The sequence below is a fragment of the Equus quagga genome, chromosome 2, assembly GCF_021613505.1.
Source record: "Equus quagga isolate Etosha38 chromosome 2, UCLA_HA_Equagga_1.0, whole genome shotgun sequence".
In the NCBI taxonomy this organism is placed as follows: Eukaryota; Metazoa; Chordata; class Mammalia; order Perissodactyla; family Equidae; genus Equus; species Equus quagga.
The window spans coordinates 78,723,977-78,868,155 of NC_060268.1; the positions used below are offsets into that span (position 1 = coordinate 78,723,977).

The window sequence follows — 144,179 nt, forward strand, 5'->3', positions numbered from 1 at the left end:
TGCACCAGAACTCAATTTTCAGTCTTCATAGATAGGTAGTTTCTAAGACAACTGGAAACACAATTCACTCAGAAGAGCTTAAACTGCAAACGGAGAGTGGAGGTGAAGGCTCGCCCTAGTCAGTCACACGTTTCTCTTGTGAGCACCTCGTTTGTGTCAACTTCCAGCTGACCTGAGTGCTCACCCATGATCTGGAGAAAACAAGCTCTAGGGTGCACCATAAAGGCCATTTGTAAAGCCATGTTTTCTACAAAAGAGGACTCTACAGTTTGATGCACTTAGTTTAGAATCAGAAATTCTCCAGTTTTATACCTTGTGAATTCTGAAAAACACTAAATTTTCTACACCTTTAGTAGTTGTTTCTTTACCGTCAAGTGGTTTGAAAGGAAAGCAGACCGAGAAGTAAACTGAGTCAAAAATGCTGTTAACTGAGCTTACTTTTACCATGACCAAATTTATTGAGATGACAACATGGAAGTTCTAAGTTTGCACGTTAAAATGGGTCTTTCCAGCACTTCATCTGGGGAAACTTGGTTAAGAAACCTAAGAGCAGAATGCCAAGAGCTTCTGTGACCCGACTCTCGCTGTCTGTGCAGTCCTGTTTATTTCTGCAAAACAGGTGCTGGCTTCCTACCCAGCAAGTGGTTTCCAAACTGCTAGTCTAGGCAAATGACGAATACTTTGTTCCCCATCTGCTGCCATGCCCCTTGGGGACCAACTGCATCCCCATCGAGACTGGAGCCACTGTGTTTGGCTCTGCGTCTCTTCACCGGGATCATCTCCACTTGTGCAGTGCAAGAGGTGTGGTGCACCTAGTGAAAATTTGCTAAGTCAAAGGGAGGAGGAGTTGACTCAAGTAACACTAGTGGACATTCACTAGGTTTTCCATTATGAGAACATGAGTCATGAGGGCAAAGGGCAAAAATGAGGCTCTGACACACGAACTTGGTCCTCTGAATTCACTGTAGCATGCTCAGAGCTGCAGGAAGATGGTCTGAGAGAAGAGAAACGCCCTTATTTATGTAAACAGTAAAAAGCCCTAGGTACGTAATCTTGCCTGGCATTCATGCCGTGTCATGAAAGGCAGGCAGGCAGGCAGGTACAAATGACAGACTTATATTCCCTTCACTAATTGACTTATATGGAAACCCAGAGTCTTGTTTGGGCCTTATGTAATGTGGGTCTGTGGTCACAATAAAGTCACACTTAGAACAGACCAAATGAAACTCAACACGTATCTCATACTACGTATAAAACTAACTCAAAATGGATCACAGACATAAATGTAAAACCTAAAACTAGAAAACTTCTGAAATATAGGAGAAAACTATTTGTACTTTGGGTTAGACAAACATTTCTTAGATATGACACTAAAAGCATAATTTATAAAAGAACAAAGTGATAAACTGGACTTCATCAAAATTAGTAAGTCATGTTCCATGAAAGACATTATTAAGAAAGTGAACAGAATGAGAGAAAATATTTGCAAATCACATAGCTGACAAAGAACCTGCATCTAGATTACAGGAAGAACTCTCCAAACAATAAGACGACAATCCAATTTAAAAAAGGACAGAAGATTTTAACAGATGTCTCACCATAGATAATACACGGGTGGCAAACAAATACAGAGATGCTCAACAGCATGAATCACTAGGGAGACGCAAATCAAACCCACAATGGACAGCCCATTAGAGTGGCTGAAATAAAAATGGTGATAACAGCAACTGCTGGTGAGGACGTGGAACAACTGGACCTTTAAAGACTGCTGATCGGAGTGCAGAACGCTACAGCTACTCTGGAGAACAGGCTGGCAGTTCCTTACAAAGTTAAATATATACTTACCATATGACCCAGCGATCTCACTCCTAGGTGTTTAATCAAGTGAAATGAAAACTTAGTTCACACAAAAACCCATACTCGAATGTTTATAGCAGTTTTATTTGTAATTTCTTGAACCTGGAAACAACCCAAAAGTTCCTCAACTGGGGGATGGATAACGTGTGGTGCAGTCCTGCAGTGGAACAATACTCAGCAATGGAAAAGCAGTACTGATACTCACAGCTTCGGGAACGAACCCCAGGTGTGTGAAAGCAGCCAGCCTCCAAGGCTACATATGGTATGAGTCCATTTATATGACGCCCTCAAAAAGAAGAAACTATAGGGACAGAAAAGATCACTGCCTGCCAGGGCTGGAGGAGGGGTGGGGTCCAGATGAGGACTGTGGACTTTCAGGGGGATGATGAAATTCTACAGATTAACTGTGCTAATGGCTAATGGTTACAAGACTGTATTGTTTGCCAAAATCTGGAGAACTATACACTAAAATGGATACTTTTACTGTATCTAAATTATACCTTAATAAAAAAGATGAAACAAACAAAATCGCCTAAATCTACAGAGAAATTCACTTTATAGCAACAACCTAAATGTCAACAGGTGTAGTCCTTAAATAAATATGGCAGTCATGATGGAATATTTATAGCCATTAAAAATTACTTTCTTCCTCCAAATGTAGGAACATGAGAAAATGCCATGTTATTTTTTTGGGAAAAAGCAGGATACACAACTAGATACAAACTGGTCCTAAGGAGCGCGTGCGCACATAAACGTATGTATGTTTACAGATGCAGGGGGCAAACTGCCAAATAATCTACAGTCGGCCTGCCTCTCCTCCTACTGTCTTGAGATTTCAGTGACCAGCACTGCCCACCCATCCGGACACACTGGCCGAGGGGACGCACTCTGCATGCAGCCCACCAGGACTGACGTAGTGGCAGATCACTGGGTGTTCAGGATCAGGTGTGCAGGATTTTAAAACAGGATTATAAAGTTGCATGAAACTAGAAATAGTGTGCAAACAAACCAAACCAGCACTTTATTTTAAAAAGTTTTATTCTGCAGATTTAGAAATTTGAGATTTTTTAATAACTGCAAAAGAAATTCAGTCACACCTAATGATTGATTAACAGAATGTGGTGTATTATCTAAACAGAAATGTTTAGTGGTGTATTATCTAAACAGAAATCGTGCTGATGTGCCATAATAAATTGTCTATTAGTAAAAAAATACACTTTAGGGCACAGCATTGTATCACAAATTACAGTAGGGATACTTTGCAAGAATTTAATCAAACTAGAGAATTCTGAGTAACTGTATCTTTTAAATGCAGCACTTAAAAATGTAACAATTCTGTGCATTCTTTTCCTTAAAAAAAATGACCTTGTGTGTGTCATAGAAATGCTGCTTTATTGCTGCAGAGGTCAAAGTTCAAGGCTCAAGAGGTACAGGAGAGAATACAAAGGTAGCCTTAAGAAACTTGTTTTGTTTATGTATAAAAAGGTAAAGTTTATAAAAGTTAATTTACAAACCAAGAACAAAAGTGGTATGCACGCATTATGTACAAGCATCCTTAAACAGCAAAGTTTTCAAATGCATAGCCAAAAAGAACAGAAAACCACTGCTCCTTGCCAAAAAAAAGAGAAAAAAATCCCCAAATCACACCATTATTTTCTTCTGGGTGATTATACATTTCTGAAACCACCAAATCCACAATTTACTCAATCTCTTTCATGATACAGTATCTAGATGCACACAAAAGCCATAAAAACTTAGTAATACACAGAGAGAACAATCTAAGAATTAAAAACACGAGGGTAAGGCATTCCTGCTGGTTAGTATGTCTGTAGTGATATGGTTAATTTATAGATCCAAAGAGGCCATGGAACCAGTCTCACATGCTTTGGTGTCCTTCTCTAAGAAAAATGTGTTTTCATATACAGTAAGTAATTGTCTTTACTTGACCCCCCCCAAAAACTATAAATTCCCCTTGCTGTACATTTCTGTTAAATCCACTACATTGGTTATATATTCCAGGTGCATTTTAAAAATGTGTGCATATTACCTCATGCATAATAAAATAAAATGTGTGTGCCAGGCCAGGGCCATAATAAAGTTTGAAACTGTACTTTGGAAAGAATAGAACTCAAATGCACCCCATTTACTGGCTGGTATTTTAACGGAAATCAATATGTGAAGTTAAGCAGTGACCATAAAAAAGTACAAAAATCATTACAAAGCAAAACATCTTTGAACCTCTCGCCAATGCCAACAGTTCTTCAATCACAAACATGCAGTTTGCAGCATGTCTTCTGACCATGGTTCAGGGGCATGCTCACTAATCTTCATCAGTTCAAACAAAATGCTCAATACTAACAAACTGCAGTATCAATTCTAAGAAAAGTATAATACTTGATAGAGTGGTTCCATTTAGGTGTAGTAAGTTTAACCCAGTTTCACATTATTTAATCAAGTTCCTATATTTTAAGAATTAAAAGTGGTCAATCAGGACAGAAACACAGTTTGCTCCAACAAGATAATTTGGATCTCCAGGAAGACACTTGTTTTGCCAGGTTTTAGGATCACCTATGAGAGAAAAAGAAGTTCATGTCATTTATAGTTGGTTCAACTGCTAGTCATAATGCCTTGCAATCATATGGTAAACATAAATTTATAAATTTAGATATAATTTTCTTGTATTTCTTCAGCATATTACACATATCAAAAGTCTTAGTGCCATATTTCAATGGAATTTAAGGATTCGAAAGTTGTTCCAGATTTCTCTTTTATTTATTATGCTTTCAAGTTCATACCTTTTAAAAAATGATTGAAAGTTAGGGTGACCATATGCCTGGGATAGTTCCAGTTTGCCCCCGAGTCCACAACAAACAGCACCCTTCTTTCACTTTCAAAAGTTTGGACAATAATTATATGGTCAACCATTGTAGTTGAGTATGAGAAATGTGTTCTCACACTCAACTACAGACCAACAAATGAAACCCTGAAAGTTCTGCAGAATCTAGCTCCTAAAGACCCTCCTCCTTGTTACCAAAAAAAAAAAAAAAAAAAATCAGTAAGACTGGAGCGGAGCTTCTTAGCCCTGATCCTGGCTGTACAAGAAAGTCACCTGTGGAGCTTTGAAAACTCATTGACTAGGTGAGTCTGAAGCAGGGCTTGGGGATTTGAGTTTTTAAACAAGCTCTTAGTGATTGGGATTTGCAGCTGGTGAGAAGCAGCCCTGGGAGCGGACACTAAGTGCGAAGAAGGCTGGGATGGTGTATGTCTCTGTGGGATGCAGGTAAATGACATTCAAGGCTGCTGACTTTGCTTTCCTTACAGCAAGGCTCTCAACCAGGAGCGACTCTGCCCACTGTGGGACAACGTCTGGAGATGTTTTGTTTGTCACAACCAGCACCCAGTGGGAGAAGCCAGGGAGGCTGCTAAACATCCCAGAATGCACAGGACAGTCTCTACAACAAAGCATTATCTGGCCAAAATGTCAAGAGTGCCAAGGCTGACAAACTCTGCCAATAGTAAGTTGTATATCACATAAGCAGCATGTGAGTCATGAAGGGCTGAGCAGTTCAAAACAGTAATTTCCTTTCACGGATATAGATGGGCTTACGCAATACCGTAGGTAACAAATTGTTTAGGCAAGGAGATAGAGTTATGACAACTCTTTGGAAGCAAATAAAAAAATTTTATCTTTAGGCTCAAGTTTCTTTCCAATACATTCATTTTTGTTGGGATTCAGTCAGTAGTTATCAAAATCTACCCCTGACTTTTTGAACAGAAATTTAAAGTAGCAAAACATTCTAAAGCCATACAAGATTACATAAAGGCACATTTCTCTTCTAAGTGAACGTACTCAAAATTTAACACAGGAAAGTTATTTCAGTCTAACAAAATAACTTACGTTCTGTGGCAAAAAACACTAGAATAACAAACCAAGAAATCATTTATGCTTCATATGACAGTTGGAAAAAATCACTTATAAAACAAATAATTACAATAAACAGTTATTTTAAGGACCCCCCATCCTAATTTGCTTTGGAGGACAATCAGAGCTTATGCTACAACCCGACTTTCAGAATATATGTTTTACATGCAGTTTTAAGAATATTAATTCATTAATTCAAACTAGCTAATAAAATGTTTCTCAGTGGAGTCCCTTAGGAAATAGCTTTAATATCTAGTGTGTTAAAATTAATTTATTAACTTTTTCCAGAAAATGGGGTACCTGTGAACATCAGGAAATATATATTTATACGTAACTTTTTACCGTGGGTAGTATTAAAATATGTTCCTATAATTTTTACACCATAAAACTCTATTTCATACTAAAACTGCATTAATTCTCACCTGATTTACCAAAAATTCAAAAGTAAGACTTTAAATCCTTATTTTTCTATATTAGGTTCAATTAAAGTGATCTGTAGCAAAAATGCAGAAAGTTCCAACTAGTAACTGACTTAAGTCACCCAAGGAAGTGAGAAACGTGAAAATGCAATGGAAGCTTTGAAATTATGATCTTAAGAGCAAAAAGCCATTTTAAAAAAGTGTGTATAATAGAAGTTGAGAGTTTTACATTGAAAAACCATGGCCAAGTATGATCACAGTGGAAGGTCTTTTGTCTTCAAGTTTCTCTGGTATATATACTTCATAAATTGAAAAATTAAAGAACGGTAAGCAAAACCGGAAATTATTACATAAAGGAATCAAATCATTTTAGTAAGAAAATGAGAATGCCTATGTATATAGGGCAATGTCAGTTCTCCCACTGCATCTTAAAGATTTTGACAGAACAAATAATTTTGTTGAACACCAAGAAATGTCAACCTTTGTCCAAATCATAAGTGTTTTAAAGGCAGAAACTTCTCTACCTTTCCATATTCATTTACAATATATGCACCACAAAGAAATTTCACAACACTGGTGATGCCTACAAGGCCACAGGAACAGAGGTGGAGATGTGCTAACCAACAGCATGGGTAGCTCCATCAGCCCAAAGATCAATCAACGACAGTACCCAAAGCCCCCAAAGGACAGAGTGAAGACAGCATACCCGACGAGGAGTCGGATGATTTTAGAGCAAAAGACCAACCGTCAGGAGTCATGGACGCACAGTGTGGCAAGCGTAGCTCCACGGGCTTCAGGAACTTGAGGCCATGGGGCCCACACATCACTAAGGGGCTCAGCAGTGTTTCACCTAGAGTCAGGGAGGGGGAGGGGTGAGAGATTAGATGGCTGTCTTCCTTCTAGACCACAGTTCTCCTCGCTCCCCTTCTAATGATATGCTTTACAGCTAAATGGGGCTAGTTCTCTACAGCGGCACTCATCAAGGAAAATATAATGAAAATCACATATGTAATAAAAAAAGAGAAACAAGTGAAATGAATTTTAGTATTTAGTGTAACCCAATATATCCAAAACATTATTTCAACATGTAATCAGTACCCTAAGTTTTTGAAATCAGTGTATATTTTACACTTCCAGCGCATTTCAATTCAAAATAGCCACATTTCAAGTGCTAAAGAGCCACAAGTAGCTGGTGGCTACTGCATTCAATCACAGGGTTCTTATACTATAAGATGTATTCAAATGTATCTTTTATAAATGTTACTTATATCTTACATTTTTACTTATTTTTCTTATGCTTTTTTTGGTGAGGAAGATTGGCCCTGAGCTAACATCTTCCTCTTTTTTTTCTCCCCAAAGCCCCAATACATAGTTGTATATCCTTGTCACAAGTCATTCTAGTTACCCCACATGGCATGCCACCACAGCATGGCCTGATAAACAGTGTGTAGGATGGCGCCCAGGATGTGAACCTGCAAACCCCAGGCCGCAGAAGCGGAGCACACAAACTTAACCACTTGGCCACAGGGCCAGCCCCTGTCTTGCATTTTTAATGCTGTATTTTTGTTAAAGACTTGGTTTAAGAAATTCATGCAGGGCTGACATATGTTAGTATTCTGGCAAAATCTAAGAAAATGAGCTAAAGTAACGAATTTAAGGAAGTAAAGCACTCATGAAAGATTATAAAAAGAAGTTGTAACAGTTCCCCAAAGCCTTTCTGAGTGGGTGGTACCTAACCCATCTCTAGAGATGGAAGGGGTGAATGATTCAAAGATAAATTTGGTGAGGTCAGCTAAGACTGCCTGGTGGATAGGTGGAGAAATGTCCAATGGCCTGTCACCTGCCATCACTGTCACATTCACACTGAAAGTAAGCATTCCATCTGGAAGGTCTAGCATGCTCACCTCTACCACCCCGGCCTTACTGCAGGACACCCACCACATCCTCGCGCTGCCATCCCAGGGCACTCCCTTCCAGTGTTCATTTGAAAGGCCCTCCTGATAGAAGGAACATGTTGTGGTTGGCCAGCGTGGAGGCAGAAAAGGGGTCTAGATTGTCCTCTCAACTGAGTACTACAAGCTTTGAAGAGCACATAGGACACTCAAGCTATTAAAACTAAGCAGAAAAATAAACACATTTACCTTTCTCCTTATCTAAAGGCGGGAGGATGCTGTTGTCTCGGCAGACCTTGAAATAGATTTCCTGCTCAATTCCTTCAGGAATGGCTCCTTGTGGGATAATTATACTAACACCAGTTTCTATGGAACTCAACACCCCACCATTGCTGTTAAATACACCTCGGGCTGTGGCCACCACGGTATGACCATCCTCATCTTCATCCTCTTCCATAGCTGAAGGACTGAGAGTTCAGAAATGGCTAATGAGTAAATTCCCAATAATATACAGGAACTTTCATTATTATCATAATAGGTGGTTTCATTTTATTTATCCATAAAAATCAAGTTATTTACTTTAACAAGATAAATTTTAAGTGACAGATTTTACTCATAGGGATAACTAAGCATATTCTTGGAGAAATCCATTTCATTTTTTAAGGTAACTAATCAAGTTACCCCCATTACTGATTTTTGCAACCAGAAGGTACAAAGCCTGACACCTGATACCGAACTACTACAGTTCATTGGTTTTAAGAAGCACATTTTAACATCTATAAAATTGATAGCAAGTTATGGTTTAATTAGTAGCATATTTTCCCTTTTTAGTGATATAAAAGACAATGGTGCATCTTACAACTGACAGCATCTTAGGCCTGATAAAATACATTAATTAGGTTCTATACCTCCCTAGGACTTTAAGCTTGCACACTTAATGGCCTTTCCTTAGCACTTCCCTGAGTACCAGATGCCCTTGCTCTCAAAAGCAAGGCTTCCAAAGTTCCATGAGGTGATAAAGACTTTGGTATGGGTACACCCCAGATATCCATGGAAAAAAGACAGTACATCAACTTAGTACACAAAGAATACCAAAGGCAGCGGGGATGCAGTATCAATGACTGCTTCAAAAATGGAGGTTATCAAGACTTCTTGGAGTAAAATTTTGAGCCAGGACCTACCGGTGAGCAGAAAGATGGACCGACAAAATTAAAAGTACGTGAAGGGCAGCTGCAGCTTCATTCCCGTATGACCAGAGCATCGGGGATGGATGCTGACACCTGTGAGGAGCTGCCTGCTCTTCCCCATCCCTCACTGGTTGGGAGGCTCACAAAGAGGGGAAGGCAGCACATTTTCGTGACCATCTTTGTTCTTGGGAAGCAGACTGCAGGGGGCTGTCCTCGCTACCCTCAGTTCTGCCTGGGAGTGCTGCTGCTGCAGTGGGTGGCTTGAAAATGGAAGCGGATTTGGAAGGCTGAGGTGAGCTTACGTGTAGCCAGAATGGGTCTGGCCAATCACAATGTAACAAAGAGTGAGAAAAGAGTATGTGGAGTGTGGCTCCAGGCACACTTGCTCTGTCTCATTTGCTCAGACTTCTTACTCATGAAAACTATAAAAAGAGCTGCTGTTTTTTAACAATCACTTTGAGGTTATTACACCTTTATTCCTTTTTACATCACTGTTGAATAAACAGTGGACAAGGAACACAGATACTTATTTTTTTGAGATATTCTCCCACTCGTACCTCATCAGCTGAGGTTAGAGGTTATGGGAAGCCATAGGTGGTTAAGAGCATGGGCTCTGGGGTCGAGTGACCAGGGACTGAGTCTGGGCTCCCCTCACCCTAATGCTGTGACCCTGGCTAAGGTGCAATGTCACTCAACCTCAGTTCTTTGTAAAATGGGGATAATGACAATACCTACCGACCATATATGATTGTTGGCTTTACTATTTTACTGACATTGTCTTGTACCGCTTGCAGGACCTTCTACATAATGGCATTCATTGCAACAACATTTTGGACAACACTGTTCAAAGTTTGAGTTAAAATTATCGTTTCAAGTCCTACATCACACAAAATACATCAAACTCATGTAAGACAAATCTCAAGACCAAGAAAAAGGCAAAAATCTTACCTCACAGGAATAGCTTTAGGCACTGTGCTGATATTATTTATTTGATATTTAGGCTTATCTGCATGGATGGAGAAAGTTTCAACTCCACTGTCAAACTCAGGAGGCTGTGCTGAACTGTGTGCTTTCACCAGAGTTTTTGGAGAACTAGGGGGTTTTGAAGACAAGTCAGGTTTATGTGCAGTTTCACTTGGCAGAAGATTGTGATTGAATTTAGGACTTTCAAACTTGCGTTCAAACGGCCGAGCAGAACTGGTATATGGTTTTGGCGTGAATCGATTGTATGCTGGAGTGACTGTTTTCTGAGTCTGTTCAGCTCCATTAATTGGAGCTTTATCTTGGAAACTTTTCTGGGGATAGAAAGCAGACTGAGCAGTATCTTCTCGGTTTGGTGGTCTGAAAGTTGCTGGCTTATTCTGAGATGGAGGTGGGTCTGGTTTGGACACTAAGGAATTCTGAAAATCCAGTGATGCTGAATTACCTGAAAACAAAAATATATAAGTATTTTAGAAAATTCCTGAAAGAATTTTTAATGGCCCCTCTGCTGTCTCTCCCATCTTGACATATCCTGGTGTCAGAATCAAGGCCCAGGTTGGAGTTGCCACAGTCAGAGGGCAGCTCCTGAACCCTGGTGGCTGTGTGTGATGCTGAGGGACCAAGAGGTGGTAGAGATACATGTGGTGCTATCAGTGCACCCTGCTGCCTTGGAGTCAGCGTCATGCTGCTAAAGGTCCCGGTCTCCAAAGACTGGCTTCTGAATAACCCCTCTCCAATGTCCATAACAAATTCGAAACAAAATGACAAACTCAGCTATGTTAAAAAAAATCAGTACTATAAAACTCACCATAATTAAAGCCAAAAGAAAAGCCATAGCTTGGGAGAAGCTTTTTACAACATGTATAAGTGATAAAGAATTAGGATCCAAAACCTATAAAAAACACCCATACATCCATAAGAAAGATTCAAGTGAAGAAGATGGGCAAAGACTTGAAGAGGTAAAACACAGAAGTGAAAACTAGAATGCCCAGTAACCATACAATAAGGTACTCAACCTCACTATTAATTAGGAAAACACATACCTAAAACAAACAAAAAACATGAAATACCATTCCACAGCCATTAGATTGACAAAACTTAAGTTTGGTAATACCAAGTGTTGGCAAAGATGTGGAACAACAGGAACTTCCATGTACTGCTGGTGGTAGTGTAAAACAGTACCAAGTGAATTCTATGAAATAATTAAGAAAAAAGTAGTATCAACGCTATACAAACTCTTTCAGAAAAGAGAGAACAAGGGAACATATCCTAGCTCTCTTATGAAACTACAGAACCTAGATACCAAACTAGATGAGGACACCACAAGAAAATCATAAACCAAATTCCTTGTGAACATAGTAACATAATTTACTACATTAACAGAATAAATAAGAAAAATCTTATGATTATTTTAACACATGCTGAAAAAGCATCTGACAAAATGCTTTCAGCAAACTAGGAATAAAGGGAATATTCTAAAAATAAAGGGCAGCTACAAAAAACCTACAGGTAGTGTTGTAGGATGAAACATTAAATCCTCTCCCTAAGATGGAGAAGCAGCAAAAGCTGTCTGCTTTCTTCACTTCTACTCCACATTTTACTGCAGGTCCCAGTTAGCACAAAAAGGCAAGAAAAAGAAATAAAAGGCATAAGGATTGGAAAATTAGAACTAAAACTTTCTTAATCTGTAGACATGATAGTACATAAAGAAAATCCTATCATGAAGTAATATCCATCCACAACTACAACTTGTTGGGTTGAAGACTTAGCCTGGAATTTGACTCCTACATAAATAATAGAGAAGTATTATTTCTAATAGCAGAATGTCAACAGGAGAATGAATAAATTGTGGAATATTCTTAGGGTAAAATATACAGCTTTTAATTTTTTTTTGAAAGAGCCAAATAAAAGAGTGTTGAGAGGTGGAGGCAACAGTTTCCCTTTCAGGGAGTGTGATGAAAGAGTGAAGAGACATGAAGGTGGTTTGAGGAGGAGACACAGTCAAAGAAAGGTGCTCTTAACAATGGAATAGGTGACCTGCATGAATAGGTGACCTGCATATGTCTGAAGGCAGAGGGAAGGATTCCATGGAAAGGGAGAGAATGTTAAGAGACAGGGAGAAAGACGAAGAAAGCGGAAATGGGGGAGAGAGGTTGGCCAATGGCCCAGGAAGAGGGGTCACCTTGGGTAAGGGAAAACAGTTATTGCTCAGAGAGATGCGACGGAAAGAATATGGGTGAAAATGCAGGTATACTGCTATTAAAATGAGTAAATTAGAGCTATGCTATCTACCTTATTGAGACATTGCCACAGAACATAAATGTAAAAGGCAAGGTGCAAAGCAATACATATTATATAAACTTAATGGCTTTCCTATGTTCTTGTCTGAAGATGGAATACAAGAATTTTTACAAACCAACACTCAAATATTTAGATCCATACATACTAGTAAGCAAACACTACTTCCAGAAATTGAGCTATGTTAATAAAACAGATTAAAATCTATTTATCTAAAAGGCTTATCCGATAAATGATCATAGTCACAAAAACAGGATCTGTACTTTTAACAAAACCCTTACTTTTCATTGCTCCCAGCCTAAAACTTACAAGTATGTATTTCTTGTATGAAAAACCATTTTGCTTAGGAACTATAAGAATTTAACTTTATAAGTATTACTCTATTATAGTGGTAATGCCAACTTCTGAAGTTCCTACCTTCACCATGTCCTCCCTTGGCATGTGTGTGAAGGGCGAGAGAAGAGCTGGAGCCAGGCTGAGAAGGCTGGGTGTACTGGGAGGGCAATGGAGGAGGGGGGGGAGTGGCCTGGATTGGGTCATAGCGTTTCTCACCAAATGATCTCTCCAAAGCATCAGCTTCAGTAGACTTTCCCCTGTGAAAAAAATAAAGAAATGCCAACATCTGAAAATGTATAAATGTATTCACATTTACAAAATAAGTTCTCATTCCTCTAAGTAGCCTTAAGTTTTAAAAAAAATATATAGAATTTCACAATATACAAACAAATTCAACCATTCATCAGCACAAGAAATGTAAAGACATCACAGATACTTTAAGAATATTAGCAAAACCACCAGAGGACGGCAACCAAAAGGCAGATGAAATTTTGGGTATACTAGTAATATTTAATGGTGTTGTTTACAAAAAATAGTAATGGCTGATAGGTTTAAGAAAGTTTTGCAAGTATTAAAAAAAATTATTCATTGGCCCAAATCCTCCTTAGATTCACTTCTGATTTTGTATCTAAGGTACAAAGCCCTGGCTTCTGGCATTCTCAGGCAGGGTACCACAAAAAATGTCACAGACCAGGGGTTGGCAAGTTTTTTATTAAAGGGCTGGACATGAAATGTTTTCAGCTTTTTGGGCCATTCAAACTCTGTCCAAAAGCAGCCATAGACACTATGTAAATGAACGAGTGTGGCCGTGTTCTACTAACATTAAAATACTAGACATCTTTTACTTTAAACTTTGTCCTTGATTTACCAGATCCATTTTTTGTTTAATAACTGCTAGAGTAGCAGCATTGCTTGATTTTACAAGGCTCATTTAAGTCATTTGGGCCATGTATGTTTATTTTTTCAGATTGCGAATTGTTAATATGTCACACACAAAATTCTCACACAAAAGAAATGTTTAAAATAGACCCATAATTGCAACATTGCCATCTAAACCTTCGCAGAGAGCAAAAGCTGCACTGGCTTTATGTGCACTAAAACAATACGGACATTTGGAGTGCACTTTCAGGAAGAAGTCCAGTTTTACCATCAGCTTTAAAACTATACGGTTATCTTGCTTTCAGGCATTTAGACTAAGCATTTGCAAACGACATCAAAATCTGAAAGTGCACATAATGCCAATGACACAGTGAGGGACACCTATGTAACAGCCTCACATTAATGTCAGTCTTACCACTTGACGTTCCTTTTCAGGTAGTCATAGCTAGTGTAAGAGCCAAGAAATCTAGGTGATGGCAAAGCAAGCGCAATGGAAAAATGAAAGAAAACGGTCAATCTAACCAATAAGCAAATTTGCAGCAAATGGAACGCAAATGTCATTTTAACATATCAACCAAAAAGTACATATCCATCATTTCAGAATAATTTGATCTATAAAAGAAAATATCACTGACATTTAGCTAGGGAAATTATTGATCAATAAAAACCAAGTAATGTCATTCGGTCCTGCTGGCCTGCCTGCCCTCCACATACTCTAACTGGTGTTGCTAGGGAGCAGCAATGTGTCTGAGCTTTACTCCTCTTCCACCTCTGCCCACTTCTGCTGCAGATGGTAGCGGTGAATACAGAAAGGAACTAAATAAAGCAGCAGTACTAAGGATAATCAGTGGGTCCTGAATAACTGAGAACAAAATGCTCCATTAATAGAAAGGGCTAGGCAAGAGAATTCTCTAGGTGAAAATACAGGAGGAAGTGATACAACATGACAGCTTCACTGATCCCCAGCAGGGTTCATGATAAATTGGTAAGTAGAAATAAGCATACCTCTGAAACATGACTATGATTAACATGCTCCTTTCTAGCAAGACCTTATCCATCCCCAGTTTTAAAGCTAAGCCCTGTGGTGGGTGGAGCCTATTTGTAAAGCTGCCATGCTTTAATCTCAGAGCCTCTCTCATTGAATAATGTCACATGCATGCAAAATCAACCTAACATCAACCTTACACTTAGTTCTTAAAAAGCTGAAAACCACCATCATTTATTTTGAGACCTGGAAGTCTCATAAATTGAGTCTTGAGAGAGATTCTAGTGACAAAAAATCCCTAGTTGCCCTGAAGAAGTTGACTCAATCTCTGGGCTGGGTCATGTGCACAGACCCAGATGGAGATTGCTCTTCCAGCCCTGTCTTAGAATCCTGGAAACTTCTAACTTGCTTTGGAGGTGAATGTCTGAGCTGCTATCTCCTAACCTCCCCAATTCCAATCCAGCTTTAGGGAACTGTAAGACAGGGTGATATCTTGCTTTCTGGGGTATTTGTCTTGTGCTAACAAAGATTTCTCCCCTCTCTGATTTCCACCATTTTTGAGGTGTGTTTTTAAGTGGAAGATAAGCACATATTACCTGGAAGAAGATAACTTTGCTGTTTCTATATTTTACTTTAGGAAATAAAGGCCTGTAGACAGTCTATTGGTGACAAACAACACATGGTTTTGAAATGTAGGACAAAGAAGGTCCCATATTTTAAACAACTTTAACAATTGGAAAGTTGTTTAATTGGGCTAAAGAGTAAAACAGCATGAGAAGGGAAGGTAGAGAAAAAACTTTCTCTCTTAGTCATCTTTTATGATCCTACTCTCCTTCCCAATTCTCTAACCATTAAATACCTGTATGGGAAAATGCAGCACAACTGGGAAGTTTTAATTTCATACTACAAAGGGAGGAAATGTATACCAGTATCCATCTCAAGTTACACTTTCTAACTCCCACAACATTCACAACAGTAAAACCATGCTGAGTCCTGAGTGAATTCACAAAGACAGATAGTTAACTATTTCGTTCCAAGGTAACAGATCATTGTGAAACCTCTGGCCAGATAACACTGGTTCCTCCCAGAGCTGTGTTTGTGAACAGGAGGGGAACTGACACACCTAGTGCACTGTGCCCTGTGCCGAGTTTCATTCACTCAACAAGCCCCCGCCCACCAATACTACACAGTGCTCTAGACCCTGTCTCAAAGCTTACATCACACATACATTATTAAGTCTTCTTTGCAGAAAATCAAATTAACACAAAACGAAAAATGCCTTGTCATTTGATTCCTGGGCAAAACTTTTTACTTACTTTTTAGACCTAAATATAGTCTTTTAAGGCAGTATTCTATTTACCAAGTAGGTAAAAGGATAGCTAAACTCTGTGTCTTTAAACTACACCCCTGGACCCTCTTCTGACAGGAATGAATGTGCTAATAGCTTAAGTAAGAAGGATTACTTAAGGGTACAGCCTTCTACCCTATCAGACGTGAGCTCCTGAGGCTCAGTGCCTGGCTCACTGAGTCTGGACAGTCTAGATGCAGGAGACACCTCTCTAGTGTTGTTAGGGAGCTTCATGACACTAGCATAAGACACTGCTTGCACTGAACAGAACCCCCACTGCAGCACTCAAATTGTGCACTTGTATTTCTCATAAACTGCTTTCTTCTGTAGACAAAAATTTCAATGGATGACAATGGGAAAAAGGTTTAAAATTTTCATTTCAAGTGATGTCTTAGAAACAAAGGTCATAATTAAAACTAGGTTTTTAATACTAGAGGTTTTAAAGCATATTCTAAAAGAATTTTCACTGAATAGTAAATGACAAATGATAGCTAGGTTCAGACAATCCCAAGCATCTAATTCAGTAAAACTCTGTATGTTTCTGAACTTAAGACACAAGTGATGGCTTTTTGATGTGTCAACTCGGCCAGGCTGAACTATAGTCCCAGTTATTCAATCAGGCACTAATGGAGATGTTGCTGTGCAGGGAATTTTCAGACGTAATGCCTCTCATCAGTGGAGTTTTAAGTTAATCAAAAGGGAGATTATTTGGCTGGGCCCTTTTAAAGAGAACTTAGGCCTTCTCTAAGCTCAGAGACTCCCAGACAGCTCCGAATCTTCCCATCCTCCCCTACGGAGTTAGGACTTGCTTAGCCAGGTCCCACAACTGTGTAAACAAATTCCTTGCAATAAATCCACACCTGTTTTTCATTCTTGTGGGTTTGTTTAGTTGAAGTATGAACCCACCTGTGCCTGTGTGGGTTTATACCCGACTCTCAGTACCAAATTCTCTATCACTCAGGTTTCAAGTAGAGTGGCAGAACCAGCAGGAACCACCAGGAACACAGGCACAAGCGGGTTTATACTCCAACAAAACCCACAAGAAAGAAAAACAAACCAACAAAAAAACCAACAGACAAGTAAACAGAAGGCAGCAGCACAGAAGAGGGAGAAGACTGGGAGTCGAGAAACTTGGCATTTAGTCCTAGCTCGCCCCTGTCCCATCCCCTCACTGGATCTTGGTTTCCTTACATATAAAACTGGACCAGAAATCTCTAGTCTCCTCAAGCTCCAATAATATAAGCTCTTTCTTGCCTTGAAAAAAACCCCAACTCCATCATCTTCCCTCAAACAATGCTGCCCCACCCATCCCTGTTTTTGTATTTAAAAGACAAAAAACAGAAAAGAAGGGAAAGGACCGGCATTAGTGTGCCATACAGAAGGGAGAGATTCTGATTATTTCACTTAAAGTCAGTGTCTTGACAGTTTACTCTTTCTTACCTCAAAACTCTTTGATTTTAACATCTTTCCTAATACGAAAACTTTATATATCTGATATTAGAGTTTAAGAACAAAAAACAAACAGACATTTTAGAGCTAGGAAGTATGCACAGTGCTGAAGCCCTAGAGCCCTCAGAAATCACGTACTGTACACTTCACGTGATTAACGCCATTTTACGCACTCGAACCTGGAAGTCTCATCTTATTTCTAAAAGGCAAGTCTTAGTGAAATAACTTACTTCAAAGAATAACCAGAAAAATTTGTTTGGTTCTGAGAAGGAACTGGCTTGGCAGGCTCTGAGAGATGGCTAGCAGGAATGTGTGGAGAAGGCTTGTTCTCAAAACTTCTTCGGTCAAAGTATGAGAGCTGCTTTCGATAATATTCTTCATCTTCCTCAGGATCATAATGATTTGACCGGACAATATCTTCAGATGGCTTCAGTTGAGGTTTTTGAGGTTCTGGGACCCTAACAATGAATGACAAAGGGAACAACTTTTCAGCTGTTAATCTGACACAGAAAATGGAATGTATAAATCTTTTATGTTGGCCTTTCACTGCTGTGATTATTCAGAATCTGGCTGAGCAGTCCAATAGTCAAAATGGACATTCCAAATCCCTGTCCTCATACATTATATACTCAAAAGGCAGCCCTCTTCTGGCTCATGAGTCCTTTAACACACCTAATAAGCTTGCTAATTATCTGATTAGAGGCTTCATAGCCAGTTAGAAGCAGTTAACTAGAAAGAGAGAAGGGGACGTAACGAAGACAGTGGAGAACTTCTTGAAACACTCACACCAATGTCAGCAACAAGTAATAACAGAGAATTTAGAACTTTAAAAAGGATTTTTAAGAACTTTACTCTAGATCAATAAATGTTCCTCATATAAGGAAATAGCTCTATACAGTCCAAAGTTCCAGAGGGCAGAGGAAGCAGATGGGGAAGAACATTATTAAACAATTTAATACACTGTTATGTATGCTCTGCTTAGTAAATGTTAGAAACTTTGCATCAAAAATGGATAAACTTAGGGGCTGTCCCATGGCCGAGTGGTTAAATTCGCGTGCTCTGCTTCGGCGGCCCGGGGTTTTGCCTGTTTAGATCCTGGGTGCAGACACGACACCACTCGTCAGGCCATGCTGAGACGGCGTCCCACATGGCACAACTAGAAGGACCCACAGCTAAAAATACGCAACTATGTACCAGGAGGCTTTGGGAGAAAAAGGAAAAATAAAATCTTTAAAAAAAAAAAAAAAGGATAAACTTAAATAGATTTCACACACAAAAAAAGAGCTAAGCTTTCAGTTATTAGAAGTTTATATTATGTAAAACAGCTCATTTGCTAATGATACTGGCTAAAGGAGATACCACAGTAATTTACATTTTCATGAAAAGAAGTAGACATCATTAAAATAAGAGGGAAATGTGTATGCTAGATAGTAGTTAGTACTTCCTCTTTATTACAAGCACAAATGTAAGCAAATAAAACACATTAGTCAGGCAGAAGAACTGTAGCCAATCCAGTCTGTCACTTATTAGCAGTATGATGGGGCCACGGTTAAGAGCACAGCTGGCCAGGTTTCTCTCCTAGCTCTACCAAGTCCTGTAAGTGACTTAACCCCTCTCAGCTTCAGTGCCTCTTTAAAACGGGGAAAACAACCGTATTCCCTCATTGCACTGAAGTGCTTAGCACAATGGCAGGGACGTGGTGCATGCTCACTAAATGATTAATTTTAGTTATTCTGGCCAATCTAAGTCCGTTTCCTTACCCCTAAAAACTAGGAGTTCACATGTCTGAAAGCACTTTTAAAACTGAAAAACATACTACAAAATGTTAGGGCTTTAAAGTTTTTATTTTAATCATTTGCTAGAAAAGTAGCTTTTCGAAAGATCTGTTTCAGAAGGTATAATACAGACCTTTCTTTTTCTTTCCAGGACTACTGCTTTAATTAGAAAGGCTGGCAGTTTTCATTTAAGGACAAACAAGATCCTCTCCCTTTCTCCTTCCCTCCCCTATTAACACAGTACAAGGCTTGCTAACTGACTAAGAGGGTCAGATTCCTGGTCAGTTCCACACCACAAACACCACAAAGTGTACCTACCTGTAGAGTGTTTTGTCATGTTCACTGAACTGATTTTGAGGAGTGGCTTTAGGACCAATGATGGGAGCACCTGGAGGTTTAGATGCTACCTCTGGAGGCTGCAAAAAATAAGACAAACATGCCCCAAAACAGATAATTACAAAACAGGCTTCTTTTGCAGGGGGTGGTGTGGGGAGGTGAGGTTAAGAAGCATTTTGAACCGCTCTTCACTGAATGTGTCTACGTATCCAAGGCAGGAAAGACATACGTACCTTAAAACTAGTGGTGTGGTTTTCATCCTTCTTGTTCTCCAAAGATGCAGATCTTTTGTTTTCAAACATTTTAACTCTAGTGAGCACAGACTGTGGTTTCATTGCTGGATCTTCCTCTTCTTCAGTGAGAGTTGGGGGTGGAGGCAGTGGCTTCGTACTTGAAGGCAGAACTTCCGGCTTCTGCTGAGATGCAGGTATTAGAGGAGTGACAACTGCAGCACCATGGAGAGGCTCATAATGGCCTGCTTTAGAGGTAAGTCCTTGTGATGGTACTTGCTCATAACTTCGTGGGTATTGGTCAAAATACTGCTTGGCCTCAGAGGCCTTAGGGCCTGCTGAAGAATAGGGCTGTGCTTCTGGTCTGTATCTGTTATGTATGTCATATCCAGGAGCTGCTTGCTCTTCATGTCGTAGGGTGGAGGTTCTAGGTGGTTGGTCATAGCGTGGTCTGCTGTCATAGGACAGAGGAGTTGGCTCTTCAAAACGTGGGAAATACCCTCGTTCCGAGGACTCTTCAGGATGCTGTCTGGAGTCAAGGTCTCGAGGGTGCTGATTATCAAAAGAAGGCCGAGGTTGGTAGGGCTGTTTGTCATCATAATATGACCACTGCTCTTCATATGTAGGGATGCGATCTTCATAGTGTAGACGATGGTCATAGTTTCGAGAAAACTGTTCTGCATAGCTTGAGGAGTCATATCTATATGTGGGCTGCTCAAGGTCTCTGCTGGCTTGTTTCTCCACATATGGGGGCTGGGCTTCATAGCTCAGGTTAGGCTCTTTGTCTGCCCTCTGCCCTGGGTGACCAACAGCTGGCTGTTTCAAAACATGATTCTGTCTCATCATGTCCTCAGGATAAGGATCCTTTCTATATACCTGTATAAAAAATTCATGTATGAGTACAAAGGCTGGTTTTTAATTCTAGTCTACTTTAATAGATAAACTATGATTTAATATGTGAAAATGGTATGGTCTACCATTTATTACCAGGACAGAAAGAGATTAGCAGAGAAAGCTAGTTTAAGTGAAAGCTCAAAATTTATAATGCAGATAGGGGCTTTTAAGTTTTAGCATGTACTAAATGAAAAGTGAGTTAATTATTAAATTTAGTATAAAATTAATGCACTGAACTACCGAATCTGCTTGATTTGGATACTGAAAATAGAAATCATAAAGAAAATTTATGGATGCTATAATCTATAAAATACAAAAATGTTTATGATGGGTCTCAACTACATATTAAGGAATCCTGAAAGATACTGAAAACCAAAAAATAAAAATAATAAAAATATTAAGCACAAATCCCAATTAAAAGGCTTGTTTTGAAATAATCAGTATACCACTGGAAGCCATGCAAACTACAAAACTGAAATGATCTGTACTGATTTGAAAGCACTATGGTGTATAAGCCCACAGTAACAGAGCAAAAGGAACACTTAAAGGGCAAAGCAAAAATGATCATGTGCTAGACTGATGGAGAGCAACAAATTAGTGCAATGCTGCAGCACAGGTACCTTTGTTGGATCTACATGCGACGACAATGATGCTTCTTGATCTCTTAGCATTATGTGAGCTGCCTCAGAACTTGGTGTTCTTAAAGAATCAGCTTGTGGTGAGTAAGAGGTGGGAGGAGCTGGGGTGAGCTCCTCCAGTCTGACATTAGTTAAATTTACATTATGATTAACAGCAGAGGTTGATGATGCTGGGTTTGTTTCAGGCGAAAGATAAGGGACTGGAGATGAGGCTTCTGCTTTCTGTGAAGTGTTTAAAATATTTTAAATATAGTGTTTCTGTTTATTGCTAACTTCCCACTTCCATTTATAGTGGCTGGTAGACATACATTTTAAGCGTGCTGGATAACAAAACTATGACCTCATGTCCTAAATTTTTTTTAAAAATGCAGTATACTTCTGTGTAAGATGAACACACAGTTTAGAATTAAGTCCTTGCGATTCTTAAATCAAAATTAAAGTTTAATTCTTAATCTGGAGAAAGGATAAAATATACTCTTTAACTCAATCACCATATTCTAAAATTTAATAATGCACCTCTAACTACAAAACGTTGAATGCTTGCTGCTTACCTGTTGAGAGGCTGTTTTAAATCCAGGGGAGTCTATTCTATGAATTGGTTGTGGCTGCGCTTGTGGTGAATAAGAAGGATATGTTTGATTTTCATGATGCATTCCAGAGGAGTCCTCTCTTACAGGCTCAGAGGACCGTGTAATGGCAGACTCCGGTGGAGTCCCAACCTCATCATTAAGAGTTTCATCTAGTTCTTGATCAGTGTAGGCCCCGCCTTCTGTATCTGTGTCTTCATAGTCAGAAGTGTGTCTACTGTCCGTGCTATACATTGAGTATTCACTACCTGGGGCTGACAGGTAGGACAGACGATCATCATGCAAATCAAGGTCATCACTTGTAGCACCATCCGCCTGGGTCAAATAAAAGTAAATTAAAAATTTTATTCAGTAGTTCTTTAAGAGATGGCCTTTATTTTACAAGAGAGATTGAAAAGGATATTTTTCTTGGGAGAAATCACATCTATTTCTCGAAACTTCCGGTGAGGAAAGGTCAAGAAGATTGTACAGTGACACATGCAGACACACAGAGCATCGTTTGAGATCTGAAGGGCTCGGATGAATGAAATGTTGGCTGGTCAGCCAGGAGAAAGCTGGACTCTGGGGCCCAGCCCCAGAAAACAATGAAGAAACCCTGGCACCACTCAGGTTTATAAAACCTGTCAGTCACTAACTTTTCAGCCCAAAGTGAGGTAAAGAGGGAGAATGCTACCAAACCAAGCTCACAGAGACAAGGACACACTGACGGAACAGCACACGTGAGAATAACTATGAAAATAAATGCCACAGTTCAAGTTGAGTAAGAGCTTATATACATATATATATACACATATGCTTATATATACATACATATATATATATATATATATATATAAAGAAAATAACTTTTTTAAAAAGTTGGTGTTTGGCCCTGAAGCTTTTATAAAACCCAGTGGAAAAGCACTACCTAACTGCTGGTTGCCTCATTAAATTAAGAATTTTAAAGTTATTTTTCACAGATCCAGGATCCAATGGATGGCGAGGGAGATACACAGTTATACTTCTCTTTCATAAGTACTTAAGAGCTGAGTTAGTTTTCAATAGTTTACATTATCTTCTGAGTAGACCACAAAGAAAATGAGAAGTATTTAAGGGAAAGGGAGCTAAAGAGTTGCTGCAGCAGGCTGTCAGTGGACACTAATTTGAAACTAGTACCTGGATTAAACAGAACAGTCCCTGAAGATCTTGCCTGGACATTGTGCCCAGTTAGGAACGAGAGCTGAAGGATCTGGAATCCAGAATTCAGACAATCCCCCTTCCATTTCAGCATGGACTGAAGGACAAACATAAGGCTGGAACCTGAACTGAGCTTTCCATGCCGTCCCATGCCTGGCTCTGCAAGAGCCTGCCCCTGAGCAGTGCCTTCCTGATACAAAAGACTAGGGCGTGTCAGGCCTCCTGGTGGCTCTAGTTTTCAACTGAACACTTTCAGGGCTGGGGAGAGGGAGAATCCTAGGGCTCTGCTCTGGATTACAACAGAGTCTCTCCCACTGAAATTTCAATGGCTTCTAAAACTTTGTAATGGCTACTGCAAAAGAGAAGTCTTCTTGCTATCTACTCTACCCTTTAACTTGCCAGGGTTCTGGACAGCTATAACCCAGTAGCAGGCCAGGGAAATATTTAAGGCCTCAGGAAAGAATAACTTGGAACTCCTCAATCCACCTAGCTTGTGCAGTGGTATGAAATGCAGAAGTGAGCAAGGACCATAGCTTGCTTTGAACCAGGAAATGCCATAAGCCTAACACGTTAAGAAAGCCTCAGGATGACTTTTCTTAGTTTAGTAGGGAACATACAAGACTGTATCAGATCTTGCAAAAAGGAACTCTTTCTAGCAATTAGATCCAAGTAGCTCAGGAAGTCCATGAGAAATGAAGTGGTTTTAGTTTAAGAATCTATCTATTCTGATAAAACATACTTGAATGGAAAGGGGGGATAAATCAAGCTTGATTTAAACTGTAACAAATTTTTCTAATTTATAAAGTACATCAATCTATCCTAATAATAAGTGACTTACTTTTCCTCTCAAAAAAAAGTCGTGGGAGCTAAGACCTTTATTTTAAAATTCAGGCAAAGAAAAGCAGCACACAATACTACCATGAAGAGAAATTACAGAAAATTAAGATTTGCGGATTAAAAAAAACCTCTTGGATAGGTAGGCAGTATACTTTGTGCATTTATAAATTAATTTCATTTCAAGAATCACCAGTGAAGGCTATTAACACTCTACCTGACTATGGCTGCTAACAGAATTGTGCCGTTACAGAAGATTAGTATGGAGAGGACTGCAATCCTTTTTATCAAATGCCACAAGAGTAAAAATTAGTGTGGTGCTATAAAGTGGTGTAGTGGGTTTTTTCCACCTTGATTTATCTATCAAGTGTCCCAGCTGGTATGTCAGTTATTCAAAGTGGTCTGCTGATCTCATATGCACAGTCCATCCCCCAGAGTGGTACTGATGAGAAAAACCACGATTCTGACACATTAGCACAGGTGGGAATAACAGTCACTACCTCTAGGTGTAAATATTTTAACATCTCTTCTTGCAGAGGCTGTGTTTTCTGGATAAGGGGCACAGTGGTCCTAAGTATGCAGCATGCACTACCAGCGCATCTGTAGCTTTTTGGCCAGGCAGAGGAATGTACGGGCCATGCAGGGGCAAAACACAACAAAACCAAGCCAACAAGGAAAAATAAAAAAGTAAATAAATAAAGAGATATTCTCAGTCTTCCTTAGCAATCAAAATCTATTAATACTGTACTGTTCTGAAAGTAAAAGACATTAAAAACAAAAGGTTCCTTCACCTGTATACTTTGAGAAAACTATTAATTCTCCCAACCAAATGAACAGATTTTTCCCATCAAAGATTGCTATAAAACTAGAAAGATTGACAAAAGAAGGTAGTTATTTTAGAGCTATTTGAATGTATATAAAATCAAAATTCAAAGCCAAAAGGAAAGTACTGCTTTGCCTAACATTTCCTGGTAAATTTTAAGATTGTTAACAGGTGCTAAGTGGGAAAAAACCCCTCTAGGTAAGAATTTGGGGAAATGCTTAACCAAAGTAGTAAAGTATATTCTCTACTTCAGGCTTCTCAAAGCCTTTAACGTGTGGCTCTTGGACCCTCAAGGGGCCTGTGGTTTGCAGTAGTCCCCACCATCACCTGCCTTCAGAGTGGCTTTGTTCTCAGAGAAAGTCCCGAATCTCATGCGCTGAGGAGAGCACTTTGGGGAACACTCATCCAGCTCACCCAACTCCCCTCATTTTCAGAGGGGAAACTAAAGCCAGGTTCAAAAGTCATTCCTCACTCAGATAGGGGCAGAGTCAGAACTCAGCCCTGCTCTTTTGGTTATAATTTGAGAATTCTCTAAGAGAACACACTGAAGTGGTAATTCAATAGGTGGGGAAATTTTAGATCTCTTACTATCAAAAACAACTTTCATAACCCCTACATACAAATTTAAAAAACCTAAAAGCTAACTCTCCCAAAATTACTCTAATATGTTGACCCAATTAGAAAATAATGGTAACTCAAAGGCATCTCTGATTAGGTTATATAATTTATTGAACAGGTAAAAAAAGTAACAGGAAATTTCTTACCTTTCCCTCAGAAACCCATACCAACTGGTTCTGTTGTTGTTGAATTGCTTCTTTTAATGCACCATACCAACCATCATTCATTGAATTTAGGTTAATTGTAGCTGAAAACAAATTAACAACATTGTTTTATGGTTAGAAGACTGTCAAAAGTCAGAATTCATTCAACCTTGCTTAGAGCTCAATTATCACTGAGTTATTGAACGATGATGTTTGAGGATACAAACCTTTGAAATTTCTATTTCAGCATGGTACATTTTCTTTCAATCAAACAGCAACTGTTAATACAACAGTTGGAAAGCTTCCAGGCACAGGTCACCTAACTTTTAGTATGAAAACAACACATTTTTTGCCTACATATTGTTGCCCAGACACTTTAAGCTGAAAGAAGGCCTTTAATATACTCACTTGTGAAAAGATGGTGATTATTTTTACGAAGTTTATGGGACCGCTCATATAATTTCCTGGCACTTTTCCGAGATTCTGGACATAACCTCATTCTCATAGTTTTCACACCTTGCTTAGAATCAGGGTTAAGGAAGACTACAATTGGATACCACTGGGCGTAATTCAGACGATCAACTGCATTTGGTGTTACATCTAATAAAGCATGTTTGTCCTGGAGACACACACACAAAAATAAACAAGGACATGAGATAGTTAATTAAGAATCATCACCTTCTGAAAACGTCACAGCTTGGACTATATTCCACAGGGAATGGACCTTTAATTGTGCTCCAAAATGTCTCAGGAGCATGTGAGAAAAACTTGTGATCAGAAATTAATTCAATGTAATTTCTAGCACAATTTAAAAAAAATAACTTTTTAACGAGCTCACTTTGAAGACAGCCCCAATACTTGCAAGTTGACAGTATTATCTGTGTTTGGTTAGAGTGAAAATAAGTATAACAATTCAATGTTCCTGACACAATCTTAAAGAGTAACATATTCCTTACGCATATGTCAAAGTGCAACTTGAATTGTACTAACGCAATATAAAGTCTCTATTAGTATATCTGAACACCCTGTACACACTTTTTTGCGATAATGAAAGATCATCTTTTGATGCATGTAATACTATTCCATTGAAAGTAATTATCATAACGTCTTGCAGTAAGGGCTTAAGTTTCTTACAGGTATAACAGTAATAATTTTAGAAAAACTACCTTCTATATGTTCCAAGAAATGCATCATTAGGTGATTTCTTCATTGTGTGAACATCACAGAGCAAGCTTACACACACCTAGATGATACAGGTACTACACACCTAGGCTATATGGTACTAATCTTATGGGACCACCACTGTATATGTGGTCTGTTGTTGACCGAAACATCGTTATGTGGCGCTTGACTGTATTTTCAAATTAACTAAACCCCACCTCACTCAAAAACACAACATTCACAGCATATAATGAAATACATCAATCTTCAATAACTTACTTGATCTATTATTTGCTTTATTGTATGAAGACGAATAATGCCAGAGCTTCGCTGGTCAGTTCCAGCATCTCGTGGTTCACTTTCTATCCAGGAAAAAACCAAAATATCAAATTTCCATTGGTTAGATCAGTTTCTCAAGTACTGGGCACTAGTGACACATTGGGCTCCGCAATACCCAGCTGTGGGGGCTGACCTGTGCACTATGGCCTATTTAGCAGCATTCCTGGCCTCCACCAGCTAGACGCCTCTCAGCTCCATTGCAACAAATAAAAATGTCTCCAGACATGGCCAAATGTCCTCGAAGGGGCAGAACTGTCCCTGGCTGAGAACCACTGGATTAGAGCAATGTTTCCCAACAATGCTGGGATTAGGAGCAGGGAAGTGAGGCACTTGCCTCAGACACAAAATTTAAATTAAAATTAATAACAAATTAGTAATCCATAATAGACAACACGTCAAAATTTTAAAAAGAATTAAAAAATGGAACTTGAGTAAAAATTATTTAAGACTGTCACTTAGGTAAGCTAAATTTTCAAATATGGTGATTCTCTCAACTGAAAATGAGCTAAAAATGTAGACTTAAAAAATAATACTGATGAGTTGGTTTCCATTAAAGCCAGGAAAGTAAAATTATAAATTCTGGGTTTGGTATAAATAAAATATTTCAACTTAAAATGTGAGTTTTAATATGCATATTTTTCAAAAGTTCTCCAACTACTTTAATGTTCTGGAAAAAAACTGGCCATTAAAAAAGCATAAAAACATGTATATAGGGATACACATTCTTTTCTTTTGCCTAAGCCTCCAATAGGGCTTGGCATGGCACTATTTCCAAATATAGTGTGACACACAGAGAAAACAGTATTATCTGTCTGGCACACTGAGATAAACTGAGGAGACTTCTCCTGGGCAGAGCCCGACCAAGCCACTGAGGGCTGATGAGATCAGTACCTGGGCAGGTCCATAACCCATCAGCAACACTGCTGTAGCAGACTGGCTGGGAAGCTCTGGGTTAGAGACCTTTTTTATAGCAGTAGAAAGGGAACCCGGGAGCAGAGAAGGCCATTAGTTTGTAACTGTGAGACGGCCTGTGGTTTCATATTGGTCACCTGTCCTTCCCTACTGGTGTATAACATGCCAAATTCAGCACAGCCTGACTTGTAACCAAGAATCTCAGAGGTCCAATTTACATGAAATTCTTCACATTTTAAAACAGCAAAGCAGTGTCTGTGACTGTGGTCACAAGGAAAGCTTGAAAACAAAGGAAGAGCTCTGGTGTTTCAGACCAGACAAAGGCAGCAATTCAGAAGGACAAAAGTCACACTGAGGGATAAGGTGAATGAATCTAGAGAATGAGACTATGAGACAAAGCTCCCTGGGAAAAGAGGGCAGAGTTTCAAATCTGGTGGACATGGGAGAACTAGAGAGAGAGAGACCAACTTGAAGGTTTGGTTGGAGAAAATGCTACTAATTCCTTAACTCAAAAGACTCTCATTAGAGTCAAAGAGGATACATAACTAAGCTATCTGAGTCCCTTTGATAAGAGCCTGGATGTAGGGTAAACCCAATTAAACAAATCAATTCCTCTTTAAGATAGAGGTTTGTAAATCTTCACATTTGCTCTTCCCGAGTTTAAAAAACCTAAGTTTGGTTATGGGCGGGGACACCATCAACCTCTTCAGGCAAAATGTTACTCTACAAACAATGACCAAAAAAAGATCTCTTCTGAAAATAACTAACAAACTGAACGGGGAATCAGAAATAATCTATAACTTGCTCAAATTTTACTATCATTTGCATGCAAATTTTCTGAATTTCAGAAAATAAATATCCTCATTCAGCTTCACCAGCAACCAAATGAAAAGTAATATAATAATAAGGCAATGTCCTGATTCTTTAAATTAGTACTTATGTAGTTTAAAAATGTGAATGAGTGTCTCATACAGAGCCACTGGGAACAACAAAGGCAGAGCCTTTGTAGCCAGAAAAAGTTCATGTCCTAGGCTTCATTCCTTTCTATCTTTGGGAATTTGTCCAAGAAAATCACCATAAATATGGAAAAAGCTATATTCTTGAGGATTTAAAATCTTTGGGAAACAAGGTAAAGTATAAACAAGCAAACAAAATATGAACAGATTTCTGCATCCTTTATAATAGTAAAATATAAAATTGAAACAAACTATATAAACAATAGAAGGCTAATCAACCACAATTTGATTGAATAGATAATAAAATGCAAATATGGTATTACCCATTAAAAAATGGTATAAATAAAATTTTGCAAAAGTATGGTTATAAAGGGTGGAAAAAATACAAAAAGGTCAAATTTAGGGTGATGGTGATATACGTCAAAATTAGTTTTCTAACTTTTCCAAATAAAGAATGATAATTTTTGATTAGAAAAAAAATAGTTTGAGTTTTTACAAATAACTTAAAGCAAGGGTCATAACTACGTCTGTATATTTAAAGTACCATAATAGCTAAACTAATAAAAAAAATCTGCAAGCAAAATCTATTAGGCATTTAAAACACTACACCTTCAATATTTATGTTTAACATTAACTTACTATAACTGTCTGCAATAATAACTGATAGCATGAATCATGCTTTCATTACCCTTTTCACATATTTGAGAATTTCTGTTAGCTTAATAACTGAAAGCCCTGGATTGTAGCCAGAAAGGGTTGGGTTCAAAGCCAAGTTTTGTGACTCATTAGCTGAGTGTCATCAGGAAAGTTTAGACTAAAGAGGTTGGTGATGGTCCCGACCATAACCACCCTAAGGCTCAGCTTGCTTGACTTCAGCATAGGCAGTCTAATACTTACCCCATGGTGATACCGCCAGGATTAAGCAAGACTGTGTGCTAAGCAGTTTTCATATGAAGCCTAGAACTTCATAATGGTGATTCTTCTTATTATTAAAGAGAATTGGTAGAACAAGGACACAATCACTCAGGGTTTCCCTCCAAATTAAATATATGGGGTAAACTGCAAATTTTGACCTACAAAAAGGTTTTTTTCTATTAAGTCAATGGATCAGACCTATCCTTTAGAGGAGTAACTAGTAAACAAACACCCACAACCTCATCTTAAGCCAATCTTGAGGCTACTCACTTGCAATCTGATAAATATCTGGTTCTTCTCTTGCCAGCTTTTCCCTGGCAACATCAGCTATTGGTCCAAAGATGGTTACAGGCCTCAGAAATCCAGCTGGGTAAAAATTAAAAAAAAGTATCATAGTTTATACCTTTTCTTTTTTAAGCATATTGACATTAAAGGGTATTAGATTAGTCTGTAGAAAATACACTACCTTCTCGAAGAACAACTCTTTCATATGCTGGAAACTTTGTTTGAACTGGCTGAGCTGACAAATCCTCTCTGCTTTTTCGAAGATTTCTCTTGGAGCTGCGAAGACCCCGGAATCTCCAGAAGTCAGCTCGGTCTCCTCCTGCTGTTTTTGGAAGTGTGTATTGTACACTGGCCAACTGCTCAGCTCTGAAAATGAAAAGATTAAGAAAAAGTAAAATAAAATAAGAGTATTTAAAAAACAAAATAAAAAAAGACCCATAATGAAACAAAATGTCAAAATACTGGATAGACCTTCACATGCAGTTTAAATCTTAAGGGTTAAACTAAAACAAAAGAGTTTGCACAACTAAGTCAATTACAGATATGGTTAATACAATGAAAACTAATTCTTTATGTAGCCAAAATTTCCCAGTGGGATTGAAATCTGCCATCATTTAACTTGTGCTGAGAAGTATCCAAACATTCATACCTGTTCTTATTAGGGATGATGCCTCGTTCTACCTCCTTATGATTTTTACCAATTCGAATAGCCAACCAGGAGCCTAGTTTTCCATTGTACAATGTATCCACGACACGGAACACCTCTCCTTTGTTAAAACTAAGTCCGTAGGGAGATTCTTTTTCATATTCAAAATGAGTTCTAATATAGAAAGAATCTCCTACATCTGATTCTACGATACGACGATAAACTAAAAGGAATCAAAACAAAAACATTATCAATGGCTAGTGGAATAAAGGAACTAATCTGAAGGCAATACATTATGTAAAGATGCACTGATAATATTAACAATAACAAAAACAACAGTATCCAACAAATGTCGAATCCCTACTATGTATCAGGTACTGTATTAAGTATTTTGTCTCATGTACATCACTATTACCTCATGAAATGGGAACTCTTAGTATCTCCATCTTGCAGATGAGGACACTGGTGCAGAAACAGATAAAGAAAGCAACTTGTCTAAAGCCACATACATGCTTTCTATTTAAATCACCTAATTTAATTTCACTGCAAATACTATAAATATTCCCATTTTCTAAATGTGTGGTTCTCAAATGAGAGCAATGTTGCTCCCCTAGAGGATATCTGAAAATATCTGGAGACATTTTTCTTTTTTTTGATGAAGAAGATTTTGCCCTGAGCTAACATCTGTTGCCAATCTTTCTCTATTTTGTATGTGAGCCACCATCACAGCATGGCCACTGATAGGTGAGTGGTGTAGGTCTGTGCCTGGGCACCAAACCCAGGCAGCCGAAGTGGAGCATGCCAAACTTAACCACTAGGCCACTGGGGCTGGCCCCTGGAGACATTTTTGATTGTTGCAATTGTGTGTGTTGAAGGAGGGTGTGTGTGCTACTGGCGTCTAGTGAGTAGAGGCCAGGATGCTTCTAAACATCCTACAATGCACAGGTCAGCCCCTACAACAAAGAATTATTTGGCCCAAAACATCAATAGTGCTGCGGCTGAGAAGCCATGTTCTAAATGAAAAGTCTATCTGCTTAACCACAGAGAAAATTAGGCATTCTCTTGAATTAATGCAAATAAACATGACAGTATATTGCTTAGGTAACATTAGTACAAAATTCAGAAGCTGCTTGTATATACTTCTGTGTGGTTCTGATGGCTAATAAACAACTAGGATTTTTCTACGCCTTATAAAGGGTTGGATGGCATTCTACTTAAATTAGAGTGTCATAAAGTTAGGCCTACTGTTCTGTGCTAATGAGCACAGTGTAAGATTGTGAACCCTTAAATGACTTAAACTCCCTCTGAGATTAACAAATTCATTTTTCACTCAACTTTGAGTGATTTATTTACAAAAGTGAAATTAAAATCCCTATTTAAGTCCTCAAACTTCAACAAGTTTATTTTCTCCATTTTCTGACAGTATCTCACCATCCTTCTTCTTCTGAGCCAATATGGTCACTTCTTCTCCTTTAGGGAGGTCAAGCAGGAAAAGGACAGCTTCTTCTCTTATGATGTTTGTGAAATCTACATTGTTTACCTGGTTAAAATACATTTCACAAATTACTCTTGGTCATACTTTAAGATTATAAAAATATTTATCTACACAGGAAACATTCTCAGAGTTGACCTAATTTGAAAATACCACACCTTTAAGAGGGAAGAAATTTATTTTACTTTGGAGAAAATATATTCTAATTTAAAACAAGCAGAAACCAAGTAAAGGGAGTGAAGGTATAAATTCACTTACAGACTATTCACAGTGTAACCTGACATTAAAGATCATCCACTGCAAAATCTAACCAATTTTGAGCAAAAAAGACAACTTCCAATTCAAAATATCTATTATTGCAAAATCTCTAGCTTTAAATTTTTAAGTTCTAAGTTCTGTGAATGCAACCTGAAACTAATGTATGTCAATTATACCTCAGTAAAAAAAATTTTTTTTTTAATTCTGTGAAGGTGCAGTAGAGCCGTACTTTTTACTAGTCTCTGAAAAAGAAATCAAAAGGAAACAGGATTAAAAAGAAACAGTGCATACACTGTGGCATCTCTGTAAGAGCATCCGTATGATGTAGGCTCAATGTCTGCCAAGTCAATATTTACTTATATTAGAAGTTCTTTAAGGACCAAAATAAAACTTATTAAAAAGTCACCACAGTGACTATGCAGGATTACAGGTAGATTATCTTCTCAACTTCTGGAGATTTTTCACATTAAAAAAAAATCAACATACACTACTTTTTTGCTACAAAATAAAAATAAACTATTAAGAAATATTTTTAAAATGATGTATGCCCTGAATACTTCAAATAGGATATGAGATCGTAATAGATAGGTCTGTTTAATTTCTCTAGTACAGTGAAATTATACAATGTTGTATTTGAGAACAATGTAAATATCATCAGAAGCAATCACAATATAATGTCAGGTGGAAATCAGTAAGGCAGAGATGATGCCTTGACTTTTTGACATGCTAAGTTTGAAGGGAAAGGAGGAGGATGAAAATGGACACAGGCAGCCAGCACAGTGTGAGGGAACACGGGAAAAAGCTTAGAGTGAAAAGATTCTGACTGTGGGCTGCTATCTTGAGTGACCAAACCACAGATGGACACTACAAAGCAAGAGGGAAGCAGGGAGCTACTGACACTCCCCAAGTTTTAGAAGAATTATTAAAGAGGGTAGGAAAAAAATTAAAAAGATTAGAGGGGTACCAGAATGGCAGTGTTACAGAATCCAAGCAATAAAGTACTACAAGAAGGATTACTTAAGATAGTCAAAACACTGCTAAGAAATAAAGGAAAATGAGGGCTGGGGATGACATTAGTCAATGATGGCTTACGAAAATTCAGATTCAGTGGTGGTTAAGGTGGAGGCCAGACTATAAAACTTTATGACAGCAACGAATGAAAAGAAAGGAGGGAAGGGACTCAACAATATCTTCAACAAAAGGAGAGAAGTAAGACAGTGGAGGATAGATAAAGAGCCAGAGGAGAAAGAAAGAGAAAAATGTGAACAAAGCAACAAGATTCTGGAGCAGCAGACTGAATCCAGGACATGGGCAGGAGATAGCCTAAACGCAGGAAGAGAACAGAAAAGAGGTGGCAATGACAATTTGAGGTGGCGAGGTAGAGCAAAAAAAGAAACTCACATTTGATAGATTTGATTTTCTGATTTAAATGGGACGTAATTATCTACCAGACAGTTTGAATATTTTAAGAGAAGAGGAGAGAGAAAGATGGTACTACATTACTAGGCATCATTGCTTATGGAAGAGAAAGGAAAAAAAAAACAACAAAAGAAGAAAGACTCTATCGGTAGACTGCATCTAAACTGGGCTTTCTTGACTCTTGTAACAGGTCCTCTCTCTTATGGGGTATAAAGCTTCAGAGCAAGGGCAGCGTAGGTATGTGCCTCATGTACATCTCAACTCCTTGCCCCTGAGCCATCATCTGGAGTAAACAAGGTCCCAGAGGGCCAAGTGGACTGCTCCAAGGACTATTCCCATGGGAGAGGAACATGTGATGTTGCCCTGCTGGCAAGTTGTGGCCCATGGCAGAGTCTTGCCAGCCTGAATGTTTAGTTGAACTTAAAAAGACTACCTGGTGGATATTAGAGGGATCTAAAACGTTTGTTTTTTGTAGATTCTATGAATAGCAGAGATTAAAATGAAATCAGAGCATCACACTGTGAAGTCACACATAACATAACAGTAAACAAGAGCAAACGCAGGAAAGGGAAGTGACAAGTCCAGCACAACCAAAACCTGCTGGATTCTTAATCTGAATGTTTAATGGGTTCAAGAGACTGGGATATAGATCACAACCTATAATATTAGGCTTGCTGTGTTTGATGCCTTTTTCTAGACATCTAAGTACTTTCAAACCCACATTTCTGATATACTGACATACCCTGAGAATTTGATCACCCTCTTCTAAGCCTTCTTTGGCTGCGGGGCTATCTTCTAGAACGCCAGCTACAAATATTCCGACATCATTTCCACCAGCCAGGCGCAAACCCACACTATCTCCTTTTCTGAATTTTACCAATTTCATGCTGGGCCTGTTAAAACAAGTATTTCATTTGAAACAGTTAAGAGAAGCCTGAAAAGTTATAGCAAACAGCTACAATGAAAACCATATTCAGAATGAAATAAAGGACCATTATCTCTGAAATATCCTCCATACCATCTAGTGAATAAAATTTAGTATTAGAATTTCAAATCAGATTTAATAGCACTTTATTTTCTGATTAACAAAATAAGTTCTAAAATATCTGAATTTAATATGGTAGTACTGCTTTACATACCAACTTAAAAAATTATAAAAACAATGTTTACCCAATTCTCAGAGTCTTGGATATATATGGTACATTCCCTATGGCTAAAAAGAAATCTTCCATTTTTTCCCACCTCAATTCGTACCATATCATCTGTACTGAATAATGGAGAAGTACTGTTTTTTAGAGGTAGAAATTGAAGCATAGATTGACAAACTTTTCTAATACTAGGGAGTCAAAATCAGGGTCCAAGCACTGTGATCTCTACATCCAATAGAAGTGGTTTTTAAACTTTGCAGCTGATGAACTCTTTCAGTAGTTCATACAAATCACTTACTCTGCAGCCCTTCTGAATTTTAAATAAAAATCTTATCATCATTCAGCCTTTCTGGAGTAGCCTCATATTCAATCTCTGCCCCTTTCTTGCTAGAGAGAGAATGGGAAAGAATTAATGTATGTACATCCTTCTATAATCTGTGTAGTGTCAAAACCTTGTGATATTAAAACAAATACTGAAGGATGCCTTAGATGAATGGCTAGGTAAAAACAGATCATAATTACAAATTACCCTTTAGGGTAATTAACTACAAGTTACACACATAATTACAAATTATCCTTCTCGGTTTCCATAACTATCCCACATTTCAAGCCAAGTAGACACACAATTCTTCTACCTATCCTGACATGAAGTGTAGAAAAAGTCCCTTTCCTCTTAATTCACTAAGTAACAATGAGCAAATTATTAAAAACTAACTAAAGGACACAAATCAAATAAATGAATGAAAGAGTTGAGGAAAGAGAAATGTCTACTCCTTTTAAACCAACTAATGACCACCTTAGCTTTTGATATGGTTTCCTCATCTGGAACTAACATTAGCTAAACACAAATATAAGAGCCTGTAGGTTAGATGAGGTCATTCACTGCCAGGGTTCGTGGCCTCCTTGGTCCCTCCCTGAAACTATTTACCAGTTTTATCATGGAGGGTGTGAGTCTCTTGGTTGTGGTGGCATCCTACTTTTCCAGTTGAGTCAAGAGCCTTCGCACAGACTCCTCTCCCAACCCAACTGTATAGAGAGCTCTTAAACATTTCCTCAAAGTCCTGAAGACTCCATGTACCTGGAAGTCCTCTTCTAACAATGACCAATGTAGTGTGCCTCAAAAAGTAAAAATAGTTGATTGTAGTCTGTGTCCTTTAGCAAAACTTGCCTTTTTAAAACCACTATTCCAGGACAGGTTTAGGCCCAATCGCACTGTCATGTGCCCTTGATGCCTGATGTTTTATACTCTGCCCTACTTACATTATATCAACTACTTGCAATGGTAAAAAGAAGACTTTCACTAACTACTTCTGCCTCAAATCCATTCACTGGATTTGAATGAATAACCAAACCTTTCCCGGTTCAGCTACAAATCCTGCCCACATCCGCAATCCTCTTTGGTGTCTGTTCTTCAGGGCTCTCCCAGAGAAATATGTCTCTGGAATTTAACCCTTAAAGTTTCTTAAACCTTAAAGAGTTATAAAAGCTTTCAAGTAATTATTATGAAAGGAAAAAGAAGGGGACTATTCCTTTACAATTTATAAAATTTTGAATGATCAGTTACCTAGTATTAAAAATATGTGATTTTAAACTTGTGTGATACTCATCTATTTCAAGAGGTATTTCTCTCTACCTAGCTGGCTCTTGTGGTAAACCAACTTAACAGAAAAAACAGATGAGAGCAGGGGTCTGGCTCTAACTCACTTCAAGAAATTTGGTAATTTTCAATTACTTCATATTCCTTTTACTACAGAGGGAACAGAAGACTAATTTGATGACCATGATGGTTTGAAATCTGGTTATAAAATTTACATCTTAATCCCATCAAGTACAAATATAAAGCGTAATAAAAGGCGTGGAATATCAAAAACCACCTTTGAGTTGCTAACTAATCCAGAACAGGTTCTCAACCAGGGGCGATTTTGCTTCCAGGAAACATTTGGCAATGTCTGGAAACATTTTTGGTTATCACAACTAGGGGGTGCTACTGGCAGCTAGTGGCCAAGGATGCTGCTAAACATGCCACAATGAGGACAGTCTACCATGATAAACAATTATCTGGCCCAAAGGTCAATAGTACTGAAATGGAGAAACGCTGATTTTTTTTTTTTTTTTTTTTTTTTTACGCTGGGGCATTAGAAAGCTTGTGAAAATTCTGATGTCTAAATAGAAAACTATTTTTTAATTTTGTAATTCCTGACCTAAAAACTAGGTAGGAGACAGTGGTGAGAAAGAAGTAAACATCCAAAAAGTTTCTTGGTTGTTCTCTAATCTCAAACTGATTCTATCATATAAATAATTAAAAACAAAACAATCCCTAATCATAGCATTAAGTGGTAATATACTATTTTAAAAAGTATATGCAATATAATTTGCAATTGAATTCTCACTTTAAATAATACTTCATCATGAATAGAGAAGACAACACAAGTTTAAAATTGTATTACCGAAGGATCCCATCTTCATGAGTTGAATTAGGTAGGACACCATCAGATGGACTGACAGGTAAATCCACATCTGGTTGTCCAACTTGAGCATATACAGGCTTTGGTTCTAAATGAAAGAAAATTTAAACATCGCGCAAGAGTTATTTTATAAAAAGATGGAATAATGATGTACGCAACCAGTGAAAATAACCAAACAATAAAAAGTCTGTTAAAATATATACAAAATTCATCAGTAAAAATATAAGTTCAGAGAACCAGATAAAGAACATATATATTATATATATTAGAGTTTACAGTTATAAATGCTATCTTTTTTTTTTTTTGAGGAAGATTAGCCCTGGGCTAACTACTGCCAATTCTCCTCTTTTTGCTGAGGAAGACTGGCCCTGAGCTATTTATAAAATTTATAATATTTTATAAATTTTATAATATTTATAACATCCATGCCCATCTTCCTCTACTTTATATGTGGGATGACTACCACAGTGTGGCTTTTGCCAAGCGGTGCCATGTCCGCACCCAGGATCCAAACCGGTGAACCCTGGGCCGCCAAGAAGCAGAATGTGCAAACTTAACCACTGCGCTGCTGGGCCGGTCCCTAACATTTCTCTTTAATGAGCAGTGCTAGATAAGAACTTTACTCACTGTGAGTAGCTGTTAACCATGAATAATTTCTATCTAGAAAATTAGAAAAAAAAATTCATGAACGCCTACCGATCCATGTCAATCTTCCACTTACGAGGCAACAGCTGGAAGTCAAATACAAAAAAATTCACAAGAAAATGCTGGTGGTAGCAGTAGTAGTAGTAATAATAATAATAACAATAAGTGTATCTTTAAGTTTTCTGTAAACCCTGACAATTACTTCAGTCTGATTGCAAATGTTTTCTGAACTGAGTATTTTGCTCGGCTTACCTGGAAGAGTCGGGGCTTGTTTCTCATTTCTTTCAACTATAACTTCTTCCACTGTTTTAGGTGTATGATCATCTGCATGCTTTACAGGAGTTGAGATGGCCCCAGGTTTAGAAATTCTCTCTTCTTCTCTGCTCCGGAGACTATATATTAGTAAAACAAAAAATTATGAGCATGAAGATGATTGTGAAAATTACTTTTAACAAAACAGCACAAGACTAGCCAAGACAACTTCAAAAAAGAACGACAAGGGACTTGCTCTAATAGTTATCAAAATATCATAAAAACCTAGTAATTAAAACTAGAATAGTACTTCCAGAGAAACAGAAAAAATAGATCAATATAAGAAAACAGAAAATGAAGAAATATATGTACAGTAGTAAAGTTTATCTATGGAAGTGGTAGTAGTACAAAAGTGCTGGAAAAAAACATCCTGTTTAAAAAATGGGGCTGGGACAATTATCCACAAATTCAGAAAACTTAGATCTCTATGCATATCAATGACAAAAATATAAACTTGATTCTGGATGGAATGGAGTCCTAAACACAAAGTATTTTTTAAAAGTCTGTATCATTGAAAAAAGAGAAGAACTTTTAAAGTAAGACTCAATGCACAAAAGCCATAAGCTAGCAACAAAAGTGATTACATAAAAAGTTAAAAGGCTTGCAAATAATTGGAAAAAATATATGTATTGGGTTGAACCAAATGAAATGGGATTTTTTAAAATTCAAACAGCTGAATATTAGGAATTTCATATAGTTTGACATGACATACGTAAAAAATATTAAGACCATATATTGACCTAGTAACATACATAAGTAAGAATTTGATATTTAGAACATATAAAGAACTATAAATCAGTTTAAAAGAGACAACTCAAGAGAAAAATGAACAAATACTAGGAAGAAGGGTTCACCAAAAAGGATATACAAATAGACAATAAACATGAAAACACATTTGACCTCACCAGTAACTAGGGAAATGAAAATTAAAAGAACTAGAAATCATCTTATCATTCTTGAGAACTTTCACATGATAACCTCAACTGTAGGGAGGAATATGGAGAAACAGACACTCATCATGGATGGTAAAAATAAGTGTAAATAAGTACAACTATTTGCGAGCAAAATGAGAGTTATTTATCGGGGGAAAAAAAGCAAATATGCAATAATCTGTAATTTCACTTCTAGGTTTATCCTAGAAAAATACATATATGTTCAAGAAGACAGTTGTAAAAATATTCTGATATCATTTTTAATAGCAACAAAAAAATTAAAACTAAATGTCCATCAATAGTTTCCCCAGAAAAATATAAATAAAAGTTGAATCAAGACAATACACTTTTAACAAAAGAGACCAATAAATATACTTCAAATAAAAAGATAAATCAAGATCCACCATTTAAAAAGGTATAGAAGGTTTTACATCTGAGTTCTCCCAACCTCTGAAAAACAAAATAATTCCTGTTTCTTCAATTATAAAGAAAGGTCCCTAAGTCAATTTTTAAAAACTTTTTATTATGGAAAATTCCAAAGACACATAATAACACTGAGAATAGTATCATAAAAATCTTATAGGAAGATGGGTACAGATGTTAGCTCAGGGCCAGTCTTCCTCAGCAAAAAGAGGAGCATTGGTGGTTGATGTTAGCTCAGGGTTAATCTTCCTTTAAGAAACAAAAACAAAGACAAAGACAAAAACCACCTCGTGTACTCATCTTTAAAATTTTCAACATTCTGTTGACCAGCAATTAAATCTGAGGCCTGAGAATCTTAACATTCAAACCTTCACAATGATTGTACAAAAAAAGAAAACAACAGATATTTTAAATTATGAATGGGAGGAAAAAATTCTACATAAAATACTAGCTAAGGGAATTATACAATGACTACAGCACGGTTATTTCAATCAAGAGTGCATGGCTGGTTAAACATTAGGAATCTATCACATAATTCATTATTACATTCAAATATTACAGGAAAAAAATGTTAATATCAAATAGGCATGTGAAAAAATTCAACAGCCATTATAATGAAAATCATAAATAAAGCAAAGATCCAGGCAGTACCATTAATTATGAGACTATTTTCCAAAACGAAGAGCTAACATCATAATAGTGAAGGGCTGAATGTATTTACACCAAAATCAGTAAATACCACAGTGACACCTGCCAACTGATTTGAAGACTCAGATGATATAATCATGAGATAATGAGTTTGAAATATTGGGAAAAAAATTTAGTGAGTATAAAAGAATACTAAAAAACTATTTGAAAAACTATTTGAATTAAGAGAATAATTATAAATACATTAAAAAATCAGCAGATCTTTACCAATATCTCAACAATCAGACGGAAATGAAAAGGAAAAGGAAAAAATATGCCAGCAACAAGAGCATTAAAAATTATAAAAATCCTAGAGAAAATCTGTACAATCTTAGACTGGAGGACATCTCCCTAAATAAGCATGATAAAAATTCAGAAGCCCTAAAGGAAAGAGAGAAATACTTCACTAGATTAAAAATGTTTAATTGCATAGGAAAAGATATTATGAAGACTTATATTTGCAGCACACTTGCCAAAAGAGCTACTAACAACTGATGAAAATATGAAAAAGAACAACCCAAAAGAAAAATGAGCAACAGAAATGAACCAGGCAATTTACTGCGGAAGCAATCCAATGGTCAATAATCTCATGAAAAGATGCTCAGCTCCAATCTGGCAGTGTCCATGAAAATTTTAAAATATCACCAAGACATTCTTTACTTTAGGAATAAAAAGAGCCAGTACATGAAATCATAAAGATGCTACACAACATCACTTGCACAGGCAAAGCCCTAGAAACAGACTTTCCATAATACGTAGAGTTTCTCATCAAAACAGTAAGCCGGAAGGATGTTGTTAAGTGAAATTAGCTAGCTGGGAAATAATGAGCAGAGCCTGACCTTTTTTCATTATTAAAACACACACACACAAACTCCACATATGATGCTAAACGTTTGTACAAGTAGGGAGAACGGTTTAATCCAAGAGGAGTGGGAAGTGGGGAGAGGTGGAGTTGATGGATTTGACCTATTTCACTTGTTCTAATAAGCATACATTGCTTTTATAATTAAAGATAAAAACTGAAATATTAAAATAAGTTACAATGAAATAGCTATATGTAGAGACAAGAGAATAACTTTAAAACAAAAGGTGAAGAAGCACAAACTGAAGAATATATATGGTGTGACACCACTGAGGTATTAAAAAATTCTCTCTCTATATTTAAACACACACACGCGCACGTTCATGACCGCATGTAGAAAGACTTAGACGGATACAACTAAACAGGCAACAGTTGTTCACGCTGGAGGGGGAAGGAGACAAAACAGCAACCGAGAGGAATTTCAGATCTATTCCTATTACTTCAATTTTTATAACAAGAAAATATTTACATATTACTTACAAAGTAAAGACTGAAATATGTACATATATTTTTAATAACATACTTTTTTTTAGGTATGCTTTTTTTTTTGGTGAGGAAGACTGGCCCTGATCTAACATCTGTTGCCAATCTTCCTCCTTTGTTCCTCTCCCCAAAGCCCCAGTACATAGTTGTATATCCTAGTTATAAGTCATTCTAGTTCTTCTATGTGGGACGCCGCCACAGCATGGGTTGATGAGTGGTCCATAGGTCTGCAACAAGGATCCAAACTGGCGAACCCTAGGCCGCCAAAGTGGAGCAGGTGAACTTAACTACCTGGCCATGGGGCTGGCCTCTGAAATGTTCTAAAAAACTTTGAAATAGTGTTCATTTTAAAACAATAATGAACGTTGTTTTAAAATAGAATTAAATCTAACTTTAAACAAAGAATTTGGTTCTATTAATGCATATTATTAGCAGTCTCTACCAGGAAGAAGTTTCTTTCTTGTTATTCTCCTGAAAGAATACAACGTAGGCACTTTCCAAAGTTTCTGTTTTCATACTCATTTCTTCTGTGTACTCTAGTTTTAAATTATAGATATTAAATGAGCTCCATCTAAGTAAAACAGTCTTTTAGAAAAAACTATACAAACCAAAGGATTTTCTAGTTTAAACCAGAGTGAGCTACTTTTAAAACATAAAAGGTCAAAAGTTTTCTCCACTGCTTATGTAAAAAAATCTCATATACAATTAGTCCAAGAATAAATACAATTAAGCTTTATCCCCAAACTGTTCTAGGCACCTCAGAATATAAAGAGCAATAGAAAATAGTAAATTCTCTCTCCATTCTTTGCATTAAAAAATGCAAATAATATAAATATGAACATTTTAAAGAAAGAGAATGAAATTAAAGTACTACGTAATTTTACTAGTTCTATAGAGTTCTGTTGTTCTGCAACAAGCAGACTTTAAACTATTTGCCTAAAAAAGATCCAAAAACAAACATTTCCAACTAATTTTCTTCTTTCAACTTAAAAAAACTTTCTAAATTTAAAATGTGACTAACTGACATTAATAACTACCATCTCGATAACTCAGAATGAATTATAATATATTAATTTGAATGTCCTCCCCAATGATAACCAATAAATTGTTATTTGTTGTGCAATAGGGCTCTTGTTCTGTTTATCACGCAAAATTCCTGCTAGTATTTTCATCTTTGGCTAATTTTCGTATCATGTTGTCTAGCACCTTTTTTCCCTGTAATATAATTATTATGACAACATTTCAGATGGATGAAACTCACATTATCCTATTAAATTTTTCATACAATTAAGATTTGAAAATCATGGTCTTTTTTGTGCATTTCTGTTATCTACCAAAAGATGGAGGCATTATTCAATAAGAGATGTAGATCTAGAGCAGTGCTAGCAAAATGATGAAGCAAGTCACTTACGCAGTTTAAAACTTTCTAGAACCCATTTTAAATAAAACTAGGTAAAAATCAATGAATACATTTTACTTAATATAACCAAAATATTATTTTATTATGTAATCAATATAAATTATTAATGAGGTATTTTACATTCTGTTTTGTGTACTCAGTCATCAAAATCCAGTGTGTATTTCACACTTACAATACATCTCAATTTGGACTGGCCACATTTCAAATGCTCAATAGCCACACGTGGCTAGTGGCAATGAGTTACATTATAAACCAAAATGATCAACTTTTCCAAACATAGTTCTGTTATGAGCAAATGTGACCTTTAAGTTCACTGCAAGACAAAAACAAAATTTAGACACACAGAATTAGTCTACAATCAGTGAAATTATAATCAGTCTACAATTATTGAAAGAAACGGTGAGGCTGTGACAAAGAAAAGAAAACACATTTTCCTCAAATTCTTCTTAAATACTTCTACCTTAATGGCTCTCAAATAATATTTAAGCTTTATAAAAAAATAATTGTTGCTATTATGAGGAAAGTCAACTTTATACGAAAACCACCTTTGTCCAGATTCACACTCACGTTTGAGTCTGCCATACTGTGGCTCCTAGCAGTCTCCATGGAAACTTCAGGCATTCTAGGGGACCTCGGGACCCTCTTAAGGGCACTTTTGGTTTTTCCCTGGAGGCTAAGGAGACAGGTTTTGTTTTCTGGATTTTTCACTTGTACCTATCAATTTAATGGTAATGATCCGTTTATCTAGAGACTTTGGGCTGGTTAGAAGCTCCATGCAAGACAGTTGTTAGACAAAGACGTAGTGGAACAGTGTCTCTGAAGAAAGTTTTACAGTTCACGTAAATGGACTCACTGTAAACAGAGCCGCCTTTAAGTCTTATTCACTCAACTGTGTAAACAGGGTAGCAGGATAACATACACTGTCAGATCAACAAGGAGTAAGAGATTGTTTTAAGAAAAAAAATTCAGGTGTAAAATCCCAACTGTTTGAGGCGATTAGTGTGGGAAGGTGGCAGGCCACTTGGTCAGCAGAGGGACCTGGAAGGACACTGCAGGAGGCTCTCCTTCCTGGTTCTGGTGTCTTCCCTCACCAAGCTCCTGCGGCACAGAGCAGTCAAAAGCACTCAGTGTCAGCAGCTTTCCCCAGTGACACTCTAGGATGGTTTTACAGTACATTGTCTCTGACGAGACACCTCCCCATGAATGGTTTTCCCAAGCACCTTAGAGGGCAAATTTCCTGCAAGTTCAGCTGGCGACATACCACAGCAAATTCTCTGCCATTAGGTGAGCCATGGTGTGCCCTTTCCAACAAGGCTGGCTCTCAGCCTTAGGGATGCGATGGGGAGCCTCTCCCTTTGACATTCAACCTCAGCACCAGGGGAGTGGCTGCTCCTTACATCTGATTCTTATATTCCTAAGAGTTCTCTAATTCTTACTAGCTAATCCTCTTACTCCAATCCCACTATATTTTATCTCTTTACATTAAACTTGCCCTGTTCATGGAAACTGTGCTTTGTGTCTCCTGACTGGACACTGTCTGATAAGATACGCCAGACTGCTTATTCTTCATGGAGGTTTCTTTCTTACTTCTAGCTCTCAAACACTTTCCCAATCAAACGGTCATGGCTTATTTTAAAAAAAACCTTTTGGGGCAGGCCCTGTGGCCGAGTGGTTAAGTTTGTGCACTCCGCTTCAGTGGCCTGGGGTTTTGCTGGTTTGGATCCTGGGTGCAGACATGGCGCCGCTTGTCAGGCCACGCTGAGGCGGAGTCCCACATGCCACAACTAGAAGAACCCACAACTAAAATATACAACTATGTACTGGGGGGATTTGGGGAGAAAAAGCAGAAAAAAAAACCTGGCAACAGTTGTTAGCTCAAGTGCCAATCTTTAAAAAAAAAAACAACCACTTTTTAATATAGGAAATAAACTGAGGCTGAACAATCACCCTGCTAAAAACATCCTTTTATAATGCCAACTTCCTGTTACAGACTACTCATCCTACAAAAACCAATTTATGCTGTCTTTTCGGAAACTCATTTACTACATAAAGGTAGGCAAAACCTACATAGATAAGGATGAAAACAAAAACTAAGTACTAATTAATCCCTTTAAAAGCTATTGGGCCATCTCAGCCACAATTAACAATAAAGATATGCTTAGAAGCTAACTTAACCATACTCCAAAGTTCTTCCCCACCAACAGAAGAGTTCAACATCAGGCTCTAATTCATGAGAAAGAAAAACTAAAGGTACACTTAAGTCTGACTACTCAGAATATTACAACCATTGTTAATCTTCTAAATTTTATATGGAAATGAATAGATAATTACCCATTGCAGTTCATCCTTGATAGCAATTAGAAAATTAAGGCTCTCTCTCTGCATGGCCCATACAGAATTCTAGGAACGAGAAAGGCAGAGAGATGTAGAGATTCTGAGCTGATACTTGGACACAGAAGTGAGGAGTTACTCATGAAGTAAGCTGAGAAGGCAGGGGGAATAATTACCTGATACCTTTACCATATTTGCAGGTTAATTTCTCACAATTTAAATTTATTCTTTACATGTTGTAGACTATTTTCTAGAAATATCTATGTGTATGTATGCTTTTGAAATAATCTCAGTATCTGTACTGCTTATTTTGACAAATGGGTTTCAAGCTTATTTTGTACAGAGCTTTTCATCTTACATGATCACTTATGATGATGATGATGACTAACCCAGTCCAATCTGAATTAGAAGGAAAGATATGTTGTTCAAAAAGTATAATCTTTATAAAAATGAACTTTTAACAAATAAGTGAGGAAAGAGTAAAGAAGATCGTTTTTTTTACTTAAGGGATAGCATCATTACGCCTTCACTGGTGGTATAATGATTATTAGGTACTTAAGATTAATATTTAGAGTAAAACTACCTTTTGATTATGTGGTATGTTTGGCTGATTTTATAAGAAGAGACCAAGGTCACAATACTCTGCCCATTCTTTTATTTTTTTTTCAGAGAAGGATTGGCCCTGAGCTGACATCTGCTGCCAATCTTCCTTCTTTTTTTCTCCCAAAGCCCCAGTGCATGGTTGTACATCCTAGTTTTAAGTCCTTCTAGTTCTTCTACGTGAGCTGCCGCCACAGCATGGCTACTGACAGATAAGTGGTGTGGTTCTGTACCAGGGAAATGAACCTGGGCTGCTGAAGCGGTGAGGAGCGCCAAACTTTAATCACTAGGCCATCAGGGCTGGCTCTTTGTTCATTCTTTAATAAGGTTCTTGAAAGGCAACAGAAGATTGCTCTACATTATTTAAATCTGGAAATAAGACTCTTCATACATTTACTGCTTTTAACCATGTTAGCAAGCGGAAGAATCTGTTTTTGATCCACAATCTCCTCTCGGGGTAAAATCTATCAGCGATCACTGAGCATACCATGACTACACTTGGGTTTCCACCAGCTAAAGAAATTATCAACTGTGGTCTTCTCCCAGCCTGGCACCTTACAAAGCAAAGCAAAAACTAAAACTCAGATTGGAATTTTAACCTAGTAACCTATAACTCCCAAGGACTGAAAATAACACTTGGCTCTTATTATTTACATAACAAAAATTCAGGATGGGTCATCAATATTCTACTCACTTTGAAATGTTAGACAAAGAATCTTAGCAAAAAAACATTTAGTAATAATTCAAATAATAAGCGCCTTTTTTTTTGTAAAAAAAAACTTTCACATTCTCCTTAACCAAACAATTTTTCCAAAACAGAGAAAAAGATTTCTTATTCTCCTTTGCTCCTGTGATGCAGCCACTCTTGCTGTTCTTCCAACAAGTTGAGTGTGTTTCCATCTCAGGAACCGTACATGCTATGTCTCACTCTGTAATGATGTTCATCTGGCAGGCTCGCTCTTTCTCATTTCAAGATGAGGTGACCTTTCCCTGAGCATGTCATCTCATATCATCCCCTCCTCCTTCACTATCACATCACCTTCATTTTCTTTATAGCACTTAGCACTAATGGAAATTATTTTTTCATATTTCGAACTTATTTATCTGCTGTATTCACTCAGATATAAGCTCCACGATAGCAGGGATCTTGCCTAGATTGTTCAGGGCATAATTTATAATCATACAGTGAGAACACATAGGTGATATCAATAAATATTTGATAAAGAAAGAATTAGGAGGATAATGTCAAAATTACTGGTAAAAAAAACTTTCAATGTTCACTGTAGAACATTCTCTGTGAGATCACCCACAACCAACTGCATTAGTCTAGTTCTAAGACACAGGAGCCATGGGAGAGAATTCATCAATTGGTTGATTAATTTCATTGAGATACTTAATCAATCATATCATTCCACCTAGCCTCTTCCATCTCTCACAGATGAATGGGAAACCAAAACAAAACAAAGATGAAGGACTTCATACTGTGTCTGAAAAAGGAAAATGCAGTCGTACCTACACCAAGTTAATTACCAACAATATCACATGCAAATCTTGTTTTGAATAAAGCACCTATTGAATTGGAAGTATTTAAACATTTTTTATTTAAGACCAAATACTAAAACCAAAGATCTGAAAACACAATCTGATTCATCAGTCAAAAGATAGTCACTTTTTAATATTTTCAAACAGTAAACGTCCAAGTGCTATATGTGGCTGTCTCAACAATAATTTTTAGCCTATTGGCAAAGTTATACGTATGACTGCTCCAGAGAGAATTAAGCAATATTTGACAGAAACTACATATACTAGGATGAAAGAATATTTATAACTCTCTAATATCAAAGAAAACAATTATGAAAGCTGACGAAAAAAGTAACATGTATAAGTAAAAAGACTAGATCTTTAATTTAAAAGCCAAGATTTTAAAATTAAAGGTATTTAATCTAAAGTAATCTATTTTATCTGAGGTATTTAAGCAGATATATTATATGCCCTACACGCATATGTATTAGGACTTACTTGGCACTCAGAGAACAAAGTCACAAACTTAAACTCAACCCTGTATAAGGCTGATAACACATGTGGACTGCGTAAGGAAAAGGTTTCGATTCCAAATACATGAGTTTCACTTGGCTCAACATTTGGATTTAGGCTAGAAATTTCTCATCTGTAAAATTCAAATTTATTATCATGTATTTGCTATATCATAAGCTATATCAATACCAACACCACTAACTTCAGAATTAGTAGACGCATTTCTCTCAGGAGAAAAAAACAATGAATAAAGAGAATACTTAAAACTTCTACAAAGTTTCAGTCTTTTGTAAACACTGCTTTCAGGTACTTCAGAAGCAACCATTTTGACAAAATAGATAATGCTAAATACAAATTAGACTTTTTTTCTGTTTTTTAAAATACATCCCCTAAAAATTAAGACAACAGCTCAGTCCTTAGATGAACTTTGTCAGTTTGTGGAATGACTGAGCATTAAGTAATACAAAATGCAAATCTCCACAATCCAATTTTTTTTTTTTGTAATGTTCTTCTCAGAACTGTGTCCATATAATGTTTGCTCTCTAAGAAAAGAACATCATATCATAGAGAGGAACCTAAGTAGGTCATGACAATAATGGAACACTTTGCAGATCTTTGCTCCCTGAAGATGAAGCCGCACTTAACCTTTTACTGCCCTTTCTCCATACCAGTAGGTCAAAGACTTGTGTCAAAAGGCCAAGAGTTTTAATCCTGGCCCCAATTTCTTGTCAACTCTATAACAATGGACTTTATCGCAACCTCTCAGATTAAGTTTACTTGCCTACAAAACGAGGAAATCTTCTTAAAAATGGTTAAACATGAGCAGATGTGAAAGCATGGTGGAAACTCTAACTCAAGATACTACTACTACTACTACTCCTCGCAGCTGACTTTTGTGCCAGTTATTATAACAACACATTTAATTCTCACAACTTTGTTACATGCGACCATGCCTACTTTACAGCAAGTGGGAACACTAAGGCACAGAAAGGTTTCAAGGTCATGCAAGTAACCAATGGCAGGCTGGGAGTCAAACCCAGGAAGTCTGGCACCGAAGCCCAAAGAAATCACGAATTTTATTGCCTCTAACAAAATGAAGATATTATTCTTCTCAGTAGATAACTGTATAAGCTAAAAATATACAAAAATATTCAGAAATCTAGGAAGAAAATTACCAAGCCAGAACTCTACACACTGAACTGAAACTTTTCCCACAGAGAGCAAGTCATTTTTGTAACACTTATTTAAACAATAGAATTTAAATAACATTTGTAAAACAAAGACATTTTTGTAAAAGCAAAATTAAATAAAAATAAAAGAATATGTGGAGGTCCCATGGTGGTTTTTTATACTAGGATTTTACTCTTGTATCTGAATTGTTTCTCACAATGCAGGCACCCTTAAATTAAAACTCCACAGTTATTTGGATTTTAACATTAACTTTAAGGGGGAAATGAAACTTTTAAGCAACTGGTAATACTTTACATCTTGCCTCTAGGAAGGTTATTGAATTTTGAGGAATTAAATTCTCAGCACTAAAATTTGGAAAGAATCTGATGATTTTTGTCTTCTGTAGTTTTAAGTACTATCTTTTCTTTAGTATAAGCTACATGTTCTAACTGCAAGTTCCTAAATCTGGTAGCACATAGAAAAGAACAGGGCCCAGGATTCTATATTTTTAAAATTTCTCTTCTAACTGGTGTTTCCCATGAGAACACTTGAGGTTCCCCAAAAAGTAAAACATCCCAATATAATAAGAAAATAGGTCACCTTTTTAAAAAACCACTTCAACTTTTAAGTTAAAGGTACAGATGGCAAGTGTTTAGCAAATCTAAACGAAAAAAAAGTGGATATCAGAAAAAACTTCCTAAGATTTAGAATTTGCCAAATGGCCAAAATTTTGAGGAATATTTCCTTTTCTTAAAAGCAGACGATCAGGGCCTGGCCTGGTGGCACAGCGGTTAAGTACGCACGTTCCACTTCAGTGGCCCAGGGTTTGCCGGATTGGATCCAGGGTGCAGACACAGCACCGCTTGGCAAGCCATGCTGTGGTAGGCGTCCCACATATAAAGTAGAGGAAGATGGGCATGGATGTTAGCTCAGGGCCAGTCTTCCTCAGCAAAAAGAAGACGATTGGCAGTAGATGTTAGCTCAGGGCTAATCTTCCTCAAAAAAAACAAAGAGGAAAATCATATCCAAATTGCTTGATACCAGCATGGTTCCTAGGTGAGAGAAATGTGTTAAAATTATAGCTACTCCCCATGAATCATCCAGGGTGTTAGTTACATCACTATGGATAAGTTGTGGCAACAATCTTTTTTCAGATAACCTATGCTGTGTCAGGAAGACTTTTAGAATTAATATATTAACCTGCAGCAGTTAAAAAGATGATCAGTTATGAGATAAACCAGTTTTGCATGTGACATATTATAATATTTCTTTTTTAAAAAATCACTACAACCTTAAAATAAAAATCAGGGTTAATGTAATTTATAAATCTAAAATGTGAAATTTAGAGAAAATCAGCTTCACAAATATCTAAAAACAGCGGTGTACAATAACTGTTTCACTACAGTTTTTGACAATCTTTAAGAAAAGCTTTCTCCCAGCTGGGTACTCCTTCATTTTGTGTTTACTTCTCCCTTGCCTCTTCATCTTCCTCAGGGAATGTACTCCGTGTGGTCCAGTTATTGGCCTTCTCACCATATTGTTTCTCCTAGCAATTTTAGTGACTTCTATGGCTTGAACTAACACCTCTATGCAGATAAGTCCCACATCACCATCCCTCATCCTAAACTGTTCAGCTCTGGACCCGAATTTTCAAGTGCCTCCAGAAGCTCTCCATATGGATTGTTGTTAAGCCATAGGTCAGCTGGTGGCCTGCAGAGCCCTGCGCATGTCCAGATACATTATGTAAATGATACACATACGTTTACATGTGCATTTTTCTCAAGATAAGGGTCATAATTTTCTTCAGATTCTCAAATGTATATGTGACCTCAAAAACAATGTAAACTCAGGGAAGTCACATACTACTGGCACACTAGAAACTTTGGCATAAACACCAGACAGTGTATCTTTAAAAGGGAAAACAAAGTCCAGGTTAACCTGTCTAGTAAAGGCTTCTACTACAGTTAATTTTCCCAAGCAGATTTCTTAAGCTTGCAAGCATCTTCTAATGCTGTGGGTCCGCCAACTGTTTTTGTAAATAAAGTCTTACTGGAAAATAGCCATGCCTGTTCATTTACATATTATTTAAGGTTATTTTTGTGCTACAAAGACAGAGTTGAGTAGAGATAAGAGACCGTATGGCTTGTATGCCTAAAATATTTACTATTTGGCCCTTAAGAAAAAGTTTGACTGACCTCTGTTTTTCTAGAAAAGAAATACTTAAATTGATAAATAAAAACAGACCTAATCTTGAATAATCAAAAGAAAATCTATCTTTTAGTTTTATTTGTAAGCAATACCAGGAATGTGTATCAAGCCCACATAGCTATTTTGTTTTAAACAAAACAGTTTTCTCTATTGTTTCTCAGCAATAGGATTACCTGCCATTGCTGGGCTGTTGTGGAGAGTGTCTGGAATGATCAGAAGGCTCTGACCGTTGGTCAGGAGATCGTGACCGGCTGTGGCGAGGAGGCCTGTCGTGTGATCGACCGGAATGATCTGATGCCAGTGACTGAATTTCTGAAATGTCTGTTAAATAAAAGGCTGCTATTTATTTTCCCATGAAATGATTATTGTAAAATATAAGGTACTCCAATGATAATGGATATAAGCTACTAAATGTAATTTTATATAAAATGGTTGATTTAAGCATTAACTTCATAAGCCACTGACAAATAGTGGTGAGGTGTCTACAGAAAAAAAATATATAGCGACAACATGGATGGACCTTGAAAGCATTATGCTAGTGAAATAAGTCAGACAAAGACAGACAAATACTGTACAATCTCACTCATATATGGAATCTAAAACAAACAAACAAAACACTAAACTCAGAAAAAGAGATCAGATTTGTGGTTACCAGAGGTAGGGAGGGGCACTGGAGGAAGGTGATCAAAAGGTACAAACTTTCAGTTATAACATAAAGTAGTACTAGGGATGTAACATACAACATGATGACTATTAACAATGCTATATGATATAGAGGAAAGTTGTTAAAGAGAGTAGATCCTAAGAATTCTCGCCACAAGCAGCAATTTCCTTGCTTTCTATTGTATCTATACAGAGATAATGGATATTAACTAAACAAATTGTGGTAACCATTTCAAAAGATATGTAAATCAAACCATCATGCTGTACACCTTAAAATTATACAGTGATGTATGTCAATTATTTCTAAATAAAACTGGGAGAAAAATTAAAATCCTCCCCAAATCTATATGTCTAAGTCTTAGAGGTTGTAGAAAACTACTTCACTCAAACATGCCAAATCTTCCTAGTACTTTAAGAAATAAGTCAGAGGGAATCTCCAAACCGAACCATACTCACCATCTCTCTCAGAGGCGTTAGCAGAGTGGATACTGTCAGCAAGATCAGGGACGTTCAATAGGGTAGCCCGTTCATCTCTCTGAACTACCATTTTTAACTTGCCTTTAGACCTTTCTATCAATGTCTTTGCATCTGTCAATGACATATTTTCTGTCACAGTACCATTTATCTGCAATAGAAAAGAAATTCTAAGTGAAAGTAAATGACAAAAATACAAATGTTCACTTAGAGAACATCTCCTTGGCTTGCCATAAGCAGCAAAATATTCCCTTTACACTTTCTTATAGTATCAAAGTATTCCTTCCTTAAGTAATAAAATCTTTACTACACTGTTGCTCTGTCAAAACACCCAAAGCTCCTCCCCAAAAGCCTGTCACTTTCTATTACTTATAAACAAACTAAAAAAACAAACATTTCAATAATATCTAGAGCAGTTATCAAAACACTGTGTAAGAATACACATATCTGTCTATAAAGTAGCTTCTGCTAGCGAATGACATACATTTGTAGTGACGTTTTCTCAGGATGACTCTATGCCTAAAGAAAAACATCAGTGTTGACATGTAATAATGGACAGTGGCAAACGATCCAGTCCCCCAAACATTGATTTTTAATTCTTTTTGGCAAAACTGCTTCAAACATGAGAAGAAGCTATATGGTCACACTATAACTTGTTTTCTAATTCAGATTGTTAAAATGTAAGAATATGACTATACCTTCAATACAACATCGCCTTCTTGAATATTGCCGTCTCTTGCTGCCAAACTATCTTGTGAAATTTCCTTTACAAATATATGGCTGGCCAATCGAAGACCATATTCTGAAAAAAATATATTTAAACGTCTTTAGTGTAAAATCCTAAGCCACTTAAATAGAGTTGAAAAGTCTAAGATTAATCATCACTGCATGAAGATTTTAAGTATAATCAATAACAAGAAATTATTCTTGATCACCCTGCAAAGAAGACATTTCCACTAATCATCAAAAAGTTTCACTGTCAATGTGAAAGCAAAGGGAAAGAAGTGTGTGGTTCAAAGAGAAGACCGACACAATGTATTTTCATTTCACTGAAGAAGAGAAAGCCTTAAAGAGAAGCCTATTTCTTTCTTCTACGTTGTATTGATACACTGGCTTCTCAGAAAGTCTGATGAATACAATTCTAAAAAGTAAATTGCTTGAGTTCTGGAAAAACTCTGGAAAGGCTGACGATTTTACTGATGACTTGTGTTACCAAGCATATACTCTTTCTGTTTTCCCCAGTTCCTAGAGTAAAAATATTTCTGATCTTACACATCTCTGACATTAGAGAAACATACTAAGAGCAACAGCACATACTACCCCGTATTAGTGCAGCAAACAAGGGCTTATAATGAGCCGGGCGGATGTGGGCAGGAGTTAAAAATACCTGTCTTCTCCTTTTAACAACCAAGGAAGTACCTGTGAGTGAGGCAACATTAACTGTATCTGTGGGTGAGGGAGTGGTGAGAGTTTAGGAAGTTACCAGGAGAGTCCAGAAAACTGTCCAGGGGCTTGCAAAACTGTAGAATTTGTTTTTTTAAAAACTAGTTCAATGACTACAAGAAAATGTCAATAGGAAAATGATTGCTGCTAGTTCTGTCAGAAGAGAGAAAAGGACTCTTGAGTTTTACTACATTAAAAAGAAAAGCAAAAAAAAGAGCCCACCAAGATGGGAAACAAAACTGTTTTTAATATGGCATAATTTAGCAGACCTGATACCCAAGCTTCTAAAAGCTACACCACAGTTACAGTTTAACTTAAGGCAAATATACAAAGAGTGCTCAGAAGGGGGACCAGAATCAGGGTAAAAAAAGAAAATGACTTCCTAGGGGATCTAGACAGCCAACTGTACGCGCTTCAGAAATGGTCACTGCATCACAGAGAAACACAGTACTGATTCAAAGACTGGCCTTACTCAAGATTAAAAAGTTAAAAATAACCAGTACAGAGATGACTCCAAAATATTCCTTATGTATTAATTTATTCCAAATACGTCCTTGGGTAAATACTACGTGCCAGGCACTATGGATAAAAACCAGCAAATGAGAACGATAGTCCCTGTACTCTGGCAACTTACATAGTCAGCAGGGGAAAAGATGTTACCATGGGAATTACAAGTGTGACGAAGAGTTCAGATGGGGCAATATAGGGTCTTGTGTCTAGTAAGAGGTCAAAGAAGGCCTCCCTGAGGAAGAAACATTGAAGCTGCAAGGTCATCTAAGAAATACTAAGATGGAAATACTAAAACTAAAAGTGAGGGTGTATGAGTGTGTGTGGTGAGGGAGGAATAGAAGCAGAATGGTTAAAAACAAATGCCCCAAAAGGAATGAAGGCAAGACTTGGCAGGTTTGCTGAAGTTTAACTGTAGAGTAGCTGGGACTGAGAAGTAACCAAAAGAGGGGCAAAAAAATAAGACAGAAGCATCCCAGAGGATCCTTTAACTCTGTGAACCAGTCTGCAGAATCGACAGAAAGGATCTAGAGACTAGTTTATCAGACTCAAGGAGTGCACTAAAAGATGACAGTGCTCACTACACACACACAAAAAAGAAGCTAACTGTGAGGTGATGGATGTGTTAATTAACTTGATGGTGATCATTTCATAATGTATACGTATATAAAATCATCATGTTGTACACCTTGAATACACACAATTTTATATATTTATATACAATGTCAATTATACCGCAATAAAGCTGGAAGAAAAAGAAAGAAATGATGGGAGCTTGGACAAGGGTGATGGTGGGAGAGAAAGGCAGAAGTGGGATGGTTAAGAGTGGTACTTAAGAAGTTAGAATGTATTAACTGGGCATAGGAAAATGAAGAAAAAAAGAAATGTCAAGGATAACTACCATGTTATCTGTGACTGGCTTGTGAAACTGGGTAGAAAGGAATATATTCAATGGGATACTTCACAAGAAACACAAAGAAAAATTTTAAGAGGGACATGTGAGTTTCATTTGCAGGACCTATATGGAACACTAAGTGAATATGCCTAATAGTCAGTTGGAACACAACAGTATACAGACTTGGGCTGGAGAAATAAGTTTTGCCATCATCAGCAGCTAACTGAGGCAATGAGAGTAAATGAGATTGCCCGAGGAGGTTATGTTAAATGGAAAAAAAGATTCTAGAACAGAAATCTACACATCATTGAAGGGTAGGATGAGGAGAACGAGTTTGCCAAAGATACAGAAAAGCAAGGAGGACCCCAAAAGGACAGAGTATTACACAATCCAAGAGAAGACATTATTTCAAATAGGGAGTGATTAACTAAGCAAAATGGTACTGAAAAGGCAAGTAAGATAAAGACTGAAAATTTCTACTGGATTTAGTGTGAACAGTGTTGGGAGCAGGGTGGAACAGATCTGAGATGAGAGAGAGGTGAAGGGTGAGTGGTAAAAAGAAGCAGAAACAACAAGTGTAGACAGTTTGACTGAGAAGCCTACTATAGAGTGGGGTGGGAAGCAATAACTAGGTAAAGCAGATCAAAGTGAGCCTTCAGAATATTCTTACTATAAGAATCTTTTTATCAAAATGATCCGTCATAAATGATTTCCTGCATTTGAGAGACCATAGTCACAGCAGGAAGAAGCCACAATCAGATTCATTTTTATCAAATTTGAATGAGAGGAGGCAGCTGGGCTTCAGTTTAAAAAATTTTAAAGAAGTCCTACATTATAGAGAAATGCCCTTTCTCTATATAACCTAAGAGGTTCCTTCCCCTCAATCTCTCCATTTAAAATAACAGTCTGCCCAAAAAACCCTAAGATTTCTCCCCGTGGTTATGCTACTACTGATCATAATAAGAAATCCAAAATCCAACTACCAGATGATTTATCTGAAATACTATCTGCTACAAGAAAATAAAGCAAGAAGAGAAAGAGATGATCTCTGAAGCCTGCCACAACAGGATTTGACCTATAGCAATAGGTCACAAGAAGGAAGATAACAAAAGAGAACAAAAGCAAAGATACAAAGAGACAGCAATCCTACTTCTCATCAAAAAGAAGTCTTAAAATTTTCATGTGAAACTGATAAATGAGTTGGTAGAGAATACCTTCATTCTTCCGGGATTTCACCAATGTGACTTTGGTGGGTTTGGCAGGTTGACTGGAGGCCACAGATCGCCTATCAGATCGTGGAGACAAACTCCTCTCTCTACTTGCACTTCTATCCCTCACCCAACTCTTCTCACTCCTTCTATTAATCAGACCACCACGGCCACTTCTTGGATCATGTACTTCCTCATCATAACTATCTTCTTCATTTTCAGATACTGGTTCAGGATCAGGACGACTTACTGGTATCTGAACTTTCTTTTTCCTTCGGATAGTCTACAAATAAAAAAGATTACAAAATAAGCTGATTAATTTTCATATATGTACTTTCAGTTCCTAAGAGAAAGGAAAATTACATTCTTCTGGTCCCATATTAATTAATTATGAACCAGAGAGACATAATATACAATTATAACAAATTACCAAGGAATACACTGCCACAATGGTTGTGTTTTCTGCTCTCCTGATAAACAGGTCTAGTTAAGAATCAAATGTGGAAAAGTGTGCCTAATAAAGTCCTCATTAATTAATTCAGAAAGATATTCTAAGTGTAATAATCACAAGCTTAAAGGAAAACTAGTAATTGTTGGTGGTTTGAATAAAGGATGGGGCACTGTACTCTAACACCATCAAATATACTACAGTTGCCTAGGTGCCCATCAAGGGACAAATGGATAAAGATGTGGTATTTATACACAATGGACTACTACTCAGCCATAAGAAATGACGAAATCCAGCCATTTGTGACAACATGGATGGACCTTGAGGGTATTATGCTGAGTGAAATAAGTCAGAGGGAGAAAGTCAAATACCATATGATCTCACTCCTAAGTAGAAGATAAAAATGACAAAAAAAAAACACACATAGCATTGGAGATTGGACTGGTGGTTACCATTGGGGAAGGGGGGAAGGGGGAGGGCAAAAGGGGTGATTAGGGTCACATGTGAGGAGATGCACTATGATTAGTGTTTGGGTGGTGAACATGATGTAATGTATCCAGAATTTCAAATATGATGTACATCCGAAAAAAATAAAAATTAAAAAAAATATATATGTACTATAGTTGCTACCAAACCATAGCAAACTTGCAAGCTCAACTTGATTCCTTAAAAATTTCAGAATCCAACAAGGCCCACAACTGTCCTCCTGAACCTCTAAGAGAGAAATTTATTGACCTCCACACTAACAATCAACTTAGTGTGCTGGAACTAATAACTCCATTACGCTTCACCAAAACAAACTGCTTTCAGCTTCTGAATCTCTCCAATTTGTAATTTCTGATCTAGGCGTAAATTCCCTCTTCTGGCTTTCATTCCTCAATGACTCTGGTAACTGGTTAAATTTTCCCTGTCCACTTATTTCCTTCACATTCTGTAAGTTCAAGATCTATACGCATTACCTTCTAATTGAGAGGCCTCTTAATCCCTGGACTGCACTTCATCTTCTCACACTGGTATACACTTGATCTCATCACAGATCTCCAAGGATCTTCTTGGGTAACACTTCTTGTCTTCTACTTTTGACATCTTGATCTCCTGAAACTTTTCCATGTCCATCCTACTTCCGATTCCTCCATTCCTTCCTATTCTCTCAGTCCATCAATTCCTTCCTGGTTTCACTTGCCTTTCCTCCAAGTTTGCATGAGACGTCATGGTGTGATATTTAAATAACTTTATCTTGACCCCTCAGTCATCTGCCATGATAAACTCCAGCACTGTGTTACCCTCAACTTCAGAAGGCTGCATTTCCACACTTTGCTATTAGGTCCTCTATAAATTCATTTTACTTTAAAGAATTCTTCTGTCTGTTCTGCAATCCTTTCATGTACCTCTTGTTGAAATTTGATACCTCCATGGTATCAAATACCTCCATGGCATTTGATAACACAGGTATTCCAAATCTATTCTCCAAGATCCCAATCACTTGGCCTGATTTAAATGGATCAGTGCCACATCACAGCCCCTCTACTTCTAATTTTTTTCAGTACCTCATTTATTTGGTCTTCCTTCTGGTCTCAGAGACCAAGGTGAACCTCTTCCTGTATGAACAAAACCCTTCCATATAAGCTCAAATTCTTATCCTTATCCACCTCCAAGACCTTTCCTTCATCAATTACCATCCCCCAAGGTACTTAAAACTTTAATCTCTTCCTATTTACCTCAAATCTATCCTTGCCTACTAATCTGTCAATTAATCGTCTATTCCTGTTTTGCTACTCATTTCCAAGTTACCATCTTATCTCTTCCCTTTGTGGCTAACGTTTTTCAAAGGGGTGCTCTACACTTAAGACTACTGCTGCTTACTACTACCAAGAATGATCAGAGAAGGCTCTTCTGAGAAAACAACACTGAAGCAAAATGATCAGAAGCAGCAAGAGGCCAGCATGTGACAAGGATGCTCAGCTCTGTTATGAACTGAAAGAGGCTGTCTGCCTTTCTACTCTCAGTATCCTACAGTGGAGGCCCTTATCAAGTAACATTTACTGTAAACCGTTCCTAACTGACTCCCTGCATTTTAGTCTCACTTCTATTTCAAACCTCCAACATGTTGTATTAGAAGCAATACTTTGTATTAGTACTTTAATCTTCAATTCCTTCCAAGTAATGTATAAACAAAAACAAAGTATGTAACCAGCTGAGCATGCAAAGCTTTCCCTATTGTTCTTCCAAGAGAGTGACAACTCTGGAAAGCTACTATACCTGAATTACTCTCAATCTCAGATGATGTACATTATGGTTATGACTGTGGGTACCCATCTATCCTATTAAGATTCACATTCCTTGAGGAGAGGTCCTTGTAATGCATTTAACTGTACATATAATCAAATATTTGCACCCAGTTAAGTGCTTAACCTACAGAAAAATATCCAATCCTGTTATGATTCTCCATTTATATTATGAGTTAACTGTTATAAACCCACTGAAGAAGTTTGGCAGGTTTGGCAATTATACGTGATTTTAACACTGAAAATTCTGAAACAAATTTTGGGGAAAAACGCCTACTTCGGTGTAGCAAAATTCGAGATTCAGATGTGAAATAAAACAATGAACTCATGCAAGTAGCAGAATAAAATACAGGATATATGCTTTTATAATTCTGATAAGGTAAGGGCTTTTGTAAGCATGACGCCAAAGGCAGAACCAATCAAGTCAAAGTCTGACAGACAGGACAACATAAAAATTAAAGCATTTCTATGTTGAAACAAAATGATAGAAAAACAAACCAAAAAATCACTATAAACAACTTCCATAGACTCAAAAAAGCAAATGAGCAAACAATATATGTAGTACATATGACAAAAGGCTAGTAATCTTAACACACACAATACTCTAATATGACAGTGATCACCATATAAACGCAAAGGACATGAACAAAGAAGAAACATAAATGGGCAGTATATATGCTGAGATGATCAAACTCACTTGTAATTTAAAATATTTCATTTGAAATACTAGTCTATCAGTTTGCCAAAGATTAAGAAAGCATTTATGAAATTGGACTTTCAATACCCTACTGGTTTTCCGAAGGGCAAACTGTCAATCCATATATCAAGCCATTCATGCCCTCTGACTAAAAAGCCACACTTTAGAAGTTATTCTTAAATAGTAACTGAACAAGTAGGGAGAAACATGATGATCTTCAACACAATATTTTTCTTTAATACTCATGGAAAGTGGACACTGAAGTGCCCATCAATGAAGGGGCTGGGTAAGTGTGTGTACGTATGGCGTAATGCTATGCAGTCACGTGGATATATACTGAAGTGTTGGCAGGTTATCTCTAGGAATGTGTTTTAGCCCAATTATCTGCTTCATAATGCTTTTTTAGTATGTTCAGAATTTTAGTAAAATTATCTATCTTATCTTTACCTATTTTTAAACAAAATTAAGCATATTTGTGGTAGTTCTATTATCAAAGGAGTTGTAGTATTTTAATTTAATGGAAAAGAAATCATTAAGCCTAACGCCCAAAGTGCTTTTAGCTTATGAAAAGACAATTATATAAACAAACAACCACCATAATGTAGGAGCACAGCAAAGAAAGATTAGTAGATCGGGGATGGGAAAGAGGAGCTGGCTATTCAGAACTGCAAAAAACAACACCGTCCCCACACACATACATATAATGACGTTGAGGTTCTGGTTATGTCTGTGGGCAAGTTAAGAAAGACACCTTAGAATGAAAGGCCACATTCTAAGACACCGGCGTTTTATTCTAGAAGTCGTATGGCAATGAAAAACTTAACATAAATTAATGACATGAGCGAATCTCCTCAAATGTAGAAATGAACAACTGCTCTCTGCTGATTAAAACACCCTTCCACCCAATCCCCCTATAGTCTTTCTCCATAGAGCAAAAAATACTTTCTCAAGCTTCCCGAGTTCTGCTTTTCCAACTGATGTGGCTAAGCACAGTCAGAGGAAAATCCATCCTTTGAGTTGCCCCAAATCCTCCTCCTTACATGTGCTATTTCAAATACATTACAGGTTCTGGACTTAGTTCTTATATAACTATTTCTATGGGGAAAGGCCGGAGTGTAGAAATACAACTTTCTTGGATGCATTATCAATGTGGGGTATGTGTACCGTATATTTTGCATGGAAAACCAAAACAAAATAGCTCAACATTTCAGAGAAATGGAGGGCTTAAAAAGTTAGAGGTATGGGTGAAGTTCACAACCTCAAACATAGAAAAAAACCCAATTTACCTAAGGTGCTCACCTTGAAATGTGCACCGACCCATCTGAAAAACACTTTGAATAATAATGACAACGCATAGGATCAGCAGCTAAGGCAAGAAAGCTAAAGCTTATTCAATTTATTAAAACCAACACTTATCAAAATTAGCAATTTGCTTCTGTAAACACTACAATCTCATGTTATAAAAACTGCTTAAAAATAACATTACACCTGTAAAAATATGATTACAATGAAGCTGTGAAAACACATACACAATAGAAGCTGCCTGTCATTTGGAATGCAGTAACTAAATACTGGGTCTACTACAATATGAGAATTCTAACTCTCATCTCACCCTCAATGACAATGGTGTGGAGAAAAGCCATTTGGCATGGCAGCCTACAGGGTGGGAGGGCCTACCAATTGTGGGGTACACAGTCTGAGGGAATATCTCTTTTAGCTCTCACCACAGCTCCCAGAGGTCGAAACACAATGCAGACCTCCCCTCACTCCAGCCCTCTCCTCTGTTGGGTCCACTGTGATTCTGAGTGTCTGCTGGAAAGCAGAAAGGTTCTCAGTGGACAAACCATCTAGCTGCCCAGCCTCTTCCTCCTGCTCTGTACACCTGAGCTGTGGCCTCAAGCAGTGACTTAATCGGTCCCTTCAGAGGCTAGATGGAGCAGAAACAGGGGAGGGGCAAAGTGGGCAAAGTAGTTAATGTGCTCCTAAACATGGATATTAAATAGGACTTTTACATTAAAATCAATCTGTGCCACATTTGCCTAGTTTTAACTGTGATTGGAGGTCAGTTATTGAGAGTTAATGGAACCTCTTTCCTTTACTTAAAAAAAAAGTAGACTTTTCAGAGAAATATGAAAAAGAAGAAAGATTCTAGCTATCTATTAAAACAGTAACATTAAATGCACCCTGAACAACTCTACAAAGAAAATCTTACCACTTTCTCTCTCCTCAAACTATATCACAGTAACAAGGAAAGTGGCTGATAATCTGTGTGTTCAAGGAATAATGTAAAACTTGTCCATTAAACAAATCCTGTAACAGAAAAAAGGGCTACACATTTCAAACAGACTACATGCCAAGATTCAGTCAAACTTAAGTACTTAAAAGAAAAGGAAACATTAAGCCATAAAGAGGCAGCTGTTCAACCTCTCCCCTCCTTTCTTTTTCAATAGAAAAAATCCTGATATCTGCTTTGAGAAAATACGCACTCCACTGACAAAACACACCACCAATATTAGAAGAAATGCTCTTGTAAACAACTAACTTTAGAACTACTGTTCCAGTTTTCATTTTCTTAAGGGGGAAGGATGAATTCAAACACCAGAAACGCATCAACAATAAAGTTGGTACCTTTACTAAATTAAAGGTAAAAGATACTTACAATTTTTGCATTCTTCCCACTTTTCCTTAGTTGCTGAACAGCAAAAGCATGTTCAACATTATCCATCGAAACTCCATTAACCATGGCAACTCGGTCATTTTCCCTAAGGAAAAAAAGGTCCCCAAAATAACACATTAGAGAAAATCATACAGATAAGTTTGTGAACATACTTTCAAGATGAACATGTCTAAAAAATATTCTCATTATGGGCTAATTAATCTATTTGTCTTCAGATCAATGATAAAATAATGTCAAACTATTTATTTTCAGATCTTCCATAAGTATGTTTAGCAAGTAACTAACCACAGGTCACTAATTTTTTTTAACCATGAACACAATGTGTCCCCAAAGGACTAAACAGGTACCACAACACACAAGATGATTTTTGGAGATAAAATTACAGGGCATGAAATGATACTATACCATATAGCTGGAAAAAGTTATGCTCTTTTTAAAAAACAAAAAGTCTTTCTCCCTCCAATTTTCTTTCAGTCCTTCTGACTATACTCTCACTTTTTTGCTAATGTATTTTCTGCCCCTCCTTGCTACTCTTACCAAACAAAAAGGGCAAGACTCAGGGTTGAGAGATTCCTGATGGCTATGTTCTACCCCAAACTGAGTAACAAGTTTTCTTTTCACTATCTTTATTTTTAGAGTGACCTTCTATTTAAGGCGAGTGATAGAGATAAGTATAAAGAAGTCCCTAGTACAGGATGCCAGTGACAGAGGGTAGCAACAGTGCTTGTAACACAGGTGCCTACGAGAAGAAACACACTTACTGTAGCTGTCCTTCAGCGGGTCCTCCTTTCAGCACATCTGAAATTACTATTGAAGTTTCTCCACTCTGAAAATGAGGATTATCTCTTCCACCAGATATTGCGATTCCAAATCCAAATCCAGGAGCCTAAAGTTACAATTATAGTAAAATGTTGCTATTGAGAAAAATAATTGTTCATTATGTTATAACCATAATCTAAAAAAGTTAAAATATAAAAAATGACAATCTTATCACCTCTGTGATCCAAATACTCACTCGCTTGCACGGTTACATGTTAGAATGATCTATGCTGGTATGGGAATGCATGCTCTAATAAATTAGATGCTAGGCATAACAGAATATTAAAAACTGCCAATTACATGAACATTCTATAAGAACCAGAATATATTTACAAATTCTGAACACTGAAATCCTGAGTTTATTTTTGATTATCAGAAGGGTTCCTGAGGGGACTGGCAGTGCCCCAGTGTCATCATCACAAACACTGGCAACTAATTTTTAGAATGACAGACTAATTAGCATATATACTGGGTGCCATTTTACATGAAAAAATATCAATAGCTGTGAAAATTAAATGTTATTTCAACTTCCTTCAGTTATGCTAAAAATCTCTTTAGAAGTAGTACACTATAATGTCTTATGCACATTGCAAACATTTTAAAAAATATTTTTAATTAAAGGAAAATATAATAAACTATATACATCTAAATGAGCTGAAAATCTTTACCACAATGACTAAGGACAGCCAAGTACAGAACAAATTCAAAATATTTCCAAGTTTTAAAAAAATTACCTATCTCAAAGAAACTCACACCATTCCCTAGAAAGGAAATCAAGTAAAATATTCAGAGTTGTCTAAAGAACCATCAAATATTCTCCTACGGCTCCAGAATCACTAAATCAGAGGAGTGTGTTTTCCTATAACATTATACTACACTCCACACATTGCTCTACAATCCAAACCACTTGAGGATAAAAGCTGTCCAGTCCACAACAGAGGGGACCATGTCCACCACAGACTGAGTATACGTCATGACCTTACCTCTCACCTCAAAGCCTACTGAAGTGGCAAAAGAAAAATAAGAAAGAAAAACTCTTCCTAAAAAAAGAATAAACACCAGCAATTCCACTCCTTGGTATATACCTAAGAAAAATGAAAACATTTGTCCATATGAAGACTTATACCTAAATGTTCACAGCATCATCATTTATGATAGCCCTAAAAGTGGAAACAATCCAAATGTCCATCAACTGCTAAGTGGATAAATAAAATGTGGTGTATCCATACAATGGAATGTTATTTGCAATAAAAAGAAATTAAATACTGATATATGCTACAAAATGGATGAACTTTGAAAACATTATGCTAAGCGAAAGAAGCCAGTCATAAAAGACTATATAACAGTACAACTCCATTTATATGAAATCTAAAGACAAATCTATAGAAACAAAAAGTAGAGTAGTGGTTGTCTAGAGTCAGAGGTGGGAAGGGATGGAGAGATTGGGGAGGGAGGGCTTACAAGTACAGTATTTCACTGTATTTCTGTGTCTCTGGTGATGGTCATACAACTATGAATATACCACCATTAAATTGTACACTTTAAAGGGTGAATTGTATGATATGTTAATTATATTGCAAAAAACCTAAGGCAAAAAAAGGGTTAATGTGGGGAAAAAAACAAACAGGAAAACATCTGGGTAGCAAAGACAATGCCAACTGCCTGAATCTGTGTCTTCCTATATATCCCCTCAAAATAATAGAAAAAGAACAAATTACTACACAAAACCATACTCTCAGTATAACTTGAAGACAAGAGAATATCCAAATTTCAAAGTACCTAGAAGCAAGCCTAAAATTTCAAAAATAAGAAATGATTAGAAAGAAATAACTCTGAGCACAGAATTAGAACACGACTAATTTACAAAGCTAATTCAAATAAATTTGGAAACCTAGGTGAACCAGATAACTTCCTAGGGAAATACAGATTACTGAACTGACTCTATTAGAAATAAAAAATTTAAACAACCTGAAGAAACAGAGAAAGTTATGAGGAAATTATTCCACAAAAAAGCACTAGGCACAGATGATTTCACAGGGGAATTCTACTAAAACATCAATATCTAGAGAGCTTCGATGTTCCATAAATTGTTCCAGAGCACTGAAAATGAAAGAAAGTTTCTGAACTTTCTATGAAGCAACTACAATATTGATAGCTAAATCTGACAATGAGTGTCCATGATAAAGACAGAGCCCCCCCCAAATATTAAAGCTCAACATCATTTACGTATATCTATGCAAAAGTACTAAAGAAAAAAAGAACAAACAAAGGCCAAGACCACACAAATACTCCATGACAAAAGGATTTATTCCAAGAATCAAGATTAGTGTATTAGGAAAGCCACTGGTATAATACACCCTATTAATAAATCTAAAGAAAAAAGTTCTATGATTATATCCATAACCCTGGGAAGGCCTTTGACAAAATCCAACATGCACTACTGAGAAAAAAAGAAAAGAGTTCAATTTTCCAGAACATGCATTCAATCTGCTGTAATATGTTGGTTTTTGTGGTACATGAAGAAAATCCAGCTTTACACACATATGTGGTTGAAAAAGAGAAAAGTCATTTTAGTAGCCTTTTTAGGTAATTACGGATATTCATGTTGGATTTTATATCAAAACTTGATAAGCGGTAGTTTCTTAACGGACAGCTGCAGCGTGCGCTCTGAAACCAAATCAGTGAACTTTCTGTACTCTGTTACATGAATATCCATTGGCCTATTTTACACTTTGAATGGATATTTAATCCATCATGATTTTATAATAACATGCCTTGGTCATTTGGAAAATATTTAGGCAAATCTTTCAAATGATGACACATTTCACTACACAATACTTTTTAAAAACTCGTGTGTTAATATTACCACCAATCTCATCAAAGTCTTTAAGTACTAAGAAGCTGTTGAGCTCATGGTGGCAGATAAAAGTTTTCTGAATTTTAATATTTGTTTTAAAATTCAATTTTCTTCATCGGCAACAAATACTATCAGAGTGGTTTTCCTTGAAGCAACAGGTACTCATTCATTTGAGAGAAATATCAAACACTCAAGTCTAGAGGACTATACATTCGTTCAAGTAAAAATGGTGTTGCACCCACAGACATACACACAAATACGCAGCTAGTTGAGCTACCAATTCAAACATACAAGTACTTCAGTGTAAAGCTGAAGTATCTTATGCATATTTCTCATTTCAATACAAAGATTATTAAAAAAGATCTGTATTCAAAACCTGAGATGTGGCAAAACAATTTTTATTGCTTTGAGTCATTCCAAAGCAAAACTGAAACTGTTCTTATAAACTGTGAAAATGCGTCAGTGACTACTAGCAAGGTTTGATACCATTACCTTTTGGGCTATTGTGCCAGTTTTACCCACCACTGTTTTCTGCACCTTCACTACAAATATGAACACAGTGAAAAAGACAAACAACACTTTGGTATTGTTATGAAAATAGTCTGCCCTAGAGCATAAAAGATTTCAGAGACCTTCTGGGGTCCTCAGCCCATAGTTTGACAACACTGATATTAGGAACCACTGAAAAACGGGAAAAAAGAACAAAAAACCCAACGAAACAGACAACTTACAAAAGATATATGAGATGTTAAAACTCATAATCAGGGAAATGCAATTAAAACCACACAGAATGGTAAAAATTAAAGCATGACACACTTTGCTGGGGAGGCCGTAGAGAAATAGGCACTCTTATTACACACTGAGGATGGGCACGCAAAGTGCTACAACTCTTTAGGAGAGGAATTTGGCAACATCTAATAAAATTACAAAAGCACTTATCTTTTGACAGAGGAAATCAATTTCTAGGACTGTACCCTGAAGATACATACACAGTCATGTGCCGCATAACAATGTTTTGGTCAACGACGAATTGCAGATACGACAGAGGTCCGTTAAGATTAATACCATATAGCCTAGGTGTGTGGTAGGCTATACCATCTAGGGTTGTGTAAGTACATTCTATGATGTTCACACAATGATGAAATGTGTAATAATGCATGTCTCAGAAAATATCCCTGTTGTTAAGCTATACATGACTGTACATTACCAACAATATGAAAATACATATGCACATAGTTATTCACTGGGGATTGTTTGTAAATACTGGAAAAACCCGAAATGCCCAAGCGTTACCTCCAGCACAGTTGGGAGGATGTTATTCTTTTGCCTTTTTTTTCCCTCCTTGCAAGAGGCTGGGACTAATCTTTTACCCTATATACATTTATATGGTGCATTTACGTCTTTGCTTGAGAACTTTTATTTAAAAATCAAAAACATAAAAGTATTAAAGAAATGTTGAAAACATCAGGAACTTTTAATGAGAAAGGCAAAGATGAGAAGATATTTTCTTAAGATTCATTTGTGAACAAATAAGTGTGGTTTTGGCTGCGGTGAGCCAGGACCTAAAACCCGGCCTGGACCACTGCTTCCATGCAGCTCCGGCACTTAGAAGGGCATGTAATCCTGCTGGAGCAGTGCTTGCTAGAGTTCAATTATTTAACGATTACCCAAGGAGTCTGTGATTCCCAATCCTGGCTATAGATGAGAATCACTTGGGAACAGTTTCAAAAATGCTTGCTGTTGTCCGAACCCCTGGTTTTAAATAAGACTGGAGGAGAGCAGATGGCAAGCATTTTTTTTTTTAAGCCCCAAAGTGATTATAATGGGCAGCCGGGGCTCAAAACTGCAGTCTTAAATGCTATGTGAACAGCAGACCAGGGTGGTCATCAAAAACTTCAAAGGGTTCAATCATTCCACACTTTCCCTTCCCTGTACATTCACCATTGTCTGATTTGGCCTTTTCAAGAGATTTCTTACCTCCACTGCACTACAATTTATCCTCCACCATGTCTGAAGGGTTATCACTCTAAAACTAACCTAATCCTGTCATTTTACTGCCCACAGGTCCAAATTCCTTAGTATGCAATATCCTGAAAGACGACTCCAAACTTGCTTCTCAGTACCCTAGTCTTTGCTCTAAACACATTTAACTACTTAAGCATGCCATGCAGTAGCAAACTCTAGGATTTCGCATCTCCTCTCTGTCTAGGATTTCCTTTGGCACTTCATCAGTCTTGTAAGCATTAGCTCATCCTTCAAAGTCTGGGTTCAATGTCTTCTCATTCACAAAATCAATCTACTTTCCAGAGGCAGAAGTGGCCCATCCTGTATGCTCCCAGAGCACATGCACACACTTCTGCTATTTAACACATGACATTGTAAATAGGACGAGTACTGAGGCCCCATTTGGAAGGGATTCACATATCTATTTACATATTCCAGCTAAGTACAACCCTGTAAGGGTCTAACACAAAGTGGTTCATCAACATTAGTGCAATAAAATAAGTATTTGATTGATTATCCAATTTAATTTTAATTCAATTCTCCATTATAGAGCTGTCTTTTTTAAACTAACACTAAAAACTCAATATTTCTAGAAAAATTAGCAGCTATGGTAGTAGCATGAATTTAGATCTTACTGAATTTCCAAATAAAAACAAGCAGGGTAGCTACACAACAAGCCAAAAAACCAATGGTCATTCACAACGAAACCAAGTAACCAATGTATCCCCTCAAGGTGAAAAATGCAAGCAGGTGGGGATGAGCAACTGTGAGACTTGTGTGTTCCCAGCACTTACATGGGATGAAAGCAAGCCACTGTCTGACACACTAAGACCTCAGGAGCCCCCAAATAATCCATAGGTATTCACTGGAAAGAATGGCAGGACAATCTGAGAACAGCAGCTAAAACTGGGAGGGATTTTGCCTACTCCAACAGTGGGTGAAAGCAAGGAGCCTGCAGTAGAACCTGAATTGGCTGGAACAGTGTACCCCCTAGGAATTCTCAACACTGACCTGCCAGGCCTTTCTAGGACAGTGCCCACACTGCAGAAAAACTGCTGGCAGTGGAATCACACCTGTTTCTGGTAGGACAGGAACAAAAGAGACAAAGGAAAGAGAAGGTCTAGATTAAACTGTGCAAAAGGCACAGAGCTAGAAAGTCTCAGAAAGAAATAGTCACACTTTTGAGCACACGAATGCATGGACACGCATGAGAAAACTAAGCCAATTTCTAACAGCTCAAAAAAAGTGAATTTCACATAAAAACGACCAAAAAAAAAAAAAGGGATCAAGTCCCTCACAAAATTACTATTAAAGATGAGCAGCAGAGTAGATCCCTACAGAAGATGAAAATCATGCCAGAAAGAGTGCTCAGAAAAAGATCAAAACTGTTACTATTACAAAACAAGCAAAAAGGCATTAAGAAAATACACAAGACATGAAAGAACACAAATAAGAATGAGAAAAATTCAGAAATGAAGTTGACAGAATTCAAGAGCTAGTTAGAACTTTTAAAAAGACATTTCAGACAGGAGCACACCACCAAACAAACATAACAATACCATAAGAGAAACAGAGTGAAAAGATGAAATCTTTTTAAAAATGAAAATGATATTGATACAGATTTTTGAGAAAGGATTTGCGAGAAAACTACAAGTAATGAAGATAGGCAAAAGAGATACAACATATGGATAGAAGGAGTCCCTTAAAAACTAAACCAGAATAACAGAAGAACAGTAAAAACTATAATTAAACAAAAAAGAATTTTCCTGGGGGCCGGCCCCGTGGCTGAGCAGTTAAGTCTGCGCACTCTGCTTTGGAGGTCCAGGGTTTTGCCAGTTTGAGTCCTGGGCACGGACATGGCACCACTTGTCAAGCCATGCTGAGGTGGCATCCCACATGCCGCAACTGGAAGGACACACAACTACTGGGGCCGGCCCAGTGGCGCAGCGGTTAAGTTCACACGTTCCACTTCTCAGTGGCCCAGGGTTCGCCAGTTCGGATCCTGGGTGCAGACATGGCACCACTTGGCAAAAGCCATGCTGTCGTAGGCATCCCATGTATAAAGTAGAGGAAGATGGGCATGGATGTTAGCTCAGGGCCAGCTGTCCTCAGCAAAATGAGGATTGGCAGTGGTTAGCTCAGGGCTAATCTTCCTCAAAAAAAAAAAAAAAAACCCCAAAAAACCACAACTATGTACTGGGGGCTTTTGGAAAAAAAAGAAAAAAAAATAGAATTTTCCTGATTTTTAAAAATTGAAACAACCTACTCAAAGGAGACAGTATTGTCCAAATCAGAATTATCTGAGAGTCATTTGAGAATACTACATCAGAGGGACGAATATCAACATGCATTCAAATAAAATGACTATATTTTAAGGAAAAAGATTCATTGGCATGTAGGCAAAAAGAGCTCATAACTTATAAAGACAAGTCAATGAGATTATCTTCACAATTGGATAGCAACACATTACGCCAAAGATAACACAGTTAAGGGAAACAGCGAGCCACGGATTTTATATCCAGTAAAACTGACCTTCAAGTATAAAAGGACATAGATAAACCACTAAACACACAAGAACAGAAGGAATATTGTTTTCATGGTCATCTCCCTAAGCAATCTAACAGAAAATGACCTTCTGACCATCAAAAAGACAATGGACAAGGAGGTGATGTCAGCACCATGGCAGAGTGAGCTCTTCCCTTAGACTCTCCCTTCTAAGACACAAAGAAAAAGACATTCATATACCAACAGAGGACATTCACACAACACAAAAGATGTCTGAGAGACCCACATGGCCATACATCTGAAGGTGGAGGTGCTGGATTCCCCAGAGAAAGTAGAAGGAGGTAAAGGGATCTCCTCCTACTCCCTCAATGGCAGTGACTCGGCGTAGAACCATGTGAGATTGTTAGAGGACGGGGGTGGGGGCAGCCCTCTGTGCGGACACCTTTGCTCTCCAAGTTGTCTCACAGCCTGAGGGAAAGCTCCACACAGAGGTGACTAAGCAATTGCTGGGGTGTCTTAATCAAGTCAGCACCCTGGGAGAGCAGACAGTCAGGGCAGAGCAAGAACGCCTCTAGCATTGCGCAGGCAAAAGAAAGCACCACTCACCCCTGCCCAGCACTGCAGTTCAGGTGGTTGGCCAGAGCACCTGCGCAGATGATAGAAAAGCAGCAGCTGTGAGCAAGTGAGCCAGGGTTGAGGTGGGCTCAGAATACAGAGCTCTTGACCCCCACCCAGTGGCAGCAGGTGGAAGCTGTGACCAAACATTATCACTATGCGGAGGCACAAACCCATGTCATCAAACAATATGAAAAAAATATTTTAATACTCCAGACCAAAAGGAGAATGATAAGAACCCAGATCACTCTTGAAGGCAGAGAAATTTATAATCTAAATGATGAGAATCCAAAATAGCTATCATAAGAAAATTCAACAAGTTATAAGAAAATACAGATAGACAGTTCAACGAAATCAGCACCTTCATAAAAGAGATTGAAACTATAAAGAAAAACCAATCAGAAATGTTGGAGATGAAAAACACAATGAATGAGATAAAGAAAAATCTGGACTCCCTGAACAGAGCTGATACTATGGAGGAGAGAATCAGCAGTCTAGAGCACAGAAATACAGAAATGGTTCAGGTGGAGGAGGAGAGAGAACTAAGACTAAAAAGAAATGAAGAAATTCTCCGAGAAATATCTGACTCAATTAGGAAATGCAACATAAGTATTATAAGTATTCAAGAGAAGAGAGGGAGAATGGAGCAGAAAGCTTATTCCACGAAAGAATAGCTGAGAACTTCCCAAACCTGAGGAAGGAGCTGGAAATATAAGTGAAAGAAGCTAACAGATCTCCTAATTATATCAATGTAAAAAGATCTTCCCCAAGGCATATAGTAGTAAAGCTAGGAAAAGTCAATGACAAAGAAAAAATATTAAGGGCAGCAAGGCAGAAGAAAATAAATTACAAAGGAAACCCTATCAGGTTTTCAGTGGATTTCTCAGTAGAAACCTTAAAGTCTAGGAGAGAATGGAATGTATACTCAAAGTTCTGGAAGACAAAAACCTTCAGGCAAAAATAATCTATCCAATGAAAATATCCTTCAGATGTGATGGAGAAATAAAACCTTTCCCAGATAAACAAAAGCTAAGGGAGTTCATTGCCAGGAGACACCCCCTATAAGAAATGCTGAAGGCTCTCATACCTTAGTCTAAGGAAATAAGAGGTTAGCAGAAAATGGACTATCTCATTGACCAGATTTTTTATACAAACTTCATGGTAAACACTAAACAAATAATCAGAAGAGAGACATAAATGATAAAGAGAAAACTAAGAAAACCATCATAGAGAACTACCAAACTGAACTGGTAGTCTGAAATACACAGGACAAGAAACAGGGGAAATGCAGAACTGGAAAAAGAGCAATAAAATGGCAGTATTAAGCCCTCATATATCACTCTAGATGTAAAAGAACTGAATTCTTCAATCAAAAGATACAGAGTGGTGGGATATATTAAAAAACAAGACCCAGCAATATGCTGCCTCCAGGAAACACATCTCAGCTCTAAAGACAAACACAGGCTAAGAGAGAAGGGATGGAAGATGATACTCCAACTGAATGGCAGACAAAAGAAACCAGGTGTTGCCATACTTCTATCAGACAATGTAGACTTCAAGACAAAACAGGTATTAAGAGACAAAGAGGGGCAGTACATAATGATAAAAGGGACACTCCACCAAGAAGACATAACACTATAAATATATATGCAACCAACACAGGAGCACCAAAGTACATAAAGCACCTACTAACAAACCTAAAAGGAGATATTAACAACACAATAATAGTAGAGGACATTAACATCCCACTTCTATCAATGGATAGATTATCCAGACAGAAAGTCAACAAGAAAATAGTGGATTTAAATGAAAACCTAGCCCAGATAGACTTAATAGATATATATACAACTCTCCACTGAAAAACAGTAGAATACACATTTTTCTCAAGTGCACATGAAACATTCTCAAGGACAGACTATATGCTGGGAAACAAGGCAAGCATCAATAAATTTAACACTGAAATCATATCAAGTACCTTTTCCAACCATAATGCTATGAAACAAAAACTCAACTACAAGAAAAAAAACTGGGAAAGTGACATACGTGGAGACTAAACAACATGCTACTGAACAAGAAATGAATCACTGAAGAAATTAAAGGAGACATCAAAAAATATCTGGAGACAAATGAAAATGAAAACACACCATACCAACTCATATGGGATGCAGCAAAAGCAGTCAGAAGAGGTAAATTCATAGTAATAGAGGCTCACCTTAAGAAACAAGAAAAATCTCAAATGAACAATCAAACTACAACTACCAGAATTAGAAAAAGAACAAAGCCCAAAATCACCAGGAGAAAAATAATAAAAATTAGAGCAGAAAAATAGGAAATTGACACACACACAAAAACAGTAGAAAGGATCAATGAAACAAAGAGCTGGTTCTTTGAGAAGATAACACAATTGAGAAACCCTTAGCCAGACTATGAAAACAAGAGAGAAGGCTCAAATAAATAAAACTACAGATAAAAGAGGAGCAATTACAATGGATACCACAGAGATACAAAGGATTATAAGAAAATACTATGAAAAGCTATATGCCAACAAACTGGACAATCTAGAAGAAATGGAATCTAAATTCTTAGATTCATACAGTGTCCCAAAACCAAACCAAGAAGAAAGAGCAAATCTGAACAGACTAATTACAAGTAAACAGATTAAAACAGTAATCAAAACATCCCCAAAAAATAAAAGTCCAGCAACTAGAGGGTTTCTCTGGAGAATTCTACCAAACATTCAAAGATTTAATACCCATCCTTCTCAAACTATTACAGAGAATAGAGGAAGGCAGAACACTTCCTAACACATTCTAAGAGCCCAACATCACCCTGATACCAAAGCCAGACAAGGACAACACACAGAAGGAAAATTACAGGCTAATATCGCTGATAAACATAGATGCAAAAATCCTCAACAAAATATTGGCAAACGGAACACAGAAATACATTAAAAAGATCATACATCATGATCAAGTGGGGTTTATACCAGGGACAGAGGGATGGTTCAATATTCGCAAATCAAACAATGTAATATATCACATGAAAAAAATGAGGAATAAAAACCACATGATAATCTCAATAGATGCAGAGAAAGCATTTGACAGGATCCAACATTCATTTATGATAAAAACTCTCAACAAACTGGATATAGAAGAAAACTACTTCAACATAATAAAGGCTATATATGACAAACCCACAACCAACATCATATTCAATGGTGAAAAACTGAAAACCATCCCTCTGAGAACAGGAAAAAGACAAGGGTGCCCACTCTTGTCTCTTATTCAACATAGTACTGGAGGTTCTGGCCAGACAAATCAGGCAAGAAAAAGAAACAAAAGGAGTCCAAATAGGCAATGAATAAGTGAAACTCTTGCTGTTTGCAGACAACATGATTTTATATATAGAAGACTGTAAAGAATCCATTGGAAAACTACTAGAAATAATCAATGACAGCAAAGTTGCAGGGTAGAAATCAACTTACAAAAATCAGTTGCATTTTTATACTCTAATAACGAACTAACTGAAAGAGAACTAAAGAATATAATCCCACTTACAATCACAACAAAAAGAATAAAACATCTAGGAATAAATTTAACCAAGGAGGTAAAAGACCTATACAATGAAAACTATAAGACAGTATTGGAAGAAATCAATGATGACATAAAGAAATGGAAAGATATTCCATGCACATGGATTGGAAGGATAAATATAGTTAAAATGTCGAGACTACCTAAAGCAATCTACAGATTCAATGCAATTCCAATCAGAATCCCAATGACATTCTTCACAGACATAGAACAAAGAATCCTAAAATTCATATGGGGCAACAAGACACCCTGAATAGCTAGAGCAATCCTGAGAAAAAGGAACAAAGCTGGAGGAATCACAATCCCTGACATCATAATATACTACAAAGCTACAATAATCAAAACAGCATGGTACTGGCACAAAAAGAGACACACAGATCAATGGAACAGAACTGAAAGCTCAGAAATGAAACCACACATCTACGGACAACTAATCTTTGACAAACAAGCTAACATGGAGAAAGGAAAGTCTCTTCAATAAATCGTGTTGGGAAAACTGGACAGCCAAGTGCAGAAGAATGAAAAATAGACCAGTATCTTTCATCATACACAAAAATTAACTCAAAATGGATCAGAGATTTAAAAGTAAGACCTGAAACCATAAAATTACTAGATGAAAATATAGGCAATACGCTCTTTGACATTGGTCTTAGAAGGATCTTTCTGAATACCATGTCTATTCAGGCAAGGGAAACAAAAGAAAAAATAAACAAGCAGGACTTCAGCAGACTAAAGAGCTTCTGCAAGGCAAAGGAAACCAGGATCCAAACAAAAAGACAACTCACCAATTGGGAGAAAACATTTACAAATCACATGTCTGGCAAGAGGTAAATCTCCAAAATACGTAAACAACTCACACAACTGAACAACAACAAAAAAGAAACAACCTGACCAAAAAATGGGCAGAGGATATGAACAGACATTTTCCAAAGAAAATATACAGATGGCCAATAGGCACATGAAAAGATGTTCAACATCACTAATCATCAGGGAAATGCAAATTGAAACTACACTAAGATATCACCTTACACCCATTAGGATGGCTATAATCACCAAGACAAAAGATAACAAACATTAGAGAGGATGTTGAGAAAAAGAGACCCGTCATACACTACTGGTGGGAATGCAAACTGGTGCAGCCACTATGGAAAACAGTATATAGATTTCTCAAAAAATTACAAATAGAAACACCATATGACCCAGCTATCCCACTACTGGGTATTTACCCAAAGAAAGTGAAATCAACAATTCAAAGAGACTTATGCACCCTTATGTTCACTGCAGCATCATTCACAATCGCCAAGAAGTGGAAGTGAAAGTGCCTACTGCCTGATGAGTGGATAAAGATGTGGAATGGCATACTACTCAGCCATAAAAAGGACAAAATCGTTTCATTCACAACAACGTGGATGGACCTTGAGGGTATTAGGTTAGGCAAAACAAACCAGACAGAGCAAGATAAACATCATATGATTTCACTCATGTGTGGAAGATTAACACAAGGACGAAGAGAACAGTTTAGTGGTTACCAGAGGGGAAGTGGGCGGTGGGCACAAGGGATGAAGGGGCACATATGTATGGTGACTGATAAATAATAATGTACAACTGAAATTTCACAATGTTATAAACTATGATGACTTTAATTAAAAAAATGACAAGAGACACATGGAAAGGACTAGTGATAAGCATTAAATATATACCTACTTATAATACTAAGATTAAATGAGAATTAAAGGGTAAAAGGATTAAATTATATAATAGCCATATGATCTAGATGTAGTAAAATCATTTTTAAAAATGGTGCAAGGAATAGGGATAGCATGTGTAAAAAAATTTTAATACTGTTTTCAGTAATCAATATGGATAATGGTAGAAGAAGTATTATTCTGAGCTAATAGCACGCTCTGTACTGGACTTAATAAAAGACTAATGTGCCTAAGGTGCCTTTCTGAAGGATTTTCAGAAGTAATGGAAAATATTCTGTTTTTTCTCATATATCTTTACCATAAAAATTGTGTGTGTCAAAAGATAGTTGATTTTTGTATGTTTACATGAGAAAATATCTAAGATAATTATTTTTTATTACAGTAGTGCAGGAATTGCTTTTGAAGTAGTATAGTATGATCTTATTTATTTATATGTGCAAATACATATCTGGTTACAGCTTTTGGATGGAAGAAAGAGCATCGAAGAATTTTACTTTCACCATGTTTCTTCCTCTCGAGGCCAGAGGCAGCCATGAGCAGCAATAACATGTATTATATCTTTGCTTGGGAGGGAAACTGAATTTATGTTAAATAAGAGGCCTGGAATCTGTTATTTGTCCAGTGTTACTGGACAATAGCCATGCCCATTCCTTTACTTTCCATTATGACTACTTTTGTGTTGAGTTGTTGCAACAGGGACCACATGGCCAACAAAGCTGAAACTATTTACTCTCCGACCTATTATGGAAAAGGTCTGTCCATTCATATGACAAAGCATTTCTTAATGCCTTTTAAAAAAAGGGGGAAAAAAAATTCCTGAAAGTTGATTGCTGCTTCAGTTTCAGAAATAGCTGGATAATCTCTTCTCTAGAGATTCTTCACTGTTCCCTTCATATACACCTGCTTCTCTATTTAAAGATTACCCTTGTTGCCTTCTTTTTCACCCGTTTTTTTCATGCCAAATTTCTATGACCAGCTAACTTAAACTTAATTTTTCTCACCAATTTTAGATTTATTCCTCTTCCTTTATTCTTCCAATCAACCCTCAACAGTCTATGGAACCTGTTCTGGTCATTTGTTTTCACAGTGAACACTGGGATCACAAAATTTTAAAACCAGATGGATCCTCAGAAATCATTTGATTCAACTTCCTTTTCATAAATGAAGTCAGAAGGCCTGGGCTCCTACGCGTCTCTCTACTACTTATCGATTTATGATCTTAGGTAAGACCTCTGTGGACTTGAGCTCCCCTATTTGAATAACAGAGGTTACAGTTTTATAAACTCTGATACACCTCAATTCTGCAACGTGCCAAGAGATTTAAAAGGCCTGTTCAAAATTAGTTAGTGGTAACCCCAAACTAGATTAGAAGCCATGAGACACCTACAGTTTTTCTCTTACCTTGGTAATTCTCAAAATGCTGCTTAAACAGTCTATGAGAGTTAGATTGCTTCTTTTTTTTAATCTCTGTCCTTAAACAGTCCTTTGGCTACTCAAACTGTGTGCGTGTGTCCCCATTTATTCTCACACTGTGACTCTCACTCTTATAGTTGATTTCCAAATTATAGCTCTCATTTCTAATTCCTGCTCCATTTTCCTATTTCTAGTTTCTTACAGGACACCTCCAATTGCCATTCATTCAAACTGTCATTTTCTCCACAAAATTAACCTCACCACCAATGTTCTAAACTTAAAAAAAAAAAACCCAAAACTTTTGTTCCTTCCTTATCAAGTTTACTACTTTTTATTTTTTTCCATTTATTGTACGTATATGTGGTTTATGTGATAGAATTATGAATTCTGGATTTCATAAATTATACATTTTTTATATTTAAAATTAAATTTGACATATAAATGGAAAGAGCATTATACGATGAGTCCAAAGGCATGGGTTCAAGTTCTAGCTCTTTGGGGCATTTCACAAGACCTTTCTGAGATTTAGTTTACTCCATGTGGTTATTAACGCCTACGTCACAGAGTTAATAAAAAGAAGGGTTTGAAACATTTATAATAAACTCTATAAATGTAAAGAACAAGCCTATCTTAGCTTATACGCTTACCTCAGTGTAAATGCTTACCTTCTATCTATCATATACTAGTTTGGAGCTACTCAACCAAATATATAGGATTCCTCCTTCCATCCCTTTTCTTGGAACAATTTTATTAAGACATAATTCACATATCATAAATTCACCCTTTAAAATGTACAAGTTAATGTTTTTGTACATTCACAGAGTTGTGCAATCATCACTACAATCAATTTATAACATTTTCTTCACCCTAAAAATAAATTCCCTACTCTGTAGCTATCATCCCTAAATTCCCTCAACCCTATGCAACCACTAATATACTTTCTGTCTATTTGCCTGTTCTGACCATTTCATCATACAATCTATGGTACTTTGTCACTGGCTTCTTTCACTTAGTATGATGTTTTCAAGGTTTATCCACGTTGTGGCATGTATCAGTACTTCATTTCTTATTATTGCTGAATAATATTTCACTATATAGATATATCAGCCAGCCCTGGTGGTCTAGTGGTTAACATGTGGTGCTCTCACCTCCATGGCCTGGGTTCATTCCCCAGTCAGGGAACCGCACTACCCATCTGGTGACTGTCATACTGTGTGGCTGCATGTTACTGTAAGGCTGAAAGCTATGCCACCACTATTTCAAATACCAGCAGGGTCACCCATAATGGACAGGTTTCAGTGGAGCTTCCAGACTAAGACAGACGAGGCAGAAGGACCTGGCCACAACTTCCAGAAAAAGTGGCCATGACAACTTTATGAATAGCAGTGGAGCACTGTCTGATACAGTGCTGGAAGGTGAGACGGTGGTGCAAAAAGAACAAGCAGGGTCCACTCTGCTGTACACAGGAATTGGAACTGACTTGACGGCACTAACAATATGGATATACCACATTTTGTTTATTATTGATCAGCTGATGGGCATTTGGGTCATTTCCATTTTCTAGCTATTATGAAAAATGCTGCTATTAACATTCCCGCCTAAGTTACTGTGTGGATTTTTGTTTTCATCTCTCTTGGGTATATACCCAGGAGTGGAAATGCTGCCAGATCACAAGGTAACTCTATGTTTTACTTTCTTTTTTTGGAAGATTAGCCCTGAGCTAATATCTGCCACCAATCCTCTTTTTGCTGAGGAAGACTGGCCCTGAGCTAACATCGGTGACCATCTTCCTCTACCTTTTTTATATGTGGGACGCCTGCCACAGCATAGCTTGGCAAGCGGTGCCATGTCTGCACCCGGGATCCAAACTGGCAAACCCCGGGCCGCCGAAGCAGAACGTGCACACTTAACTGCTGCGCCACCAGGCCAGCCCCTGTTTAACTTTTGAGGAACCCTGTTTCCCTCAGCAGCTGTACCATTTTACATTTCACCAGCCAACATCCACATCCTCACCAACACTTTGTTATTGTCTGTCTTTGTGATTATAGCCATTCTAGTGGGTGTGACGGTATCTCACTGTGGATATATATTTCCCTGATGGCTAATGATACTGAGCATCTTTTCACATGCTTATTGGATATTTCTCTATCTTCTTCAGAGAAACATCTATTCAAATCCTTTGTCCCTTTTTCAAGTGAATTATTTGTCTTTTCATTGTTGAGTTATAAGAGTTTTCACATATTCTGGATACAAATCCCTTATCAGACATATGATGTACAAATATCTTCTCCCACTTTGTGGGTTATCTTTTTACTTTCTTCATAGTGTCCTTTGAAATACAAAAGTTTTAAATTTTGATGCAGTCCAATTTATCTGTTTCCTCTTTTGTTGCTTGTGTTTTTGACATCATATCTAAAAAACCATTGCCTAACCCAAGGTCATGAAGATTTATTTCTGTGTTTTCTTCTGAGATTTACAGTTTTGGTTCTTACATTTAGGTCTATGATCCATTTTAAGTTAATTTTTGTACATGATGTGAGGTAGGCGTCAAAATTCATTATTTTGCATATGGTTAACCAGTTGTCTCAGCATCATCAGTTAAAAAGACTATTCTTTCCACCACTGCATTGTCTTGGCAACCCTGGTCCAAGTTTACTTCTTATTCAACCATCTCCCTTGTTGAAACACTTAGCTGCTCAAACTTAGATTATCTCTTAACTAGCTTCTTTGCTTTCAACATACTTTCACTATTTAAGTCTTTAGTACACACTCATTTAATCTTTTACATAATTCTTTTTCAGAAAATTAAAAAGTAGAGATGACCAGTTCATTCCTGAGTATTTACTTCATTTCTTAAAGGATTATAAAAAACGTGCATTTTCTAAGAGAATATCTGAAACTAAAGAAAGTGTGGGTGGTATGTTGCAGTGGCAGGAGGAGTGAAACATAGGACCCTCTGGATCTCAAGCTATAGATCTGCACTGCCAATATGACAGCCATTAGACACATGACTACTGAGCACTTTAAATGTGGCTAGTCTTAACTTGAAATGTGCTGAAATCGTAAAATGTGCATTGGTTTTATAGGACTCAGCATGAATAAAAAAGTAAAGTCATGTGCCACATAACAAAGTTTTGGTCAATGATGGACCACATATATGATGGTGGTCGCATATAATTAGTAGTACATATAGCCTAGGTATGTAGTAGGATACACCATCTAGGTTTGTTTAAGTACACTCTGATGTTCACACAATGATGGAATTGCCTAACAACACATTTCTCAGAACATGTTCGCATCATTAAGCAATATATGATTGCATATCAACTTCTAAATGTTGATCACATGTTGAAAATGACAATATTTTCGATTACGAGTCAACTAAGATTATAAAATTAATTTTACCAATATTTTACATTTTTTAATGCGAAGACTATAAAATTTTATATTACACATATGGTTTGCATTATATTGCTATGGGACAATGGTAGTACAGACCTTCAAAGAGCGACTCTGCAGAATAGGTTGGCCTCCTAGGAAATTAAGTTTTCCTGGGCGTAATTAAGTACCAAGCACTAAGGGGATATAAAATTGATTAAGAATTCCTACTCTTGGGGGTGGCCCCGTGGCCAAGTGGTTAAGTTCATGCGCTCTGCTGCAGGTGGCCCAGTGTTTCGTTGGTTCGAATCCTGGGCGTGGACATGGCACTGCTCATCAAACCACGCTGAGGCGGCGTCCCACATGCCACAATTAGAAGGACCCACAACAAAGAATATACAACTATGTACTGGGGGGGCTTTGGGGAGAAAAAGGAAAAAAGTTAAAAAGCTTAAAAAAAAAAAATTCCTACTCTTAAGAATGTTATAATACAGTAGGAGACAGGGTAGACAAGTACCCAAGGTATATATTCATCTAATCAACTGAGGACCAATGGGGAGATGAAAATCCATGAGGCAAAGAGTTCTCACCTATTTTTGTTCTCTGATTCAGTTCCCGGGACTATAATAGTGCTTAGTATACAACAGAGCACTAAAAAATTACTTAGCCTTGAAGAATGGATAGGATTTGAATTTCCTGGTTTTTAGTATTCTAAATGAAGAAAGTTTCCTCTGAGAATGCACATAGAAGAATGAGGCACTATAAAAGCATATCATGTATTATTCTTGACCGTAAATAGAAGAAAATGTTAGAGTTTTAATCTACAGGACTTTTACTCTTTTTTTAGAGACGAAGTTTCTTTTCGTATAAGTGACCATCAGATGTCAAAGAATATGGATTTGCCCTTATTTGGCAACACACAGTCTCTATACTCCAGGTTATTTCCAAAAGAATATAGCCTCAAATTATCTCCTTCACTTATACTGCTGCCAAAAGCCCAATTCTCACCTGAAGGAAAATGACTTTCTCATTCCCATCAATGTTTCTTAAAAATATGATGCCAGAGGCTATGGCTCTCCATTTCAAACTGGAACATTTTAAAAAACGCATATTAGGGTCCCCATCCCAGACCAAATGAATCAGAATCTCTGACAGCTGGGGATAACCCAAGTGATTCCTCTTTACAATAAACCTGGAGAGCCACTGCTCCAGATCAGTGCTCAGCAAACTATGGCCTGCAGGCCAAATCCAGCTAGCTGTCCATTTTTGTAAATAAAGTTTCACTGGAACACTGCCAAACCCATTTGTCTACCTTTTGTCTATGGCTGCTTTTGCAATACAACTGCAGAGCTGAGTAGCTGTGATAGAGATTTACGGACTGCAAGGTCTAAAATATTTATTTATTATTTGGGTCTCTACAGCAAAAGTATGTTGACAATCCTCTAGAAAGTCTAAATTTTATTCTGGATCAACTCAGAATACCAAAGGACTGAGATATTTGAAAATACAGTTCTGCAGCCTCAGAGAATGAAGTCAAGTGAATTATGGTTTTGCATAAGTCACTTGGCTTGCACTGACACGGCTATTTTTAAAAATCTTCAAAAACCAATTCCTGGGGGGGAGAGTTGTTGAGGACTCCCATTCTGTCACAGTGTCTCTTGGATGAGGCCCAGAGGCAACACAGCTCTGGGTTCCCAGCACAACAGTTAACATGTATAAAAACCAAACAACTATGAACTATATACTCATCTTATTTCTATGTACGTTCTGATGACATTTTTCTGGGCTAGTACCTGGCTCAGGGCAAAAGAAAATAGAAGCTTAGAAAGAGGCCAGCTACAGAATGGAACTTAGGCTAATCTTCTAGACATGAATTCTCAGACTCGCCTGAGTATTACAATTACCATGGTGAGTTGGTATGACACTTTTAACACATCGAGAAAATCAGATCCTGTTTTCTCAACATTCAGGATCTTTTCCTACTTGGCCTAAGCTAATGAGATACAGATCTATAGTAAATACACTTAGTATTTTCCCACACCTGAATTCCTAACAAAACCAGGCAATAGTCGTAAGAATAAACATACTTTAGCTAATTTAAGTGCATTTTATTTTATTCTGCTTATCTAAAAACTGAAAAGGTACTGAGAAAAACAAATGTAACATGATAATGTCAAACTATACCCATGGTCTCGAATGATCTGGCTTCTACCTTAAGAAACTATAAAGAGCAATTTAAACCCAAATGTAAGCAGAAGAAAGGAAATATTAAAATAAGAGCAGAAATCAATGAAATAGAAAGCAGAATATAAAGGGCATTTTGAAAAGATCAATAAAATTATTAAACCTCTAGCCAGAATGACCAAGAAATAAGAGAAGACACAAAATACCAATATCAGAAATAAAAAAGGGACACCATTACAGATCCTACAACATTAAAATAAGGGAATATATGAACAATTTTATGTCTATAAATTTGACAACTTAAGATGAAAGGGACAAACACTGTGAAAAATACAAACTACCAAAGCTACCCAAAAAACCGAAAAGATAACAAAGAAGAGATAACGTAACCTGAATAGTCTTACGTAAAATTAAAGAATCTATAGTTAAAAGTCTTTCCACAAAAAAACCTCCAGGAACAGATGGCTACACTGGTAAATTCTACAATCATTTAAGGAAGAAATAACATAACTGTACGTTAACTCACCCAGAGAACACAATAGGAAGGAATACTTCCCAACTGTTTGTTTTGCGGCAATAGCTGTCCCAGATACCAAAACCAGATTAGAAAATCTAAGAAAAAAGTACTGACCAATATCCCTCATGAACAACTATGAAACAACTATTTTCACATAACATTGGCAAATCAATCCAGCAAAATATAAAGATAATACATCACAAAAATGTAGAATTTATCTTGGGAATGCAAGGCTGTTCCACATGCAAAAAAGCCAGAAATTTGACCATAACAGCAGACTAAGAAAATTCATATGATAACCTGAATCAATACTTGCAAAAAGAGCACTGGCAAAATTCAACATCCATTCATGATTTTAAAAAAAGCCTCTCAGCAAACTAAGTATAAAAGGGAACTTCTTCCTCAATCTAGCAAATGGCACAATACAAATACAAGGCAACTTCCCTAACCTGATGAAGGGCATCTACAAAAACCCTATTGCTAACACCATACCTAAGGGTGAAAGACAGAATGCTTTCATCTAAAATTTGGAATGTGGAAAAGATGTCTGTTCACCATTCCTATTCAACAATATCTTGGAAGTCCTAGCTAGTGCAATAAGGCAGAAAAAAATAACCAGCGTAAAGGCACACCTTGTTTTATTCTGCTTCACAGATACTGTGTTTTTACAAATTAGAGGTTTGTGGCAACCCTGAGTCAAGAAAGTCTATCAGTGCCAGTTTTCCAAAAGCATTTGCTCGCTTCATGTCTCTGTGTCACACTTTGGTAATTCTTGCAATATTTCAAACTTTTTCATTGTATTTGTTATGGTGATCTGTGATCAGTAATCTTTGATATTACTGCTGAACATCATAATGCACATATCGTACTGTAGCCCATGGATCAAGGAGTAATTTCGACTTTCAAGTCTTATTATTTAAGAAATACATGTCATAAGGCTACAGCTGCCATAGATAGTGATTCCGTTGATGGATCTGGGCAAAGTAAGTTGAAAACCTTCTGGAAAGGATTCATCATTCTAGATTCCATTAAGAACATTCGTGATTCATGGGGAAAGGGCAAAATATCAACATTAACAGGAGTGTGGAAGAAGTTGATTCCAACCCTTATGGATGACTCAGGCATTCCAGACTTCAGAGGAGGAAGTAACTGCATATGAAATAGCCAGAGAACCAGAATTACAAGTGGGGCCTGAAGATGTGACTGAATTGCTGCCATCTCATGCTAAGACTTTAATGGATGAGGAGTTGCTTCTTAAGGATGAGCAAAGAAGGTGGTTTCTTGAGATGGAATCTACTCCTGGTGAAGATGCTGTGAAGATTGTTGAAATGACAACAAAGGATTTAGAATATTCTAAAAACTTAGTTGATAAAGTAGTGGCAGGGTTTGAGAGGACTGACTCCAATTTTGAAAAAAGTTCTACTATGGGTAAAATGCTAGCAAACAGCATTGGATGCTATAGAGAAATAGTTTGTGAAAGGAAAAGTCAATTGATGCAGCAAACTTCATTGTTGTCTTATTTTAAGAAAATTGCCACAGTTACCAGAACCCTCAGCAACTACCAACCCGATCAGTCAGCTGCCATCAACATCAAGGTATGACATTTCACCAGCAAAAACATTACGACTTGCTGAAGGCTAAGATGATGGTTAGCATTTGTCAGCAATAAAATATTTTTAAATTAAGGCACATACATTTTTTTAGACATAATGCTATTGAACAAAGACTACAGTATAGTGTAAACATAACTTTTATATGCACTGGGAAACCAAAAAATTCATATGACTCGCTTTACTGCAATATTTGCTTTATTATTATTTTTTTTTTAAAGATTTTATTTTTTCCTTTTTCTCCCCAAAGCCCCCCGGTACATAGTTGTGTATTCTTCGTTGTGGGTTCCTCTAGTTGTAGCATGTGGGACGCTGCCTCAGCGTGGTCTGACGAGCAGTGCCATGTCCGCGCCCAGGATTCGAACCGACGAAACACTGGGCCGCCTGCAGCGGAGCGCGCGAACTTAACCACTCGGCCACGGGGCCAGCCCCGCAATATTTGCTTTATTGTGGTGGTCTGGAACCAAACCTGCAATACTCCAAGGTATGCCTGTATACATCAGAAAGGAAGAAATAAAACTGCCTCTATTCACAGGTGACATAACTGTCTACACAGAAAAATGCCAAGGAACTAGAAAGTTTAGAAAAGTTCTAAGTTCACTATTAAAAAAAAAAAATCTATTGTATTTCTACATACTAGTGAACAATCAAAAGTTGAAATCAAAAAAGATGCCACTTAGAATGGCACTAGGAAGCACGGAATACACTTAACTAGAAATTTAACAAAATGTGTGCAAGATCTATAAGCCAAAAACTACAAAACAGTACAGTAGACCCCATCATCCATGGGGGATACATTCCAAGACCCCCGGTGGATGCCTGAAACCACGGATAGTATCAAACTCTCTATATACTATGTTTTCTCCTATACATACATACCTATGATCAAGTTTAATTTATAAATTAGGCACAGTAAGAGATTAACAATAATAACTAATAAAATAGATCAAAACAATATACTGTAATAAAAGTTACAGTAGATCACAGCAACCTCACCATAAGATTTTTTTTTCCTTTTTAAGTTGAGAACATTCACCTTTCCACTTAAAGGAAGCACTTTATGGCTTCTTTTTGGCATATCCAAATTGCCAGTATCACAACTCTTGCACTTTGGGGACGTTATTGAGTAAAATGAAGGTTACCTGAACACAAGCACTGCAACACTGTGACAGTCAATCTGATACCTGGGCTGGCTACTAAGTGACTAACGAGTAGGTAGTATATACAGCATGGATATGCTGGACAAAGGGATGATTCATGTCCAGAGCAGAAGAGAGAGGGACAGCATGAGATTTCATCACTACTCAGAATGGCATGCAATTTAAAACTTCTGAATTGTTTATTTCTGGAATTTTCCATTTAATATTTTCAGACTGCAGTTGACCGTGGGTAACTGAAACTGCAGAAAGCAAAACTGTGAATAAAGGGGTACTACTGTAATGAAGGAAATAAAAGAATGGAGAGATACATCATGTTCACAGCTTGAAAGATTCAATATTGTTAAGATGTCAATTCTCCCCAAATTGATCTGTAGATGCAATGCCATCCCAATGAAAATCCCAGATTTTTTTTAGTTGACAAATTTATTCTAAAATTTATATAGAAAGGCAAAGGAACTAGAATAGTCAAAACAATTTAAAAAAGAAGAAGTTTAGAGGATTCACTCTACCTAATTTCTGCACTTAATATAAAGCTACAGTAATCAAGGCAGAAGTAATTGGCAGAACGATAGACACAGAGATCAACAGAACACACTAGAGAAAGACTCACATAAATATGGTCATTGATTTGTGACAAAGGTAGAAAGCAATTAAATGCAGAAAGGATAAATGGTTGTTCAAAAAACTGAACATCTGTATTTAAAAAAAAAAATCCCCCTGCCCATCTCTCTTAACATATACAAAATTTAACTCAAATGAAACTTCTAGAAGAAAACACAGGAAAAAAATGTTCATGACTTTGGGTTTGGCAGAGATTTCTTAGATACAAAACCAAAAGCACGACTGACAAAAACAAAAACTAACAAACTGGGTTTTACCAAAATTTAAAACTTAGGCTCTGCAAAAGACACCGTTAATTGAAGGAAAAAGGCAAGCCACAGACTGGGAAAAATATCTGCAATGATACCTGATAAAGAACTTGTATCCAGAAGATATAAAGAACTCTCAAAACTCAATAACAACTTCTGTATACCAAGGAACAAAATCCACAGAATGAAAAGGCAATCCATGGAATGGGAAAAAATATTTACAAGTCATATATCTGAAAAGGGGTTAAAATACAGAATATATAAAGAACTCCTACAAATAAAAACCAAACAACCCAATTAAAAACCAAATAACCCAAATAAAAAATTGGCAAAAGACTTAAATAGATGGTAAATTTTATGTTATGTGTATTTTACGATTTAAAAGAATTCAATAATAAGAAAAGCAACCCAATTAAAAATGGGCAAAAGACTTTAACACATTTTACCGAAGATATATGGATAACAAATAAGCACATAAACAGATACTCAATATAATTAGTCTTTAGAAAACTGCAAACTAAACCACAATGACATAGCACTACACACCTATTAGAATGGCTGAAATTACCAGAAAAACAACAACCCTGATAAGATTAAGTGTTGGTGAGAATACAAAGCAATTGGAGCTCTTACACATTGCTGGTGGGGATGTAAAATGGTACAGTTTGGCAGCTCTTACAAGAGCCTCACAGTGATTCCATTCCTAAGTATTTACCCAAGAGAAATGAAAAGTTATGTTCACTCAAAAACCTACACTACAGCAGATTTATTATTCATAATTAGCAAAAACTGGAAACAACCCAAATGTATCAAAACTGGAAAATGAATAAGCAAATTATTCTACATTCATACAATGGAATGTTACTCAGCAATAAGAAGGAATTATCCATTAATACAAACATGAGAAATCTCAAATGCATTAGGTGAGTGTAAGTCAATCTCAAAAGGTTACATATTATATGAGTTCACTTACATGACATTCTGGAAAAGGTAAAAGCATAGTAACAGAAAACATATCAGTGGTTGCTAAGTGCTGGGGAGAGGGGATGGGGCTGACTACAAATGGGCACAAGGGAAAGTTTCAGGGTGAGGGAACTATCCTATATTTTGACGGTGGTGGTAGTCACATGATCATATATGGTTGTCAAGCTTAGAACTGTACACCAAGGATGAATTTTACTGTATGTAAATTATACCAATAAAAACAATAAAGTTATTAAGAAAATAAATGTAATGTGATAAAATAATACCAAATTATTCTATCATAACCAGTCAACTAAACAATTATAAGGTATGAAGTTATATGTTCAATATGATTTAAATATGCTATCAGCACATTTCGAACAGAGAAAGGCCATTTTAGCTTTATAAATTAAAAGATTTCATCATTTAGGGAGACATAAAAAAGTTGACTATATCTTATCCGAAATCACTGTTTTTTAATAATTAATTTATATGTACATTATCTATTATGTGCAGATTCAAATATTCATGAGATAATCAGGGGCATGGTTCAGGACCATGATTTTCCCCCTTGCCATCTTCCTGGTGATGGACATAGCTGGTAGAAACAGTAAGTGTCAAGTATTTCAATGCTGTCTCCTCTCTTTCTATACATTCTCTAAAGGGAAGGGTAATCAGTAGAGTCAGCTCTCTTCAAAGGGAGGAAAGGGACAGCTATGGGAGGCACTCACTTTTCGTCAAGCATGATTAGGTGCCATTAGCCCCATTTTAAATATATGAAAAACCAAGGCTGTAGAAGGGGGATGGATTACTTGTGCATTTCTAAAGGGAAACAGGGAGAACTAGGACTCAAATTCAGGGCACTATCACTTCAGACAAAGCTTACTCTTACCCAGCTTACTGACATTTGCTCTCTGCCCATCTGCAACTGCTTAAGCAATAGCTTCGGTCTACATGTTTCAAATCACCAAGTATCTTTTAAGATTTTATTAACCACATGACCTGGTTTAATTTTAAACCCCAACCATACAACACATGCCTATATATGCAGACAGGCTGAAGCAGTTTACAATTTATACCAACGCACAGTGTCTTTTATCTGATCACTTAAAATTTTTTTTAAAAAATCACTTAATTTCTTAAGTCAGGAATAAAAACAGCAAATATACAAATAACAACCAAAAACATACACCAAAAAGAAATCATGTTCACTTTTAACCTTAATAAAGAATTTATTGCAACTCTAATTTTAAACAAAGGAATACAGAAAAGTTTTTCCCCTTTCTTCTGGCTTCCTGACATCTGGTTTTCCTCTATTGTTTTCAAAAGCTGCCAGTATCCTGAGTTACACACAGATTATTTACCGCAACAGAAACTTACCCTGTGAAGCGTCACTGTGTGTTGTTCCCATATAGCTGTTTCCTCCATTACTGTGTTCTGATAAAGGAAAAGAAAAACATGTCATTTATCTTTTAAGAAAATGTCTTTAATAAAGTGAATGAGAACACAAACAATTTAGCACACTGAAACACCAAAATTTGCACTTGTAGTATTAGATACTCTGAAAGAAGCTTAATAGTTATGGAAGGCTTTTTGTTTGCTTTTGTTTTTGTTGTAAGAGACAGGAAACTACACACAGGAACTTCCTTTGTTTTTAACTTAATTTGGACAGATGCCTCTACACTCATTTCATGCCAGCTGAAATTGGTATTCCAGCTAATTCTGAACTTTAACATCAGACAGAAAAGAATAAAAGTTGGAACAGTATTACTTAAAATATCTAATGATGCATAAAACAGTTAAAAGCATTCTTTATGTTGTGCAAAGGAAGGAAAAGTCAAATTCCTCTCAACTCAGTAAATATAAATATACATGTTACAGGAAAACAGATAAGGCCATCTGATAGGTTTGGTCAATGGTCGCTTTAATATCACAGTTAAACCCTACTGCTCCACCTAGTTTCAGCTTTACTACAGAATTATCTTCTCAAGCTTTGTTTATAACCCCAACAAAAAAAATGCCTTTTCTAGTATATCTATAATGCACACAAGCATAGACGAGATGCAAAAAAAGCAAAGCAAAAAACAACGCCAAAAAACCCCCCAAGAATCACCATAATAATAAAAGTGATGCAAGCTTCAACACAGGTATTACTCAAACCACAGAGTAGTTCAGTCTCATCTCCTGTCAAGACCCTCTTACTAGAGAGCAAAATGAATTACTACCCAAGAGATAAGAACTAAAGAATTCAAAATAAACTTCTTATAAATTGGGTTAATTACTCTTAAAGGCTTAAAATAATCCAGTCTCTTTTAATGCTATCATTTTATGGAACTGGAACTCCTAAGAAATTAATGTTCACAAACAAATTTTTCTTAAAAAGGCTTTTTCAGAATTATCAAAAGGTAGGGTGGGAGGGGAGAATAATAACCATGACATTTTCAGAACATCACTAGTTATCCATTATAATAAATGCCTGTTTCACAAGTAAGATCTGACTTCTATTACACTGGCCATCATTCCATCATGAGAACATGTCCATCAAGGTGCCATGGGCCCATTTTTCCTTTTCCACAGCAACTTTAATCGAAGATGAATGTCACTTTGGAAAATGAATCCCCATAAAGAGAGCCTGCTTCCCTAAATTCAAAGCAACTAGATTAACTTTCCTGCCAGATGAATAAGAGAGGGAGAAAAAGGATCTCTGTTCACTCCCATAGATAAGAACTGCCAACCTTACTAGCGTTTTGTTTCAATCTTCCAATCAAGTGCAGCAAAAATCTCCCTCTAATGAGACCTCTGCTGGAAACAAAGCTGCTTTGTTTTTTTTAACAAAAATTGACCAAGATTTATGTATTAAAAAAAATTCCTCCACCAGTGAGAAGCAATGATGATATGAGTAATTCTGCCAAACATCAAGAATCCTACTAAAATATACATGATAAAAATATCTTCAATAATTGCCAGTTTCTCCAATCTTAGCTGACTTAATTAAAAATGGGAACTGCTTGCACAGCTCTAAGCTCCTCTTTTCTTGATCCACTTCTTTAACCAGTAGCCTGCTTCACTGCCTTTTTAATCCCCTTCCTATCAGGGCAAACTGAAAGTGATCTGATAGCCGGCAAGTGCCTCGAAATATATTCTTTGGTATGAAACAGTTTATCATTCTCCATATGATTTTAATGACCAGCACAGTTTTCCATTTTGTAAAAGAATATTAATCAAATGGGAAATTTATTTAATGGGGGGAAAGCAGGTTATGAAAAAGCTTATACACTGTTATCCTAATTTTGTTTAAACGTGAGTAAGAAAAGAAAGGCTGAAAGGATACACAAAATATTAACATAGATCATCTTCAAAGTGAGGGGATTATGGGTGACATTTTTTCATTAGGTATTTTCTCTTTTTGCTTTCCTTTCTCCATTCCCAATCAGAATAAATCGCCGAAATATTTTAAACAACATTCAACAAATCCCCTTTGAAATTCAATATCTATTTTTAACTTTGCTTTGAGGAAAATCAAATGATATTTATAAGAAGATTATTTTATGTTTTATTGTTAATTATAAAAAGTATTCTGGGGGCCGGCCCCGTGGCTAAGTGGTTAAGTTCGCGCGCTCCACTTCGAAGGCTCAGGGTTTTGCTGGTTCGGATCCTGGGGGCGGACATGGTGCCACTCATTAGGCCACGCTGAGGCAGCGTCTGACATGCCACAACTAGAAGGACCCACAGCTAAAATATACCACTATGTACTGGGGGATTTTGGGAGAAAAAAGCAGGAAAAAAAAAAGTATTCTGTCAGTAAAGGATCTATACATTAAGATCTTAATGTACAAACTTTTGGAGGAGTACAATAAGAGAAACAAATTATTTTGTTTGTATAAGTAAGGGGGAAAAATAAAAATACTAAAGCAATTATTCTCAGTATTCCAATCAAAATTACTATGTCTCTTCTTTGGAGGGATCAGAAAAGTGGACATCTCAACCAACTCAATGGCCTCCCAAAAAAGGGTAATGTAATAGGCTCACTTCTCCATTAAAGCCAAACACAGTCTTATTAGCTTGATTTTTTCAGAAGGGAGATCAGTGTACAAGAAGGCAAGAGAGAATGAAACATCAAAAATATGGGTTAGTTAGGCTCTTGACCAGCACATTAACCAATCTGATGCATAATATAAATGAGTTATTATACCTTGCCAATCTTTATCACTTTGGGGGGTTAAAAAAACAACTGAAAAATGTATTCCTAGTTTAAACTGTGGACCATGCCATCTCTCTCCACTCTCCAGCCTTTGGTTTCCTTCAGTGGCAAAGCAGCGAAATTCTATCCCTGGTTGTTTGTACAACCAGCAGGACTTAAGAGGACTTCTAAAGGCATTGAGGGATGAGGAGAAGGATGAACACAGAGACTTGTGATAATGCAAATACACTAAAATATAATGGTAGAATCTCAGTTGTCAGGATTCAAGTACCCATTGTAAAATTCTTTCAACTCTGCTATGTTTGAAAATGATCATAGGGGCTGGCCCGGTGGCGCAGCAGTTAAGTGCGCACATTCCGCTTCTTAGTGGCTGGGGTTCGCCGGTTCGGATCCCGGGTGCAGACATGGCACCGCTTGCAACGCCACGCTGTGGTAGGTGTCCCACATATAAAGTAGAGGAAGATGGGCACGGATGTTAGCTCAGGGCCAGGCTTCCTCAGCAAAAAGAGGAGGACTGGCAGTAGTTAGCTCAGGGCTAATCTTCCTCAAAAAAAAAAAAAAGGAAAGAAAGAAAATGATCATAAAATGTTGGGGGGGAGGAGCTTCTTACAGTAAATCACTCAGAAATTGAAGGCTAAAATTGACATAAAAACATTTTCAGTACTAGGAAACTTATTAGGCATTATTTTCATGAGCACTACATAAAGAAAAAATGCTCATTAATGACTAAGAATTCTGATACTTTATTCTAGTTAACAAAGGAGAGGGAGGTGTCCGTTCGAAGAATACAAGTGGCCTGGGGGTGAAGAAACAGAAATGGGGCAGGGGAAGGGGGCATTGAACTTCTTCACTGTGAACCCTTTTGTAGTATTTTATCAAGTTCATCTATTACTTGAATAAATCATTTTTAAAACAACATCTTTATTATAAACTTGCTTAGTTGTCATTTTTATTATTTAAATAGAAGCACAATGCACAATTGCATAATTTGCATGAAGATCTCCTGGTAAATCAATACTCATTCCCAAAGCATTTAGGCTTGTGAGAGACCAAATAAAAGGTGCTATTTCTCTAAGCATGATTCCAGCACTACCATGCCCTCATAACTTTGAAAGATGCTGTTAAATAGAAAATGAACCAGACGAGCAATACTGAGATCACAACCCAAATCTGCCATTAACTTCACAGTGACCTTAGTTTTCCGTACCTATAAAATTAAGAAACTGGATGAAATTATCTCAAGTAAGAAGTCCTTTCCAGCTCCAAAGTTCTGTCAGACTACAATTCCAATTGGAGTCCAAGTATAATTCCAATTCCAAATAGGCTGCAATTCAATAATTAGTGAAACACTGTAGGCATCAAGAGTGACTCAATTAGTGGCTACTGGATTCTGAGTTCTACGTACATTTCTAAGTCAGCGTCAATGACTAGAATCACAATTACTGAAGCAAAAAGTTGCATTTCAAAATCTGCCAAGAGTTTGTTTGGTTTCTCTGTTCTAAGCTCCAGCTGGCAAAGACACTACTCAGATCACCAACTCCAAAAGGCTTCCTGCCAAAACTTCAGATCCCAATTCTAGGCAGTTTCACTGTCCTTTAGGGCTGATTACAGATCAAATGCGGAAGAGACAGGAGGACACAAGAACTGACGAGAATGGATGAACCTGTAATTGGGAGAAGATCAAATCCCAAATAGAATAACTAAAGTGTTCTCCAAATGAAGGAAAATCTTAACTCCTTAACATTATCTAAATACACAGCCAGTTACATTTTACCATTCTTTGCACTATAATTTTAAAAACAATCCATTCATTTATTCACTCATTCATTCAACAAACATTCATCAGATATGTTAAGTGCTGTGGAGGACCAGAAATAGGTCCCTCTTCCTCTCTAGGGACTCAAGGAGAAGGCTTACAATAACACTGGATAAATGGTGTATGTAAGAGGTGTCATGGAGGATGGAGCTGACTCTGCCTGCTGTGAAGATAGGAGTTCCTGAGAAAGTAACACGAGTTCAAGCTTGAAGAATGACCAGGAAAAAAAGTGGAGAAAGATGTTTTGGAAGAAGAAAAAGCATGTCAGCAAGGTTGCTGATGCTGCAAATAATGAAGGCTTTGGTATGGCTGAGTTATAAAATTTGTAGAACAGGAAAAGGGTAAAAAAACAGGATGCAAAAGGACTACCACAAAAGGCCTTGTACTGCAATGCTAAGGACTTTCAACCCAATGGGAAGACACTAAGGAACTTTAGGCTATCAAATGATATAGCCAGAATTCATTCTGAAGGCTAAGTAGAAGATGAATTTGAGGCAGGTAGACCAGTTAGAAAGTTAAAGTGAAAAGGAGGGAGGAGTTAAAGATGGCTGTTAGGTTTCTGAACCAGGCAGCTGAGTGAAAAAGCAAGAAAGAAAAGATCACAAATCCAATTTTAGATATCCTTAACCTAAGATGCCTATGGAAATACTGAAGCAGATATAGGCAATAGGCAGTTGAATATACAGGCGTGAAGATGAAGACTGAGATCTGGAGTAGATAAGCATCCAGGAGTAATCAACGAAGTAGTACTGAAACCAAGAGAAAAGATCCAACTGCCAAAGAACTAAGATGACTCTGTGGACTACAAATACTTAAGGTCTGGGGCGGTGCAGGGGGGAGGAACCAAAGGAACTTGAGAAAGAACAGCCAGTGAGGAACTAACATAAAACATAACTTACTGTCCAGAGAATACTCCAAAATATAAAAATAGAAGATATCATAAAAGAATAAAATTTCCTTAAATTCTTTAAATTGTTGGACTCTTAAATATTATTAAGTATACATCTAAAAGAGTTTATTCAGTACTATCTCTTGAATAAAGCATGGTGACCACTCTTTCTTGATGACCTGCAATCCTCCCTTAAGAAAATCAAGCAGTAAACGGAGGTATAACACTCTGTTGCTCTTTCTGGGCTCCTTCTGTGAGCAGAGCTGCTACACTGGATGGTTTCTGAATTCTTCTGCCCTCCAAAGTGTTTTTGTTTTGTTTTGTTTTGTTTTTAGCTTTTTTCCAACCAAAATAGAAAGCAAGATCACCTATTGAGATGAGGTTGAGCCAGGAACTTAGGAAGTACAACCTAAGTTTTAGTAAATAAAACAGATGACCCCTGATCCTCCTTGACATTTCAATTAAGTATTTAGTTTCAATTTTGTTATCTCTGCTATGCAAATGAGTACAAGAAAGAGACTAGTGTACGCGTTAAAAGGTGGGGAAAATACACATTTAGATAGATCTGAAGGGCTGTCCATTAAACTCTCACAATGGAGATGTCCAATCGGTAGTAAAAAAGATAAATCTAACATCAAATGAAGGGAGGTCTTGGAAACACTCAGGGATTCAACAAACTTCACAAATACAAGAGAGGAACTCACTAAGCATAGGAATTAAAATAATGACCAAAATAACAGTACAGCAACTGTAGGATGACCATTTCAATAGAAAGTAAGTAAATTTAGCATCCTACACCTCACTATACTCAACACCAGTTAAATTTTCAAATACTGTGCATCTACCCTTTGGGTGACAATTTAGGAGACAAATGATGAGATGGATATGATTAGAAAACATTAAGAGTTGGAAGAAAGACATAAGTGGATACAGAATTTTTTGGTTGATCAAAGCTGGAAGTTTGCTTAAAATGTAAGGCCACAGATAAATCATTATATTTGCTGCTGTTCTAAGATCAAAGTATGGAATATCAGCTTAAATAAGTTACCATTATATGCACCTTAAACATGGAGAAATTTTCATCAGGGACAGTTACAGATACTCTAGAGAACTTTGAGGGCTCTTCAGTTATCAAAAATAAAACTATTTTTAGCTGGACATTTTCTAATGGCTGAAGATGGATAAAAGACTCTTCAAATTCTTTCCAAGTAGAAACGGGAAAGGAGATGGGGTAGCAGGGAGGATGAGGAAGTGATATTTCTGAGAGTAACTTTTTGTGTAGCTGTGACTCTTAGAAGAGCAGTATTGTTTTATGATATGTATCTTTCACATATCAAAAAAAATAAACCATTAAAAGCAATAAAGGAGTGTGGGGGGGGTGGGGCAGGATCCAAAATGGAATACAAATAGTAACAAATGAACCTAATTGTATTACAAATGAATAATATGACCACACTGAAGAAGGCAGGGAAGAAAAGAAGCTAAGTAACTGTGGAAAACAGTATCCTGACTGATGGCTGTAAGGCCAAAGACTAAAAGAATTGTAGAAAAATTCTGTAGCCTAATTAGACTAAGTCTTGCTCCTGGGGGTATGGATAAAAATTTGAAACTATTTTGTGTGTATACTAGAAAGATAAGCAAATACATTGTAGATAAGGAGAGCTGGGTTTCTATTGTTGGAGAAAAATGTTATCAATAAGAAAAGGAGGGAGGCTAAAATGAATCTATGATGTGAGATCGTAATCTGAGGTATCAGAATAAACTCATGATTTTAAATATATATACAGATAAATACAGAAATAAAGTCATGTAGATATTCAGAAGTTAGTAAGCACATGTCTACTGCCTAGCCCCGTCTGCTGAGCAAGCCTAGAAGCAAGAAAAACCCAACAGCAATGAGCACAGCTAGCATAGAGATATTAATTTCTAAATACTATTCTCTAATAAAATGAAACAGGATTCCCTGGAGAAGTGGTTGGTTCCACGGTTGGGGCAGGGAAAATACAAGATGAATCTGGAATATCATGTGGCATCAGAAATTAAGGGACTGCTCAAAAAAATACAGGGGTTTGTCAAAGAAACAGGAACCAATCTGACGCAGCTTCTACAGGCCAAAGCTGGAATATCCTGAGCGACACTTGAGTGAGCAACAAAATAAACAACAACAGCATGAGACTTTAACCCACAGAATAAAACAGATATCCACGAGTCCACACTGACGAATCAAGTAAACAAGTAAGTGCGAAAGGGACAGCTCTTCCCTAAAGTGGAATTTCAATGAACAATGTAGAAGGAAAGAAGGAGACAAAATCACCATCAGGCAAACTCCACAAATTGTTGAAGATCCACCAATACATGCTAAAATTAGTAGGTGAAAGTTTGAGGAGATAACAGGATTAGCATAGCCTCACATTATCTCCTTCAAAATATTTATCAATCACAAAAATATAGTAATTTTACAGTGGAGAAATACCACCTTAACCAAGTGATCAAGGTGAACATCACCAACAACACCTATCACCATCATGAATCCTTAATATGATGCACCAAGGACGCAATATGGTTTTTACACCATATTCTTGCCAAAAATGCATCACTCATGCCAAAGATGAGAAACCATTAGACAAACCAAACTGAGGCGTATTCTACCAAACAACTGATCAATTCTCTTCAAAAGTACAAAGGTCATAAGAGACAGAGAGAAGACTGAGGATCTGTTACAGATCCAAAGACATCAAAGAGAAGTAACAACTAAAAGCAATTCAGAATCCTGGAACAGAAAAGGGAAAAACCGGTAAAATTTAAATACAATCTGTAAGTTTAGTTAATGTTATTGTATCAATGTTATTTTTTTTTAAAAGATTTTATGTTTTTTTAAACTTTTCCTTTTTCTCCCCAAAGCCCCCCAGTACATAGTTGTATATTTTCGTTGTTGGTCCTTCCACTTGTGGCATGTGGAATGCCACCTCAGCATGGCTTGATAAGCGGTGCTAGGTCTGCACCCAGGATGCGAACTGGCAAAATCCTGGGCCACTGAAGCAGAGTGCATGAACTTGATCAGTCGGCCAGAGGGCTGGCCCCTCAATGTTAATTTCTTACCCTTGATAACTGTTTTATGGTTATGTAAAATGCAAGAGGAGTGGGATGAAGGATATAAGAGAATTCTAATATTTTTGCAACTTTAGTCTAACATTAACTCAAAATAAAAAAGTTTTAAAAGACCTTTTTGGTTTCTAAATAATAAGATACATGATAAACCATGATACTTCCCAAACAAAGCGCTCAATGAAAAACAGACCAAATTTGTATACTCAACAGGCCACATTTCTTTAAAATCAGCCTCGTTACTTCACCTTAAATCGCAAAACTATTTTAAATAAATTACGAAATGTCTAAGGTAGAAAGGTGCCAAGCTGTGTTTCAACTGCTAAGTCTGACTTAAGGCACACTCCATCAGGAAGCTCCCTCCTGGTTCCAAGACCAGACACCTCGAGGGTGAAAATCTTACCACTAAGGTGGCAGCAGTAATGGACCAAGGTTGAATAAGAAGGGAGTAAATATACCCGTCTTAAAGCAAGCCACTTAGGTATTAAAACTTCTGACTTTTCCCATACACAACAAAGAAGCAATATCATTTATTTTCATGTAAAACTAGGTTTTTTAAAGTAACCTGCTGATCTCTCTCTCTCCAACCCAGTATTCACATCCAGAATACAGAAAGAATTTCTATCAATAAAGACAGACAGCCTAATAGAAAAGATGGGCTAAGAGCTTGAGAAAGCACTTTACAAAAAAGGATGTCAAAATGTCTAGTAAACGCGTGGGAAAAGTGCTCAACTTCATTAATGAACAGGTTAATACAAATTAAAAACACAAAGAAATGCTACTACACACCCACACAATAAGCTAACATGAAAAAGAAAATATGGAGTGTTAGTGAACAATCTAATCAGAACTCATAACTCATATGAGTATAAATTGGTATAAGTGCTTTGGAAAGCTGGCAATAACAAGCATACTCTATGATTACTCAAGAGAACTGTGTACATACATTCACTACAAGAATGTTCACAAAAGTAGTATTCTTAATAGCCAAAAACCAGAAACAATCTAAATGCCCATCAACAATAAAATGGAAAACTATGCAATATTCACTCAATGGAATATTACTCAGCCATGAAATGAATAAACTATAACTATACAAACCAACATGGATGAATCTCACAACGCTGCTCAATGCTGAACAAAAGAAGACAGACCTAAGAACACACACTGTATGTTTCCATTTGAGTTTAATAAGAGGTAAAATTCAAAAACACACTGCAAAAGAAAAACTATCAGAGGGGAACTAGCCCTATCAAGTTAAGGACTCTTAATTAAGACATACTACAACAAGGCCTCTATAATTAAAAGTGTGGTACTTGTACATAGCAGACAGACAGACGAGTGGACTAGAATGGAAAATCCAGAAATAGACACCAAAACAGAGAAAATTAGTATATGAGAAAGGTAACATCTCAAATTGCTGGAGTAAAGATGCAATTTTTTCTTTCTTTTTTTGAGGAAGATTAGCCCTCAGCTAACATCTGTGCCCTTTTCCTCTATTTCATATGTGGGACGCCTGCCACAGCATGGCTTGATAAGTGCACCGGCGATTCAAACTGGCGAACTCTGGGCCACTGAGGTGGAGCACAGGAACTCAACCGCTACACCACCAGGCTGGCCCCAAGATGAACTTTTTTTTCTTTTTTAAAAGACTGGCACTTGAGCTGGCATCTGTTGCCCATCATCATCTTCTTTTTTCTTCTTCTCCCCCACAAAGCACCCCCTACCCCAGTACATAATTGGATATTCTCATTGTGAATGCCTCTGGTTGTGCTATGTGGGACGCCACCTCAGCGTGGCTTGATGAGCGGTGCCATGTCTGTGCCCCGGATTGGAACTAGCGAAACCCTTGGGCTGCCAAAGTGTGAAGTGGAGTGTGTGAACTTAACCACTCAGTCACAGGGCTGGCCTCCCCAAGATGTACTTTTTAATAAATGCTATTGGAACTGGGCAGTCATTTGGAAAAAGCATAACATTAGATCTGTATCTCATCATGCAGAAGAATAAATCCCAAAAGAATTACGGATCTAAATGTAAAAGGTAAAAGTACTAGAAGAAAACTCAAATGAATTTCTCTTTAATGCTGCTTTAGGGAAAGGCTTTCTAACCATAACTCAAAGTCTAAGGCAATAAAGGACATAAAAAATAAAAAATGTCTCCATGACCAAAAAGCAAACACAGAAACAAAACACCATAAACAAAATCTTAAGATAACTCATGACCTAGGAGAAAATATTCGCAAGATACATCACAGAGGGTGCAATACATACTACATAAAGAAATAAGAAACTGCAGAAAAAGGACAAAAAAGCCAATAGAAAAACAGGGAAAAGACAAATACTGCACAAGAAAGGTATCAAAATGGCCCTCAAATATTTGAACAGTGTTTAAACTCACTTATAATTAAAGAAATGCAAATTAAAATATACCAAGATGCCACACAGCTCACCTACGAAACTGGCCAAAATTAAAAAGCATGACACCACAGTCTGCTGACAAGTCTACGAGGATACATTCACTTTTCTACATTTCTAGTGGAAATACAAATTAGCACTACCTTTTTGGAGGGAAATTTAGAATTACCTAATAAAACTAAACACGTACTTACCTTCTGCCCCAGAGATTCCACTTCTAAGAAATCTACCCTAAAGAGATACCTCCAACAATGTGAATAGGCATACATACAAGTTATTGATTGTTGCAATGTTTGTAACTGCAAACACTGGCAACAAACTAAATGACCAAACATGGGAGAGTAGATGAACAGATTGATACACCCACACAATGGAGTATGATGCAGCTATAAAAAAGTGAAGATCTCCCATTTCAAGAACATACCTTTAAGTGAATAAAGCAAAGTGCAAGAACATCTGTAGTATGCTACCCTTCATGTAAGAAAGAAGGGAATATAAGATTATACACATGTATCTGCTCATTTGTACAAAAGAAATACAGAAATGGTAAATCAGAAACTAAAGAAATTCCTTACAGGGTAAGTGGGAAAGGAGGAAAAAATGGGTCTAGGGTAGTAGGAATGAGGAAAGAATGACACTTCCGAGCATATATTTTCGCAGAGCTGTGAACTACAGTCATGTTTCACATACCCAAGATAACAAAAGAAATTAAAATCAACCAGGAGGAGGTGATGGTAGCAGTCTTGGTGGTGAGATCCAAAATGAAATACAAATAAACCTATCTACTTCAAATGAATACCACAACTGAAGAGGATGGGGAAGAAAAACACTAATCTAACTAACTGTGGGAAACAATATTCTGACTGGATACTTTAAGACAAAAAGAACACAAACACTGTACTCTAGTTAGTCCATCTGTTTCTCACAGGGGTGGGATGGATTAAGAATCCTGTAAGCGATTACAGGTACGTCAGGAATAAACAAATAAGTGAATATATTATAGATAATGACCTGATTTCTCATTGTCAGAGATAGAACTTACAAAAAAGGGGGAAGGTTAGAACAAAACATGGTGGGTTGGAATCAAGGTATTCATATAAACTCATGGTTTTAAGTATACGTAGAAAGAGCTAGACATATAAGGAAAAAGAGGCAGCTCTTCCTTACAGAAGAATTCCAATTAACGAATGCAGAAGCAATGAAAGGAATACAAAATCACTATTAGCGAAAAAACACGGTAGTAATTGCTGCAGGCAAGATCAACCAATATAGTCAGTAGGCAAAAGTTTGAGGAGAAACAATCTCAAAGTAGTACCTTGACGAAGGTATTTATCAACTACAAATGAAAAAACAGTAAGTATCTCACCAAGTGATCAAGGTTAATGTCACCAGGAATAAGACATATAAACATCACATAACTTCTCCTGATATTTAGGAGACATACCAAACAATCACAATGGGAGCACCATGTTTGGACCTGATCTTTAAAAGCATATTAAACAAGGAAAGTTGACATTTGAGACAATTAGAAACTTTACATTGACTAAATGTTGGATTTTGGATTTAGAATTTATTTTTGAAGTGTGATAATGTTAATACAGCTATTTTTTTTAAAAAAGGGTTCACAACTAAAGATGTAATCACAGGCTTAAATAGGTACTACAAAGGAAAGAAAAATAGTGTCATAAGAGGAACTCAAAGAGGAACCTGGCAGGAAGCTCAGTACCTGCTAGGAACTAAAAAGAGGACAGCATAGAGACCCAAGAAGAAAGATGCAAGGTGAGGCTAGAAGGCTAGGCAGAGCCAAACATGCCAGTAGGAGCTTACTGACCATATTACGGATTTTGGTCTTCACTTCTAAAGGTAATAAGAAGCCTAGGAGTTTTAGAATGAGTGTGTGTGTTGGGGCACAGGGTAGGGGTGGGGGCTGATGGACTAATCCAACTTGGATTTTGAAAAGATCATTTTAGAAAAACAGACTGTAAGGAGGAAGAAGGGATATGATACTACTTAGCAGGCCATTACAGGAATACAGAGAGAAGATTATAATGTGTGTATGTGTATATGTGTGTTGGGGAGGGTGTAAATGGTACAAAGTACAGATAGAATAAGTGGAAAGAGTATGAGGTGCTTCGGAGGTAAAATCTGAAGAAAATTTGCTAACCAATCATTCACCATACTGGATGGATATCCCAACTGAGCGAGGTGCCCTGGATTTGAAATAGTCTTTAATCTCTATTCCCTAATTCATCAGACTAAAGACTGCATCTCTTACTTAATGTTATTATAAGAAATTTGTCAAAAATATCTCAGGAACTCGTGGAACTACTCTGAAACCACAGCACATCTTGCTGAGCCAGGACTCCAAATCTATAGGCCAATCTTTGTCCAGTATCAAATAAGTAAATGCATACGTAAATTAAGTAAATATTTGCACAAGTGCACACACACAAAAACCCCTAACTCCTATACGCCTCTTCTCTGATATTACGATGGGCTTCACTTAAAATGTTTTTTAAGTGAAATGTTTAAAAGATAAAGCTGGGCCGGCCTGGTGGCGCTGCAGTTAAGTTCGCACGTTTGCCTTCCCCGCGGCCCAGGGTTCACCAGTTTGGATCCTGGGTGTGAACATGGCACCGCTTGGCAAGCCATGCTGTAGTAGGCGTCCCACGTATAAAGTAGAGGAAGATGGGTACGGATGTTAGCTCAGGGCCAGTCTTCCTCAGCAAAAAGAGGAGGATTGGCAGTAGTTAGCTCAGGGCAAATCTTCCTCAAAAAAAAAAAAGATAAAGCTGACATAAAAGTCTACTATGTGCTGGGCACTGTGCTGAGTGCCTGAGCACTCTGAGATGGGTACTGTTATCATAATCTGCATTTTATAGATGAGAAAAGTGCTATTAAGTGGTAGAAGCAAGATTCAGATTCCAGAGGCTAAATGCATACAGTAAAATGATAAAGACTCACGGTTATTCAGTGAGAAACTTTTCAGTCCTTATATTACTTGACCTCTCTCTGTGCAGGATCAGGCCTACGGACAGACAGGTCTCCCTCTTGAAACTCTCTTCCCTTGCTGGCCTTTCTCTGTGCTGCTACACTCAGACTACATTCAAATTAAGAACTTCTATTCATCAAAAGACCATTAAGAGAACCACCAGGTTGGAAAATATATCTATAATAAGTATAATCAACTGGCTTTTATCCAAAAAATACAAAGCAAATCAATAAGAAAAAGATAATCCCAAAGAAAAGTGGACAAAGACTTGAACAGGGCATAAACATGACAAGGTGTTCATCCTCATCTAATCAAAGAAATGTAAATTAAAACTACAATGAGACTGTACTAAAGACCAACCAAAAAGGCTAAAATTAAAGTGTCTGATAATACCAAGTATTGGTAAAAATGCAGAGCAACAGAAACTCTCATGTACTGATGATGAAGGGTGTAAACTGGTACAACCTCTTTGGAAAAGACATCATCTACTAAGGCTGAAGACACACTAAACAATCCAGCAGCAACTCGATCCCTAAATACATATACTACAGAAATATGTGCACATGTTCACCAAGAGACACATACAAGTCTCTCATGGAAGTAATTTATTCTTAGTAGCCAAATAAGCAAAACGTCCATCAACAGTAGAATGAATAGACTGCAGCATATTCACACAATAGAATACTATACAGCAATGAAGATGAATGAATTCATATGCAACAATATATGAATCTTAAAAACATAAAGTCAGAATCGTGGTTGCCTTGGGGGAAGAAGGGTGTTATCAGGAAGATCATATATGAATCTTATGGTCAGGACAGTGGCTACCTTAGTAGGGTAATTTTATTAGCAAGACGCAAGGGAGGAATCTTCTGAGGAGCTAGCAATATTCTATGCCTTGACCTGGATGGTAATTACATGAGCGTTCACTTTATAATAATTCATTAATGTACATTTGCTTTATGTACTTTCATATGGGTATTATATTTCACAATAAAAAGGTATGAAAAATGAAATCAGCTGGCAACACTTGAGTCAAGCTAATTTACAGAAAAATCTGGATTTACAACCTGTTTTGAAAAACTGGAAGATCTGGCCCGCCTTCCTCCATGCCAATCAGCAATCAGCTAGAGCTGAGCAGTAGCTACTTCCTTTACACCAGCTTGTACTCTCTGACCGCCACAGTCCCCTCTCTTCCAGCTTTCATGATTCATGTCACTTGTCTGGTCAAAGACTCGCCTAACACCATTCCACACTTGTCTCCCTGACACTCCTTTAGAACATACGAACATATAAGCATGTGCACATATGAATTACAAAGTGGAGAAGCAGGTGTGCAATTAGCTAGAGTAAGTGAATTTAACCTTAGATTCCTCACCTACAAAACAGAGGTAAGAGTAATACCTACCAGAGTCAAGACTAAATGAGATAATGTACATCAAACACTTAGCTTAGTACTTGTCAGAGAATCAGCATTCAATATTAAGGGGATATTTATTAACATACATTTCTCATATTTACAACTAGAATGTAAATCTACTTGTCATGGCCACTGGCTTCTGATTTTACAGGAAACACAGAATCAAAATATGGGTTTGTATATGTCTATTTAATTAAATACTCCAACACTTATCACTTAAAAAAAAAAACCAGGAAATAAATCTTTCAAAGTTCCTTTATATAACACCATTAAGAAAGATTTCCTACAATTATACTTTGAAAAGTAGACTTGCTTTTTGTCAAAAGCATTTATTTCTCCTGATTGTGGCTTTTCCTGGTCTGATTAGAGTCAAATAAACGGATACCTACAAAAATATACTGTGAGATGATGGATTTTAAGGCCTTAACATCCATAAATACAATGAAAACTAATCAACTACAGTTACCCACAACATTGTTCATCTCACAAACACAACGCTGAGCAAAAGAAGCCATATACAACAGAATCCACACTGGAAGAATCTGTGTAAAGTTCGCAGGCAAAACTACAGTGTTTACAGAATACATAATTAAGTGGTAAAATTATAAAGACAAGCTAGAAAACGAGTACCAGAGAAGGCAAGACAGTTGTAATCTTGGGGAAAGGAGGTTATGATCCAGAAATGGTACGTTAGGGATTCTAGCACTTATCATCATGTACAGTAATTTATATGTTGCTTTCTGCCCACCTCATTAAAATTCTCCAACAGTACAGAGACATGTTCACTGCTCTATCTCCAGCACCTACAACAGTGCATGGTACATACTAGGTTTGCAATGAATATCTGTTGAGTGTAGAATACAGTTTCCAAAATCCAAATTGTTACGTATTTCACAGCTTGTTACACCTAAATATAACAGTAACAGCTACCATACTGTCCATTTCCATGTCAGTATATTCAAGGAGTTCTAAGTATATAAGTAAATTCTAATTAAATCATTTTCTCTTGTTGAGATACTTTTACAAAACACATGCGTGAAACACTTACACAAACATATCCAGATTCATTAAAAAAAAATTAACAAGGAAAAATACAAAAACTCATGTGTTACAGCAAGCCCAGGCTCTAGATATGATTCCATTATCTTCCTACCAAAAATAGCACACTAGAATGCTGTGTTATTATAAGATGACCATAAGTGTGCTCATATTTATTCTTTAACAGTAAACAAGACAAATTCTTTGGATCTTAAAAATGAATTACACATTTCCTAACTTATTATTACAGTATAAGCAGCTGGAAACTATAAGCTTCTAGAGGACAGGGATCCAAAACAAAATGTGCTCAATTAATGCTAGTTGAACTAACAAAAAGAATTAATCATTACTGATATCCTCCTGAGTTTTAGAATTATGTACTGAATTAAGAAAGCTAATCACTGGGGGCCGGCCTCATGGCCAAGTCGTTAAGTTCACCCACTCGGCTTCAGCGGCCCAGGGTTTCACCTGGCACGGACATGGCATCACTCATCAGGCCATACTGAGGCAGCGTCCCATATGGCACAACCAGAAGGACCTACAGCTAGAATATACAACTATGCACTGGGGGGCTTTGGGGAGAAGAAGAAGAAGAAAAAAATAGTAACAGTTCTTAGTTCAGGTGCCAATATTCAAAAAAAAAAAGCTAATCATAAATTAAGTTTAAATCAGTCATCAGAAACTACTGTACAAACCCCCAAGATTACTAGTGACAATTCCAAAAAAGTGAAATTCCTAAGATAACCAAGAAAAAAAACAACTGCCACTCCTTCGGAATGTACACTATTATCAGATATATATATATTTCAGCAAATCAAAAGTTTTTTTAAAAAATGAAGCCAGGCATATGCTAATCTTACGTTCCTAAATAGAACCCACATAAAACAATATTTGCTTCTGTTTTCACCTCTCTTCTGGGCAGGATAAAGTAGAACGATTGAGGTCATTCATCAGTCATCTCACTTCCCAGCATTGTGCTAGCATAAAAGTTAGGCTGTTCTAATACATAACAGAAATGTACCTACAACACAAACTAATAAAAACTCATCTTTTGATTTATCCCAAAATAAAGGACCATCTGAGATTCAGTATTTAACAGTACATATATAACAGTCAGGGCTTGGTTATTAAATCTCAAATGGTATGTTTTATAGTAGAAATTTTGGCAACACTGGTTTTCTCATGTTCTAAAGCAGTGCCCTGTGGTATAGCCAGTCATTCATGCATTTTCATGCATTTTTAGGACATAAAATGAAATTCCCCACCTATGTACTCACCACACACTTCTCATTATTAAGAATTTATCTGTTCAAGAAGGAATGGAAATAAAGCACCTGGCTAACCCATAAAGGAGCAACCTGAAGCCACTCTTCTCTACAATCAATAAATAAAGAAGCACTCTAGGTCAGACATAGCAAAAGGCCTATTTTTATTGCTGGTTTATACTGGAAATACTGTTCTGAAACACTTAAGCCAATTTTAGATTAAATTTAAAACTCGGTAAACCATCCTATTATCTATCTCTTCCTACAGGATTAAAAGTTGTTAAACTATAAAGGTTTTTCAAGATTGTCTTTCAAAATTCAGAGATGCAAACAAGTTCTAGTCAAATATTTCAGAAATACCATACTAGACACAAACAACTGTCTTCTAATCTTATACAACATTTGATCAAAAATTTCACTAATAAAACATAACTTTGCTCCTTCCACTAACTTGTCTTCAGCCACTACAATGGCACGTCAGTACTTGACAATGAGTGTGTGCATAATGTGCACACGCAAGCCTGGACTGAGCTGTGAATGAGCAGTCACGGATAGGTGGCACTACACATGAATTTACAGCTGGACTCACAGCCTTTCAGTAGATTGAATTTTATCATGACAGGGTTATGTCAAGAAACAGGATTATATTTCCAAATGTTTCACCAAAATTATTATTTTTAAAGACATTTTCCTTAGCAGCATGGTGAGGACTATACTGAGTTTATATCTGGTCTGTAAATAGAAAAAAGATTAAAGAGCAAGTAAGAGAGGCAGTACATTGTTTCCAGGATTGAAAAAAAAAATGAGTGAAACTACTGTAATCTTTTGCCTTCAAACCAAACGGGAAACAGTACAATATATTAGCATTACAGCCCTCAAAGCCAGACTGGTTTCAACTTCATTATTCATTAGTGTGGATGGCTGACCTCCATCACTCAATGACAGTAACCAATGGGCAGCATAAGTCCTTCTTAAGTACAAAATAAAAGTTACGTTTTCAAGTTTCCCATTAAAACATCAGTATTTAAAAAGAGAAAAGAGTTTCCTAACAGTGTAGTACAATTTGCGCCATTACACAACCTGGAAGAAACGGCACTGTCTAATTTGAAGAGTAACTCTTTTATGGAGCTGTCCTAAAATGAACTTAAAAGAGAGATCAACGTAGTCAGGATTATCAGTCAAGTACATACATAACAATTTTAACTATGAGTGTCTAAAATGCCAAACACGCTAACATAAAAAATCAAACCCCTTTGATTTAAATACTATAAATATATTTTTAGTGAAAAATAAGTACTGTACAAACTTAGCAGGTCCAGAAAAACACTACTACAGTAGAGCTCATTAAAAGTTGGCAGACACAATCAAGTGAATTCTCATAAAGTGCACTGAGTTTTAGTCTACCTTTGAAGAAATATGAAGCAAATATGCAGCGATTGGTAAGCACTACAATTGAAGCTACATAACAACAGGCGGCCGGCCCTGTGACCAAGTGGTTAAGGTTCTGCACCTCCCATTTGGTGATGCAGGTTTGGATCCCCGACCTATTCCACTCATTGGCCATGCTGTGGAGACATCCCACATACAAAATAGAGGAAGATCAGCATAGATGTTAGCTCAGAGCTGATCTTCCTCAAGCAAAAAAAGAGGAAAATTGGCAAAGCATGTTAGCTCTGGGCGAATCTTCCTCACAAAGAAAAAAAACAACAACACTACATTATAACAGCATTCTGGACCAATTTCCACCTATAAAGACTAATTTTATAATTAGTTTTGTTCATTAATTTAGCTATTTTCTACAGTTTTTAACTTTCAAATGTTCAGCTATTAAGAAAATTCCATTGTGCCTTACTTGATATAAGTTGATTCCTGAGAAGTGGTGTAAATAATTATCATACTTAACCATACTATAATTTTAGAGATAACCACCTGAAAAAAAAATACTGTTCCTGAGATATAACACAAACATATAAGGTTTCAACTTTTAAAGAGCAAAATATAATAAGTAAATATAATAGTACAATTTTAAATTTTACTGCTTTCTCCAAAGTGAAAGAGCTTGAAAATCCAGAAGCCACTGCACTGCTTCCACCACTTTCTGTGATTCGACTAATGGAAATGTCCCTGGTAATTATTTATATCATTTTCTTACATAATTAAACAATTCCTTGATAAACAGAGAACCACCCTCAAATTCCTGTTTTCAACTTTTAAATAATTTTATATCAAGTACACTAGCAATTCTGTTTGCAAATTCAGACGTATATTACACATATAAAAACCTTTTTCCTTTATAATTTCTTAAATTATCATGCATAGAGAAGCCCTTTCCAACTCAGGAATTTTTTTTTTAAGTATCCTACACTTTTTTCTAGTATTTTAGGATATATCTTATTTGCTCTTTTTCAAGCATTTCATTTGGATTTTTTTCTTTTTGCCTATAGCCTGAAGCAGAAAACTAACATTAAAAAAAAAAAAGGATAACCAACAGTCCCAGCACTATTTATTGAAGAACCCATCCTTTCTCCAATAATCTGCAATGTTATTTTTACCATATATTCCTAATTTTCCATAAAGTGGGTATAATAGTAGTGCTCACTCAAAGAGTCACTCTAAGAATTAAGTCAGTTAATTCATGTAAAGCACTTAGAATAATACCTGACACATATTAAATGCTGACAGTCATAATCAACAAAAGCTCATAAATACACAGATGCTTCTGAACTCTGTGGTTCCAACGTCTATTCCTGAACTAATAGACTGCTTTATATTACTTTGAATTTATAACACCTTAGGTTTTCTGATAGAGTCTTCTTTTTCTAAAAATTTGTGGCTATCATTCATTTACTTTATCATATAAACTTTCTCAACAATATGCTAAGTTTTCTTCAACACAACACTGGAATAATATTACATTTAAACATCAACTCGAAGAAATTTGGTATAGTCCACAATACTGCCTCTCTCCATCCAGAAAGTATATTTTCTCATTTCATTTATTTAGGTTTTATTTCCCTCTTTAAAATTCAGGTAACTTACCAACAACTGTTCTATTTTATTCCTAGGTGCAATCTTTTTGGAGAAAGATTTAGCAGTACATATCAGAATTTTAAATGCACATACCCTTCAACCCAGAAATTCCATTTTTAAGAATTGGACATACAGTAATACTCTGTGAGTGCACAGATATATAAAAATATAAGACTATTTATTATTAATAGCAAAATCCTGTCAACAAGTTACGTGTCTATCAATAAGGTAATGATGATCTGCAGCATATTCATGGCACGGAAAACTGTTCAACCATTACAAGGAATATGGAATCAAAGGCAGTGGCTTAGAGAAGAGTTCTACAAACTATTATGCTAAAAACAAAATAGCAGGCTGCAAAACTACTGTGTTCCTTTTTTTTCATAACTGAGGGTGGGGGAAACAAAAGTATCATATGTAAAGTATTCAATACAGAGCCTGGTTCTTAGTAAGCATTTTAATCACCTTAAAAAATTAAATGTGGGGCCAGCCAGGTGGCATAGTGGTTCAGTTAGAGTGCTCTGCTTCAGCAGCCCAGAGTTCACTGGTTCAGATCCCAGGCACAGACCTATGCACCGCTTATCAAGCCATGCTGTGGCAGGTGTCACACATATAAAGTAGAGGAGGATGGGAATGGATGCTAGCTTAGGACCAATCTTCCTCAGCAAAAAAAGGAGGATTGGTGGTGGATGTTGCTCAGGGCTAATCTTCCTCAAAAAAAAAACAAAATTAAGTATGACTTAGGTAAACAGTCGGTTGAATATTATTTCATGTCACCTTTTTTATGGCCTGCTGTGCTCTACATAACATTTCTCAGTGGCCCCATAATACGGCATTTGGGGGGAAAAAAAGCTTTCAGCTCACATTTTGCTTATAAATATTTAAGAATGCAAACGTCCCTACAACATAATATTGAACTAGTGACGCTTTTCAGTATGCCATAAAATCTCAATGACATACTTCAGGAGGAAAAGTATTATCCTTCTAAGTCACCTTACTATGGTAATCTATTGAAAACTTATTCTCTCCATACTTCAAATAATCTACTAAAGGTGAGTTGTCTTGAATATCAAGTGCAGAGATCACACTTTAGGAACAAAGTGACATTTTGTGTAACATGGAAACAAAGCCATTTCCTAGGAAAGGTAGCCCCATAAGAGGTAAATAATGTGATCTTATTTTAAAACCAAAGCAAAATTTTGCCTTTTATTTTAAATCTTTAGATCAAGCCTTATCTTTAGACTGTTCTTCATCAGTGTCAGATCAAAAGGGCACACACGAAAATTTTTTTAAAGAAAGAACATTGTATTCCTTAAAAAGAATCTATTCACTACTAAATGTAGCCGCTAACTTCTGCCAGCCAGAAAATAAGGTCCTGAGTTCAGAAACTTCAGAGCCATATTATACCTGCTCCCAGAAGCTATAAATAAACATTTCAAACAGAAAAATAAATACATAAAACCACTACCTGCCTAAGTACTTCGATACCGTTTGAAGTAGGAAATTTATTTTTAAACGGGGAGATTTTTACTCCACATTTCTGTATTCCTGTAATTGTTTAGAAGAGCGGGTACTATTTACGATGAAAAAGGTTAAAATGTACAAAAGGAGCGGAGGATGTTGACTGATTTTCAGGAACTTCAGCTTTTAAATGTAATACACAAGCTGGCTTCAAAACACTATGAAAATAACGTAATACTTCAAAGCCCACGGAAAAATTGACAGGAAAAAGGTTTTTTTTTTGCTGAAACTACAAGCCTTTGCTAATTTTTATTTTTTAAAGTTCATCTTATTGTCTGTTTAAAGGGGATTTTGTGTTACTTTTGAAAACTTAATTCAAATTAAAGTATTAAAAAGCGTTAACGTGTTAGTTTTTTCAATGTTACCTTAAATAAATAATACTGCGTGGAAAAAAAAAATCCGATCTACTCCACATAAGCTGAGTGTTTCGCTGTCTCAACATCTTATCGCTGGCACGCGCATACCACGAAGAGTGACATCAGATCGAAACTACACGGTTTCACCGGGGACCAGCCACTCCTCCTCGACAGCAGCCACCGGCTCAAACCCAGACTCCGGCTCGCCGCGGGCTCGCGCCCGGTGGCCGCACAACCCACTCCCCGCGCCGAGTTTCCCGGCGCGGGACCTGTTGCGCGTCCCCGCCCACAGCGAGCCGGAGCCAGGCACCGACGCCGGCGGCGATGCACCTGCCCGGGACTCCGGCTCCGCGCGCCCGCCGCCCCCGCCCGCCGGCCCCCAGCCCCCGGCAGCCCGGCCCCCAGCCGCCGCCCTCGGAGCCCGAGCAGCCGGCCGCGGGAAGGGCGGGGCGAGGGCCCGACGCCGGCGGGCGGCCGCGCTCGCTTGGGATCGGCCCTGGCGGCCGCGGAGCCGCTCACCTTCGCGGCCGCGGCTCTGGCGGACATCTTGTCTCTCTCCAGCGCCGCGCGAGGCTCCTCGGACCCGAAACTCCGTGCCACCAGCCCGCTGGCTCCTCACGCCACAGCCCAGATAAACATCTCCCGGAGCGAGCGGGGCTGAGGGCGGGGGCGGCCGGAGAGGCCCGGCCCAGGGGGAGGGGACTCAACTCGGACAAAAGTCCGGGAAGCGCCCGCCCGCCTGCCCCGCCCGGGTCTTCTCCACGGGGCGCGCCTGGCCGGCGCCTCCCTCCGAGCGCGGCCACCCGCTTGGCCTCCTGAGACTCTAGCAGCCCGGCCACGTCGGCCCCGCTCGCTCGTCACTCGGCAGCACCAGGGGCCTCCGGCCTTCCCCGCAGCCCGCCAGGTGGCTCCTCGGAAGCCGGTTTCCCCACGTAACTTCCTTGCAAGGAGCCGCACGGAAGGGACGCCAACTCCGCAGGCTGAGCCGGCGCCGGCAACTGCGGGCGGCCACGCAAACCTGCCGGCCCGGCCGGGCCCACTGAGCATGCCCAGCAGGGCGGGGGCGGGGCCGAGGCGAGGGCGGGACCTAGGTGGGCGGGGCGAGCGGCCCAAGCCCCTCTTTCCTCCCGGCGTCCGACCCCAGTCGCGGAAGGAAAAGCCCAGTTTCCGAAGTAACTTGAAGACAGTTTCCGCTGGCGTGCGAATCTTCCTGTTTGTTTTTATAGAAAGGTCCGGCAGAAATTGTGCCCGAGGAGAGGGCTCCTGTGTACCAAACCTTTTTCGACTTCTGACGGAGACTTGTTCACTGGCCCCTCAACAAGCCACGCTGGATTAGCCCCACGAGGAGGGCGGCTAGAAAGGCTGGCACAGCAAATACCTGACGGTCGTTTCCTGAACTTGGTAAAATATCGATGGTCACAGCTGCACCGCATGCCTGGGCCTTGTGCCCCACTGAAGGCAGAATGCGTATTTCTGTAAAGCGCGTCCTGGCTTTCGTCTCTGGGGAGCTCCTAACAAAAACTGGTAACCAGGTCACGGGCATTCCCGGGCCAGAAGTGTGAGAAATACCCAGAAGACCTGTGGTATCTTGGCCCACCTGCATTAGGCCTCAAGATATATTCAAAGTCTCTTTCTCCCGCCTATCTAGATAGGGATCTCAGAGTATACTTTTTGGCATCAAAAATGCTGAAATTCTTAGCAGTGAGTGAAGGAGTCAGGCTGCCTTGTATTTCTAAACTCAGTTCCTCCAGCTCACGCTGGGCAGAACAGGATGCGAAGACATGCAGTCCACGGTCCAGTGGACTGGACAATCAGCCACGACACAAACTTCCCACAACGCTGAAGCCTTGCTAAACACCAAGGAGTATGTAAGAAACCATTTCCAGCCTCATTATTCCACACTTTGTAAAGTGTAAAGCTCTCTAACAAATTCTTAGTAACATTAAATAACATCCTTAAAGTACCTAGCACAGCGCCACAAAAGGGGCATGAGAAATGGAAAAAAGCATAAGTTTTAAACGATGGTTTTCTCTTTAGAATTCAACTATACGAAAAGATCAAACTTAACCAAAAAATATCCATATATCATACATAAATATCAATTAAGATTTCAAAGTAAAGTGCCATGTATTTTGCAACTGGAAGCTCTCTAAACTTGAAAAGAGCACTCTGCAAATCAAACCCTTCTTTTGTTCCCGTCTACATAGAAATGGTTGAGGTCACTTTTATTTTAATATCACATTGTGTGTAATTTTTTTGTTTTTGGACAAAGTATTATTTATTCTTCTAAGAATTGTAACTAAAATTTCCTTAGGAGCAAACAATATTTTTTAAAAATTGTGGAGACAGTATTTTTTATTTTAAAAGGTGGTTTTGGAAGACCTTTCACATTCTTCATTACTTCTACCAGTTAAAAAGCTGTGCAATCAGCATAACCTGCCTAGAACTAGGTATAGTGTCTCTTTTTGTGTGTGGGTAAGGCAGATTGGCCCTGAGCTAGTATCTGTTGCCAATCTTACTCTTTTTACTTGAGGAAGATTGTCGCTGAGCTAGTATCCGTGCCAATCTTCCTCTATTTTATATGTGGGATGCAGCCACAGCATGACTCCATGAGTGGTGTGTAGGTCCTCACTGGAACCCCACACACCCAGGCAGCATGCATGAAGTTAATCACTGCGCCACGGCTGCCCCGGTATAGTGTCTTTAGTAGCACCTAAATCTTGAGATGATATCTACAAATGCACTGAAACCTTTCCTTTTGTCTCATTTGTCACTTTTCATCAAGTCTCCCAAATATAGTTCAAATGATAAATTATGATTTGTCCAAAATCTATACTGTTTTAGTTTATTTTACTTTCACCATGGTTTAAAAACTAATGAAATCAAGCAAAACAATTTCACCTTGAGAATACTATATGCTTTGAAAATTACATTAATAAAAATATTTCAATGAATAGTAGTATTCTTTTAACATTTTTCAAAGATATTTATAATAGCTAAACTGTATAATGTGTTTTACGTATCTTCTTTTTTCTAAAGAAACAGTTTTTGTCATTTGTAAAAATAAAGGTAAAACACTGTTGTCAAGAATTAAAAACACACCTCCATACCTACAGTTTATTTTTGGGGAGATGCTTTGATAAGAAGTGGAAAGCATAAAGCATAATCTCATATAGTTGTGCATTTAACAATGAAGAGTTTATCCACTGAACACCAAAAAAAAAGTTCAAATTATACCACAACTTTAATGCTTACATATATGAATGTGGTTATAGCTTCTCTAGATCGATTAGATGGGAAGAAATACAAGGAAATTTAAGATTCTCAGAGTTACAGTAAAGTTTAACCAAGAATCTTCTTTCAATTGCACAGATTATTTCTGATCATCTAATGCAAACTGAACAGGAAACTAACAAACCACAATACTTACAAAGACAACTTCCTGTGGGTTTTTTGGTGTCTGTGGCTTAGAATGAAAAAAACATTGTGTGCGCAAAATCTTTATAAATCTTAGAACCATTTATTAAAACAGCCTTGACTAAATGAACAACTATATCCACACCCATATTTTATATATATATATTTATGTTTCCATTACAAAAAATATCCTTAGAAAAGCATATTTACGTTATTTTTGGTATGAGCTGTGACTCTACGCATAAAATGCAAAGAGGAAGTATCATGGCACAGTGGTAGAACATGAGATAATCTTGACAATGTCACAGAAGAGAATATATACACAAAATACTAGAATTAGGAGAACTTTATCAAAGCATTTTAACAATAAAAATAAGTAATCTTTCAGAGCTTTCTTCTGCTGATAAAGTCATATAACAACTTTAAATAAGGAAGAGCCTAAATTTTAAGTCTCACAAAGTTTCTAGATTTCACAGACTGACAAAATTTTTAAAAAACACTTCAGGGGTACAATACGGGATTAACCAACTTTTTATCTTATTTTATTTTGCAAAGTAAAGATGTTTAGAAACAAACATTATTAACTGTACACTTAAAGATGGTTAAAATGATAAATATTTTTGTACATTTTACCACATAAAAATACCAAAAGAATGAGACTATCACCAATATTATTTCATTTTTTAAAAGGACATATAAACACTAAAAATAAGTCATTTTTTATTCAGTTTAAAATAAAGAACAATCCTTCCTGAGAAGAGTTCTCCCTAAGAGAAGACTGGGGCCACCCTTCCTCTGACTAAGACAAGGTGGAGCTTTCTCTTTTTAGGGTCCTGAATGTCACACAACCAGGTGGACTAGAAGCTCCGTAATTCCCCAGAACTCATGACTCTAGCCAGACTGGCAGGTCAAGCCTTGGACTCATCTCTGAGCAGTTTGCCTCCCATTCTTCACAGCTGCTGTTTCCCATCTTCTACACTCTCCTAATGATCCCTCAAAGACCCCCTCCCCGGCCTAAGCAAACAATTCATAGAGAAAATAGGAATTAAGTAATAGGAACTCTCTGCCCTTCCTGTCAAACACTGACATACCTGCTCTGAGCATCTTCTTTTCCCTTCTTTCCCTCCCCTTAGGCTGTGAATCTCCTCTCGGGGGCTGGCCCTATCAGTTGTGTTCTGTCTCGCCATCATCTTCATCCTCTCTCAGGTAAAGGATTCTACCTCTCAGAATTCAAGATTCCTCTAGTATCTCCCATCTTAAAAACAGGGGGTAAGAAAAAAAAAAACCCAACAGCCCCTGACTCTACCCAGGCTGCCTCTAAAGGTGCTCAACCAGAGCAGCTGTACAAAACCTGGTGCTCAGATGGGCCCTGCACTTGGGATTTAATGCTCTGCAGTGCTGTCTTGAATCTTAACAATTTTCACTTTGGATTTGTGCTTTGTAAGTGAAGGTTGATGAGTCAATGGAGACACTGGGAACCTGGGGCCTTATCTCACATGTGGTCCTGTCTTCTGTGGCCTCCCTGGAAGGGGTTCTTGGCTGCCTGTTCCTGACTCCTGAAGGCCCTGCCTGTGCCCTCCCTCCCTGCTCCACCTCCCTCTATCCCTGACAGGATTCTAGGTGAGGGGTGGAGTCAGGCCTGCACACCCATTATATCTTGGGCTGGGCAGCCAGCTAGAGGCCACATCTTGGTGGGGGTGAACATCTTGCCCAGCCACCATTTGGGTACCAAGCCCTTCCAGCATGAAGGTTGAAGGATCCTTGGTGGTCGCCATCTGCTGTGGGTTGGACAGGGTCTTGACTTCCCTAGACCCTGTCCCCAGCTAGGGTGTTTAGATCAGGCGACTTGTGAGAAGAGGCCTGGTAGGCCCAGCAGGCAAGTGGGACCTCTGAGGCCTTGTGAGGGTCTGTACTGGCTGTAACTGATGCCAGGCCCAGAGGTGCTCCCCACACTGGCTCCTGCCTGAGAATGGGGTCCTCTCTCCTCCCAACCTTTCTAAGTCTGGCTGTGCTTGTCTATTTAGGCCAGCTTGAGGGACAAACTCCAGGGACAAGCCACAAAATACGAATTGTACAATTTAAGTGATTCCTCATATGTGTTAAATGCTGTGATCCTTGAATTTAAAACTATAATTGCATGATATAAAGATAAGTGGTAACATTATATGTACCTTTATTGGCACTTTTTTCTGCTTTTTGAACAAAGGGTCCCACATTTTCATTTTGCATTGGACCCCACAAATTATATAGGCAGCTCTGAGTCCACCTCTCCCTCTAAGTAGTATTCTATCAGTTCATGACAAGCTTCCTAAGAGTTCTTTATCACCTCTAGGTCTCTCTGTGGTCAGTGCATGCCCAGGTCTTTTGGCATTCTTTCTTTCTCCCCTTAGTTCCACAACTCATACAGGAATACATATTTTTTGTAAAAGACTGAAGCAGTAGATATTTTAGAAGTCCAACTGGACCATGTCCCTCCATTCCCATTCCTATTACCCAGGAATATTAGTATTTAAACTTAGCTAGAGGGGCTGGCCCCGTGGCTGAGTGGTTAGGTTCACGTGCTTCACTTCAGTGGCCCAGGGTTTCACCGGTTGGGATCCTGGGCGCGGACATGGCACCACTCGTCGAGCCATGCTCAGGCAGCGTCCCACATGCCAAAACTAGAAGGACTCACAACTAAAAATATACAACTATGTACCAGGGGGCTTTGGGGAAAAAAAGGAAAAATAAAACCTTAAAAAAAAAAAAGACAAAAACTAAACTAGAGAGTGTATTTCCAGAATACTTTCTGTGTATTTATTTATACATACATACAACAAGAGAAAGAGAGAGAGAGAGAGAGAGAGAAAAAGAAATGTGTAGATATTTAGGAATATGGTTTTGTTTTTTCAAGCAAACGGTAGACTATATTTACTATTTTACAATTTTTTTCACTTAACATTTTTGTCTTAGAGGTTATGTCAAACAATGAAAATCTACCCCATCATTTTAAAATCGCTGTCTAGTATTCCATAATATGGATGTACTACAGTTAACTAAGATGATTTTGATATTATAATGTTGTAATGAAAATCCTTATTTATGCCTTTTTGTGCACATGTGCAAAGATTTCCCTAGGAGAGTTAGCAACAGGGAATTTTTGGGGTTAAATATACATTTATTTTAAAATAAATTTTTTTAACTGATACTATCAACTTGCCCTCCAAGAATACTGGATCAACTTATCCTGTTTCCCCTACCCCTATGAACACCTGATAATATTAATCTTTTACATTTTTACCCATCTGGTAGATAAAAATGGTATATTTACTTGCCTGTTTCATTTACCCCTTTTTTTCTGTTAGGTTATTTCTTTTATTGATTCGTTGAAGTTAAACTTTAAGTATCCTTTTGTATTGAATTCATTCTAAGTCTGTAGTCTGCTGCTTGTGTGTGTGTGTGTGTGTGTGTGTGTGAGAAATAAAATTTATTTTGGAATAATTTTAACTTTACAGAAAAGTTGCAAAGATAGTACAGAGTTCCTGCACATCCTTCACCTAGCTTCCCCTAATGTTAACGTCACACATAACTATGGTAGATGCATTAAAAACTAAAAAATTAACATTAAAAACTAAAAATTTAACATTGTTACAATATTATTAACTAAACTGCATCAACTTCTTCCAATTTTAACTCTTTAATCTCTCTGATATTCTTCCAATTTTGCCAATTCCTCCTCCTTTCCAAATCTTAGAAAAACTATTTTGGACATGTTAATTTTGAACTGACAGACTTTTCTTAAGTTCAGATTTGTAAACATGACTATGAATGAGGCAGAGTATAAATCTAAAAGTCACATAGGACCACAAACAGGGTTCACCCAGAGTTTCACAGTTCTTATTATGTTTAAGGAACTTTTTCTTAGACTCATCTTTGTGAAAAAACTGCTGTGAGATATTTTCTCAGCCTCAAATAATAAATGGATATTAGAAGAAATTTATCCACCTCACTTTAGTTTGAAGTCTGTCTTCCCCAGATGGCAGCGAGTACCAAACTCACTGGATAAAAAAGAGAGTCCTTAAAAGAAGCTGAACAGTCCAGTCCGCCAAGTAGAATGTTTGGATTTCTTTTTTACATTGTGTGTATGTGCATGTGTCTGTGTATGTGATAAAATCTTTATAATAATCGTCTTTTAAAGCAAATAAACATAAAACATAGAAAAGTTAGTGGATCCATTTAAAAAGAGGTAGATATATTTTTATATTTAAAATAATTTTTAAAAGAATAAAATATATACATATATTTGCAAAAGAAACATTGGAAGGAAAACTAAGAAAAAATAAAAAGAGTTCCCTTTAGAGGAGGGAGAGGACATCAACAATATAAGACTTTTCTAGATATACACTATAATTTAGTTTTGACTTTGGAAACAAAAAATGTTCTACATATTTAAAAAAATAAATGAAATCAAGAAGAAAAAAGAAATCCGTAAAAGCTAAAACAAATTGAAGAAAATATACATTAAGTTGGTGAACTAACCTAACCATAGAGAGAAAAGAATTATTTCCATTGACTCTTATATACAGTGCTTCAACTGTGTATTCTTGGTATAATATATTCCAAGGAAAACAGCACTGCAAAGGAATCTCAAATTTAATTCAGTAGTCTGTTAGTAATAACATGAGCATCATTACTTTGAAACTATTTTATATGTGAGTATTAACTATAAAACTGTTATATATTCATTAGTGTATTAACTAATATGTAATGATTAGCTGTTATATGTAAGTATATTAAGTATTAGTATATTTAATATATATTAGTATTATTAGCTTATAACAATTTATAATATTAGCATTATTACACTATGTCTATGATAGTTTTGAATTTACATATAAATACATAATTTCAAAGTAATAGTGCTAATATGATATGTTAGTGTATGCTAATAATGCTAATATTATGTTTTTACACTAGTTACATATCAGTTAATACATCAATATGTGTTAGTGTATCTTAACATTGTTTGGAACCAAGATTTTCCATTTAAGAGAAAAGAGAAAAAAAGTACAAAATCACAGACATTAAAAATTTTGCGGGGCCAGTCCTGTGGCTGAGTGGTTAAGTTCGCAAGCTCTGCTTTGGCGGCCCAGGGTTTCACCGGTTTGGATCCTGGGCGCCGACATGGCTCCACTCATCAGGCTATGCTGAGGCGGGGTCCCACATAGCACAACCAAAAGGACCTACAACTAGAATGTACAACTATATACTGGGGGGCTTTAGGAGAAGAATTTAAAAAAAAAAAAAAAAGAAGATTGGAAACAGGTGTTAGCTCAGGTACCAATCTTTAAAAAAAAAAATTTGCAATTCTAATTTAAGTTGTAAAAAAATCAGTATAACTTAATTTCCTTAAAAAATCTTTAAGAAAAAAGAAACATCATATGTATACATATTTCCTAGCTCTCGTCATTGAAAAGGACTAGAAATAATGAACATTCAATAGCAGTAAGCACATCTAGTGCCCATATTGTAATCTCCAGCCAGGAATGGCTGATTACAGATCTGGAGCAAGAAATATACAAGATAATCCTGGAATATTTTAAGCCAGAAAGCAAGGAAGTTCTCAAGTAATGGCTCAAAGAGATACAGAAGCCAACAACAAGTAGCTCCCATTGGTCAAAGGTTAAACAATTTAAGCCTCAGAAGAAAAAATGCAACTGATTGAAATATACAGAATATCTAAAACCCATGAATTCATAATAATAACAAAAAAGAGAGCCCCAAAACAACTACTTATTAAACAGCCCCACATATAACTTGGGCACCAACTCCTTATTCTGTAAGCTGTCAATTAAAAGGAAAGAACATATTTGTATGCACTCTATTTCAGATAACCAAATAACTCTGATGAGGGAAAGTTCCTTATAAAAGAACTCCAGCTAATAAATCTGAAAGGAATGATGGAATTAGGAAATCGTCATCTTGTAACACTTACTGAAATAACAGATTCAGTCAATCATCATTAAAGATCAACACACTGATCATTGTTAGCATCATTGAAAGTAAGACAAGCCAACATTTATGCCACCCATGTGATGCAACTGGAAGTACACAGTATTATCTAGAGAGGATGCCTGCCCTAAAAGTGGAAACTGAATGAAATTCAGCCTATATGGCTAACTTCTGTAAACAGAAATACAAGAGACAGAGAGGCAAATTAAGTGACTCCACAAGGAAGCAAACAGACAAACAGAGAATGTGGGAAGTTCTATACAGGAAAACTGACCCAGTGCTCAGAACAAGTCAACAGAAAAAAAAGCTGAGGGGCCAGCCCTGTGGCCGAGTGGTTAGGTTCGCTCGCTCTGCTTCAGCAGCCCAGGGTTTTGCTGGTTCGGATCCTGGGCACGGACATGGCACCGCTCATCTGGTCATGTTGAGGCAGCGTCCCACATAGCACAAGCATAGGCGCTCACAACTAGAATACACAACTATGTACCGGGGGGCTTTGGGGAGAAGAAGAAGAAAAAGTAAAAAAAGAAAGATAGCGCAGGTGCCAATCTTAACAAGAAAAGAAAAAAAGATGAGAAAAGCAAGTTGGGACTGCCATGGACTTTATGTGAATGGATTCCTTTTCAAATCTACCTATCCTAAAAAGACATTTTTGAGACAATCAGGGAAATTTAATTATGGACTGAACATTAGATGATACATAAGGAAGGTATATCCCTTTTTAGGAAATGCACATTGAAACATGTAGAGTTGAAACAGCATGATGTTTGGGACTTGCTTTAAAATACTTTAGGAAAAAGAAAAATGAAAAAACAGGTAGCAAATGTAGCAAAATATGGAAAATCAGTGAATCCAGGTGATGGCCATCTGGGAGATTTAGTGTATTATTTTTTCTACTTTGGGGTATGTTTGAATATTGGTGTACGTTTGAAATTTTTTATCATGAAAATTAACAAAAACAATAAAAACAGAAATATTCCTGTCAGCAAAGGTAGGTAGATTGTAAATAATTGTCAGAAATTCTTGCTATCCTTGTTTGGATGCCCACTGCAATGTGATATTGCAGCTCTTCTCATCAAGTGGTGGAGTCTTTTTTTCCATCCCTTGGATCTAAGCAGCAATGTGGCCTGTTTTAGCTAAAGGGCAAACATGATAAGTAGAGGCTTGAAAAGCACTTGGGCTTTGGGGCTTGCTCTCTCTTGCTGCTGAGAACACTGAGACCCCCACGGAAAGAAGCCCAGATTAGCCTGCTGGAGAGGTCACATGGAAAAGAAATGAGATGCCCTGGCTGACAGTCTGCCAACCCCTAGACATATGAGTGAGGGAATTCTAGACCATCCAGACCCGCCAAGCCACAACAGCCTGCATCTGCACGGGTGAACCCAGGCAAGTGGAACAAAGAACCACTCAGCTGATCTGAGCCTAAACTGCCAGCCCACAGAATCATGATTGTTTTTTAAGATGCTAAGTGTTGGGGTGGTTTGTTACACGGCAAAGACAAACTGATAGGTAAGGCTAAATCTATAGGAGTGCTAGACAAACACAGGCAAAAGGTTAGCTTCTCACTACTGTGGAGGACGTGGCATATACTCAATAAGGGTATCTGAATGGGAATTCCATGTCACTAGAAAATGGTATCTACGGAAAGTGCTCTAAAGGCAATGGAGGTTAGGTGGACTGCCTCCTTTTGTATGTACTATTGTAAGAACTGTAAAATCAAATAGGTACTCCATCGATAGAGGCCGGTATGGCAGATGAACTATGTAGAACTTTGTTTTTTCTTTTGAGGACTAAAAAGGTCTGGCTCTGCCTCTGATCAACTATGACCAGACACTACAGACAGAGTTTTTGAGATTGCTGTCAGATGGCCCTGCCTTTCTCCCCTGACACAATTCTGCAAACCAAGTGGCCAGTGCACAGAGAGAGCACACATCTCCTGTGAGAGTCTGGCTCACGCTCCCTCCCCTAAGGGCAACAGCTGGGGCTAACCTAGCACCATGAACACATCTGGGACCTTCCCAGCAGGGCAGATTTCACCTTCTGTACTCGAAGAACAAATCACGTTTCCTCTTTACCACAGACGTTCACCTGCCAGTGCTGCTTCCAGGTATAAGGATTAATTAGAGTGTGTTTAGGATGCCACAGAAAAAACTATACAGAAGTCACTGAGTTGCATATGGATGTTTTACCCAAAGTATTTTTTTACTAAAAGAAAATATTAAAGGACTTTAAATTATAATTGACCAATTTAGCTGAATCATGTAACTGTAAAATAATCCTCATAATGATTGGGTAGCTCATCTTAGTATCATTAGCAAAATACTGTACTCGCAAAAGAAAAATTCAAGATAGTATTAAATATTTCTCCACAATACTAGCTATTATTTGGAAATATTTTCAAGATAATTTGATACTTTAATTTTTGATGAATATGGTTATTTTCAGTACATTAGAATTACTGTTTGCACAAATGCCACTCACATTTATATGCTAATTTATCTGACCTCTTCATTTATAAAGGTACAATTTTTTGCAAGTGTATTTTTAAAGCAAAGAATCTTGTAAGTAAATGACCATATTTTACACTATTTTGAGTTAGCTACTATTTTACTAATTTGAATAACTACTACTTAGTAAATGTTGCAAATGCTTTTTTGGACTATGGGTTTGGAATTAACATTATTCAACAAGGCTTAACAACACAAAAAGATGATTATAAATACAGTATTTGGGAAGAATGGATGTTAAAAGCTAAGAAAAACTGATGGCAGCTTCATTATTTGTGCAACTAAACTTGAAGGGGATGAATGAACATTTGTAGCTGAGCACGAGGTTGGTGCAGCAGAAACCAGGGTCCCAGACCCATGCCTCACTTTTGATCTCCTGCTCCTGACAGTCTCGCCTTCTCTTTTTGAAAGGGCAACACAAAGAGCTGAGGAAAAGCCATTAGATTCATTATCATTCTACCTAATACTAAAATAAATGTTCTCTTTGGTTAACAAAGTGTGGACACATATGGCGAAAGCATCGGAAAGAACATCATGGAAATAATCTGGAAAAGGTCTTCGGGGACTTCCTCATCTGTACAACAGAGGGAGGCTAACATGGGGATTGGTGTGGGAAGGGGGGTTGGATTAATTTTAAGACTCTTTCTAGCCATAACTTTCAAACTATTGCTAAATAGTCAAAAGCTAAAGATCTTTTCATCCATGACACCATGAGGCCAGCGTGGGATGTGGTTACTTACAGGTCTTACTAGTTTTGGAAAGATGCATATTATAAAACCATATAATCTGTTTCTATGAAAAGAATTAATTATAAATGTTTAATTTTAAATGTGATTAATATTTCCATAAGACTGCATATTATATGCAAATGAAAAGTTTTACAACACCTGGGACAATTGAAAAGCACATACACATCCAGCTCAGCTTCAATCCGTGTGTGAGAGAGTGTATGTTTTGAAAGGGTGTGGCTTCCTGACTCTGGACTGTTTGGAAACATTCTGACAAAGCCAAATTCATTTCTCTGATATCTTGAATGCAGTAAGGAACTGGGAGCTTAAAATAGCATAAAACATGATATTCCTACACATATAATCAATTTAAGTCAACTAAGAAATGTGATAAATACCCAAAAGATTTCTAATCTATATTCTCTTAATTCCTTTTTCAGAGATAGTCTGCACAATTAGCTGTACTGAAATTTAGCAACACTTAGCATACTTTTCACTCATTCATTCATTTATTTTTCATCTATTTAACAAATATTTATACAGTCATGTGCTACATAATGATGTTTCCGTCAACAATGGACGGCATATATGATGGAGGTCCCATAAGATTAGTACCATATAGCCTAGGTATGTGGTAGACTATACCATCTAGGGTTGTGTAAGTACACTCTGCGATGGTTGCACAATGACGAAATTGCCTAACGATGCATTTCTCAGAATGTATTCCCATTGTTAAGCAACACAGGATTGTATATCTCTTACTATGTGCCAGAAATAATTTCTTTTAAATTTTTTTCCAGGTTTTTTTTTAACTTCATATTCCTTTACTATTGCTGCTGCCTTTGTTAGGTATGCTCCCCTCCTCAGATTACTCAAGAATACATTTAAAATATGGTACTGAAAGCAGAATGCTCTCTTACTAAGAGAAAAACACAACCCACGTGGGTCAATACCTCACAGTGTGGTGTCAGGAGGAGTAAATAAATACATGAGCAGTTTGGTACTCTTCACCATCCCCACCCCACCTCAAGGGAAATACAGTTCCAGCTGGACTGACTTTTGTTTCTTCCACTACTGTTACAAGAAGTTATTCTTGGTATGACCAACTTCAGAAAGTCAACCCAGGACATAGCAATAACACACAAAAAGACAAAATAATATACAAGTAATAATACACATAGGTGCATCTGGAAATTATATATTATTCTGTATTATTTCCCTGTTGTTATAAATGTTACTAAACAGAAGAACAATAGAACTAGTTAATAGTGGCAAACAGTAGTAATTAATAGGATTAAACAATGTGTGAGAAAAATTTAACAATATTATAAACATTTCTTTCTGTCCTCTGATAGAGCAATTTGACTCTTTTCAAAAAACTACTTATTGGATATTTAAATTTTGTATGCTTTATATTATGCATTTTTAAAAGATATAAATGTAAGACTTCTTAAAAGAAAAATATTCATAAAACAGAGCAAATTAAACAAATATTGCCAATTTTAACCACCACAAAAAAAATGTCATTCCTTTCTGCTCCATGATACTGTAGGATATTTTTACTCTTTTTGTTTCCTTTTCCAATAAAACTTCTCTGAACTGCCTGCAGCCATTTAGACATCCCTCTTTTCTTTATGTGCTGGCAAAACTAGATACTGTCATATGTAAAATTCACTTTGACTTACAGCTCTGCTCCTCTCAAACCCACGTGACACTTATCCCTGGTGTCAGTCCCATGTGATGACATTAAGCTAAATATCCTCAACAAAAGCATTTGAGCATGCAATACTTATGATTTTATTTACTAGTAAGAGCAGGTTTTCAGACTTGTGGGAATTCATTTCCAAAAACGTCCATCCACTTTGTACTTACAGGCTTGTTATTCAGGCTGTTTGCATCTACAAATTCCCCACATAGTCTATCCACATCTAAAATATTCATTGACTTATAAAACCTGTTATTTTCAAATAATTATAGATTCACAAGAAGCTGCAAAGAAATACAGGGAAGTCTCACGCTCCCTTCACCCTGCCTCTCCTGATGTTAGCATCTTACACAACTCTAGTACAATATCAAAACCAAGAAATTGACACTGGTACAATCCAAAGACTGGATTCAAATTTCGCCAGTTATACATGCACCTGTGCATGTGTGTGTGTAGCTCCATGCAACTTTATCACAGTGTAGCCTTGTATACCACAACCACCACCAAGATACTCAACTGTGCCTTCACCACAAGACTCTCTCATGTTATCTCCTTATAGCCACACCCATCCTCTCCCCTAGTCCCTAACCTCTGGCAACTACTAATCTGTTCTCCATCTCTATAACTATATTACTTCATGAATATTACATAAACAGAATCATACAGTATGTAATTTTTTGGAATTGGCTTTTTTCATTCAGCATGATTTCCTCGAGGTTTATATAAGTTGCTGCGTGTATCAGTGGTTCCTTCCTTTTTATTGCTGAGTAGTATTCCATTGTATGGATGTATCACAGTTTAACCACTGAAGGACATCTGAGTAGCTTCCAATTTTTGGCTGTCATGAATAAAACTATTATGAATATTTGCGTTTAAATCCATTTTTAGTTTTTTGTTTTTTAAAGATTGGCACCTGAGCTAACAACTGTTGCCAATCTTTCTTTCTTTTTTTTTCTGCTTTATCTCCCCAAATCTCCCCAGCACACAGTTGTATATCTTAGTTGTAGGTCCTTCCAGTTGTGGCATGTGGGACGCTGCCTCAATGTGGCCTGACGAGTGGTGCCATGTTCGAGCCCAGGATCTGAACCGGCAAAACCCTGGGCCACCACAGCAGAGAGTGCGAACTTAACCACTCGGCCACGGGGCCCGGCCGCCCTACCATTTTTAGTTTTGAAAGGAACTGCCAAACTATTTTCAACAGCAACTGTACCATTTTACACTTGTATCAGCAACGTCTGAGTGACCCAGTTTCTCTGCATGCTTTTCAGCATCTGGTGTTATCACTATGTTTCATTTTAGCCATTCTGATAAGTGTGCAGTATCATCTCATTGTGGTTTTAACTTGCATTTCTCTAATGGCTAATGATGTTGAACAGCTTTTCATGTGCTTATCTGCCACCTATATATCCCCCCTTTCGTGAAATGTCTACATCTTTGTCCATTTTCTAATAGGGCTGTTTTTTTACTATTGAGTATTGAGAGTTCTTTATACAGTCTAGATACAAGGACTTCGTTGGACATGTGGTTTGCAAATATTTTTCCCAGTCTATAGCTTTTCTTTTCATCCTTTCAACAGACTCTTTCTCAGAGCAAAGGTTAATTTTCATAAGTTCCAATTTATCAATTTTTCCTCTTAAGGTCTGTATTTTTGGTGTCAAGTCTAAGAGCTCTTAGCCCAGTTTTAAGTCCTGAAGATTTTCTCGTGTTCTTTTCTAGAAGTTCTATAGTTTTACATTTTACATTTAAGTTTGTCTATCATTTTTAAACAATCTGAATGGATAAGTTAAACCTCTCTTTCTCAGGGAAAATAGTTTTAAAGCACAGTTGTGATTTGAACTTGTAAGATCAAAGTTTTATTTCAGCTGATAAAGTCCTGTTTAATTTGGTTGCCCTTTTCTGAGGACTTTTTAAATAAATTTGTAGCAGTCATTTCAAAACATGTCATTTTATTGCCGCCATATGAGTTTTTTCCACAATCTGAACATAACATCAAACGACTCAGATACAGTCACGCTATCCTTTTCTAAGCTTCTACAGCCTCATCAAAGACCATCAAACAGTTTTGAAGAAACAGCGTGTAAATGTCTGTTTTACTGTACTTCTTTTCTCCATTCTCATCCTCAGTGTATTTCCAAATTAGAAAAGGACATTGCTTTCGTCCCACAATTTTATGTCAGATCAACATTTTAACATCATTTTACGGCTGACAATGAAAATCCTTTTGTAGGCAAATGTGCTAAGGAGGCTATTTCCTTCCATTTCTATAAATTCAAATATCTCCTTGAGTGCTTCTGCACATTTTGAGGAAAGTGAAAAGTGACCACAAATTTGCATGATGAAAGCCTTTATATCAAGGTAAATAAATTATGTTCCTTTTAAGAGTGTTGTGTATGAGACATTCAGGCATTTAGTAGGTAAGATCATTTCAGTTTCTTTTTGTTTTCTGAGATTTCATTAACATCTTTATAGAAATCAAGAAGATGGTTTGATACTCCAATTTTCAAATCAAGATACCTAATAGCTGGGCAGAACATTTTTACTGCCAGGATCTGATGCATCACTTGACATACTGTAGAAAGCAGCATGACTGGTAAGAACTGACAGAATCAGCTCCATGCCATATGGGGCTAACACCCCAGGCCATCAAGATTTCCTCTTGTTTGCCCCTAGGGCACTTTATTGCAACCTCTGAATCAAGAAATATAATTTATCCAGTTTCCTAGAGCAACAAGGGAAGGAAATGGTGATACATTTGTGTGGTACGCCCAAGTTCATTCAGCGGCAGATATTTTCAATTGAGTATTGGTGTCTTTTTGGGAGATTAAAAAACTTTTGATTGATTTAGAACTACTTGCCTATCTCAGCCCAAATTAGTGACATTCAGTCTCCATATGTGCTTTCATACTACCTCCTCCATGCCAAATTCCAATTTCTGTTCTGTATATTGTGTATTATGTTCTGTTTTGGTAATTTACCTCCCTAAGCCAGTCGTATGCATCCTTCCATCTGTCATGAAAATATCAGTCATTTTCAGTGAGTTCTGGGCCATGCTGGCATTGCTATTGTAATCATTTTAATTATCTTGGTTCTTAGAAAACATGATCAGAATATTCACAATGTTAACATTTTAACCAGCACTGCCTTGATAGAAAGCACAACAGTCCATCAACAGGCCAAGCCAAAGGCAGATTCTTAACACACATGATTTCTATGCCGTTAATTACAAATTTAAATCTCCTTGCTCAGAGTGATGCAACAATGGATGATCCATTACTGTGAACTCCAAATCATGGATACAATCAGTAGTCAGGGTTAAAACAGTGACAGTGACTGCAGAAGGTAAAAAAATCTATCCAGTATCCATTAGACACGAAAATGGCAGTGCTTTCAGCCCCTATTTTGGGGACCACCTTACGAGTTTTGTACTCTTCCCCCAACCTTCAGGACCCATCACCAGAAGGTGGGGCTTTCTGTGTCCCAGGGAGTAGTTTCCTGTGACATGGGATTTTCAGTGCTAAAATCAAGACAGTCTTGGGGCCAAGGATATCAGTTAGTTACCTTAGCGATACATGAAGAAGAGCCATTCTAGAGAGCCCTTGGAATAGGATAGCCCCTCTCACTGGCTCTGGTAAGAACTTTCCCTGATTATGTTTGTTGTAGAGCACCAGGGAGAGGCATTTCAGAGAGCAGATAAACGGGCCAATCTCCTTTTCTTTCTTCTTCTCTGCCACATCCTCATTTCACTCTTAGTTCAGAAATTAAAACTGTATATAGTCTCCTCGCTTTCCCCTTGTCCCAGAAAAGAAGAGGCAGAAATTGGAGGGGCAAACTCCAAACTAGGAAGCCTGAGTGTGCAAACTCCTCCAGATATTTCTACTCCAATGCAACGGACTAAAGTCGCATAGAGCAGCACCCCATTGTGAATACAAACCATGCTTCTCCATCATTCATGAATGTTTCCTTATTAGATGCCATGCACTATGCTAGGTGTTTAAGATACAAAAAAGAATAAAAAGAAGGTCTCTGTCCTCAAAGAATCTATAGTCTAGTGAAGGAGATAAAATAAAAGATAAGTACCAGAAAGTGAGAGCTAAGAGCACAGGTAACGGAAGAGCAGGGGAGCTAAACTTGGACTGGGGGCTTTGGGGAAGGCATCCCTAGGGGACAGCACGGTGGGAATGTGAATGTTTGAAATAGAAGACTATGGACCTGAGAATATAAGTTCCTGTATTTCAAAGTCCTTGAAGTAAATTTCAAAGAGTACCACCAGTTTGCGGGCTGCTCTTCCAAAAAGAGGACATTGGTGCTTCCCAGGAGCAGCAAGAAGAACCCACAAGGGGGAATGTGACTGCATAAGGTTGACAAGAAGGGGAAGCAAGCCTGACACTCTCCCCACTAGCCTGGAAGGCTAGGCCTTCAACATGACAGTCATGGTGCTGCATCCAGTGTTGCGATGTAGTCTGGGCTAGGCTAAAGTTGAGTCTGGCTGGTCCACGACAAAAAGCTTACTAAGCAGGAGGCCAAGGGGAAAATATTTCAGCAAAAATATTTAACCCACTGAAAATAATTAATAGTTGGGTACAACCTGCTGACTAAAAATGATTCTTAACTACTCATTAAAAGGAGGCCCACCCTTCAGGATCTATACTTTGCAACACTTAATTATCATTTAATTGGAGTTACAGTATAAGCAAAACATAAAAAGGCTGCATTTCTTTATATGCTATAATTTTACTTTCTGATTAATTCCAACTTTCTCTTTGCTCAATTAGTCTGACTTGATGTTTTGTCGTGTATAAGCTGTAAAATCCTGGCTTTTCTCTCAACTTTCCAGCCAGAAGTAGCAGAATTAGTAAATTTTCAAGATTTTAAAAAGGTCAAAATTGTAGCCCTTCTTTTTCTTTACTAATTTCAAATGACTGTATGCCATTGGAAGAGTAATATTTATCATCAAAAAATGCAATCTACATCCTTCTGGACCACAATTTAGATTTTATTGAGAATCAAATTCGAGTTTGTGGTCTCCGTCTTATAATGTCTTGAATGTACTACACACAATAAAGCTGAGTTCATCTGGGGCTTCTAAAGCCCAGGACCCATTATGAATTCTCATACCTAGGGACATTTCTAGAGGTGGTGGGACAGAGCGAGGTTTTTTGATCTTCTGGTAAACTTTTATCTGGGGAGCCCCAACTTAGGTTATTTTATTTTGAGAGAAGGATGAAAATTTGAGCATGTGATAGCTTCCAGAGAGAAGTATAAAAGAGAGACTAAATGCATGATCAGAAGTGCAAATTTCTGACAAAGAAACTAACAAGAGCCATTTTGCTATTCCTTTAACATCTGTTGCCCATAGTAACAATAAGAAGTTTTCCATGTGTGACAGAAAATTTCACTTCTGAAATGCTACATTAATCTGTTTTTTTCAGACAAGCAAAGTTGCATAGTGGTCCTGGCTTTGCCAGATACATGCTGACTACGTGGACAAACTAACTTCTCTGAGCCTCAGTTTTCTTATCAACAAAAATGGGGATAATTACTGCTTTTTATAAGTTGGTGCCATGAGGATTAAATGAGTTCATGTATGAGAGAGTACATAAACACTCAATAAATATCTACTCATTTTTCTTACTGAATCATTCTTTGCTTCCTTTTTAATTTTGATGTGCTATTGGCTATTTACTAAAGTTCTCATTTTTATTTTTACATCAATGTAAAATCAAAAGAGTTAAGCAACCATTCTGAAGATGAAAAAAGTTATTTTCCTGACCCAATTCAATTACTGAGTATCTGTTATGTTCTATACGCTAGAGACTCAGCAGTTAAGAGCAGACAAAAAGTCCTTCCCCCCACAGCTTCCACTGTAGTGGAGAAAGACTGACACAAGTAAAATAAATAAGAATAATATGCAAAATATTAGATGGTAGTAAGTGCTAAGGGTAAAAGTCAAGTGAAGAAGAATAGGGAATCCGTGGGGAAGGCAGGGGACAGTTCAATCTGCAGAGTCAGAAAGGTCTCACTAAGAAGGGACATCTGAACACAAGGAGTCAGCCAAGTGCATATCTGGGGAAGAGCTTCCAGGTAGAGGGGTCAGCAACTGTAAGGTCTCTGAGATGGGACAGGACTCAGTGTGTCTGAGGAATAGTGAGGAGACAAGTGGGCTGGGGTCGAGTGGAGACTCAAGGGAGCAGAGAGATCAAGGAAGTAAAGGAGCTGTGGCGGGGTGGACAGGACATGTTGGGCCTCGCAGGCTTTTTCCTTTGTGGGATGGGGAGCCACTGGAGAAGTCTGAACAGAGAGTGACAGTGGAGCAACTGTTTTAACAGAAACCCTGCTGCTGTGCAGAGAATGAAGTGAGAGAGCAAGGGTGGAAGCAGGGAGGCCAGTCAGGAGGCACCTACGATAGCCTAGAGATGAGGTTATGGTGGCTTGGACCAGGCAGCACCAGTGGAGATGCTGTCTGTGAACTCCAGACATAGTCTGAAGGTAGAGCTGACAGGATGTGCTGAGAGATAAGATGCAGGGTATAGAGATAGAGAGGACCCAAGGTTAACGCTAAGATTTTTGATCTGAGCAACTGGAAGGATGGAACTGCCATCAAACAAGATCACAAAGACTGTGGAAAAAGCAGGTTTGGGAGGCTGACATCAGGAGCTAGTTCTGGACATGATATATGTGAGGCAAATGTTAGACATCCATGTAGAAATGTCGAGTAGACAGTTGGAGATATGAATCCAGACTTTAGGAAAGAGGTCCAGGTTGGATGGATTGATAATCATCAATTTAAGATGCTACATGAAGCTATGAGGTGGTTGAGCTCACAAAGGAGTGGGTATAAACCCAGAGAAGAGACCCAAGACAAAGCTTTGGGGCACACCAACATTAAGAAGTCAGGGAGAAATAGCAAAGGCAACTAAGAATGAGTGGCCAGTAAAACAGAGGACAGTGTCTTAGAAGCCAAGTGAAGAAAACGTTTGAAGGAGAAGGGACTGATTAACTGTGAACTGTATCAAACGCTATTGCTAGGTTAAGAAGATGAGAACAGAGAACTGACCAAAATGGATACTCCAAAATCCTCAAATAAAAGGTATGTAAAACTAATTTTTAACGTTGTAATAAGGTCTTACAATTAAACATGAGAGTTTACACATGTATTTATCTTCTTTCCTAAATCTCACTAAAACAGCACTAACAATAAGAAAGGTATAAACACACATGGACAAAGAGATAATGTCGGTCAGGATGTGTCTCCTTCCTCTCCCTCTCCCCTAAACTCCAAACAGATCCTGGAATCTGTTCAAAGATGGATTTTCCAGCTAAGTCTAATTGGTCTTCCCAGGAATTCCAGAAGAATGGAAGCCCCAGAGACAGTAAAGGAAACACACAAACCTCCCGGGACTACCACAGATTTGTAAGCAGATTACAATCTAGGTGGGTAACGAGAACATATACAGAAAAAGTGAAGCAAAAATAAAGACAAAGTACTACATTTACTAGTAAACTTCAAAATAAAAAGCACTAATAATCTAAGATAGTTTTATTAGTATAAGGCAGCAGAGAATGCCGGCTCACAGTCTTCTGCCCAACGCCCGCCTGCAGCCAGGGGGATGTGGACATTCACCACTAGCTTCTCAAGTCCTGGAACTTCCTCATCTCCACTCCCTCCACTTTTATAACTCCAAACTACCTCCTCTCCAAAATCACTGCACTCAAACATCCCGATCTCAGACATTTAACTCCTCCTATCTTTGCATCTTTCTTTTCTTGCCTCCCCAATCCCTCTAATCCATTCTCCACACTGTACTCAACTGGTCTTTAACAGATACCTTACCATATCTTCTCTGGCTTATCATCTTTTAAAACTAAAACCCCATATCCTTAAGATGGCCTATAGGTCCTGCATGAGTGGACCCTCCTCCAGCCTGGTCTGATGCCTCCTCCTCATTCACTCTCTCTTCTCCAGCTATGGTCCTTCCAGTGCCCTGGGCTGTACCATGCTCCCTCCCAGCTCAGGCTCTTCACATATGCCATTCCCTTTGTCTGCTCCTCCACCAGCGCCTAACATGATATATCACAGTCAATAATAATTTGTTTATTCATTTACTGATTTGATACCAGAGCCCCAAGGGAATGAAACACAGAGCAGGTACAGCTGGATAAAAGGGGGAAACGAGAAGCAGAGGAAGTGAAGATCAGATCCTTCACTTATTCCAGACATGTTAAAAAGGTTAGGCATGTCAAAGTAAATTGAAACAGCCTGGATACTTAAGGAGCCATGGGTCAACAATGTCAGATTTAGAAGGAGGTACAAGAAGAGAAAAAAAGGGCTGGGGTCACAGAAAGGAAAAGTATTTAAAAACATATAAATGTTTTAAAATTAATTAATTAGCCTAATTCAAATAAATGCTTTGTGAAGAAATTAGTAAATATTTATTGAGCACCTACTATATGCAAAGCAACATGCTACAGAATGCTATGTGCATTAGTTATCTATTGCTACACAACAAAACTTAGTGACTTAAAACAACAAACATTGATTATTCCACATAGTTTGTAAAGGTCAGGAATCCAAAAGCAGCTTTGCTGAGTAGTTCCGGCTCAGAGGCACTCATGAGGTTTCAGTGAAGATGCTGGCCAGGGCTGCAGTCATGAAGGCTTGACTGGGCTGAAGGATTTGCTTTCAAGGTGGCTCACTCCCATGGCTGTTGTCTGGAGGCCTCAATTCCTCACCACATAGACAGATCCATAGGGCTGCTTGAATGCCCTCATGACAGGGCAGCTGGCTTCCCACAGAGTGAGTGATCCGAGAGAGAACAAGGAGTAAGCCACAATGCCTTGGATGACCAAGTCTACAATACACACCATCACTTCTGACTTATTCAATATATTTGTTACAAGCCAATCACTAAGCCCAGCCCACATTCAAGAGGAGGGAATTAAGCTGCACTTCCTGAAAGGAGGAGGATCAAAGATTTTGTGGATATATTTTAAAACAATTGCACTGTACATCTAGTTCTGAAAGGAGTGATAATACTGTAGTATTGTTAAAACGAGCATACATGTAAGTATAATACAAATGGGAATGTGGCAAATATAAGAAAGGTAAAAGTGCTATATGTAGATTTCATGAAGAAAATTATAATTTAGCCAAGGGTCAAACCTCCCAGTTCCACAAAACTTACTCAAGGCATTAAGACTAAGATGCATCATGTGATTGAATTTAAAATTTCATTTTGGTTCTTTTTTTTAAACTTATAAGATGACATTTCAAAACTGTCACAGTACCATTTAGAAGTTTTTTTATTGATGATATGTCACCAAGTAATATATAAATCATATATTCTATTACTGTTATGTAAAAAATGATTAAAATTAAAAAGCACCACTAGTTCTCCACATGTAAGAAAACTAAAGTAATCTGTTTGAATATAGTTTCTACTATAGTTTCAATCTACACTAGAAAGTTCTATTTTTAAATTTGTTTCTAGTCTACTTTCTCTGTGAGTATTATAAAAGCAGTCTAAATAGACAATTAATAACAGTTAGAACTAGACTTCTACACATCTTAAGACATGCTTAACATGATTTAAACTTAAAATCTAAGTGTTAGTATCCACCAAACAACAGTCTCAAAATGCATGATGCAAAAACCAATAAAGCTAAAAAGAGAAATAGATAAGTTTATATTTATATAGTTGGGGACTGTAGCTCCCTCTCAGCAACTGAGAACTACCAGATATAAAATTAGCAAGGCTAGAGAAGATCTGAACAACAGAATCTAACAGGATATTACTGACACACACAGAACACTAACCCAACCTCAGCAGACTGCAAATTGTTTTCAAGCACTCATGGAACATTCACCAAGAGAGACCGTATGTTGGGTCATAAACCATGCTTCAAAAAATTTAAAACAACTGCAATCATGCAAGTGTGTTCTCTGCTACAATGGAATCAAACTAGAAAAAAGTAACAAAAAGACAAGAGGAAAATCTCTAAACGTGGAAATAAAACAACATTTCTAAACAATCAATGTGTCAAAGACAAAGTCTCAAAGGAAATAAAAAAATACATAGAACTAAATGAAAATGAAAACATAACATATCCAAATATGTGGGATGCAGACATAGCAGTAGCTGAGAAGAAAATTTATAGCACTAAATGCTTACATTAAAAACATGTGTACATCTTAAACTTACACTATGTTGTAAGTCAATTATAGCTCAATAAAAAAGAGAGAAAAATGCAGAAAGGTCTCAAATCAACAACCTAACCTCCTACCTCAAGAAAAATGAGATAAAAAGAGAAAAATCAGCCCAAAGCAAGCAAAAGGAAGTAATAAAGATAAGACCAGAAATTAATAAAACTGAAAATAGAAAAACAAAAGCAAAAAGCAAAAAACATAACAACTGTAGGATTCTTAGAGGAAAAAAATCAGTAAAATTGATAAACCTCTAGCAAGACAAGACAAAAATAAACAAAGAAAACACACGAAAAAAACATTATCAGGAATGAAATAAGAGATATCACTATAGACCCACAGTCTAACATTAATAAGATAAGGAAATACTATGAACAACTTTATACTCAAAAATTTGATAACTCAGAAGAAATGGACCAATACCACAAAAACCACAAACTACCAAAATGCAACCAAGAGGAAACAGTGAATCTGACTAGCCCTATCATCATTTTAAAAAACTGACTATCTGGGCTTGGCCCTGTGGCTGAGTGCTTAAGTTTGCACAGTCTGCTTCAGTGGCCCAGGGTTTCGCCGGTTCGGATCCTGGGTGCAGACATGGCACTGCTTATCAAGCCACATGCTAAGGTGGCATCCCATGTAGCACAACCAGTACTACTATGTACTGGGGGGCTTTGGGGAGAAGAAGGAAAAAAAACCTGAATATCTAATTTTAACGCTTCCAAAAGATAAATTTCCAGGGCCAGAATGATTCACTGGAGAAGTCTACCAAACATTTAAAGAAGAATTAACACCAATCAAAATCCCTGCAAATATATTTATAAATACAGACAAGATTATTCTAAAGCATGTATGGAAAGGCAAAGGAATTAGAATAGATAAACCGATTTTGAAAAAAAAAAAGATAAAATGGGAAGAATCAGTCTATGAGATTTCAAGACATTATCTAGATACAGTAATTGAGACTGTATGGTATTGGCAAAGATCAATGGAATCCAGAAATAGACTCATACAAATACGTCCTACTCATTTTTGACTAAGTGGGTGCAAAGGCAATTCAATGGGAGAAGGAGAGCCTTTTGAAGAAACAGTACTGAAGCAACTGAATATCTGTGGGCAAAAAAAACCCTCACCCCTCTTACAAAAATTAACTCAAAATGGGCCAAACACTTAAAAGTAAAACTACAAAATCTTTAAGGGAAAAAAGAGAAAATCTTCTGGCTCTAAGGGTAGGAAAGATTTCTTAGATTCAACACCAGAAGGACAATCCACAAAAGAAAATACTGATAAATTGCACGTCATCAAAATTAAAAACTTCTGCTCTGCCAAAAGCCCTGTCAAGAAGGTGAAAATACAAGCTATAGACTGGAACAAAGTATTTGTAAACCACTTAAATGACAAAAAACTAGAATATATAACAAACCCTTAAAATATAACAGCAAAAAAAAGAGTCCAAGTAAAAATGGGCAAACATAGACATTTCACTGAAAGGGACATTCAGATGGCTAATAAGCACATGCAAAGATGTTCAACATTATTAGCCCTCAGGGAAATGCAAACTAAAACCACAATGAGACATCACTGCATATCTATCAGTTACATATCTATTTGCTGGAGATGATACAGAAAAACTGAATCACTCATACATCACTGGTGGGAATGTAACATGGTGGAGCTACCCTAAAAAAGCAGTTTGGCAGTTTCTTATAAAACTTAACATGCAATGACTATACCCAGCAATTGTACTCTTGGGCTTTATCCCAGCGAAATGAAAATTTATATTTACACAAAAACCTGTATACGAATGTTCATATCAGCTGTATTTATAATAGCCCCAAAATAGAATCAGCCCAGATGTTCTTCAAGAGGTGGCTTAAACAAATTGTGATCTACCCATACGCACAGAATATTATTCAGTAATAAAAAGGAACAAATGATTGATATATGCAACAACTTGGATGAATCTCCAGGAGTTATGTTGAGTGAAATAAGCCAATCCCAAAAGGTACATTCTGTACAGAATGCTTAATTCCATTTATACAACATTTTGAAAAGATAAAATTTTAGAAATAGAGGATAGATGTGTTGTTGTCAGGGCTTAGAGATGTGCCAGAGGAAGGAAGAAAGCTGTGTGTGGTTATCAAACGGCAACAAGAGAGATTCTTGTGGTGTTGCAAACATTCAGTATCTTGACTGTAGTGGTAGATACATGAACCTACACAGGTGGTAAAATTGTACAGAACTTCATACATACACACACGACTGGGGAACTCTGAGTAAGATCAGTGTATTTCATCAAAGTTAATATCCTGGTTGTGATATTATACTGTACTTCTACAAAATGTTATCATTGGGGAAACTGGACAAAGCATACAAGGGATTTTTCCATACTGATTCTTACAACAGCATGTGAAATTAGAATTATCCCAATAAAAGTTTTAATTAAAAAATATATAAAGGTTAGATAAAGAGAAATACACATTTTAAAGTGGCTCTATTTTCTTCCACAAGCTTTATATTTAACACAATGGCCGTGCTATAAAAGTTGAATAAGAGGAACTGATGCCCTGTGGTTACTTATCAACATATCAAAACCAAAATAAATACGATTACATTCTAAAAAGAAAAATTCAAAGCTCTATGAAATGTAATTTTACAAGGTTACTAAATGTGCTTGTTTTCAGGATCAGGAAAGCAACTTCCTTATATCAAAACCCAAACCTTCTGAAATGAATAACCTTTGAGAATGATTTACACAGTGCTATTCCGTACTATATGATAATGAAATGACAGGGTATTTTTTCACAAGACGGACACACAATACATCACAGGAGCAAGAATGCATCTGCATTTCTAGCAGGTGGCTACTGTACCTTCACCACACCACCACTAGCTTTCCATGAATCACGTATAAGAAAATCGATATGTCACAGTGCTTTCACTCAGTTTATAACACATGCAAAAATGACAAGGCCATTCTTTTGCCCATACTATCTTCAAAGGAAATCACATAATTACTTGGAAAATATCTATTTTACCAAACTCTAAATCCATGTACAAAATGTAATATTTTATATATCATATAGAAAATATAAAAATACAAATATATATATAGAAGTACCAAAAAACTACAAACAAGAGAGAGAGTCTGTGTACTGGCAACTGCAGAATGGATTCTACAGAACGGTGTACAGTGGCCCCCAACAAGGTATGTCCATGTCCGAAACCCCAGAAACTGTGAACGCAACCTTATTTGGAAAGAAGGTCTTTACAGACATAAAGTGATGAGAAGATCATCCTAGACTATCCCAGTGGGCCCTAAATCCAATGACAAGTGTCCATATAAGAGTGAGGCAGAGGGAGATCTGACAGAGACAGAAGAGGAGAAAGGGATGTGAAGATAGAAGCAAAGATTGGAGAGAAGAGGCCACTAGCCAAGGAATGCCCGGGAGGGCCAAGGCAGCCACCAAAAACCGGAAGAGACAAGGATTCAATTCTCCCCTAGATCTCCCAGAGGGAGTACAGCCCTGCCAGATTTCAGACTTCCAGCCTCTAAAACTGTGTGGTAATTTGTTACAGCTGCCACAGGAAACTAACACACTTCCTTTACCAGGGAATACAATCCACACATCTGCCAATCAAAGCAAAGCATAAAAATCACTACTTTTTAAATTCAGGATAAAAGGATCTCAAAAATACCTTAGGACAGCGGCTATCCAGAATCTAGCTAAGAGTAACCATGAGACCTTCAAACTAGTTTTAAATCCAGAACAAATAAGGAACAACCAAGTAGAAAGGTATTATTGAGGAGAAAAAAATGTTTAGAAACAATTTTTAATTCTTTCCACAGGGAAGCAATACCACCAAAAAAACATCAAATAAACAATTCCTTTAATTAGTAAGTATTCTGCAAAGAATGAAAATAAAATTGATGAATATAAGTTAAACTGATATCTTTACTATATACCAGAAACACTAGTTTAATATATGATAGATAGATATTGCATTCACAAAAGTATGAAAATATGAAACACAGTATCAAAGAATAAATTAAACCAACTATGTATGGACTTCTACGAAAACAAACAAAAACTTAATTACTATTTATTAATTTTTTTATTTATCCAAGAACAGTTGAATAAGTAGGATGTGCCCAGTTCTTGGGTAGAAGACTAAATACTGTAAGATGTAAGTTAGTCTCAAGTTTGTTGACAGGTTTGACACAACCCAAAAAAATCTCAAACACTTTCGAAGGAACTTAAATGACTCCAAAGTACAAATAATGTAAAAATCTAGTGAGAAAGAAAAGATTTACCAAGTAAACTTATGGATATGATGATGACAAGATCTGCTAGATATTGAAACATGATGCAAAGGCACAATTATTAAAACATAAGGAAGAACATAAGAAGCTAAATGAAGCAGAACAGATAAAAGAGAAATAAACCTTTTATATAAGAGAGTTAATATATGGTAAAGCTAGCAACAGGAAAGGGAAAATCGATAAACTTATAGGACAATGACGAGCATTGGGTAGAGTGGGGGTAGGGAAGGAATCAGATCTTTGTACCACACCATATATGAAAATACCCTATAAATGAACTGAAGACTTAAAGGTTAAAAATTAAACAACAAATAAGCCAGAAGGTTATAGAAGAGAACATTGACCAGCTTTGGAGGCAATGGAGGGAGGAAAAGAGGACTTTTAAATGCAGTGGAATAAGTCAAAAAAGAAAAAAAGATTGATAAATCTTACTATGCCAAATTTTTTAATACTTAAAAAAAAGAAATGAGCTGGAGAAAAATATTTGCAATAAATAAGATAAAAAAGGATTAATATCCTCAATATCTAATAAGTTCATTCAGAGTGAAAAGGACACCAGGAAACAGAGAAAATGGAAAAAAAAAAGACATTAAAAAACAATGTGAAAAACAACAAATAAAGAAATCTTACAATTCAAATAAAAAGACAACAATTTGAAAATGGGCAAAGGATTTCAATAGACATTTTCCCAAAAAACATATACAAATGTCCAATAAGCCCCTGAAAAGATGCTCAACATCATTAGTCATTAGGGAAAATGCAAATCAAAACCATGATGAGATATCCCTTCACACCCACTAGAATGGCTATAATCAAAAAGACCAACAAAAACAAGTGTGGAGAGGATGCAGAGGAATTGGAACACTCATATATTGCTAGTGGGAACGTAAAATAGTTCGGCTGCTTTGGAGAATAGTTTGGCAGTTCCTCAAAATGTTATATATAGAGTTCCCAGCAATTCCACACCCAAGAGAACTGAAAACGCATCCCCACAAAAACTTGTAAACAAACATTCAAAGCAGAATTATTTCATAATAGCCAAGAGTAGAAATAATCCAAATGTCTCTCAATTAATGAATTAACAAAATATAGTATATTCATACAGTATTGTCTAGCTATAAAAAGGAATGAAATACTGACACATGCTACAACATGAGTAAACCTTGAAACATCATGTTAAGTGGAAGAGAAGTCAGACACACAAGGCCATATACTGCATTATTCCATTTATATGAAATGTTCAGAATAGGCAAATCCACAGAGACAGAAAGTAGACTTGGTGGTTGTCAGAGACTTGTGGGAGGGGAAATGAAGAGTGACTGCTAATTAGTACAAGGTTCTTTTTGGGGCGATGGAAATGTTCTGGAATTATAAAGTTATATTTTTACCTTATACCATGTCAAGAAATTGGATTAAAGATTTAAAAATAAAAAACAAAGTTACAGGGGGCTGGCCCCGTGGCCAAGTGGTTAAGTTCGTGCACTCTGCTGCAGGCGGCGAGTGTTTTGTCGGTTCGAATCCTGGGCACGGACATGGCACTGCTCATCAAACCATGCGGAGGCAGCATCCCACATGCCACAACTAGAAGGACTCACAATGAAGAATATAAGAATATACAACTATGTACCGGGGGGCTTTGGGGAGAAAAAGGAAAAAAATAAAATCTTTAAAAAAAAAGAAAAAAAAGTTACAAAGGTACTATAAGAAAATACAGAAGAATATTTCTATAATCTTTAACTGAAAAAGGCCACTCTAAGTATGACAGGAATTAAAGAAATTATAAAAGATGGATGGATTTAAGCATATAAAATTTACAAACTTTTACAACACCAAGAGACTTCCTGAATGGATACTGTTGGATTAAAATAAGTTTCCATTGACATATCTTAAAAGGCCAACGTAGTAGACAGCTACTGGGTGGTCCCCCAACTCAACCATTCTGCCTCTTACATCATGTGGATCCACCTTATTCATGTTTTTCTGTCACATGGACAAGAAAAACAGAGGAGCCTTTCTGCAGACAAAGAAGAATAAAAGATACACGCAGAGAAGGCAAATATAAATG

General features: G+C 37.3%; 1 protein-coding gene across 5 annotated transcripts; it reads right to left on the reverse strand.

Moving 5' to 3' along the window:
- Positions 1 to 2,877: 2,877 nt before the first annotated feature.
- TJP1 (tight junction protein 1) lies at positions 2,878 to 114,140 on the reverse strand. 5 transcript variants are annotated; one of them, XM_046652313.1, is made up of 28 exons: positions 113,764 to 114,140; positions 90,578 to 90,634; positions 63,769 to 63,893; positions 62,990 to 63,092; positions 56,907 to 57,183; positions 53,546 to 53,649; positions 52,830 to 52,998; positions 51,884 to 52,031; positions 38,501 to 38,640; positions 37,586 to 37,691; positions 34,733 to 34,883; positions 32,253 to 32,361; positions 30,825 to 31,044; positions 30,357 to 30,541; positions 30,161 to 30,256; positions 27,048 to 27,130; positions 26,016 to 26,226; positions 25,611 to 25,711; positions 21,978 to 22,328; positions 21,409 to 21,648; positions 19,898 to 20,770; positions 19,647 to 19,744; positions 17,784 to 18,011; positions 12,974 to 13,149; positions 10,226 to 10,703; positions 8,340 to 8,557; positions 6,965 to 7,048; positions 2,878 to 4,425 (listed from the first exon to the last, which is right to left on the reverse strand). In XM_046652313.1, exons 1-28 carry the CDS (start codon positions 113,788 to 113,790, stop codon positions 4,331 to 4,333), a joined length of 5,253 nt encoding a protein of 1,750 aa, XP_046508269.1. In that variant the 5' UTR covers positions 113,791 to 114,140; the 3' UTR covers positions 2,878 to 4,330. The 5 variants fall into 5 exon arrangements, with proteins under 5 accessions (XP_046508269.1, XP_046508267.1, XP_046508268.1 ...); XM_046652311.1 differs by having other exon boundaries at positions 6,905 to 7,048; XM_046652312.1 differs by having other exon boundaries at positions 6,944 to 7,048; positions 113,764 to 114,139.
- Positions 114,141 to 144,179: the final 30,039 nt, after the last annotated feature.

What these genes read in the sequence shown, in the direction of transcription:
- TJP1 (XM_046652311.1), bottom strand. Translation starts at nt 113,790, where the DNA reads ATGTCCGCCAGAGCCGCGGCCGCGAAG. An exon ending in AGGGTGATCAAATTCTCAGG is followed by an intron (nt 32,362 to 34,732) that starts GTATGTCAGTAT and finishes TATTTTAACCAG; the next exon opens with GTAAACAATGTAGATTTCAC. An exon ending in CGCATGTAGATCCAACAAAG is followed by an intron (nt 20,771 to 21,408) that starts GTACCTGTGCTG and finishes TTTTTTATACAG; the next exon opens with GTATATAGAAAGGATCCTTA.